The 144,179-nt window shown below is 34.4% G+C and overlaps 6 protein-coding genes and 2 pseudogenes across 10 annotated transcripts in view; 5 read left to right on the forward strand and 3 right to left on the reverse strand.

Annotated features, from left to right (window-relative positions):
* The first annotated feature begins 37,532 nt into the window (after positions 1-37,532).
* Positions 37,533-39,266, forward strand: LOC120191715 (annotated as a pseudogene).
* Positions 39,267-44,777: 5,511 nt separating this feature from the next.
* LOC120192133 (probable xyloglucan galactosyltransferase GT14) lies at positions 44,778-46,359 on the reverse strand. Its single transcript, XM_039194967.1, has one exon. It carries the CDS (start codon positions 46,357-46,359, stop codon positions 44,800-44,802), a length of 1,560 nt encoding a protein of 519 aa, XP_039050898.1. The 3' UTR covers positions 44,778-44,799.
* Positions 46,360-48,654: 2,295 nt separating this feature from the next.
* LOC120191724 (protein TRIGALACTOSYLDIACYLGLYCEROL 1, chloroplastic-like) lies at positions 48,655-50,577 on the reverse strand. 3 transcript variants are annotated; one of them, XM_039194641.1, is made up of 3 exons: positions 50,540-50,577; positions 49,857-49,922; positions 48,655-49,754 (listed from the first exon to the last, which is right to left on the reverse strand). In XM_039194641.1, exons 2-3 carry the CDS (start codon positions 49,901-49,903, stop codon positions 48,749-48,751), a joined length of 1,053 nt encoding a protein of 350 aa, XP_039050572.1. In that variant the 5' UTR covers positions 49,904-49,922; positions 50,540-50,577; the 3' UTR covers positions 48,655-48,748. The 3 variants fall into 3 exon arrangements, with proteins under 3 accessions (XP_039050572.1, XP_039050574.1, XP_039050571.1); XM_039194643.1 differs by lacking the exon at positions 50,540-50,577 and adding an exon at positions 50,396-50,509 and having other exon boundaries at positions 49,857-49,919; XM_039194640.1 differs by lacking the exon at positions 50,540-50,577 and adding an exon at positions 50,396-50,509 and having other exon boundaries at positions 48,656-49,754; positions 49,857-49,953.
* An 852-nt stretch (positions 50,578-51,429) lies between these two features.
* On the forward strand, positions 51,430-75,089 carry LOC120192081 (annotated as a pseudogene).
* Positions 75,090-75,699: 610 nt separating this feature from the next.
* Positions 75,700-80,838, reverse strand: LOC120192082 (MACPF domain-containing protein At1g14780-like). The gene is made up of 8 exons (XM_039194936.1): positions 80,738-80,838; positions 80,305-80,641; positions 78,938-79,176; positions 78,432-78,633; positions 78,272-78,349; positions 77,993-78,176; positions 77,184-77,350; positions 75,700-76,448 (listed from the first exon to the last, which is right to left on the reverse strand). Exons 2-8 carry the CDS (start codon positions 80,551-80,553, stop codon positions 75,756-75,758), a joined length of 1,812 nt encoding a protein of 603 aa, XP_039050867.1. The 5' UTR covers positions 80,554-80,641; positions 80,738-80,838; the 3' UTR covers positions 75,700-75,755.
* A 41,505-nt stretch (positions 80,839-122,343) lies between these two features.
* The window catches only part of LOC120191750 (protein BCCIP homolog), a 23,805-nt gene continuing 1,969 nt past the window's right edge, over positions 122,344-144,179 (forward strand). Inside the window, exons 1-5 of one of the 3 annotated variants that reach the window (XM_039194674.1) lie at positions 122,344-122,347; positions 124,714-124,718; positions 143,654-143,806; positions 143,942-144,009; positions 144,097-144,179. The exon at positions 144,097-144,179 is cut by the window's right edge and continues 142 nt beyond it. In XM_039194674.1, coding sequence (XP_039050605.1) covers positions 143,665-143,806; positions 143,942-144,009; positions 144,097-144,179 — 293 coding nt within the window. In that variant the 5' untranslated portion in view covers positions 122,344-122,347; positions 124,714-124,718; positions 143,654-143,664. Of the gene's footprint in view, positions 122,348-124,713; positions 124,719-142,998; positions 143,162-143,651; positions 143,807-143,941; positions 144,010-144,096 lie in introns of those variants that run through there. The other 2 variants (XM_039194673.1, XM_039194672.1) reach the window with 2 other exon arrangements.
* Positions 140,092-140,724, forward strand: LOC120192134 (ribosome-inactivating protein SNAI'-like). Its single transcript, XM_039194968.1, has one exon. The coding sequence runs from the start codon at positions 140,092-140,094 to the stop codon at positions 140,722-140,724; it is 633 nt and encodes a 210-aa protein (XP_039050899.1).
* LOC120192135 (agglutinin-like) lies at positions 141,240-141,722 on the forward strand. Its single transcript, XM_039194969.1, has one exon. The coding sequence runs from the start codon at positions 141,240-141,242 to the stop codon at positions 141,720-141,722; it is 483 nt and encodes a 160-aa protein (XP_039050900.1).

Here is a 144,179-nt window from a genome sequence, read left to right on the forward strand (position 1 = left end):
TACATTTAATAAATTTGAAGTTTGATCTTATATTTATATATAAAGTCGCAAAATGATTTTATTAGTAAAAGAAAATATTCTTCTTCTTAGAGATCTCGGGAGTGAGCGCAGGTTATTAATGACTATGAAAGATTCTATACATATATTGTCTTCCGATCACTTTATACTAATAAAAATCTCAATCTTATATCAAGTTATCTTATACAACTTTAAAATTAATATTATTAAAAGAGATAATTATAAATTTTGAACATGAAAATATAAAAAATTGTTATATTTACATCGAGAAATATACTATTTTTTTTATAAATTTAAAATTTGAATGACAAATGTGTAAATAAAAAGAGAGAAAACTAATGGGACGAGACACTAAATCCTTTAAGAAAGGTCAGAAGTTCGAATATTAGCGTTTATGAATAGAATAAATTGGGTTAGAAGAATCGTCTTCACTTCTGCAATACCCGATTCAGATTAATTATCAATAGATCAGATACTACTTATTATAAGAGAGAGAGATAGAAGGTTAGGGGGAGTGCATGAACAGATGGGGCAATGAAAAAGCAAATAAATAGTCCAAAAATGGCATTATTATCATATTTCTCCAACGCATTGTGATTTGTCTCGAAGCTTAAAGTTAAAATTCTCATCTGTCTTTTATATGCCTATTTCATGCATTCTTCCCTTTCCCTTTTTGAATTCTCAATTATTTTTTTACTTATTATTTATACATTTTTTTATAATTATTAGACATTATTTTTGAATTATTAGCACAATTATTGAAGTCAGGGGTTTTTTAATATAATTTCACGTTCATCAATAATAAGATTGAGAGTGTGTGATGGTAGTCATATTTAAAAAAAATTATATTCTTATATAATTAAATATTTTTTTTATATTTTCTAATGATAATTTAATTTTACATCTCTAAATTTCTAATATATATTTTTTAAAAGTTTAACATACGTTCATCCTTAAAAAAAAGAATAAGATAATTACAATTATATGATAATTTCTTGTATACTCTCTTGATTTGGTTACTAACTCTAATATATATAGATTTGATCGGTACATGTTGATTTAAGTTTTAATAAGTAATTAAGTTAGATTGTATTATAATTCTAGCAGATAAAGATAATTTGACGATATACAGAGATTGGACTTAGCCTTTAACCATGGGAGAGATGTAATATCTTGTTGTGATCTATGTTTACATAGATGAATTTGTAAGCTAGAGTTTTGGTAAAACACCAGATCTTGTGAGATATATCGTATTATTAGATATACATGATATTATGGATTTAAACTCTTTATAGTCTCTATGTTTATAGTGATTTATTTTTTTATCGGTGAAAATAAATATAATTAAACAACATTAAATATTGTCTGGTATATGATGATTTTATACTGATTTCGTGTTGTTTTCTTTTCCATATACAAATTCTTTATATAGTCTCGTATATGCTAAGATATTATTTATATTCATTTTATGTCATATTTATTATAGGTTTATATTTAATGTATTAACAATATATAAAATTTTGACATTGTCATTATTTTCTAACCAAAATATATTTATCTAAAATAAATTTATATGCATAAAATTCAAATCTCATTGAAGTGAATTGACATTAGCCTTAAAACCTTATTCTCGCGGGTTGCCTTCTCTTTTTTCTTTGCTTGTCTGACAGAGATATTAATCTTAATATTAATAGTCGATCATTTGTATTTTTTAATTTTTTTTTATTTTTAACGTATTTTTATCTTCTTCTTTTTTAGTTTTTAGTTATCAATAACTTTGTCTTTATGACATGGTTTTTTAACTTTTATGACATATTTTTTTGTCTCTTAGAACATTTTTAGTTTTTTTATTGGTCGTTTGATCATTTTTTTCGTTTAATATTTTAAGGGTTGGATTTGACATTTTTACGACGGGTCAAAATGACGCTTTCTGTTGGTCTTCCCTGCTTTGGACCTTTAGATTGGACTTGGATACACGGTTTGCATTCGTAGATAATTTTCTCACAATGTTTGATTCTGATTTGCGTTTGTCAGTGGTCTTTCAATAATTTAATCCCCTATTGTGGTTCGTTTGCCGGTGCATTCAGATTTGTTTGTATTTCTCTTTTGTTCCATTTTTTTAGATGGATTTAACATTTTCATTGTACAATCTTTTTATGATATCGAGTGACTAATTTTATTGTATTATTGACTATAAGAAAATATTTTAATTATATATTTAGTTTACGAACTTTAATATAGTTTTAAATATTTTCTCTTTTAAATAAAACTAAATACTCTATTTGCATAAAACTATACATTTATTTATTATCGATGTATTAAATATAAACTCCGTTATTATTATTTTAAATTTTTAATATTTTTATCTTAAAATATAATTTATTTTAATAAATAAAATACATAAATTGATGGTCCCGCGGAACAAAGCAACATGGCCAGTATTCACGAGATCCAAGCCATTGTCACGGGTTGCAAGCATTAGGCTTAGCAATACTTGTCATTTTTTATTTTTGGCTACAATATGCGAGGCCAATTTTAGGGTTCTCAATCTTTAACGATTCCTATCCCTGTTTTGTATTTATTTAATTTTTTTCGTGTATATAATTCGACCGAGTCTTAATTTGATTAATATAATTTAAAATTTATAAGATAAATATGTTTAATTATATAATATCATGAGTGAACTCAGTGATAATAAAAGAGTGTTGTTATCCTTAGAGAACTCGAGTTCAAGCTTTGCGTCTGTAGAGTGTATGTACATTGTCAACGACTAAGAAAAATTATAAATAGATATTACCTTTTAATCATCGCAAACTATTTACAAAGAGAAACTCATATTTTTTAAAATATATTAATTGAATTAAACTTTAAACTCAAGTATTTATATATTTATATCATATTTATATCATATTTCAGTTAATCTTTTTATAACACATATATACACATACTTCAATGGAAGGTGTAATTCAGTACATATAAAAAAATTGACCGCTGTTCAATTGAGCATATAAATTATGATTTTGATTTATTTATGCACTTTTAGAGAAACATTTAACTTTTTTTTAATTTTTATATTAATAAATATAATTATTTATGTATATTATATGATATTACATCGATAATAATATTAATGTTTTTTTAAAATTAATAGAAACTGTATGTATAAAATTGCAAAAATAAAATAAAAATAATATATCATATTACATATTTTATTAAAATTCATATACAATTTTAAAATTTTACCCATGTATTCTTATTATATTATTTTTTTAATTCATCACTCCTAATTAGTGTATTTTTCAGTTTTGTCTTCTAATTATTAGTTTTTTTAAATGTTATTTGTTTAGTATTTGGATTCGATTCGGTCCTTTTAAAAATAAAATAAAAGAACAGATAAAATTGTCCTTTTTTTTAAAGATTCGGACATAAGCTTAAGAATTCGCATGTCTGTTCTGGCATTTATCAATATCGAATTAATAAATCCATATAATTTTGGAAAATGTGATGGAAAATTTAGTCAAATGTTTTAAATTAAATAAGAAGGGCCAATTTAAGGAAATATAGGAAAAAATTAAAAAAAATATGAATGGAAGTAAATTATTTAATAAAAAAGGGTAAAATTTTCATTTTTGAAAAAGTAAATTCATTTTTTATTCTTAATTTTTCATTCAATTTGATTCTTGTATGTTTATTGTTTGTTCAATTTAGTTCATTCTCGATTTTTTGTTAATTCAATTTAATATTTGCATGTTTTTCTTTTGTACAACTTCTAACTTTTTACATATATGAAAGGATGATTTTATCAAAATTGTTAATATCTAGAAATAACTTTTATAATTACAATAAAAATCACTACAAATCCCTAATTAATTTTTGGGTAAAATACATAAATGGTTGTCCGATTATATGGTTTTGCTTTGTTGAATCCATCAATTATTAAAAGTTACAAAATGGTCCCTCGACTTTAGGTCACTACGAGTCTTCAGACTATTAAAAGTTACAAAATGGCCACCTGACTATTCATATTCTCAAACTCATCGTTTTTTTGTTAAAAAGTTGACAATCCTCTGAGTTGAACGTTAACATATTGACTAGAATATGATAAAATCTGATCTCAGAATCTCAAACGACTATACAACTCAAACAGTTTTAGGATCATTTTTGTCATATCTCAGTCAATAAGTTAACGTCCAGTTCAGACGACCATTAGTTTTTTAACGACAAAGGACTAGTTTAGAACATATGAATAGTCAGATGACTATTTCGTAACTTTTAATAGTCGAGGGACTCAACAAAATAACACCTTATAATCACATGATGATTTTACAACTTTTAATAGTCAAGGAATTCAACAAATTTGTGACCTATAATATGGGGACCATTTGTATATTTTACACTAAACTTTACCAATCAACATATTCTTTTTTTTCATAATATTTTCCTTGAAAAAATCAAATCAAGTCACGGGCAAACAATCAAACGATGAACATAAGGTTTGAAGCAAAATCTAAATAGAAAAATATTAAATATAAAATAAATAAAAAGACAATTTTATCGGCAACTAAAATGATATTTTTGTTGCTATGCGATTGTCTTTCAATGTGCATTCACATGATAAACCATATCAAAATTGTTAGTATTTTAAATCTAAAATTTTAATTAATGAATAGTTTATTTATTTAACCATATATTTAACTTAACAAACTTGAAAAATAATATAATAAGATATTCAAATCTGTTTATTTTATTAAAACTATATTTTAATTTTTTTTTGTAAATTGAATTATATTTTTTAAAAAATAATCTAAGTGTTCATATTCCTATATATAGGAATGCTTTAAGTATTTGTATGATAAGTTCCTATGTGTCGTAGCCGTCATCGTTCGTCCGACTCAGTTCGCATTTATATTTGTGTCTTCAATACGAACCGCGCGCGTAATATATTTTCTTAAAAAATCTATAAAAATTGAACAGTTTTTAATTGAGGTAATAAGAACAACCTACAACACTTTTACCCGTTATATACTGAAGATCAGCCTATAAATACCGATACTTTTCCGCATTTCAAAGTATCCGAAAATCATTTTTTTCCCTAAAGTTTTCTCTCGTTTTCTAAACAACAAATTGTAACCACCCCAACCCGTACCCGACCCGGATACGAGTCTGAGGTGTCACATTGACTTATCAAAATATTTACTTTTACAAAATACCCAAGTTCAGTTTGATATTTCTAATAAAACCATTTACTTTCTATTCATTAGTTCTGATATGACCTTCAGTAAGGAGAAACTAATCTGTCTTGCTCCTCATAGCTTCTTTTCCTGCTTTCCTGAACCTACGTGTGAAATACTCACACACTAAGTCATAGACTTAATGAGACATATAAATCCATATGTAAATTATTAAATGCATGTACATATCATGTAATACAACGTCATACTTGTATACATACTTTTTCATGTAACAATTACATACACACATTCACATATATCCTCATATAAAACATGTAACACATTTCTCATTACAACTCAAATTTTCATGCACACTACTGAGAACTTAAGGTATGTGAGTACATATAGGTTGTGCACAATACTGTCACCACAGCTCGTATAAATCCCACTAGGGGCGCGAAATTTGTCCCGTAGGACCACTATGTCCCGAAGGACCACTGTGTCCCGAAGGACCATTATGTCCCGAAGGACCACTGTGTCCCGAAGGACCATTATGTCCCGGAGGACCACTGTGTCCCAAAGGACCACTCTGTCCAGAAGGACCACTATGTCCCGAAGGACCACATAGACCCTCGACTCTTGGCATGCCAACTATACCTATAGCTCTCTTATTATATAACATGGGCATTATTAATCTTTTTCCATATTCACGTAGGTACGTAGTTCACTTTCACATAACATATTTCCATGTAATTCACATTCACTTATCCCATAACTTTTCACTTTTACTTGTATTCTTTTTCACATAGCTCATAATTATGATTCTTATCTCATAAAACACGTTCACATATACATATTCTTGTTTTCACATGGTCATGTATCTCATGTTAATTAATCATTTATATTCATATCTATTATCATCACAGAATCCTACATCTTATTATCACATAAATCATGGCTATCAAATGTATCACACAATATACATTCATATAAATCATATATACAGATGCAATTAACTTCTAAATGTATATATGTATTTCCATCTACTCATAAACATCATATGCAACATGCTTGTATCTTTGCACTCATGTAATCTAATATCAGAATTAGACTCATCGCAAGTCTAAATTCCATAACATAACATATACCTACTATCATGTACTCACATGATCACCAATAACACTACCAAGCTCTTTCTCTTTCTTGTGCATCTTACTCTGACGATCTATCCGAACTTTGCTTTCGATCGAATCTTAACTTGTTAATCGTTTCGAAACTTGTTCGTGCTCGATATCTATATAATCGTACATTGATACATATCAGTATCCAATTGATATATTCTAATCTATCATTTCTTAGACCAAAAGAAATGTCTATTTCAATTTCCCCTTGAAGTGCATCGATGCATTCTACAGTGCATCGATGCATTCTTTAACATGTGCATCGATGCACTACCCATGCATCGATACACAAATTACCTTCGATGTTTTCATTTTAAGGGGATGCATTGATGCACCAATTGCATTCGATGTTTCTTCTTTAAAGAGTGCATCGATGCACATTGAATGTGCGTCGATACACCTTGCCCGGAATTTGCATTTTAAGCCCAAAAAGCATCAATTTTTCATTCAATTCTTCTATTTTAAGCCCCTATTATGTCATTAAATTCAACTACCATTACTTAAACCAACTTATATCCATATAAACCATCTTTATCTTCCATATCTCATCATGATTCTTAAGATTTAAGAATCTTACTAAACTTTCAACTTTGTTATTAATCCTTTCTAACTTCATATATCTCTTATTCTTAGTGATGACAAGTCAAATTCCTTCTCAAATTTCACTTATTAACTCTTTTTCAGAAATTCATCTAAAAACTCATTTTCTTTAATCTCTTCTATATCTTTCATCTTGTTGTTTTAGAACAAATTAAGCTTTCCTTAAGCCTAATTATCATCTAATGATCATAACCCAACCTTAAAATCAATAATTAATCAACAAACAAAGAAACTCACCTTTGAGTCAAGCCTTCATGTATGAAGAAGGAAGATGAGAAGAGAAGCGAACTCTGGAACATTTTCTCTCTTCCTACGTGATTTCCTTATCTTATAAGGAAAATAAAAATCTTCCTTGTCAAATGACCCTTTTTCCCTTCAATTCATCTTATAATTACTAACAACTTTTATGATTTATTTCCAAATAAATCATTGAACTAATCCATGGTTCTACTCTAGTCACCAAATTCTGAAACTTTACAATTTGATCACTAACTCGGTATTGAGGATGTTACAAATCTCCCCTCCTTTAAAGAAAATTCGTCCTCAAATTTTCACTGAACATATCAATAAGAACATATCTTCTAATGTTCTCATGCTACTTCCTTTACTTAATCTTTCATTCCTTTATTTATTCAATTGTCTATTTCCTTTATACATTTATCTACTGTCACTTATCATATACACAGTAACCCATAACCTCAATCCATTTATGTCTTTTTATCTCATTCGATTCTGCATTTTCCTTTGACATTTCTAAAATCCATATAATGTCACTCATTATATAGACAGTAACATTCATTTTCATCACTCAACATCATAAATCCATCTCTAACTACCTTATAATAACCAAATTCATTTTCCATCATTATTTAACTAAGAACACGACCTTAAATCTTCTTTAAATACGATTCAACATACACTTTAAAGAATCTTTTCACATCACCTTGCACATTTTTCTTACTTATATATCAAAATTATCATATACACTTCCATATAACCTTTATCGTATATGATCCTTTAATTCAATCCCTTTCATTTCTTTATTCCATTATTCATTTATTTATTCCTTATACACAAATCATATCTTTCCTTTCATGTTCACATACTCTTGTCTTATCATTTATACTCATCTCTATGTACCAATCTTCATTACATTCTCATAACTTTGATAACTCATTTCTTATACAGAACTTCATTCTTTATCATTTATTATACCTGTATTTTCCTTCGTTAAGGTTCCATGCAAATACTTATCTCCGTTTCTACATCATAACTATCCAATCATAATACACAACTATATTCAGATTCACATCATAATTGATTGACTCAACTTTATCTTTTCCTCCAATCTTATAACTCTATCACTTTTACTCTGATATCTAGTCAATAACATATGTTCAATCTAGAGCACAAGCCCTAGTCAACCAACCATATACATCTTTTTCAATCGAAATTATCTCAAAATTCGTTTACTTAACTTGTCAATTTCTCCCCTATTCTCATACATCCTGAAATTTCCGTTGTTCAACTCAACATTAATGATTTCCTTTATCTTATAAACTAATTATCAATATACACATTCTCAAACTCTTCTTATCAATCCTCAGCTTTACTCAAATAAACAACTGTATCCAGATCCATTTCATATTTGGTTATCATATCCTGATAATATCTTACAATCTTATACTTCCAGTACATTCCCATCACATATTCTTGTTAGTCAACGCTAACTTTTTCCTTCTAAAATGCAATCTCTTATCATATCCACACTTTTTCTTATGTACAACACTATTTTTTGTTTTAACTCATAAACTTTGGCTTTCTATATCTTATACTCTTGTCACTGATGCACTTATTCTTGAGCTATTCTACCAATTCTCACTACATCATTTGATCTTTTAACGCTCTTATGGTGACACTTGTTCACCATATTCTATCTTATCCACATACTAACAAAACTAATCCATATAGATTTTCCGATTCAAAACAATAAAGATCTTCTATCACTATTCTAATATGATTTCAACTTTCTGAAATCAACCTTTAATCTTATAAGACACCTTATGAGGTTTATGCTCTTCATCCTGCCTGGCTAGGGCAGGTGAATTGCTATCACCATCAGATTTTTCAGCTATCGATTTACTTTACTTTGACAATTTCTATAATCAATTCCTATATCATACAAATCTTATTCTATTAGCAAGAAAACATACTCCTTACACTATCAGATCAAAATTTTTCATCTATTAGCAAGAAAACATACTCCTTACACTATCAGATCAAAATTTTTCACTTTTAGTTGGCATGTACACATTTTTAAACCTCATTTGACTTCAGTTTAAGCCTAGAATCGACTAAACCTTAGCTCTGATACCATTAAATGTAACACCCCCAACCCGTACCTGAATCGGATACGAGTCTGAGGTGTCACATTGACTTCTCAAAACATTTACTTTTACAAAATACACAAAATTCAGTTTGATATTTCTAATAAAACCATTTACTTTCTATGATATAAAACATATGGTTTTACAAAACTGATTAGAGCGTATCTAATACAAATCTTTTAACTACATGCCAACTAGATTTTATATAACAAAATACATGTTATTCATTTATGTTCTGATCTGACCTTCAGTAAGGAGAAACTAACATGTCTTGCTCTTCATAGCTTCTCTTACTGCTTTCCTGAACCTACGTGTGAAACACTCACACGCTAAGTCATAGACTTAGTGAGACATATAAATCCATATGTAAATTATTAAATGCATGTACATATCATGTAATACAATGTCATACTTGTATATATACTTTTTCATGTAACAATTACATACACACATTCACATATATCCTCATATAAAACATGTAACACATTTCTCATTACAACTCAAATTTTATTGTTATCCTTTTTGGTTAGTCCATGCACACTACTGAGAACTTAAGGTATGTGAGTACATATAGGTTGTGCACAATACTGTCACCACAGCTCGTATAAATCCCACTAGGGGCGCGAAATTTGTCCCGTAGGACCACTATGTCCCGAAGGACCACTGTGTCCCGAAGGACCATTATGTCCCGAAGGACCACTGTGTCCCGAAGGACCATTATGTCCCGAAGGACCACTGTGTCCCAAAGGACCTCTGTCCAGAAGGACCACTATGTCCCGAAGGACCACATAGACCCTCGACTCTTGGCATGCCAACTATACCTATAGCTCTCTTATTATATAACATGGGCATTATTAATCTTTTTCCATATTCACGTAGGTACGTAGTTCACTTTCACATAACATATTTCCATGTAATTCACATTCACTTATCCCATAACTTTTCACTTTTACTTGTATTCTTTTTCACATAGCTCATAATTATGATTCTTATCTCATAAAACACGTTCACATATATATTCTTGTTTCACATGGTCAGTATCTCATGTTAATTAATCATTATATTCATATCTATTATCATCACAGAATCCTACATCTTATTATCCAAAATCATGGCTATCAATTATCACACAATATACATTCATAAATCATATATACAGATGCATTAACTTCTAAATGTATATATGTATTTCCATTCATAAACACACAACATGCTTGCATCTTTGCACTCATGTAATCTAATCAGAATTAACTCATCGCAAGCCAATTCCAACATAACATATACTTACTATCATGTACTCACTGATCACCAATAACACTACCAAGCTCTTTCTCTTTCTTGCTCTTTACTCTGACGACCTATCCGAACTTTGCTTTCGATCGAATCTTAACTTGTAATCGTTCGAAACTTGTTCGTGCTCGATCTATATAATCGTACATTGATACATATCAGTATCCAATTGATATATTCTAATCTATATTTCTTAGACCAAAAGAAAGTCTATTTCAATTTCCCCTTGAAGTGCATCGATGCATTCTACAGTGCATCGATGCATTCTTTAACATGCATCGATGCACTACCCTGCATCGATACACAATTACCTTCGATGTTTTCATTTTAAGGGGATGCATCGATGCACCAATTGCATTCGATGTTTTTCTTTAAAGAGTGCATCGATGTACATTGAATGTGCGTCGATACACCTTGCCCAGAATTGCATTTTAAGCCCAAAAATCATCAATTTTCATTCAATTCTTCTATTTTAAGCCCCTATTATGTCATTAAATTCACTACATTACTTAAACCAACTTATATCCATATAAACCATCTTTATCTTCCATATCTCATCATGATTCTTAAGATTTAAGAATCTTACTAAACTTTCAACTTTGTTATTAATCCTTCTAACTTCATATATCTCTTATTCTTATGACAAGTCAAATTCCTTCTCAAATTTCCTTATTAACTCTTTTTCAGAAATTCATCTAAAAACTCATTTTCTTTATCCATATCTCATCATGATTCTTAAGATTTAAGAATCTTACTAAACTTTCAACTTTGTTATTAATCATTTCTAACTTCATATATCTCTTATTCTTAGTGATGACAAGTCAAGTTCCTTCTCAAATTTCACTTATTAACTCTTTTTCAGAAATTCATCTAAAAACTCATTTTCTTTAATCTTCTAATCTTTCATCCTTAGCTTAATTATCATCTAATGATCATAACCCAACCTTAAATCATAATTAATCAACAACAAGAAACTCACCTTTGAGTCAAGCCTTCATGTATGAAGAAGGAAGAAGAGAAGAGAAGCGAACTCTGGAACATTTTCTCTCTTCCTACGTGATTTCCTTATCTTATAAGGAAAATAAAAATCTTGCTTGCCAAATTCCCTTCAATTCATCTTATAATTACTAACAACTTTTATGATTTATTTCCAAATAAATCATTGAACTAATCCATGGTTCTACTCTAGTCACCAAATTATGAAACTTTACAATTTGATCACTAACCCGGTATTGAGGATGTTACACAAATATTTTTTCAAAGTTTTCTTTGGAGAATAGCAATAGCACATTGTCCATTTTCAAGCTTCGCGTGTACGAGCTTTGGAAACACTGTGTTAACCTCGGGATATTGTCCATTGTAGTGATTACACCAATCAAGATGAATTTACTTTTAAGACAGTGGTTCATTACAACACAATTTTTAAATTCTTCTTTCAGTTGTATTTTTTATTATTGTTACGTCAGTACTAACGCCTCGATTTTCATTATATTTTACCAATAATTTAGAAGTAAATTTATACGGCAAATAATGTAAAATGTTAGCAAACTTATTTTAGACCTCTCAAAGCTTGAAGCACTCGATTATGGGCACTTTGGGCAACTTGACCTCGACTACATCCTTTGCTCAAATCACAACCCACTTTAGAAACTTCAAATGTCGTTGAATCCATGCTTGTTGTCGCTGACTCTACCACTGTTGCGATTCCCTTAGAAAAGTTCGAGAAAGACACCAAGATAGTGAGAGGCCACCATTTGAGTCACATGTCTAATAAACTTTTTGACATGTTTCTCAAGGAAAAAACACGAAAATAATCTGAGACACATTAAAGAAGAAGTACGGGGTTGATGATGCGGCATAAAGAAATATGTCGTTAGAGACTGACTCAATTTTGAAATAACATATTGTTATTATAGAAATAATTTTATTTTGCAAGTCATGAATTTTTCACCTTAAACCTTCGATCTCACCCTTTATAACACCTAATTCTACTCAAATATAAATTTATTTTTAAAACCTAATCTATTAGATTAAATCGAATTTAAATCTATCAAATTTAAGTCAAATTACAAATCCTAATTGCAACACAAAACCAAAGAAAGCTGAAATTGGTTAAGAATTTAAGATTCCATACAACTAGAATTCTTTCGTATAGTTTCATCTATGTATCAAATTTTAGTTGTGGGAAAATTACACTACATGATCTGAACTATGTAATATTCATCCTTTTTACCAATGATCTTTTAAATGTTACAAAATAGTCATTAAATTTCTCAAAAATTATAAAATGGTTATTAAAAAATTATTGAACTGGTACAAAATAGTCTTTAAAATTATCAAATTATTATAAAATGATCCTTAAACTTAATATTTTTTTTATTTTAACGGCAGAGAGGATTGTTTTGTAACCGTTTCGGAAGTTTCATGATCATTTTATAACATTTAAAAGGTCAATGACAAAAAAAATCATTTTTATATAATTCAACGACCTTTAGTTTAAATATGTACTGAATACGAATGTAAACATATATTCAAAAATAAAAAGCTCGGATAACACAAGCAATAAGATAGTATACGAATATATGCACGCAAATATAACTCTTTAAAGGATACTTCAATTAAATGAAAATATTTTAAGAATATCGAACATGTTCGTGGCTTGAAACTGCATACTCGAATTCGAGTAACATAGATAATCACTTGATCAATTGATGTTACATGACTTGATATGCATCCACCAAACTTTATCTTTAGAACTCTTAACATTTTTGCTTGACAAATTGTCATCAATGGCTTCATCATCTTTGTCATTAGAGAGGTTTATGGTGTTGCTTCTATTTCTATAGCAATCGTCTAAAATACACGGCTTTGCTCTTACTAAAATATCCGGCATCGACAGTTTCTTTCGTCTCCCTTTCTACTTGCTTTGCTTACGTCTCGTCTTCACGGAGGATATCGTATTGATTTTCTGATGAACATCAAGGTGAAAACCTTGCAAGAAACTCGATTCTCGATTTGTCGGAACTGTAACATAGAAGAATCATAGATGACAGTGTACAAAGTTCTCCATTCATCATTCATGAACATCGACTATTGATAGTTCACTCTTTTTAATTTGGGAGGATAGTCATAGTTAGTGATCGTTCAACAATTAGATGGTCTTTGGATTTTTTGTCTCCATAAAGAGGTCGAGGAGGAATAAGTAAAGAAAGAATGATTTCAGTCTTGCTTTTAATCTTGGTATAGAGATTTTATAGTGACACTTAATATTGATGTCAGACATAAAATCATTCTTATTACCTGTAAACTAGTAATTCCGATAGATATGGTGGTAATTCCGATAGATATGGTCATGATAAGTCATGTGGACCTGTCAAAGGTCGCGAGATGCATAAGATACTCCTTGTTGAAAAGGACCACGAAAGAATTATATAAAAGAAGAGAAATAAAATGATATTAAGGCATTGGAAAATGGGGAAATCCACCTTATTGAAAGGAGCTTTGAATCTGCTTCAACTTTACCATTAATAATCATAATCCGTTTCTTGTTGTTGCAAACAAAATACTGAGAGACGATCAGTAAGTATCGACTGGGATATGATAACTCAATGAGAATCGAAACCGGAAGGACCCAATTTAAATTAGAGAAAATCGTCTCAGTGACCAAAAATGCCTTATAATATACGATTTTAACCAACTTTTTTTGGATTTGCCAAAATGACCAACAAAATCGCAACGCGAAATAAAAATCGCAACGCGATCCCCAGAATCGCAAATCAGTTTCCAAAATCGCAACGCGATTCTTGAAAATCGCAATGCGATAGTACAAATTCGCATTGCGATTTTCAAGAATCGCAACGCGAATATGAAAATCGCAACACGAACACATAAATCGCAACGCGTATCCGTAAATCGCAACGTGTATCCGTAAATCGCAACGTGTATCCGTAAATCGCAATGCGTATCCGTATATCGCAACGCGTATCCGTAAATCGCAACGACAATACGTAAAATCGCAACGCGTATCCGTAAATCGCAACGCGATTTTTAAAGCGCCATTATAATCGCTACGCGTATTTTATTTTCAAATTACAAAAACGAATATTAAGACAAAATCCCGTAATCGTAACTCATAACCTAAAACCTAAAATCACAACTCAGTCCCATCTCCATCTCTCACTCTCTACAGCGAAATCCGTCCCCATCTCTGAACATTTCCGTCCCCATCTCCGGCGAAATCCCTCACAACCATTCACGGTCAGAAATCCCTCACAATATTCAGAAATGGAAAATCAACCTCCGAGGGTTAGTTTTTTTAATTATTTTTATTTTGAAATTTTTGCATTATTGTAGGTTTTTCATATTGAAACTGATGATAAGTTTACTGATCATTTCAATAATAGATGAACCATTTCACTTAGATTTCATTTCGCGTTACGATTCTCTCGTTGCGATTTTCATTTCGCGTTGCTATTCTCTCGTTGCGATTTTTAAGTTAGTATTTGTCTTTGTCTTTGTTCTGTCTTTTGGTTGAAGTAATGCAATCCATTCAAGTTTCAATTTGCAGAAGAGTCGCAACGAGATAAATGAAAATCGCAACGTGAAAATGACTATCTGCAACGAGAAAATGAAAATCGCAACGAGAGAATCGCAACGCGAAATGAAAATCGCAACGAGAGAATCGCAACGCGAACCAAAATCGCATTGCGATTTTCATTTCGCGTTGCGATTCTCTCGTTGCGATTTTCATTTCGCGTTGCGATTCTCTCGTTGCGATTTTCATTTCTCTCGTTGCGACAGTCATTCTCTCGTTGCGATTTTCATTTCAACCAAAAGGCAAACAGTGTTGCAAATTTTAGTTTCAAGAATAAACTACTACTTTTTATGTTTATTGTTTTTGGTATATCTTCACAGTGTAGTTTTTGGTATATCTAACTTGGTATGTTTATTGTTTTTGTAGAAATTTTTTTCGGCTTCATTGACATTAAGGAATAAAGTTAGCCTAGCCACTACAATTGCTTCGAAGCTTTCACCTGCACAAAGACAATTGTTTGAGGAAACCTGCTTCGGGCCATGGCTGAGAGTACAGCATCCGGGTGGAGATGCTAATTTGACCCATTTGTGGCTTCAGACCATGACATCAAATCTACCCGACAGTATACAACGTGGTGAGGAAGAGATATGGTTTCATTTTCCACCAACGTATACTTGTTTGGGCGGAAGGAGTTCTGCTTAATCACTGGTCTACGATTCGGACACGATGATGTAGGCCGGTACACTCGTCATATCGCCCGCCCATCATGGTTATCCCGGGTTTTTCCGGATGAGTCAATGGAGAAGCCGAACCTACACGTCGACGACCTGAAGAATTGTTTAATAAGAAAGCTGGTTTCACTCGGATGGATGACATCGATGTTGTCCGAGTATGCCTTCTACTACTTGTGTATGCCGGCTTTTTAGGCAGAGAGGCCAGACAACCTATTCCTCAGGAGCTAATAATATTGGTAGAGGACCTGAATGCATGGAATCTGTTTCCGTGGGGTATGGAAAGCTACCTGGACTAAGTTGTCTACTGCCTTTGATGACCGCAAAAGTTTGCGTGGCGATGGGTCGAAATACACTTTGTCAGGCTTTGTTTGGGCCTTTAAGGTAAGAATTTCTATATAATGTTTCTAAAATTATAATTAATTATTTAACAATTACTAATTTTGTTATTATATTGTTTGTAGATTTGGATATTCGAGGCTTTCCCCAACATGCGTACATATGCAATAAAAACGTCAAATGATATTCCCAGGGCTATTTCCTGGAAGAGGAAAAATCTGTTGGATTGGGAAGACTTAATACCATATGCGACAATAAATAATGTAAGTTAACACAAATACTTTCATATAATATATAAACAAGTTATTAATAGTAGACGTTTAACTTTGTTTGAGTTTTTATATTGTTAGGAGGCCAACATTCCATTACAAAGACTGACACCCACGGAGGAAGAGCTTGCCACTGATTGGTGGCAAGCTAGTCAGAGTTTTTTTGATGGCACGGATGATGAGCAGCATCCACTTCCTCTAATTCGAGAGCCATCACCTCACCCAGAGCCATCACCCGATCGACCCGACTATACACCTCTAGAACGAGAGCCATCACCTATCCCGTCACATCATCGAGCCTCTTCTCCACCATCACCTCATGATAGGCGACCGGTAAAGAGGCCACGACATTTATCTCCTTGTTCTCCACCTCCACGGGATGAGTTACGTGATGAGGTCAATGCCTTGCGTGAGGAGATCGGTACTCTACACGATAACGATGGTGCATGGTGTGTGGAGGTGTCAACTTTACGTGGTGAGGTTGCCGCTCTACGTGAGATGATAGTATCGTTGCAGAATGAGGTTCATACTCTACGCAACGAGGTAAGTTTAAGATTTTCCATATTTAACTTAATGATAAATTTACTCGTAATTTCACTTAGATTAGCCATTTCACTTAGATTGCTTAGTAAATTTATTCGGTTGCTGCCAATTCTGCTAAACTGTGTATTCTTTAACACTGTGAAATAGTATTTGTCTTTGTTTTGTCTTTTGGTTGAAAGTAAATTTGTTCGGTTGCTGCCAATTCTGCTAAACTGTGTATTCTTTAACACTGTGAAATAGTATTTGTCTTTGTTTTGTCTTTTGGTTGAAAGTAAATTTGTTCGGTTGCTGCCAATTCTGCTAAACTGTGTATTCTTTAACACTGTGAAATAGTATTTGTCTTTTTTTTGCCTTTTGGTTGAAAGTAAATTTGTTCGGTTGCTGCCAATTCTACTAAACTAATACCCTGAAGTCAGTATTTGTCTTTGTTTTGTCTATTGGTTAAAGTAATGCAATCCATTCAAGTTTCAATTTGCAGAAGAAGAAATAGTTTACTTTCGCAACACGAAACTTAAAATCGCAACGAGAGAATCGCAACGCGAAATGAAAATCGCAACGACAGAATCGCAACGCGAAACCAAAATCGCAACGACAAAATCGCAACGCGAAACCAAAATCGCATTGCGATTTTCATTTCGCGTTGCGATTCTCTCGTTGCGATTTTCATTTCGCATTGTGATTCTGTCGTTGCGATTTTCATTTCGCGTTGCGATTTTGGTTTCGCGTTGCGATTTTGGTTTCTCGTTGCGATTCTCATTTCGCGTTGCGATTTTAAGTTTCGTGTTGCGAAAGTAAACTATTTCTTCTTCTGCAAATTGAAACTTGAATGGATTGCATTACTTCAACCAATAGACAAAACAAAGACAATACTAACTTCAGGTATTAGTTTGAAACATATTTTTCTTTGTTATCTGATGCATTTTGTGAACTATGATAGAATAATGACTTGGGTGAATACAATGCAAGTTTGAAATATATTTGTCTTTGTTTTCACTGTTTAAATATCATGTCTGTTTATTTACTGATTTTTGTATTTAATTATTTAGCGGCCCGATAGAGTGGATGCTTTACGTCGGGTTATGCTTGCACGACGGAGTTCACGCATCAGACAGCGTGCACGTGCTATTAAGTCTCCGTACACCCCAATAGTGCGAAGACACCGCAAGAAGAAGCCCGACTCGCATGTCATCCCTCAAGAGTCCACTCCTATCGTTGAAGAGGCCCCTCTATCATTCCTCGAGAGTCCCCTCCCACCGTTCAAGAGGCCACTGTCATCATTGAAGAGGTCCCTCCCACCATTCAAGAGCCCGATTCACATGGCGTCATATGTAGGCTTCTTGAGAAACCTCTGACGTGCCGGACATGATGGATTCAAGTTGGCTCTCGTATGAGTTACCGGCCAGTACCATACCGGTATCTGAAGAGGAGAGGAAACAACTACCGGACACAATTCTGGATAACACCCTTTGGGCTAAGACCGCAGTTGATTTTTATCTACATGAGCGGAGCCAGGGGTGTTTCACTGACATATGCAAGCTCACCGATGATATCTATTTGTTGCTTGATCGGTCTTGGTGGGGCGTATTATTAGGGGTCGAAGACAATGGCTATTTCGATGGGGGGGGTAAGTCTTATATTTTTCTTATATTTCAATTTGATTAATTTTTTTTTAAATTTATGTAAGTCACTAATATATGTCTTTTTTTGTAAAACAGCATATCGATGCGTGGGTGACACGTCTTCTAATAATAAGAAAACTTAAGAAAAATAAAAATATACGATATACAATTATGCCGACGTCTTTTAACGCCGTTCACTTGAAGAATGCACGAGATGAATCATTTGATTTGGGCAATGGACAAGCTAAACTTTATCCTGCATGGTGGGAGGTCGATAAGGTTAGTATTTATTTTAGATTGAGTTTAAAGGTTTTATGAAATAAGTGCGCAAATGAATGAATTATTACTTATGATTGCAGGTGTTTATCCCTGTTTTGGAACGTAAACATTGGATTCTCGTCGAGCTTCAGCTCCCATCCCTTAAGACAATAGTGTATGACAGCATGATAAATTACATATCATTGGCTGATTTAAGAGATATTATTAAGGGATGGAGCTCTCATTTGGCTAAATTCTTGGATGCGATCAATTATTGGACTCGTTCTGGAAACAAGAAGCCAAAGAAGCTCAATATTACAGTTATTAGAGACGAGACCGCGCCACAACAAACGGGAGGAGCCAGAGGAGATTGTGGTCCTCTCGTATGCTTGGCGTTAGAGCGTTTGACGACGGGAAGCACCAAGTATCTACCTCCCACCGATAGAGATAGAGCTGCAGTAGGCTTGTGGTTTCGGCATTATATGGCTAAATCGATATATACGAGACGCTGCCTACCTGCATCCGCGTTATAAAAATGTCCATAAACAATTGGTAAGTTTATAGACTTTTGGTTTGAAAATGTTTGGTTAAGTACCTAGAATTCAATAATTTGCTGTTTGTAGGTTTTAGATGTGTAGAAAGTGTTGTTTGAGCAAATGTTTGGTTTCTGCAGGTTAATCTCAGAAGTGAACTGCGTGAAAATGATGTATGGCTGCAAAAGTTGATTCAATAGTTTAATTGATTGTTTTTTGATTGTTTAATTGATTTGTAAAAGTTGATTCAATAGTAGATGATTGGAAATAAGAATTATTGCTTATTTTTTGATTGTTTAATTGATTTGTAAAGATGATTTGTAAAAGTTGATTTGTGTAATTGATGCGAACATAATTCTTATTTGTGCTTGTTTAATTGATTGAAATGTAATGGTTGATTTTGTTGATTTCAATCTGCATTATGTTGAAGGCAAAAATGACTATCGCAATGCGAAATGAAAATCGCAACGAGAGAATCGCAATGCGGAAATGAAAATCGCAATGCGGAAATGAAAATCGCAACGAGAGAATCGCAATGCGATTTTCATTTCGCATTGCGATTTTCATTTCCGCATTGCGATTCTCTCGTTGCGATTTTCATTTCGCATTGCGATTCTCTCGTTACGATTTTCATTTCGCATTGCGATTTTCATTTCCGCATTGCGATTCTCTCGTTGCGATTTTCATTTCGCATTGCGATTTCATTTCGCATTGCGATTTTCATGTTGGAATTTTCATTTCGCATTGCGATTCTCTCGTTGCGATTGTAATTTCCGTGTTGCGATAGTCAAATGCATGCCTAATAAGTGATAACAACTGAATAACAAGAGTTAGTTAAGTCAAAATGGTTGGCCTGAGTCATTAATTCAACTGAAAATGTTAAAAGTTCACACATAAAATCCACATAATACAACGTTTGCATTTAAAAATCACCTAAGTTAACAGTCCCAAAAGGTGAAGCCAATTGTGATTGGGATTTTAAAGATGATTGCCTTTTGCTTGACACCATATGAGCTTTGGATTTTGATGAGGATCCATATTTTGGTAGAGGAAAAGATGATTTTGATGGCACTGGTGATCCACATGTCAACCTTGTATGACCACTTTCCTTGCACCGACTACATGTCGATCTCTTCTTCTCTTCACCCTTAGACGGTATACGATCGTGACTTTTTGGTCGGCCAGGTAGCCTTCTGTCCATGGCTGGTGGCAAAACTGTTTGTAAGTCATCTGGTATGTCCCACTCAGAAGGATGTGGAATAGGGTAGACAATCTCGGCATAAGTCTGTCGATAAACTTCTGTAGTGTAGCAATCCATAGCGTATGCGCTTGAATCATCTTGGTTTAAATGAAGAGCAACTTTTATAACATGGCCACACGGATAACCAAATGTTTGCCATTTCATACAACTACACGTCTTTGCATTTAGATCGACTAGCCCATTTAAGTTATTATCCAGTACTTGAAACAAAGTGTTTGAACATGGTTCAACTCTCCATGACGTTGACTTCATAACACGTTTCGTTATCTTTTTTTCAGTCCATGGTGTAACACGATGTTCCAATGTTCCTGTAAATTTAAATAAACAATACTTAGTAAAATATATAAATATGATAAGTTACGAATTCAAAGAAATAATACCTGCATGGTTTCTTTTCTTGTAGTACCACTGTTGAATAGAGGCTCAAAAAAACTCCATTAACATAGTAATGGGTAATTTCTGGGAATGACGACTTAGAGCGTTGATTGATTCTGCACTATTAGACGTCATGAAACCATATCTTGCTCCAAGTTGATGTACTCTTGACCATCTTTCAAACCCGACATCTTCTAGTGTTTGAGCACACTGAGGCAAAACACGTCTTAAACAATTTATATGCTTATTGAAATCCACTTCCCGATAAGCTTTTACAGCCTTCCAGTATGTCCATTTGTGCTTTTTTATACCAGCAGACCTTGATTTTAGATTTCTATACAAATGAACACCAAAAAGTCCATGAAAAGCATCTGGGAAACACCTTCTAACAGCGTTGTCAATTGATTTTGCCCTATCGGATATGATTGTCAGATTGCTAATAGGACCTATGCAATCCCTAAGATGCCCCATAAACCATGTCCATGAATCAGAGGTTTCAGATTTGCCAACCCCGTAAGCTATTGGCAATATCCCATTGTTAGCATCCATGGCTACTGCTAATAAGTTTACTCCAAGGTATCGACCTTTCAAATGTGCTCCGTCAACTATAATAACTGGGCGCATGCAAGTAATAAACGAACGAATCTACAAATAATATACACAAGAAATATAATCATTTAAATGTGAAATGCATGTAACTAACAAAAATGAGTCAACAAAATTATATTGATTTACTAACCGTAGCACCAATGGCGATAAACAGCAACTCAAAGTGTCTATCTCTATCTGTTTTGATATGACTTACCGACCCAGATTTTTCAGCTTTAAATTGTGACAATAAGCCGGTAGTTGGGCAAACGATGCTTCTGGCGACCCCCTCAACAATTCTAAGGCATAACATTTGGCTCTCCAAGCTTGAGAATATGATATACTAATCTTGAACCGAGCATTCATGTCAGTCATAATTTCATGTCCCCGATATACCCTGCCATTCAAAAACATTAACTCAGCCAGAAAACCACCCAACACCTTTTTGTTTGCCTGTCTATGGTGAGGAAAAACTTGGGTTCTTGAACATGTATGTTTATTAATAAAAGTCCTAACTTGAAACATTTCGCAATCTTTTATTCTCTTTGCAATCATACGCCACGTACAGTTTTTGTCAATCATACACCTTGTTTCGAAACGATCTTTGCTTGATTTGTTAACTTTTAGTTGATAGCCATCTTCCACACATTTCGTATACAAAGCTATCTTCAAGTCTTCCTTTGTATCAAAACAATCATCTTTCTTGATACGAATAACTTTTGTGTAACAATCAACTGCTTTCTTTACCAACTCTTCTTCCGGTATCTGAAGTAATTCTGGCATATTCCAGTTATACGCCCGTGGCATTTTCTTTTCTTCGGGGACTTTTTCTTCTTCTTTTTCTTCTTCAGGATTATATGAATTACAGAATGGATGTTCAACATGTTCATTCACAGTCGTAACTTCCTCCTCATTATCATCAACAATACATTCTTCGGCAACGGCTGTTTCATCATCAAAATTCGGGTATTGACCAATATCAAAATCATTACACGCAGGGTCTGTTTCTTCTTCTGAAACATCATCAAAATCCGTGTATTGACCAATATCAAAGTCCGGATATTGACCAAGACCAAATTTCGAATACTGACTAGTACTCACAATTTTTTCTGTTGGCTCATCATCGTCTAACTGGTCAATACGAAAACTGGAATTTGGTGCTGAAAGTTGATTGGGATTTGGATTAAAGAAAGATTGTGGGTTTTGAGAAAAACTTAGTTGATTACTACCCGCTACTGACCCAACAATACTACTTCTAGGTTCAACAACATACAATGTAACATCATCTTGTGAAACACTAATGTAAGCAATGAATCGTTCAACATCTTCATTGTCGGTTAACAAATAAACTTTACCATTTCTCTGATAAGATAGCCTAAATCCACTTAGGGGCTCTAAATTCAATTTATTTGAAACACGTAGCATTAGAGTTTCATAAGTTAACTTTTGTAAAGACAATTTTAGTTGAAGATTCATGGGTAAAGACATATATTGTAAAACACCATGAACATTATCCCATGACCCTCCAAAACACAAATCTATCCAAACATGATCAACATTAGATGATTTCATGGTTGTAAATTAATTTACTAAACAGACGAGCTGCGAAACTAAAACCTGTTGCCGGATTGGGAAGGATGTCGTTGGATATAGGAACGGATGTCGCCGGAGAGAGTGATAGATGGAGATGGAATGAGTTGCGATTTAGGGATTTAGTTTATGATTTGCTGTTGTTGCGTAGTTATATACCCAAAATTTCAGTGTTGTGATTTACAGATTCTCGTTGCGATTTACGGATTATCGTTGCGATTTACGGATACGCGTTGCGATATACGGATACGCATTGCGATTTACGGATACACGTTGCGGTTTACGGATACGCGTTGCGATTTATGTGTTCGCGTTGCGATTTTCATATTCGCGTTGCGATTCTTGAAAATCGCAATGCGAATTTGTACTATCGCATTGCGATTTTCAAGAATCGCGTTGCGATTTTGGAAACTGATTTGCGATTCTGGGGATCGCGTTGTGATTTTTATTTCGCGTTGCGATTTTGTTGGTCATTTTGGCAAATCCAAAAAAAGTTGGTTAAAATCGTATATTATAAGGCATTTTTGGTCACTGAGGCGATTTTCTCTTTAAATTATAGTCCTAAAGATTAGGGGTTTGAAAGTAGTAGGGCAAACGAAATCGTCGACTGCTGAAATTGTTTCTAGAAAAATTGTCAGTAATTATCGTTGACTTTATTTTAATTTTTTTTATTTTAGGAACAGAAATTAAAAATATACAGACTAAAATGAAATTTTACAAAAATTGACTATATAATAAAATGAAAAGATGAGTTTAAGTAAGGCGTCCAAAAAGATTTCTAAATTATAAAAAAAAAAGATTTCTAAGGTTTTGAAAAAAAAAGAAAATTATTTTAGTTTCTCTATTTTCATTTTTACGATTTAATTTAAGATTAAAAAAAAGAACAAGGTTGTCGGCGGCTATCGGCGATTATGCCAAAGTTGTTTATCTGTAAGTGATTTTTGATTCATTAGTTTTACATTTTTAGGACTAAATAGTGAGGAAATTAAAAGTATATTAACTAAAATGAAATTGATTATATAATAAAATGAAACGGTGAGCTTAAAGATGGAGCAAAAAGTTTAATTCACTTAAAAGTTAATTTAAAAAATATTATTTTAGTCTCTTCACTTTCATCTTTTACAATTTGATTCCAGAATGCACAAAATAAATATAGAAGGAAGTCAATTGCCTTCTAAAATCGTTCTCCTGTCAACGACTTTATCAAATTATTTTAAAATTCATCTTATTTTTCAAAATAATTTCTCATGACCCTCATTTTTTAATTTTATTTTTCAATATATGTATGTATAAGGTATGATCTAACTTTACTGTGTAGAATCAAAAAGTTTTACATTAGCATAGAACTATTAAATAATGGCTGTCCCTTTTTTTCATATATATGGGGTAAGGGGGAGGTAAGATAGTAGGCTACCCCCAACACCAGGTTGAGAGCAGCTTCCGTAAGAGACCTCCGAATTATGAAATGCCCTCCGTGGGACTCGATCCCACGACCTCAAGTTAAGAACCTTGTGCTCTACCAACTGAGCTGGATGGTCATTTCATAAACTATTAAATAAGTATATATTAATTATTAGGATTGTTGGTTTTAATTTATATTAATTCAAAACAGTGTTATTACTCAAATCCAAATTGATTGTGGTTTATAATTGGTTTTGGAATAATTGATGATTGTGATTGACATTTGTTTGGTTGTAATTGTTTACTTTTTGGTGACATAATATGGCAATTACTGTTAGATACCATAGGTTATAAATTAATCACATAATATATAGTGACGAAATTAGCAAAGAAAAATTGATATAAAGAAAAACTATCGTGACAATAATAGCGGCTAGTATTTATTGAATGATTATTAGTTTTGTTTTTTATATTATGTACTTTGTTTCCTATTTTAAGTTTTTGTCTTCAATTTTAAATAAGGATTTTTATTTTTATGACACGTTTTTCTTTGTTCTTTTGACACGTATTTTCTCTGCTTTTGTAGCATGATTCTTATGATTTTTGGTACTTTTATTCGTATACTTTTATCGTCTCTTTAGAGCTCGCACAAAAAATCATCACTATTTATTTTATGATTGATTTGTCGTTTATCAAGTATAGTTAGATTCACTTTTTGATAAAAAAATATTTATTGCTATAATCAGAATTATTTAGCGAAACAGCCTGCCAGATAGTTTAGCTCGCTCACCACTTCTTTATCACTTTGTAAAGCGTATAGTTGACAGTGAAAATTTTTTATGAAAAATTTACTAGGTTCTTTTATGCTAGTTCTTATTCTTAAGAGAAAATTTTATTTTTATTTGTATCTTTCTATTTAATATTTTTACTTTTATATGTATTTTTTTAACTACTATCCCTATTTTTTTCTGGTGCATTATAATTCTTATATCTTTTATTGCTTTTATTAATGAAATTCAGGTGTCATTGTTAAAAGAATATTTGCAATCAAACTAATATTTGATTAATTTATGATATAAATAATAAATATAATACTACAATTTATGTGACGATATTAGAATATCCGTCGGCGATGTTCCAACAAATATAATGAGGGCGGCTTTCAATATTCATTTTCTTTTCCCAGGTTTCCATTTTATAATCCGGCGGCTAATAAAAGTATCAAATTAAAATACAAATTTATGTAATGATCTAAGATTCCGTAAACATACATGTTATTTTCTTGTGTCTTGCTATGTTTTCGTTTAAGTTTTTTTTTTCTAGAGTTAATTGCGCATAAGGTCTCTAAATTATGATCTCTATTTTAAATTAATCTTTCAATTTTAAAATATCTTTTATCAGTCTTTAAATTATGAATCTTATTCTAAATTGATCATTGAACTTTAGATATTCTATATCAATTTCCAAACTATGAATGTCATTTTATTTTGATCAACTCACTAACGAGCCATTAACTCTACAGATAAAGGTCCTGAAAATTGAACCTTTGATCTTTTAAAAAAATTAATCTAAATTTCAAGATTTTGTAAATTTTTTAGGTCACAAGTTCAATACTCAGGACCTTAAAAAAAATTTATTTTTTTAACAAATCGAATTAACGATATGTTAATGAAAGGATCAAAATGAAAAAATACTAATGGTTTGAAAATTGGTAAGAATATTTTAATATTAGGGTTTAGGGTTATTATAATACCCACGGACCGATGCGGGAGACCCGATCTGATCCGACGTGTCACATTAGGGCTACCAGAGCGACCCACAATAAAAAATACCGAAAAATTTAAGATTTCTGTTAAAACTTGTAAAATCATAAAACAAATTATGATTAAAATACAAGTTCAGAAAATCATTCATATACTACAAAACATAATTAAAATCATACATGTTTCAGACTCATATATAAAAATAAAATACAACCTACATGCCCCCACATCACATGCAACGTACTCCGCAAATAACGTCGGTGGAACTCCAATACTGATGTTGATAGCTGCATTGGATCAATTATTTTAACCTAAAATAGTGAGTAACAGAGTGAGCTTTGGGAAGTTCAGTAATACAGACTACCAAGCGATACTAAAGGACATGCAAATAATAGACAAGCAAAATTTTCCTTATCGATTTAGACATCTATATATATTTGTGTTAAGCTGAAGTCTCAATGGTATTTCATGTAGTAAGAGACATGAAACTTATAGTTCAAAGGGAATGTTAAGAGAACCAGGTTCAGAAGATCAAAATAGGGTGTCTAGTGTGTTCCCAAAAAATCAGTGAAAAGGTACATATCTTTTTAAAATAGTAACAATTTAAAATGTAATTTTAAAACCATGGCAAAACCCTCCAACCGTGCACCAATATGCAGTTCCCCAGAACTGTATCCATAAGGACTTACCCTAGGCCTTTTTGGGCTTAGGTGCCAATATAAGGGAACGCCTTGGGTGCATAAGGTCTTACCCTAGCCTTAGCGTAGTTGCTCACTTGAGGGGAGTGACCTCAGGTCTATAAGGACTTACCCAAAGCACATAGTAGAGGTGCTACCCTAAGGGAGTACCCTAGGGTCCATAAGGTCTTACTACTAGGCCTATTAGGCTCAATAGCCCACCCAAGAGTCACCTTAGATCCGTAAGGAATTACCAGCTCGATCGGTCTGAACCTATATAAGGAATTACTAGTTTGAATGAGCTGAACCTGCAGAAACTTCATACCAAATCCTAGAGTGCCCCGAAGAAATCAGTTTTCAAACAGTATATTACAGTAGCAAAGAAATCAGAGTTCAGACATATCAATTCAGTAGTAACAGTATCCAGAGATCATGAATCAGATAGACAAACTTAAAACTTCAGTAACTCAAAAATTTCGGTAAAACACATTTCAGAACATATAAAACAATCATATAACACATAGGAACACACTAGAGGATCTAATTATTTTTCGAAGATATTGGTATTTATCAGGTAGAGAGCCATGAAACTTCTGTAAGCTGATTAAATTCAGAAATGAGATCCCTATAAAAGGGTTTGATAGCTGACAGATTCATCAGTTATCTTGGACATGATTTATCAAGATAATAAAGCATTCAGATATTTTTCAGAGGCACTATGTAATCATAAAGGTATTTGAAATCTCTTGCATCATAGTTACTTGTGATTTCATATATAACAATAGTGATTCCATTATTCAGGAAATCAGGGGCATTTTGGACATTAAGTTGTTAGAGAATTCTTAGTAATTTAATCTAATAATGGAGAAACGACAATTCATGGTATTTAAGATTCGTGCCAATTTATTAGGATATTGAGTTAACTCGAACTGAACAAATCTCAGCACTGTGATACTTGTCAACCGATCAAATCGATGCACTTTAAAGGTATTCACACTTTAATACTGACAACTCTTGTCGAACTGATCATCTTCAGAATCATCGATGAATAGATCTTAGGGAGACGAACAAATATTCTAATGGTATTTATTTCATTTTTATATTGCAACGATATCAAGAAATGTCAATGTACTTGATTCGTGTTTCATAACCCTTATAGACGATATACATATAAGATCAACATCGTTTCCAGACTTATCCAACTTATTCGTTTAATTCTAGGTATTTGAGGGTACTTAGGTCATTTAGTAGTTAAGTTATCATGGTCACTTCGGAGTTTCCAGAGTAATACAGTCATTTCCACAATTCAGTAACCAACAATACTTCCATTTAGTTCAGTTTGGTCATATAATATAGTCATTTTACACTTCAAGGGTATTTTGGTCATTTTACACTTCAGGGGAAATTTTGTAATTTCATAATCAAGTAATTTCGGTATTAAAGTTTTTAACGAGGATAAATAAAATTTAGATATTATGAGGTTATTTGTTTTTCTGGATAATCACTGAACTTGAAATCATTCTTACTAATCTTCTTGTGTCTATACAGGTAATCTGAGCTTTATTTAGTTTAATTTATTTTATTACGCAATCGGATCAAATTTAAAAATTTATTAGTCACACACATGTAACCAACTTATTTATATGTGCATCAACCAATGTCAGCATATTCCATAAAGCATACATAAGGTAATAATGTATTACCTTGATTTTCGTGCTCCACCGATCGAATATTTAAACTTCATTCTATCACTTTCAAACTTGAATTCAACGTCCAATAATTTATCGGATATATAGCAAACAAATTTAAGTCAGAATATGAACATAATCGAAAAATCAAATTTGATTCCAAAGATAAATAATTGAAAAACGGCTTACCAAGTGCGAATTTAGCAAAACAGACTTCGGATTCGGACTCAGGACGTTGAAAAACATAAAATATGACTTTTCAAATAATTTAACTTTTTGGTCAAAGTTAACGGTCAGACCGGTCAACGGGTCTAGTTGACTCGATTCAGGTTGGTTTGACTCAGTTCAGACTAGGTTGGGCTGGTTCAGACTGGTCCAGATAGATTGTACTGGTTCTAGAAGAAACCAGAGCTGGGGGCTGAGCCCCACGTACACTGTCGGCGCGTGGTGCCTTGTGCGACGGCGATGAGGGCAGTTCCGGTGACCGATTACTCCAAACGAAAACCAAACACAATAATCAGTCCAGATCAATATGAAATACGAGTCAAAATAGCAAAAATTAAACGATAAAGGAAATCAGCGTGTTTACCACGATGAATGGCGAATGGGTGATGGTGGAGCGACGTTTCTACTTGGGTTTTGATCGAAAGGACGCGAGGATCTCAACCTTGGTGGCAGTGAGGTGAACGATTGGGCTAATCGATCGAAATCGATGGGAAGTCGAATGGCGGGGAAGGGTTTTTGACGAACTTTTTCAGTTTAAATCCTGACGATCGACGGTATATCTCGATGAGGAATAAGAGGGGTTTTGATCTCCTGGCAACGACGAACACAACGATGGTGGTGAAGGGTTAAATGATGTCCAGACGGTGGAGAATTGGGGTGATAAGAGGGTCGATGGGTATAGAGTTTAGGGTTTAGAAAAATTAAGAATTAAGGATTTTTTGGGGAAAATTTGGGGAGTTAACCGGGTTTTAAATTACCATTATAAAATGGGAAAATTCAGGGCTAAGTCCCATAAATTCCCATAGGTTCCGAAACTGAGCTGTAACTTTTAAAAATTTTACAATTTGGTTCTCAACTTTTCCCTTGTTACGATTTTAATTTAATACTTTAAATTAATAAAAAAAATTAGCCCCTAAATTAGGGTGTGACAATTCTCTCCTCTTTAAAAGAAATTTCTTCCTCGAAATTTACTCAAGTCATGGAAATGTAGGAACTGAGCTTCCAACAATTCTTCAATATCTTCATGTAGCTTTTACAGAAGTACTGGTCCTATACTAATCCTTAACCAGCTGAGTATACATTCTCGTCAGAACTCTCCCTCATCCTAATAAAAGAATCTGAACATAGTTATCCTTGTGGAAATAATTTGACCTTTGCTACGAAGTTCGGTTCATAGAGCGGTAATATATCCCAATTTCATTTATAGGGGCGGGTCAGAATTTATCAGATAAGTAACTTTCACATTACTCGTGAGGGACTTTACAGAATTTGAACAAACGTTATTGGTATTCCTTTATGCATAGGTCGAGCTTTAACAGATAGAAAACTTAGGTTAGCTCATTACAGAGAAGAGCTCGACTTTAGAGTTTCAGGTTATAGAAATACGGTTATAGTTTAAAGGCATATACTGACCAGACATCTTATGACAGTCGACAAGTCGGTCTACTCAGAAAAACTTGACTCAACCTAAGCTCTGATACCACTAAATATAACATCCAAAGACCGATGCGGGTGACCCGATCCGAGGTGTCACATTAGGGCCACTAGAGCGACCCATAATAAAAATCCCGGAAAAAATTTAAGATTTATGTTAAAACTTGTAAAATCATAAAACAAATTATGATTAAAATACAAGTTCAGAAAACCATTCATATACTACAAACAAAATTAAAATCATACATGCTTCAGACTATGACATAAAAACAAAATACAACCTACATACCCCCTAATCACATGCATCGTACGCTACAAGTAACGCTGATGAAACTCCAATACTGATGTCGATAGCTACATTGGATCAATTTTTTTAACCTGAAATAGTGAGTAACAAAGTGACCTTTGGGAAGCTCAGTAATACAGAACCACCAAACGATACTAAAGGACATGCAAATAATAGGCAAGCAAAATTTTCCTTATCGATTCAAACATATACATATTTTTGTGTTGAGCTAAAGTCCCAATGGTATTTTGGGTAGTAAAAGACATGATGATTACAATTTAGAGGAAACGTTCAGAGAACCAGGTTCAAGAGATCAGAATAGGATGTCTAGTGTGTTCCCACAAATCTAGCGAAAAGGTATATATTTGTTTAAAATAGTAACAATTTAAAATGTATTTTTAAAACCATGACAAAACCCTCTAACCATGTACCAATATGCAGTTCTCCAGAACTGCATCCATAAGGACTTACTCTAGGCCCCTTTGGGCTTAGGTGCCAATATAAGGGAACGCCTTGGGTGCATAAGGTCTTACCCTAGCCTTAGCGTAGGTACTCACTTGAGGGGAGTGACCTCAGGTCTATAAGGACTTACCCAAAGCACATAGCAGAGGTGCTACCCTAAGGGAGTACCCTAGGGTCCACAAGGTCTTACCACTAGGCCTATTAGGCCCAAAAGCCCACCCAAGAGTCACCTTAGATCTGTAAGGAATTACCAGCTCGATCGGTCTGAACCTATATAAGGAATTGCTAGTTTGACCGAGCTGAACCTGCAGAAACTTCATACCAAATCCCAGAGTGCCCCGAATAAATCAGTTTTCAGACAATATATTGCGGTAGCAGAGAAATCAGAGTTCAGACATATCAATTCAGTAGTAACAGTATCCAGAGATCATGAATCAGATAGACAAACTTAAAACTTCATTAACTCAAAAAATCTCGGTAAAACACATTTTAGAACAGATAAAACAATCATATAACACATAAGTAACACACTAGAGGATCCAATTATTTTCCGAAGGTACTGGTATTTATCTGGTTGAGAGCCATGAAACTTCTGTAAGCTGGTTAAATTAAAAAATTAGATCTCTATAAAAGGGTTTGATAGCTGACGGATTCATCAGTTATCCCGGACATGAATTATCAAGATTATAAAGTATTCAGATATTTTTCGGAGGCATTATGTAATCAGAAATGTATTTGGAATCTCTTGCATCAGAGTTACTTGTGATTTCATATATAATAGGAGAGATTCCATTATTCAGGAAATCAGAGGCATTTTGGACATTAAGTTCTTAGAGAATTCTTAGTAATTTGATCTAATAAGGGAGAAACGATGATTCATGGTATTTAAGATTCGTACCAATTTATCAGGATATTGAGTTAACTCGAAATGAACAAATCCTAGCACTGTGATACCTGTCAACTGGTCTAATCGATGCACTTCAAAGGTAGTCACACTTTAATACTGATAACTTTTGTCAAACTGATCATCTTCAGAATCATCGCTAAATGGATCTTAGGGAGACGAACAGGTATTCCAATGGTATTTATTTCATTTTTGTATTGCATTAATATCAGGAAATGTTGACGTGCTTGATTCGTGGTTCATAACCCTTGTGGACGGTACACATATAAGATCATCGGTATTTCCAGACTTATCCAAGTTATTCGTTTAATTCTAGGTCTTTGAGGGTACTTATTGTAACACTCATAACCCGTATAATTATACATATACAGATTATAGATGTCACCCAAATTTTGAAAACCATTTCCAATTCAAACCGTGATTTAAAATTTATTCTCTTTAAAATAATAATTGATATTATAGAAATATCATTCCATATAATTTATATTTTATTATAACAAATTTAATTCAAAAGTTTTTTTATGAATAGTGAACAGTACCCGTGAATAGTGAATAATGTACAATGGCGATGAACAGTGGGGGAATCAGTTCCTTGTAGGGGGAATCGGTTCCCTAAATACGTTCTGAAAATTTTACTTAAAACGTGGTTACTGTTCATGCTACATTATTGCTACAGTAACTTTCAAAAATTGCATATAAATCTCATAAAAATTAACCTCTCATCACTATAAGAATTTCCAAAATTTATTCAACAAAATAAATTGAACATTTTTAATTACATGCCACTATCTAAATCAAATTCCATCATAGGATGTCTTACTGATGTTAAAATATACCTCTCCATGTTTGATGTCGTTTTGAACTCTTTATTCATATTCTTTGCTTTTTACCTATGCGTGAAAATCATCATACGCTAAGTATATACTTAGTGAGGTAATTAAAACAATAAACAATGCAATACCATTCATGCATGAATTTAGATTTCAAATCCAATGTCATAAAACCATGCTAATAGCATATTCAATATTTTACCATGATCAAAATAATATAAAATTTCTTACCATTTATCCCATAAGCTCATAAGCTTATTTTACCAATACACTTGCCATTATTCCATAACCATATACCATAGATAATAGCCATAAACAATAGACAATAGCCCAATATACAACCCTGAGGACCCTGGGTACACGAGTCAAATATAAGCACCGTAGTGTTAATCCGTATGACACATAAGGTCATGTCCACCATCTGTACTAGGTATCCTTAAGTACAATCTCGTATGTCACATAAGGTCGTACCCACCATATACACTAGGTATCCTTTAATGTATCTCGTATGTAGCCTGCTGCTGGACTCTATGGCATGCCAACTATACCCTGTCCCTCAATGACTTACTTGGGCGTACAGTCTATTTTATTTGATTCATCCATGACAAAGTATATTATCAATATTTAACATTGGGCAGTTCATACCCGAAATAACATTCATGATAAAAATCATATATGTTCATGATAACATCATATGCAAAAATCAGTGATCAATGCATTTTATTTTCAACCTTTGACATTTTCAAAATATGTCAAATATATGATAAATGACATAAATATCATGTTAATATAAACAAGGTCGACTTATCGCAAGTCTTCCTGATGATGTATAAAACATCCATGTATAATTTCATGCATGTATTGAACTCACCTTGACACTTTATAATTTTCCAAATTTGTGCCTCACTATTGTCCACAATAAACCCACTTGACTTGCTTCAATCGCAAATCAATCATAATCTGTATAATCCACAATTTCATAACGATATATATGTTAGTATTTTACTAACATAAACATATCCCAAAACTCCATAATATTTTTTATACTCATTATCTATCAAAATACTTAACTCTTAATAATTCCTTTTAACCTTGTAAACAACTTTTTCAATTTACACAAAACGGTCATTCACCATTTTATCACTTATAATTTCAATACAAAAAATTCCAGTATTGAAATTATTAACAATCAAGTACACAAAGGCATAATTACAATAACACTCCCAACAATTCAAAAATTTGTATTACAATCACCAAACTTTCTAAAATTTCCATATTCTGACAACTTGTACTACCTTTAAAGAATCAGTATTCTGTACTGATATACACACTGTAATTTAATTACGTTTCTTCTATTGAAAACTAGACTCGAATACGAATCTATTCATATAAATAAATCCTTCTAATTCATTATGTACAATTTATGGTGAATTTTCAAAGTTGATCAACAGAATCTGTTTTGCAGAATCTGCTGTCCGATTTTTCTGACCTTTCTTTGGTTAAAAACTCATATCTTTTTGTAAACACCTTGAAATTGATCTCCATTTATTTTAAACAAAACTAGATCGATATATGAACACAATATATAAAAATAACCTCCAAATTATTTTTATATAATTTCTGGTGAATTTTCGAACCTACTGCCAGATTCAAAATCCAAACTGTTTTCTTTAACTTCATTCTTAGGTTCTTCATCAATTCTTACAATCAATTATTTAAAATCACTTAACTCTTCAAAACCCATAAAACACAAGAATCAAAATCCACTTCATCAACTCAAGATGAACTTGAATATGAAACCCTAGTAATATTCATGTCAAAATGTAGAGAATTGAACGTATAACATTATTCCTAATCACACCCAAGTCTAATTCTCAACAAGATTGCTTCAAAATTCAAAACAAGAATACTTACATTGCAAGCTTGGGGGTGTCGGTCTTGGATGAAGAAGAAGCTGAAATGTTCCCCCAATATTGTTATTCTAATATTAATTATATATATATCACATGATTAATATAATATCATAATGGAATTTTTTATTCCATTCCATAAGAATTTCCATTTTTGCCCTTAATGAATCTTCCTATTCACCATAAAACCAAGCCACCTGATACATATCATATTACAAAGTCAAACATGAATTATTTTGACTTTTATTTTCGAAATTCACCTTGAATTTTCAAATCTTACGTTTTAGTCACTAAATTCCACTGTTTCAGTTAAATCTGAAAAAATGCACATTTCCAAACAAAATTTATCTGATCCAAAATATTAAAATAATATTTCCAACTATTTTATAACATCCTTCAAATTTTTGTAAAATTCCAATTCGATCTGAAATACCATCCTTACCGGCTTTAACTCTTTCTAGTTTTTCTTTACTAAAATTTCAAATCCAAAAATATGATTTCTATAAAACTCCACTCTCAAGAGTAAACCATCTATTTATGGAATAAAAATTCTTTTTAGGAAATTATCACTTAATTCCCTAAACTTTTTTCCCAATTTTCTACTTTGACCATCAAACTTTCAAAATTTTCATTTTGGTCATTGTCTAAATTTTTGGGGTATTACACTTATGTTATTTATTAGTCAAGTTATCATGGTCACTCCGGAGTTTCCAGAGCAATTTAATCGTTTCCATAATCCAGAAACCTACAATACTTCCATTTAGTTCAACTTGGTCATATAATATAATCATTTTACACTTCAAGGGTATTTTGGTTATTTTACACTTCAGGGGGAATTTTGTAATTTCATAATTAGGTACTTTCGGTATTAAAGTTTTTAACGAGGATAAATAAAATTTAGAGATTTTGAGGTTATTTACTTTTCCGGATAATCGCTGAACTTGAAATCATTCTTATCAGTCTTCTTGTGTCTATACAAGTAATCTGAGGCTTATTCAATTTAATTTATTTTATTATGCAGTCGGATTGAATTTAGAAATTTATTAATCACACACATGTAACCAACTTATTTATCTGTGCATCAACCAATGCTCACCCGCATGTTCCATAAAACATTCATAAGGTAATAATGTATTACCTCGATTTTCGTGCTCCAGTGATCGAATATTTAAACTCCATTTGATCACTCTCGAACTTGAATTCAACGTCCAATAATTTCTCGGATACATAGCAAACGAATTTACGTCAGAAACTAAATCGGAAAACCAAATTTGATTCCAAAGATAAATCCCTGAAAAACGGCTTGCTGAGTGCAAATTTGGAAAAACACACTTAGGATTCGAACTCAGGACGTCGACTTTTCAAAAAATTTGTCTTTTTGGTCAAAGTCAGCAGGTCAGGTCGGGTTGACTCGGTTCGGGTCAGTTTGACTCGGTTCAGACCGGGTTTTGACCGGGTTAGGTTGGTTCAGACCGGTCCAGACCGACTAGACTGATTCTAGAAAAAACCAAAGCTAGAGGATGAGCCCCACGTGCACTGCTGGCCCGTGCTACGGCAACAAGGGCAGTTCCAGCGATTGATTACTCCAAAAACCAAACACAATAATCAGTCCAGATCAGTATGAAATACGAGTCAAAACAGCAAAAATTAAACGTGAAAGAAAATCGGTGCTTTTACCACGACGGAAGGCGAATGGGCAATGATGGAGTGATAATTCCACTTGGGTTGTGATCGGAATGACACGGGGATCTCAACCGTGTTGGCGGTGAGGTGAACGGTCGGGCTAATCGACGGAAAGTCGAAAAACGGGAAAAACTTTTCGACGAACTTCTTCGGCTTAAATCCCGACGATCGACAGTTGATCTTAATGAGGAATAAGAGGAGTTTTGATATCCTATCGACGACGAACACAACGATGGTGGTGGCGAGTTAAATGATGACCGGAAGGTGGAGAATCGGGGCGATAAAGGGGGTCGATAGGGCTAGGGTTCGGGGTTTGGGGAAATTGAGAATTGAGGATTTTTTTCGAAAAATTGAGGGAGTTATTCGGGTTTTAACTTACCATGATAAATTGGAAAAATTTAGGGCTAAGTCCCTAAACTTCCTACAGGTTCCGAAATTGAGCTGTAACTTTTAAAAATTTTACAATTTGGTCTTAAACTTTTCTCTTGTTACGACTTTAATTTAATACTTTAAATTAATAAAATTTAACCCATAAATTGAGGTGTGACAATTATAACAGGTCATATTTTAAAGATTGGTACAAATGTTTTAAAATTTAAACACTTATTTAAAACGTGGTTGTAATTTGAGGATCTCATGTATAATTATATTTTTTATTTTTTTAATAATTTAAAGTAATTATAAATAATATATGTTCAGAATCTTTCTTAATAATACATTCACTTTACGGACAAAATTATTCCAATCTAAATCTTTTTAAAAAAATAACATTTCTTTAAATCATATAGGTAACTGATAAATTTTTTTACTTACTTTTTTTAAATTTAATTACTAATATATAATATTTTGACTGATTAATAAAGAATATGACACTACATAGAATGATTATTGAATTGACGCTCCAAACCTACTTTTGTTTCATTTATCATAAAATTGTTTGGTAATGCTTTACAGCATAGGCTCCTACGTATGGCTTTCCTAATGCCATCTTCCCTTCCCGCTCACTATATAACACTATTCGAATCTCCGTTCCTCATCACCAGTACCAATTCCTTGAAATTTGCAGCAGATTCAGTGAAACATCAAACATGGCGACCGCAAAAGTTGGGAGGATCAACTTGGGTTCTCAGGGCCTCGAAGTATCAGCTCAAGGCCTGGGTGGGGATGTCAGCTTTTTACGGCCCCCCAAAACCTGAATCCGACATGATTGCGCTCATCCATCACGCTATCGATTCTGGGATTACCCTTCTCGATACTTCCGATGTTTACGGCCCTCACACCAATGAAATCCTCCTCGGGAAGGCGTTGAAAGACGGTGTTCGAGAAATGGTTGAATTGGCTACCAAGTTTGGTATTGATTATACCGATGGCAAAAGGGATATCCGTGGTGATCCTGCTTAGGTTAGAGCTGCTTGTGAAGGTAGCTTGAAACGCCTGGGTGTTGATTGTATTGATCTTTATTATCAGCATCGGATTGATACCAAGGTTCCCAATTAAATCACGGTTTGTTTTTCTCATCCTTTTTCTTGATGCTCTCGTAGTTGATGAAGTGTTTGTATTAATGTCACACTGAAATGAATGGATTTTGATCCAGATTGGATAACTTAAGAAACTAGTTGAAGAAGGTAAAATTAAGTACATAGGTTTATCTGAGGCGTCGGCTTCGACGATTAGGAGAGCGCATGCGGTGCATCCTATAAGTGCTGTGCAGTTAGAGTGGTCTTTGTGGTCCAGAGACGTCGAGGCTGACATTATTCCAACTTGCAGGTTTTTTTTATTCAAGACTAGAACACATTTCAGGTAAAAGAGTGTGTGAATTCTTTGTTCTAAAGTGATTATCTTTTATGATTTTCTAGAGAACTTGGCATTGGGATTGTTGCTTACAGTCCCCTTGGGAGAGGGTTCTTTTCATCAGGGCCTAAAATTGTTGAAAATTTGTCCGATGATGACTTCAGGAAGTTTGTAGCATATTTTTTTATTATTTTGCATCCGTAGAGATAAAGGAGGTTGAGTCACGTTAGATCTCGTCCCTTATGCATGTTTTATTTTATGTTAGTTCCGATTTGATTATTTTTTGGATTACAAATTACTAACCCAATAATTTGAATGAAAATCTGCAATTTTTTTTTTCATAGACACTGCCAAGGTTCCAGCCTGAAATTATGGAGCATAACCAACTCCTTTATGATCGAGTTAATGAGATAGCAGCAAAGAAAGGGTGCACCCAATCACAGCTTGCATTGGCTTGGGTTCATCACCAAGGGAATGATGTCTGCCCAATTCCTGGAACCACCAAAATCGAAAACTTCAACCAGAATGTTGGAGCTTTATCTGTAAAACTAACACCCGAAGAGATGTCTGAGCTCGAATCCATCGCTTCGGCAGGTTCCGTGAAAGGAGATAGATATGGTGGATTCCTTGTTACTCACGATGAATCCGAGACTCCTCCATTGTCTTCATGGAGACCCTGAATACCATATTTGATGAAATCTTCATGATGAGGTATGATCTTGAAGTTAATGTAATGCCCTGGATATATATCTGTGTCGAAACCACCATGATTGAGTCTGTATGTTGTTTCCAGAGAATAAGTGTATGCCAAAAGTATCAATAGGTCTGCTTGTGTGATGGTAAATTGCTAAGTTTGTAGCTGTTTATCTATGTTTGCCATGTTGCGATTGTGTATTCCAAGGATAATGAAACAATAGTATCTGAATCAAGCAATTTGAGTATATATTTTTGAATGGTAACGTCGATGTAAACACTTTTTTTTAAAAGCAAAGTTAGATATATTTAAATGCTAATGACATCCAAAATTACATCGTTTTCAATACATTCTGATTGATCAAGAAAAAACAAAAAAAGGATTAATCATCGACAAAATCCAATGTGCGAGTGAATGAGTAATCCGGTTTGCCTCCCTATTTACATAACGAACTTTGGAGGCTGGGGATCTAGCGAGAATCGTGTGTTTCTCGTTGAGCATCAATCTACTCATCGAAATGTCCCTTTATGGGTTTGTCAAACGGTTAACAACGGAAAAACTTTCCCCTTCAATGATCACATTTTTCCATCCGTTCTCGGTTGCCAAGCGAAGTCCCTCCGTGAAACCGCTAGCTTCAATTGACTTTGTCGGTTCTGATCCTTTAAGTCGCTGTGCAAGTCCACTGATAACCATCCCGTTGTGATCTCGGGCAACCACACCTATTGTAGCAGCTCCGGTGTTGGGGATGAACCCATCAACATTGATTTTCGGCATGTCCTCCTTCGGTTTGCTCCAAAGCTTGTTACGCCTTTGTAGAACTCTCGTGGTTGCATGAAGGTGCCCCAAGAGCCTTCGTAAAGTCGTTGCAAGAAGCCATGTTGCGTTAATAACGTCCCTCGCTCTTTGAAGTTCTCTTTTGCGCACCCATTTATTTCTTCGATTCCATACGTTTCATAGGAGTATAATCAGCATTGTGATACCTTCTTTGTCGAGCAAACCTGCAACACCTTCTTCAAGCCAATATTTAGAATTAGCTGATTGCATATCAATAGGTATTCGATCCAGACCTGAGATCCCAAGGATTTCTTTGGCCAAAGGGCAGTCTTTAAGCGCATGGAGAGCCGTCTCACGCTCCTGATTACACATAGGGTAGATTCCTGAACCCTGACCTATCGCCTCCAACTTAAAACCAGCGGGTAGCGCCTCGTGGCAGACCCGCAATCCGAAAAGTTTGATTTTTGGCAACGTGTGAAGTTTCATCAAGGTCTTCCAGATGAGCGAACGGGCTCTTTCAGTTCCAGCCTCCATCAACAGCCAGTTGTAACCTGTGAGAAAGCAGCCATGGAACCAACAAACGTGGAAGGAAGAAATGTAAAGAGAGAGACAGACAAAAATTTTCTATTGAATATTGAATAAACTCTGCATCAACCTCATACAAAGGTATGACTTATATAGCTCAAGTAACCAACAAATCATAACAAACTAATAACAAAGTCCTAACTAATAACAAATACTAACTAATCTTTATTAACATTATAATATTCTCCCGACTTCTTCACCCTTCTTGATGAAAAGACGAACACTTGAAACGAAAGTGCGATACATCTTTCCGTTCGACTTGAATCGGAAGTGCCGATGCTTCCTTCCGTTCGACTTGAATAGGAAGTATAGATGCTTCCTTCCGTTCGACTTGAATTGGAAGTACAGATGCTTCCTTCCGTTCGACTTGAATCGGAAGTGTTGATGCTTCCTTTCGTTCGACTTGAATCAGAAGTGTCAATTCTTCCTTCCGTTCGACTTGAATCGGAAGTGCCGATGCTTTCTTCCGTTCGACTTGAATCGGAAGTGCCGATGGTTCCTTCCGTTCAACTTGAATCGGAAGTACCGATGCCTTCTTCCGTTCGACTTGAATCGGAAGTGCCGATGCTTCCTTCTGTTGGACTTGAATCGGAAGTACCGATGCTTCCTTCCGTTCGACTTGAATCGGAAGTGCCGATGCTTCCTTCCATTCGACTTGAATCGAAAGTGCCGATGCTTCCTTCCTTTCGACTTGAATCGGAAGTACCGATGGTTCCTTCCGTTCGACTTGAATCAGAAGTACCGATGTCTTCTTCCGTTCGACTTGAATCGGAAGTGCCGATGCTTCCTTCCGTTCGACTTGAATCGAAAGTGCCGATGCTTCCTTCCGTTCGACATAAATCGAAAGTATCGATACTTCCTTCCGTTCGACTTAAATCGAAAGTGCCGATGTTTTATTTCGTTCTTCTTATTCACCTTCATTTCTTTCTTCTTCATCCTCTTATACAAAATTCTTGATATTTTTTTTTGACACTTTGAGATAGAAGCAACCAATCATGATGATGCACAACCAAAATAATCAGCAATGCAACACCATGCAGCACACCATATTACAAGTAGTAGATGAAACAAAGTCAATCCTAGTAACGATCCATTTGTTTCCAACCAGCAGTGTATAACAGAATAATAATATCATTGAAGCATTTAGCCAAACACATTGGAGGCGCATTTGTTTGTAATGGCATTTTGCGAACTGCTGAAGACCATATGAAGTGCTTTGCTTTCTGATGGTACCTCTCAAACACTGGAGCATGGAGACCAGCTTTGCCTTGCATCAAGAACTTGGTGACGAGGGTCTGAACCCTAGCGTACTCGACGTCCCATCCGAACTCGATCATGGCCCAGCCGGTTCCACCCATAGAGTCACCATTCTTTCCAAGATAGTTCAAGTAGTAGTCATTGTTACTAGCTTGGTACAACCATGCAGCAGCCCACAACAACTCATCATTGTAGCCACTGACGGATCGGTAGTACTTTTGAGCAACTGTGATGCTTCTGTCGTATTTGCCTCTGTATTTATCAGCAAATTCAAATAGCTGATAAGCGTGTCGAAGAAGCTCGGTGAAATACGTTGGGTTGGAGCAGCGGAAGACGATTGAGGCGGCAGCCATGGCTGCGGCGGTCTCACCGGCTAGATCCGACCCTGGGTTGCTTGGGTCAATCTTGTAAGCATGACGATCGGAGGTCATGTCCTCTGGTCTTTGACAACAATAGTGGTCACTGTTTCCATCTCCACCTCTCCATAAAGAACGTAAGGTTCAGGGTGAGCTTTACCGTCATTCAAGCCGGAATTAGCTCTCCATGAGACTCTCTGGTCACGAGGAAAATACCCAGATCTTTAACCTTCAAAGAAGAGAAAGCTCTTACTTATAGCTTGGTTATAGTCATACCCACCAAATGCGAAAGGAAGACACAGTATTAAAAGCAGAGGAGCCATTGAAATGAGCTCTTCTCCATGTATTTACAGTAAGACACTAAAACAAGTTTCAATCTCAACGAAAATAGGGGGAAAACAAATCTGTTTTCTACATCATCTGTACACAATAAGAGAAGGAAGAAAGTGAGAGTAAAGTAACTCAATCGTTGGCGCAACAGTGGAAGTGAAAAACGGCACCAGAATCTTTTAGCGAATAATACTATGTGAGAAAGTAACCATGGAATCAACAAACGTGGAAGGAAGAAATGTAAAGAGAGATGACAGAAATTTTCTATTAAATATTGAATACTGTCTCAACCTCATACAAAGATATGATTTATATAACTCAAGTAACCAATAAATCATAACAAATTAATAACAAAGTCCTAACTAAAAATAAATACTAACTAATCTTTATTAACATTCTAATATTCTAATATAACCTGACTTGGACTTGTAACATTCGATGTTATGCGGTTGTCATAAAAGCTGGTCACCATGTTGTGGTGAGATGAGGCTGCCTAAAATTTGCCCTGATGCATTGGTTTCTATGGTTCCTCTTGTGTGTTAAGAACAATAACCGCATGATCAGAATTGATAGAGGATTAAGAGATCATTGATGCATTTGGAAACATGGCCCGCCATCTTTAGGAGGCCACAAACCTATCAAGTCGCTCACAATGCCAACTGCCATGTGAACAACCATCCTCTTGGAGGTTTTAAATCCCAAAGGTCATTCCTTCTTAGTGCTTCTCCAACATTATTCATTTCCACCCATGGTCTTCTCCGGCCACCAGCTTTCTCATTGGGCAAAAGGATCTCGGTGAAATCTCCACCCATCAGCCACGAAAGTTCAGAGTAGTCCGTGTTCAGTCCAAACGTTCCCAGCTCTCCCATTTCTTATTTCGAGCACACATGCTATAGAAACCGATAAATCGGAAGTGTTCATTTGTCCCTTGAACATTGTGCATCTTGGAAGAGCCTAAAAGTTCCACCTTAATATCATCCTTCCACATAAAAATCAGTTCAGTACTAGCATGGTTCCATTCCACAACAATGCTTCCACTCATTCCCATGTTCACTCTTAATTTCTCTGCTTTGGTCTTCATAAGACGAAATTCACACCCGAACACCAACCGAGGATCTTTAGAGGATATCAACCTCTTTAGTTCACGAACTGTTGACAGGTTTCTAAGCCGGCGACAGTTTCATCCGAGTCTGCGGCTCCTACTTGTTTGTTCTAGACATTTTCCGTGCGTGACTTTTTGGGAGTCAAATTATGAGCCATTTCATTTTTCTCCAGTGAAGCCCTCTTGATACTTCTTTTGTTTCCCCCCAGTTTTGTCTCTCGGTTCACCATAAGAGATAGGAACAATCGTGTTGTCCCCTGCTGACTCTTCCCTAATGCTTAGCTCTTGCTCGCCAACTTCTTGTATAAGATCTTTATGTTTCTTCTCCGGTTCATTTTCCACGATCAAAATTCCTTTTCTTCGTGCATCCCTTTTTTCCACGATCACAATCGAGAACCTGTAGTTAATTTGTTCATTCTGATTACCAATCATTAATCAAGTTAGTTACTTCAATACCATGGCTGCATTCTTCTGCTAGATAAGCTAAAAAAAGGGATATGCAAAAGGCTATTGCTGAACCTGTTGAAGCTATTGTTAGAAGAAAGAAGAAATGGAAACAAAGATGGGGAGAATTAAGCTAGGAACCTAAGGCCTAGAAGTGTCGGCTCGAGGTCTAGGTTGCATGACCATGTCAGCCTTCTATGGTCCAACCAAGCCCGAACCAGATATGATCAACCTTATCTACCATACCATCAACAGTGGAGTCACTTTCCTTGACATTTCTGATGCTTATGGTCCACACACTAATGAAATCCTTCTGGGAAAGGCCTTGAGATTGGATATAAGGGAACCAGTAGAATTGGCTACTAAATTCAGTGCTTGTTTTGTTGATCGTAAAAGGGTAATCAGTGGTGACCCTGCTTATGCAAGGGGTTGCTTTCCTCGTGGCCTAAACTGGTGGAAACTTTTTCAGATGGTGACTTCAGGAAGGTTCGTTCAATCCAGTAACATTTCCGATGAATTTCCAGAAATAAATTGTTTATGTTAAATGCTTAGGCATATCAAATTGAACATATTTGTGTTGGACTCTTACTCATGTCGAACACTTGCACCTGAGTCTGATCCAAAGTTCTAAGTAGGGATATCTTGATTTTCTGCTACATGTTTCTAAATTGCTTTCTTTCAGTGATAACTCACATATATCTATCCATTTCTGCAGATACTTCCGAGGTTCCAACCCGAAAACCTCGACCACAACAAACACATTGATATTAAGTACGGATGATTCAAGAAAAATGAAGAGTCGAAGCAATATAATATATCATATATTGACTTAACCAAATCTATTTTATACAAACAGAAATTTCAATCAAAGAAAAGAAAAATAAACAATTGGTTTTTGCACATTCTTCTTTGTTCTTTAGAAGAGTGGCTCCAGTGGTTGATCTCCCACAATTCCAGATAATTTCGATTTCCATTGATTCCCAGCAGCAAACTCAACACTTGGATCCTTTCCTTCTCTGGTAATTTCCCCAACTTTGTTCACTCTTTCAAGAACTCTTTTCACTGCAATGTCAATGGCATCCTCGTATCTCTCGAATCTTGATTTCGGATTTGCATATATCACCTTGGGGATCAATTTCACAACTTCTTTTCTCATTGCTTTTATTCGATGTTCCGAATACCTCGAAAGTGCTCTATCGATGCTCACATTGCCGGTTTTGATGTCGATTTCGGGGATGTAGACAGAGTATTTAGTATAATTCTTAGGGAAGTACCATATGTATTGTGCATAGGCCGAATACGGATGGAAGAAAACTGGTATACACCCGGAGATAATCGAATCGAAAGTCGAGCGCCGAGTGTACGAATCCCCCGGGGGCTGTAAGCAAAATTTGCAGTCCCTAAACACTTTGATCACTTCAACTGGTGTGTTACATTTGTTTCCCTCAGCCTTACAATCAAGAAACCTGCATGTTTGGTTTGCCGATAAACATTGATTGATGATCTCACCCCGGATCGAGTCCTTCATGGTCGGGCGCGGTGCACCGGCAAAACAGAACAGGTGCCGTCTTTTTCGAGCTCGGACTCGTTTTTGCCAACGAATCACATCAATGTCGCTCGACGGATGGAAGTAAGTCGGATAGGGTACGGCGAATTCATTGCTCCATGAACTTGATTCTATAGACAACACTGTAATGTTCATAAATTCAGGCAAGTTCATAAGCCTACTACCCCAGTCGGATTCGTTATCGATTCGTCGCCGGAAATCCCAAGCAATCCTCCCGGCAACAAAGAAATGATCTCGACCGAACATCCGATTCCATTCGCGTTGTTTACGAAGCCAATGGACAATACCGAATGCCGAAGAGTCTCGGACCGACACATTATAGCCCCATAGGTAACGTCCCACGTCGAGGCCGGCGTAAAAGGGTATGTAAACAGCGGAAGCCATTGATGAATCATTGGTCAAGCATTCATATTGCTTAATCCTTTGATGGAAGATGAGTTCCAACATGAACTGGTTCGTTTCGAACCAGTTTTTTTCCGACAAGACACCTTGGGGTGTCTCAACTTTTGGACCAAACCCAGAATTCATCAACGACGGACACATATTAAACCACTTCACAAGGTTCCGACAATCCTCCAGCACATCAACGTTGAATCTCCGAGGAAGACGATGAACATATATGTATTTTCCTGAACATGGATCAGTTACATTATTAACTATAGTTAATGAAACATTATTTTCCGGGAAAGGAAAATTCTGGGAATCTGGGATTTCAGAAGGTTCATCAATGGCGGCAAGCTGGTTAGCTTTCTGGGTTTTCTCGGAATAAAAGGAGACTCCACTGTTGGAGCTATAAAGAACTGAATAATCAAAGCAAAACAACAAGAAGCAAAAAACAAAGGAAAGAAGAACAGTAAACCAGAACTGGTTATGGCAGTGGCCTCCATTAATGATAAGTTTCTTCTCCATGCTTTTGAGAAAATTCTGAAACGAAAGAAATCAATGGAGACTGAGGAAGAGAATGAGGAATCATATGGGGATTTGGGTTGAAAAACAAGGAAAGAAGAAACTGACAAAGCTATTTAATAAGTACAGGGAAGCCATTAAAATGCAGAGGAATATTAATGGAAAGACTGCTTCTGTTTATGGAAAGTTCTAATTCCAAACATGCAAATCCCACGTTTCCTTTTATTACACATTACAAAGTTATTAAGGTTTATTATGTTTCCATTTTTGTCTTTACGAAGGATACGTAGTAGGATCGGTTTAACTAAAAATTAACTATATAAATAAATTCAATATATTTAATTAAAATATTTTTTTATCAAATGATTAATTTAATAGATTTTATGAATTTATATTAGATATGATTACTGATTAGATCCAATCGAGTTTTCAGTATTCATTTAAAAGACTTTCAACTATTCAACAATAAATATTTAAATATTCTTACGACGTCATACTCGAACACATGATTTCTAGAGATAACAAATATATTTTTAATCACTGGAGTCATTTGTTCATGCAATTTTCAGTTAAAGTTATTTTGACTCGAATAATATATTTTATTATCCGTCTCAAAATTTTGATTTGACTTATAGAGATAAAAACTCATCTTTGACCCAACTCAATAAGAATATTTTTATTATAGTAATTATCCTTAAATATATAAAAAATTATAAAATAGTATCTTAAATAAAAAATTTCATTCTAAATTATAATTTAACCTCACACAACTCTATTCAAATTTAAATTTCAAAATAAAATCTTAATTCTATAAAGTCGGATTTAACATTTGACGATCCCTAACCTATATAATTTAGAAACTATAGTATTAAATTAAAATGATTTTTCATAAAAAAAATTATAAAATATTTAAATTGTATTAAAATTGTACTCGTCGTTAAAGATAAGTTACATGGCTGACCACCATATTTTATGGATCTAAATCACTTGGGATCTATGCCTTTTTTAATTTATAAATAAATAAATAAATAAATTGTTCTTTTAACAATTTTCTTAAATCTGTTGCTTTATATTAACTCCTGTAATGCCATAAAGTTGATTTTTTTAGTTAAATAATATTATTTAATTGATATATAAAGTCAACTAAATATCGAAATAATATTTATTATTATTTTTTTAATAAATTCTATAGTTAATTATAATTTTATTTAGAAGAGAGGGGAACGAGGATTCTAAAGGAAAGAAGGAGAGTGCTCCAAATGAGTACCAAATGTGATTGCTCAAATAATATTTATTATTTTTTTTTTTTATAAATTCTACAGTTAATTCTAATTCTATTTAGAAGAGAGGGGAATGAGGATTCTAAAGGAAAGAAAGAGAGTGCTCCAAATGAGTACCAAATGTGCTTGCTCAAATAATATTTATTATTGATTAGATGTGTCACGTAAAACAAAGATATACCATATTAATTGTATCTTTATCATGTGTGATACGCTCGATTGGCCACAACAAAATTTTTTATTTGATTTAATAAAAATGTATTCACTAAGCATATTTCTTTTTAAAAAATTAAATAAAATTGTGTTCTTTTACCAATTTTATAAGTTTTTTCATTATTTTTTTTTTCATTTTCCGAATTTATATGATTTTTTAGTTTGTGTTTTGATTTCGACTAATAAAATAATAAATAATTAAAATAATAACAAAATTTAAATCAAATAAAAAAAATGAATCAACTATGACATCTACATGAATCAGTTCTCCAACATTATCTACAAGTACGATTGTATTCATCATTTGACTAACACAATCATCAATATTTTTGTATACTGATAGAGTAAATTCATTCATTGATGCGTTTTAATTGTACAACGATACATGATATGTAGAAAATAATGATTTCATAGGTATTTGGTCAACAATTCCGTCGTGGAATGGGACATGTAAAAATCTAAAAGATGGTATCAATATATATGACATAATTGAGTGTACTTGTGGAGTGGTAAGAAATGACATCCATATGCATTATATATTTGTACTGTTGATCCCACAACACTAACATTTCCGTGTGTTTGTTCCCTCCGTCATAGTTGGCCTAGGAATAGACTGTACAAACCTAAATTGTCGAAACTTGAATATCATTCAACAATTGTACAAGAGACAACATATGTTTAATATTACACTCATAACAATCATCACTTATTCATTAAGATCGTTTAACTCAAACACGTTAAACTAATTTCTAATCCATCATTTGTGATTACTTTTTATGACAATAATTTGATTGGTCCACAAAAACTTATGACCACAAGTGCCTTTTTATATTCCAAAAACAAATTAGCCACAAAAAGCTACCGTTCACATGTAGATCGCAACAAAATGACCAGCATCATTATACACAATTCTTCAAAGAATCTCCAGCCCATTGGAAGAAGCAATACGAGAGTGCAAAATCCGCCATGAAAATACCGACTAGAGAGATAACCACGGCAGAAGTCGTTGACTCACCAACACCTTTGGCTCCTCCCATGGTGGTGACTCCCCAAGCACAGCTCACTATCGATATAACCATACCGAAAACCTGAGACTTGATCATTGCACTAATTATATCCCACGAACGTAAAGCCCTTTGCGCTGAATCTAAGATGATATTAATGCTGATCCCGTAAACACTATCGGCCAGAAGGGCACTTGATGCCATCCCGATTGTGAAACACATCAGAGTCAAAAATGGTAAAGCTAGAGAGGTAGCGATAACACGGGGTGTGACCAAGTAATCAACGGGGTTTGATCCAAGAACTCTCAGAGTGTCGGTTTGCTCTGAAACCTGCATTGTTCCTAATTCCGCAGCAAATGCACTCCCGATTCGTCCAGCAACCACAATCGATGTAACCACAGGACCTAACTCCCTTGAGAATGCTAAGGCCAATACCCCACCAATTGATCGGTTCAAACCCAATCGGGTAAATTCTCTAACGAACTGAATGGTGAAGGCCATCCCGACAAATGCGGAGGTTAGAAGACAAACCCCGACTGATTTTGGTCCAACTCTCTCCAGTTGTTGGAGAGTATTCCTCCAGTGGACCTTACCTTTTAAAGTCCGAATAATAACCTGCCCTGCGAGGACAATAACAGATAATCCTCTCCATAAAAACATCGGAGGAGACCATCCACTGAAGAATGTCTCTGGTTCAGAAGGGGGTGCATTGTTCATATTGTGCTCTTCTTCTAGCAAAGGGGCATATGCATAGCCGTCATTGGTGCTGGAAATCACAAACAACCTAGTTTTACGGATTGGTGTAAGATATCGTATACTCTGATCTCTTCGGGTGAAGCCAATTTGCCTTGAACACCAACCTCCTAGTTTAACCGATCCATGATATTTAGTAGAGCTCCTTCTACAATAGGTTTAAAGATATCAAATCTCACAGATAAAGCATCAGCCATAATTCCATTATGAATCGATCGTCGGTGAAATTAGAAGACAGAAAGAGAAAGACCTGCTCTGAAAGTAATATATCGGATGAAGTTGATAAGCTGTTCGCATATTTGCCTCGTCGTCCCTGAACTTCGACCATAAGATTGTTCGAGTAAGACCTTAAAGTTAGAAGTTAGATCATCGCATGAATCGAATTCCAATCAGAAAAAAGAATACACAAAAATATATTTTTTTTCTCGTTTTTTCCTTTACTGAAAATGAAATTTCACCCAAAATCATCAATAATAGATTTGCTTTTCGACTTTACACCAATGAAAACATGAACATTGTAAACTGGTGTTGAATTCAATAACTAAATAAGCTAAATCTGTAAGGTTTTTCATTTTTCCAAAAATCTGAATTTAAGTGCGTCTAGTTTGAGATTAAATCGGAAAGAAACCCTAAAAAGTTCATCTTAACAGCTCCAAGAAAACACTCAAATTTAGTACAACTGCAAAGAAAAACGCAAGTTAGCGGAATACCCAAAAGCATCAAATAAAGGATTATCTCAAGAACAGTTCAAAATTCCACTACCCAATTACTCCAAACAGGTAAATTTACCTCAAGAACAAAATCCCAAGCTCATTTTTGCTAAATAAAACAATCTTCAAGTGGCAGAGTCCCAAAAGAGGGAAGCAGATTGATCCCTAAAAATCAAGAAAACAAAATGAAAATTCGCAGGAAAGAACAGATGCAAAATACATCTGATTGAAGAGAGAGTAAACAATCGCGATGGAGTTTGGCGGCTTTTGCAATGAGCACGCTCTTCAATGCACGGAAATAATAAGAAAGGAAAAATTACAAACATGGTGAATAATGTTTGAGTAAAAATTTTTTAATATTAAAATTTCAAAATTAACGAACTAATCAATAACATTATCAATTTATATATCTAAAACGTACCTAAGGCTAATCACTTTATTAATTTTAAAACATAAAATTGAAACATATGTTTAGTATAATACTTTATTTTATTTATAGTAAAGAGTTTAAATATATAATCAAAAAATCAATTGGTTTAGTAAGATAAGACACTAAATTCCTTAAACAAGTTAGAGATTTGAACATTGGCGTTTGTGAATAGATCAACATGAATTGGAGGGTCGTCATTGCTTCTGCAAAACTCGATCTAGATTAGTCGATCAATAAATCAGATACCAATGATTAATTTAAAAAAATTAAATATATTATAATATATATTTTAAGTATATTACTTCTTAAAAAATATTTTTGAGTAAAGATTAATTATCGAACTATTTTTCGAAAATAACGGATACACAAATTACCGAACACATTCTATATTTAGTTTTATAATAATTTATTTAATGTTGTATTCGTGTTCGTATTTATTTTCAAGTTAAAATATTTAAATAATAAAAATTATAAATGTAAGAGAAGAAAACGATATACATGGGTCATTGGAATGCGTAGAGCAGTCTACGTGGCGCGAACCCGTCAGTTTCAAAGCTTAAACACTCCCACAAAAATGGCGCAAACCCGCTCATGATTCACTCAAATCCTCAGAAAAAAAACAAAGGAAAAATCCCAAACAAAGAAAGCTCAATTCAAAGAGGATCAAAGAAAAACAAAGAACAATGGATTCGATTTCTCTACGCTCGTTCCATTCTCAGTTTTCAGTTCGTAAGCAACTCAGATTCCTCCCAAACACCGCTATTTTCCATTCCAGGATTCATTTTCCTTTTCGTTTCCCTCCGAGAAGAAGCCGCCGCCGTTATAATTATAAACCTCTCGTTTCTGCCGTCTCCACCACTTCCACTAGGTACTCTTTTACACGCTTTCATTCGTATGGCTTCTTATTGTTGTTATGATCATTTTTTGCTGCTCTGAAAATGGGAATTTGAAGCACTCTATTTGTAAAAAGTTCATCCTTTTGAAAAATGTATGAACTGAATACGTTGAATCTTTTGCCAGTGGGAAATATCTGGAAATGGAATGTGTTAGATCTAAAAGAAAATCCCATTTCTTTTTCTTGATTGTTTTGATGAAATTCTATACAATGTTGTTAAGATTATAGATTGCTAAAGTGGGTTTTGTGGTTTTGGGAGCAGAGAAGCAGAGAAGAGCAAGGTGAAATCGGCTGCTCCCGGAAAAGTACTTATCAATATTTGTTTAGATCATCAAGTTCAATTCGGTGAGCATGTTGTGGTTTCCGGCTCGGCGAAAGAATTGGGATCCTGGAAGATCCAGGTGCCTATGAGCTGGTCCGAGATCGGATGGGCATGTGACTTTGAGTTCGATGCCGGTCAGTGTGCTGAGTTCAAATTTGTGATTGTTGGGAAGGATAAGAATGTAGTATGGGAAACTGGGGATAACAGTGCTTTCAAAGTGCCTGAAGGAGGGAGTTTCGGGAATTTGTCACTGGAACTCAACAAAGGAACCAATGAAACTATTGCCTTTAGATTTGGAAAAATATCGAGACAGAGAAGTTGTTGGCCGTAACACTGCTGCATAGGTCGAAATGAGTCCTTTTGTTGGACAATGGCAGGGGAGGGAGCATCACCATAAAAAAGTTGAGAGGAAATGGGATACAACCGGTCTTAAAGGGTTGCCTCTAAAACTAGTTGAAGGAGATAAAAATGCAAGGGATTGGTGGAGAAAGGTACATATAGATGTCGTAACCGATATATTTTCCGTTCCTCCCTTGATGCCAACAATTGAATTGCAGTTTACTTATGTAATTTTATGAGTTTTAGCATTATCCAGCTCAGTTGGTAGAGCACAAGGTTCTTAACCTTGAGGTCGTGGATCGAATCCCACGGAGGGCATTTCCATAATTCGGAGGTCTTCTACGGAAGCTACTCTCAACCTGGTGTGTTGGGGGCAGCCTACTATCTTACCTCCCCTTACCCCATTACATATGAGAACAAGGGACAGCCATTTATATGTGTGTAGCCTTAATGCATTCAATCAATTACCTATGTTCACATTCCTATTTATAAATGGTTGTCCATTAGTTATTTTAGATCATGGATTAGCTTGTAAATATCTATCATCATGGGTAATGCTCATGATTTGGTATATATTTCTTCTACCATTTGCCATTTACATTTCTCCATCTGTATTTTCCTATTGCTAATGAAAGCTCGAAGTGGTTCGTGGGCTATTACTTGAAAGTTTGGAAATTGGGGAACTCTTGGAGGCTCTAATATGCTCTGCTGTCTATCTGAAGGTATTATTGTATAGCTTTTTCTACACGTTTGTTTTGGTTCTTTATCTTCCATGTGCTGCTCTTAAATACTTGTCGTATGCAGTGGATAAACACTGGCCAAATTCCTTGTTTCGAAGATGGGGGTCATCACAGGCCGAACAGACATGCCGAGATTTCCAGGGATATATTTCGCGAATTAGAACAAATCTCTTGTTGGAAAGGCACTTCACCTCAGGTGCTCCATTTCTGCAATTTTTGTATTGATAGTTTTTATAGTTATCAGAACTTGGTGTTTTGTAGTCAATAGCTTACATCTTCTATTTCACAGTTATGATTCTATAATTTTCATACTTTCCTTTTTCTTCCTTGTTTCTAGGAAGTGCTTGTTATTCGCAAAATCCATCCTTGTTTGCCGTCTTTTAAAGCAGAATTTACAGCAGCTGTCCCCCTGACTCGGATTAGAGACATTGCTCATCGGGGTGATATTCCTCAAGAGCTCAAGGTCAATTTCTCAAATACATGGCCAGTTATTGTTATTATTATTTAAAAAAATTACTAATTTATTTTCTATTGACTAATTCCAGCAAGAAATTAAGCATTCAATACAGAACAAGCTTCATCGAAATGCTGGCCCCGAAGATTTAGTTTCGACAGAAGCAATGCTTGCAAGAATCCTGGAGAATACAGTGAAGGATTTGTGGAGCAATTCAAGATATTCCATCAGGAACTCAAAGATTTTTTCAATGCAGGAAGGTTCGATTCGGAAATTTTGAATTTCTACCTATGGTCATGTAATTGTGAGGCAGCAATGTCCCAGCTTTCCACTTCGTGGGGTGATCCAGTTCTTTATTTATTGCTATGTCTTGCTTCTCAAGACTCATCATAAATTTATGCATCTATATAAGATTTTATGTTATTGCAGCCTCACTGAACAACTTGAGTCACTTAGAGAATCACTGGATGAGCGAGGCATATCAGCTCTTGACATGTTTCTAGTATGCAAAAAGGTATGTTGTTATTTTTCTGCTTGTAGTTATTGCAAGTGATTAGTTTTTGTCGCATTCGCCTGATTTCTCAATTGCATATTTATATTTCCAGATTACGGATGCTGCAAAAGAGTCAAGTAGTGAACTGGATTTAATCAAGGCAACGCTTTCGTTGAATGCTTTGAGACAAGTGATTGTAAAGGGTCTCGAAAGTGGTCTTAAAAACAATGCTCCCGAAGCAGCCATAGCAATGCGTCAAAAGGTAAGTCCAATGCTTACAGTGTTTAAGCACAAGCTTCAAATAAACAGAAACTCAGGCTTGAAAATTTCTCCTTTTGCTCCCATGTCTTATTTTTCCTGTCACTGTTGTTTGCAATTGTTAGTGGCGGTTTTGTGAGATTGGCCTCGAGGACTATTCCTTTTTACTATTAAGCAGGTATATATCTAATTCTTTTCCAGTTGCTTTTGATAATTGTGCCAGAACTTGAAACTTTTTCCAGGTATATATTATACCTCTGCCAATTATGAAGTCTAATTTATTAGTAGTTTATTTCTAATTTATTAGTAGTTTACTAATCAGCTTAAGGTTCACTTTAGTTACCAAGTTCTTGTTATTTCAAGTCAATGCCCCTTGTGTCCTGTGTTACTTATCCAGATTCTTTTGGCTGTAGAATTTGTTGTAGCCGTCAGCATGGTGCTTAGAATTGGGAAGATTAATAGAATATAATATTTACGATTTCACAGACTGATGTTAATAGGATGGAATGGTGTAATACTTTCGGTTTATCTTAAAGGGAAACAAACTGAGCTAGAAGAAAGAAGCTATATCATGTTTTTCTAGGGCTGCCTGAACCAGTTAAATTGGGCTTCTAATCTTAGAACTGAAAGTCATTTATGTTGCTGATTTGTTTAACGTTGTTGCATGGTATTCATACAATACAATCTGCAATATCATGCATGCAAATATATGCTCGACCGTGCCAACAGGTGCTTTACAAAGGTGTTTATGAATTATGGTCATCCATATCATACCTATTCAGAACAGAATGCCTTTATTGCATTTGTAATGAATGACTTTTTCTACAAATACCAAATCATTGTACTTTCTGGTTCTTTTCTTGTTTCCAAATAATATAGTTTCCTACGAACACCAAATCATTGTACTTTCTGGTTTCTCCTCTTTCCGTTTACATATGTTTCAGTAAATGGTCCTTTTCTCTCCATTTCTCTTATTCATGCAGTACTGACTTGCATTGACTTAAGCTACACACTACACATGAAACTATGGGAGGAGCCAATAGGCTTGCAGATAATATGGGTACAAAGAGAATAGGCTCCTGGAATAATCCGCTTATGTCCCTAATTCTCGGTGTTCATCAACTTGGTTTATCTGGTTGGAAACCCGAAGAATGTGCTGCTATTGGAAGTGAGCTCACTGCATGGCAAGAGAAAGGTCTCCTTGAGAAAGAAGGTACATTTTTCCTTTGTTACTCTGACTTTTTATTTTGGTTGAAGTACCCATGTTTGATATCTATTCCCAGCACTGTTCTACATTTCGATATGGGGACATGGCCTTTGAACGACCCTCCAAATACATTGAGAAACTTGTGGGTTGGGGGGGGGGGGGGGGAACACACCCATTTTGGATATATACTAATATCTGACATTTACAGCTGGATTCGACTAACATAGCCCTTCTCATCGTTTAATCTCTTAGCTATGGAAATTTTTTGCATGGCTACTCGATTAGCCCTAGGTACATGTGTTATTTTCCTGCCCCTTTGTTTTTTTTTCTTTTTTTTTTGAAGGAAGCGAAGATGGCAAAAGAATATGGGCATTAAGACTCAAAGCTACACTCGACAGAACAAGGAGGTTAACCGAGGAATATTCCGAAGCACTTCTTCAAATATTCCCTCAAAAGGTTCAGGTAAAGAATTCGATCTTCTTGTGAGAAAGAAAAGCTTCACTTTGCAGGATGAATCTTTTTTTTTCAATGATAAATGTCGTAATCGGTTTTCGTCTGGGCACGAAATTTTTATACTTGGCAGGAAAAATAATGTGAATAAATGGTTTTTAAAATAATTTGGGAGTCGCCATCGACCTTTTGGGTTAGGTAGGTCGAATACCTAAAAATCATTTTTTAAAAGAGTTCTTAAGAAAACATCGATTAAAAGATAAGTTGATCTGCGTTTTAACCAAAAATTCATTCTTTTTAATAATAAAAAGGGATTCGTGGTCGGTTACGTTTAGGGAAGGATTAGCACCCTTACAACGCCCAAAATTGGTACTTTTTAATTATAAATTGTCTCTTATTATTAGAAATTAAAATTCAAAATATTTAATTTAAATTTATTACTATAATTTTAAGTAAATTTATTAATTTATATAAATAAGATATTTATTTATTTAGAAATATCAGAAAAGAACTTCTAGGTGTTTTAAGACAGCTCATTCCTTTGATATTAAAAAATAAATAAATATTAAAACATTTATCTAAAAAAAATAGATTAATATATACAATTTATAAAAGTAAAATATTTATTTATTTAAAATTATCAGAAAACAGACATCTAGTTGCTTTAAGACTATCCTTTTCTTTGATATTAAAAAATAAATAAACATTATTATAAAATTTTTATAAAATTAATCAAATAATATATTAATATGATTAAATAATAATTATTATTAATTTAAATATATAACAATAGAATAAAATTGCAATGTAATAAATAAAATTAAAATTATATGATCAAAATATAAAGTATTGAAAATGAAAGATCAAATTCGAAATATTAAGAAATCTATATCCTAATATTTTAATTTAACCTTAATTATTTATTCAGGGCTAAAATAAAATTTATAAAACTATGAGGGACTAAATGTGATATTTATCCTAAATATATTATTTAATATAAAGGACTAAAATAAATAAAATTAAAATTAAAGAACCGAATTATAAAGATCTAAAATTGGGTTCAGTGACTAAAATATAAGGTTATAAAATTATAATGGCTGCGGGAAGGGTTTTACCCTTACCAAATTACACACAGGTCCTCCCTTAAACGACGTCGTTTAAGAGAGGATAAAAATACCCTATGCTGGCTGGCCCTTCGGGCCAGCATCTCATTTCTCATTTCTCTCTCTTAAACTGAGAGAGAGATTTCTCTCTCGCCTCTCTCTAGGTTTTCCTCATCGGAGGAAAACCAGACATCGGCCGGCAGACACACGCCGCCGCCAACCCCACCGCCGGCCACCGTCGTCGGTGGTTGGAAATTATGAAATTTTCCCAAACGATAGATCGGGACGATCCAAACTCAAACCTAACCTTTGTTTAGCCTAAAAATCCATGGATTTTCGCAGATCTTAAAGAAATACCTTCGGTATTTCTGTTTTTATGGTGGCTCGTGAAGGTGTGAGGAGTCTCCGGTGGTTCTGCTTCCTCGGTAAGGGTTTCTACTCTCTTTTCTCTCGATTTGTTTCCTGGTTACTGTGTTGTTGTTGACTGGGATCTTTGGTATTTTTTTGTATCTTGTTTCTGTTTGTCTTCTCCCTCCTTTTTTTTTGTTTGCAGGGGAAACGAGGTTTTATAGCCTCGGTGAGGCTCTCGTCGGACCAGTCCAGAGGATGAAAGCCTTGGTGAGTCACCAAAGCTATGCTGGTGACTCACCGTAGAGGCGACGTGTGTGGCTGTCATCGTGGCAGCAGAGCTTCTGGAGGCTTCAACGGCGAGGTGACGTGGCACTGGAGTGTCGGCAGCTGGACGTTTGACCATCTGGCAGAGGCGATGGCTGGCCTTCTGGAATCTTGGAGGCGACGGCAGCAGTGCTGGGGTTTAGAAACCCTAGTTGAAACCTTAAATTGATTTAGGGTTTTAGTTGGGCTATCTGGTTGGGCCAGAATTGGGCTCCGGGTATTGGGTATTGTTGTAATTGGGCCTATAATAATAATAAATTATTTATTTAATAATAGTAATATAATATAATAATAATATTAAAATAATAATAATAAATAAAACAAATGAAATAAAAAAAACTAGTGTCTTCAGCTGCCCCTCTTTGTTCATTCTTGTGTTAACGAGAATAGGGCAAAGACGAAAAGACAATAAGTTTTTTTCTTTTTTCATTTGTCTTCACTTGATTATGATGGAAATGTTGAACAAGTTCTTATTCTTTGGGATTAGTTCTTCTCATTATGAACTTTTCCACTGGGGATGACAATTCATCTCCTTCTGTGAAGTAATCTAGCAAAAAAGTTGAACAGATTCTTCTCATTATGAACTTATTCTTTTTCAGATGAGTTCTTCTCATTATGAACTCCTTTTGGAAATGTTGCTGATGATATGTCTCCTTCTGTGATAGAGTCATGCAAAAGGTTGAACAAATTCTTCTTATTATGAATTTCTTCTTCCTCTTTAGATAAGTTCTTCTCATTATGAACTTTTTCTGGAAATGTTGATCCATCAAGTGATGAATTTGAACAAAAGGTTAAACAAGTTCTTCTCATTATGAACTTCCTCTTCCTTCTTCAGATGAGTTCTTCTCATTATGAACTCTTCTGGAAATGCTGATCCATCGAATGATGAATTCAAGCAAAAAGTTGAACAAGTTCTTCTCATTATGAACTTCTTCTTCCTTCTTCAGATGAGTTCTTCTCATTATGAACTTCTTCTTCTTCAGATGAGTTCTTCTCATTATGAACTTTACCTGGAAATGTTGATCCATCAAGTGATGGATTTGAACAAAAGGTTAAACAAGTTCTTCTCATTATGAACTTCCTCTTCCTTCTTCAGATGAGTTCTTCTCATTATGAACTCTACCTGAAAATGCTGATCCATCGAATGATGAATTCAAGCAAAAAGTTGAACAAGTTCTTCTCATTATGAACTTCTTCTTCCTTCTTCAGATGAGTTCTTCTCATTATGAACTCTACCTGGAAAAGCTTATCCATCAAGTGATGGATTTGAGCAAAAAGTTGAACAAGCTCTTCTCATTATGAACTTCTTCTGGAAATGCTGATACTGATCTATTTCCTTCTGTGATAGCATCAAACAAAGGTTGAACAAGCTCTTCTCATTATGAACTTCTTCTTCCTTCTTCAGATGAGTTCTTCTCATTATGAACTTTCTTTGGAAAAGTTAATCCATCAAGTGATGAATTCAGGCAAAAGGTTGAACAAATTCTTCTCATTATGAATTTCTTCTTCCTCTTCAGATAAGTTCTTCTCATTATGAACTTTCTCTGGAAATGTTTGATTCATCAAGTGATGAATTCGAGCAAAAGGTTAAACAAGCTCTTCTCATTATGAACTTTTTCTTCCTTCTTCAGATGAGTTCTTCTCATTATGAACTCTTCTGGAAATGTTGATCCATTGAATGATGAATTCAAGCAAAAAGTTGAACAAGTTCTTCTCATTATGAACTTCTTCTTCCTTCTTCAGATGAGTTCTTCTCATTATGAACTCTACCTGGAAATGTTTTAAGAAAAAAAAAACATTCTGCACTGTAAGGCTTACAGCTGACTCAAAGGTTTTGAAAACATAAAAAAGCTCCCGAAGGCTTTTTGGACACATCATGCACTATAGGACTTATAGATGACCCTAAGGTTTTAAAAACATCAAAAAGCTCCTGAAGGCTTTTTGGAAACATCATGCACTGTAGGACTTACAGATGTGGGAAATAGTTTACTAAGTAAAAAAACTAAGGAAATCGTTTTCTTACTTTTCAACAATTTCATTTTAAAAAAGATTGAATGAGAAACTATGGAAATCGTTTTCTCATTATTTTTCAAAATAACATGTTGATTGGGTAACATGACCTAACCTCAAAATAATGTTCATTCTTATGGATTGCGTCCATCTATTCTTCAGATGTTGGCGTGATTCCTGCATTCGAGGTTTTGAATTCTACATTCTTCTTGTAAGGTATTGTTCATCATGAATCTTCTTTTTCATATGAAGATCTGCAAAACCTTATGTTTGAATGCAATCATATGTATTAATGTAATGCATTATCTATTGTGTAAATGATATTCTTATGAATGCATGAATGTTGATGCAATCTTCATTTGACTTTAAAGTGGTGAACTTGGTCTTCCTTCACTTCATCATTTATTGCCAGGGTTACCTCTGAATATCAGTGTAGAAACTTATGCTATCAAGCTTGCATTTCTGCAGAATCATCTGATCAACTTGTATCTTTGTGTCTTCTTTGCTTCATTTAAGTCTCATAAGAATTGTTTCATTTGTGGAACTCTTGCCGTAGTCAGAACTATGACTTTGATGCCCCATTTTGTCCTTGGTAACACTGACTTTCTTTGTCTGGACTTGTGTAGAAATCCAATAAAGCTTTCATCTTTGAAAAGAGAATCTATCATCTTTAAAAAGAGAATCTATCATCTTTGAAAAGAGAATCTATCATCTTTGAAGAGTGCAGATGTAGATATGCCTGACTCAGCATGGATTAATTAGGAGAGTAGAGTCTGTTCTAATTTAACTCTTGAAACACATCACAAGGAAGATTTATTCCAATTCCTTTCATGTCTCCACATATAATCAGATCTCGAATAAGGCAACTTGGACCATATCATGTCGAGATGCTTAACAACAACCTGTCGTTCAACCTTAGTTGGCGCCACTAGTTTCTTGTTTAAAATTTCAGTTCTCCTTCTGTGGAAAGAAATCTTCATCATAACTCATTTCTAATCTTGGGGTTGAAGAAGACAAAATTTATCTTGGATCAATAAAGGAAAACCATATGATAACAACATTGGTTTAGCATCGGAATAACTGGTTCGTAAAACATTTGACAACACATTCATCATTTCCTGTGGTTTCTACTCAGATGTAAAACATTTGACAACACATTCATCATTTCCTGTGGTTTCTGCTCGAATTACTGGTCAATGAAGCTCTTTGCATGGTGTTAAAAGTTTTTGTATGATGTCACAAAACCACTTGAGAACAAAACTCAATGGGAATACAAGTGAAATACTGGTATGACAAAAAAGTTGGTCAAATTCACAAAATGTGCTGGTGTCGAATTGAATAGGAGACACTAATTGATCTTGATATTATCTCGGGCAAGGGCAAATGTAATACTGATCATGTTTTCTTCTGTAATGAGAATTGTAGAAAGTAGAAACACTTCAGTTATAGGATCCATGTACAGAAAGATATCTGTAGAATTCTTGCTGCTGGGGATGAAACGTACATGATAAAACCAAAATAGATAAAAACTCAGTTCAGTCTAGCTGGCAATGATAACCCCAGTAACATCGGGAAAGAGCAATATACATGAGCTTCTCTCTTCAATGTCATCAAGTTAAACAAAACTGATGTGAAAAACAGCTTTGTAACCTCAACAGTATGGTTGAAACTAACTGACAGGAATCTCAAAGAAATATTTTTAATTATCACCGACACACAAAAGGCCAAATTCAGAGTTCGAGATCTCGAGGAACTGATCCTTGGATCGAATGGTCTACAAGGGGACCATCTTTATTCATGCAACCGTGATGTAGCTTAACAAAGAACACACTGTCATGTGGCACATGGTTTAAGAAGATTGGGTATTTGAAACCATACTTGCTGAATAAATATTTGTTCAACAACAGGACCCTAATGCAACTGCCTGATGAACGAAGCAATTATGTGTAGTCAACTTCACTGTCATTGTTTCACCATTTTCATTCTTCATATCTTTATCTCTCATTGGAAATATTTGTTCGAGTCAATGATCTTGACATAGGATAATATGGGCTTTCAACATGCCCCAATATTGGTTAATACAAAAAATACCTCAACATTCTTCATTCTGATTGAAAGGGTTTTCAGCATGCCCCAACATTTTGCTGATATAAATGTTCAGAATACATCAATATTTCTGATTCTAATTGAAATGGGCTTTTAGTCTGCCCCAATATATGCTTCTGATTCAGCTCTCAATGTATGTTTAACTGAAATGTCATGATCCCCACGAGGTCCAATTTTGACAATGAACTATTGTAGGTACTTGTGGCTTTATTCGTGCCCCAAATCTATTTATCTTTAATACTCTCATTCTGGTGTCACTAAACAGTAGTATTGTCAAGTAACTGGAGAAATTCTCTTCATATTGTTACAAACTTAAGAAGTACTCAATCATTCTGACAAAAACGTCTGAGATATGTGTCTTCTGAATGAGGTGACCATTTTCTGTATCTGGAGGGATTTAGTCAGATAGAGCAATATAAATAGCTTGGTAATCTGTTCCAGGCTGACACAGTGGCTTATCATCTTTCAGTGAAGGTCATCTCTGAAATATACTTTTCTGTGGGAGAGAAACCAATTTATGTGAACAGTAATCTGATACAATAACAAGACTACATATACAATGATACAGGCTCATCAAAAATCCACACCCATGCAACATGTTGATTCTGATAACAACTCATCTGATTATGAAGCGATCTTTCAGGATGATTTCACAGATATTGATAGTTCTTCTGATATCGAGGAAATCCTGAATTCTGATTCTGATGAGGAGAGTAAACTGTTATACTTGACAAAAATGGGATTCTCAGAGGCTGAGGCTTCAATAGCCATGAAGAGATGTGGTTCAGATTCATCAATTGCAGAATTGACAGATTTTATATGTGTTGACCAACTGGTTAAGGCTACTGACACACTTCTTCCGGTAGAAGATAGGAAGTCATTATACAATGATCCCAATTACAAGAAAAGGCAAAACTCGAGCTATGATTTTTGGGAAAGGAATAAGCAGAAGAAGTTTGAAAAGAAGCTTCTTAATGAACACGATCATGTAGTTCATCTTTTAATTCCAATGATTGGTTCTGTGGTTCATAATGAACCAGATCAGATAACTCAAAGAACACTTCCAGAAGATGCTATTGGGTCTTCTTATTTCTACTATGAGCAAATTCATCTTTCAAATCTAATGATGGGTTTTTGGGGTTCATACCAAACCAGATCAGATAACTCAAAGAACACTTCTAGAAGATGCTATTGGGTCTTCTTATTTCTACTATGAGCAAATTCATCTTTCAAATCTAATGATTGGTTTTTAGGGTTCATACAAAACCAGATCAGATAACTCAAAGAACAACTCTAGAAGATGCTATTGGGTCTTCTTATTTCTACTATGAGCACATGGCACTTGCTCCAATTAATGTTTGGACTGGAATATCATAATATTTATTCGATGTAGAGCTAGAATTTGTAGATTCGAAGCATTTTCATGCTACTACACTGAAAAGGGCTATATTCATAATTCTACCAGATTTTCTCTTATTCTGTTTCCTCCATGTGCTGATGTTTTTCCATTGACAAAGAAATGATGGCCTTCATGGGATCCAAGAACAAAGTTGAACTGTTTATAAACATGTACAAGAAGTGCCAAATTGACAGAAAGGATCTGTAAGGCTCTTGAAGCTTATGACAATGAGCCACCTTCGAGTGTCCAGAAGTATGTTCTTGATGAGTGCTGAAAATGGAATCTGGTATGGGTGAGAAGGAATAAAGTTACTCCACTTGAACCTGATGAGGTAGAAATGCTTCTAGGTTTCCCTAAAAACTATACATGAGGAGCTGCTAGAGACAAGTTTCCCAGTGATATCAATGTCCTGTCTCTTTTCTCTGGAATCAGTGATGCAGAGATTGCCTTCTATTGTCTTGGCATATCTTTGAAAACAGATGTGTACGAACTGAATGATAATCAGTTGGAGCAATTGATGAGTAGATTTGTCGAATTCGACCTTGTTGTCGGTGGCATCCAGCGTAACAACCTTACTGGAAGAAATAAACATCATCAGGATGAACTAGAAGATTTTTGTTGGTGCATTTTCTTGCAATGATTGCTATGACAACTGTATCTTCTGCTGCTCCAATATATCCCACTTTTTTCGAATTATGGAACGGTTTAATTGACGGTAAAACTGGTCATCTTCAACTTTTGGAATCTTGTAACCAATGTTACCCTATATAAAAGGCCTATAAGGGTAGATTCTGTTCCAATGTCTTATTCTGTGACATAAATCCTCAAATTCAAATTCAGCAATCTTCTGAAGGACATAATGAATATCATCTTGACAAAGAAAGTGATCGGCATAGAAGAAGCAATAATGATGTATCAAGACTTGAGCCAGCATCACGGTATAACCAGAGTGCAGGTAGTGACTTGTTCATGGCTCTATGATGTAATCTTCTAGAGAACATGAATTGATGGTTGGGAAAAATAATTTGTCTGGTGATACTTATCGACCTCAACATGAGATAAACGATAATCTTTCTTGATGAGCTGCTAATAATGTCATAGGAGAGTGTCACAAGTTCAATTCTCCAGACTTTCTGGCTTCTTGGACCACTGGCTTTCAAAAATGTGAAGTGCTTCATTATTCTGGCCTCGTTCATTCTTTTGTTTCTACAATAGAGGTAGAATAAACAACAATTGCTTCAAGGACCTTCCTCATTTGAGACTGTCCTGTTTGAAAAAAAAAATTCTTCTCCTTTCTTTATCGAATAATGAAAGAATTTTGCAAAGTAATGCACTTCTCAAGTTCACAATAGAATCAAATCATAAATAATGAGTTTAATGAATATCAAATAAATCAACTACACTTTTAAATCATTCAAAAATCATAGTCCTATAGCAAGTGTCAAAAATATTGACTGATTTAAGGTATAGGTTGGTTCTGGTAAAGTAGGTTCTTTCAAGTTGGTTCAGTATGTCGCTTCGGGCTTCCACTAACTTGAAGAAATGGTTGTTATGCTCATCTTGTAGAGATACTTCTTGATTCCAGAATCTCAGGAACTTCTTTGGGATGTGCGGTGCTTCATTTAAGAGCTTAAGACCATCTCTTATGTCGTTTGTTGCACCATTCAATATTCGAGCCGCATTTTCAGGTTTTTAACTCGAATCCTCCTTTGGTTCTAAGATGTTATTTAAAAATTTATATCTTGAACCCTCCTTTTATCATTTTTCATATCATGCATTAAAGATTTTAAAAACCAATTTTTGCAAATAAAAATCAATCTTGAGAGGCGGAATGAAATCTGAAGATATTCTCTTTCACTTAGAAATCCATGTATGATTAAAATGGACTTTTCAGGTACGTAACATAGGCCATGGCTTATGGTTACGAAAGAAAGGGATAAAAAGGCCCAAATAAGTGTTTAAGGGTAATCAAACCAAAGATCAATTTATTCTGATGCCATCAATCTTGTTTTGTTTGACTTGGATCTACCTTGCTGGGGATTTTTCCATCATCTGGATCCCTCTAGACTACCAAATTTTGGATTCATTTCCATTTTCTCATATCTCCAGTATTTCTTGCTCTTCTTGTTTGTACTTGATCAACCTTGTAACTTGAGGCTCAATAAGTCACCCATCTTGATTCAATTTTCCTTCTTTTTTTTCCTTTTTGTTTTTTTTTCTTCTTATTTTTTTTCCTTCTTCTTTCTTTGCTGGATGAGTATAATACTTTAATTGCTTTGAGCACCTCCTTTTCCTTTTGCATTTTGGAGATTTTTCATTGTTCTTGATTGGATTGATCTTCAAGCACTCTGTATTTGACATACCTTGTAGTTCAAAACTTTCTTGACTTCATGGAAACTTGTCTTCGTAATAAAACTATATTGACAATCTTTATTCTTGTGAGCAAATATCCTTCATTTTACCCCCCAATGTAGAGGGTGATCATTGGTTAGGGTTGAATCAGAAGAAAAATCATTCAGGCTCAAGTGGGGACAACAAATGATATATATATATATATATATATATATATATATATATATATATTAAAAGGATAAATGAAACAATGCCGTTCATCATCTCATACACAGAAACCTTTGTAAAAAGAGGTATCTCCAGGGGGATGAATATTCAAGATTAACTTTATTTACATGGAAAATGTAATTAATGCATGATATATTTATTTCAATCAATCATTTTCCCCTTCTTCTTTGAGTATGCCCTAATCATTATCATCAATGAGTTGGTCCATGATGCCTCATCTCGTCTCTTCTTGCAGTAAAATTCACGGATAATTGAAAGTTTGGTTCTTTTGAGGTCTTTTGGTTTATGATGGTTTTGTGTTTTGAAGGATAAATGTATGACTCTTAAAGTCATGTATATGGTGGAAGGTAATATCATCAATCAACTCTATCCGATAAGGTAAACATCTAGAGTTGGTGTCTCAAAAACAGGTAGAGACATTTCTTCAGAGTCTCAGATAAATGTAGTGTCAAGATTTGGTTTTGGTAAGGGTCAAGTAATTGGCATTGGATGGGATATTGAAGATATAATTTTACCACTTGCCAATAGATCTATAACTCTTGAAAAATTAAAAGAATATTTAATCTACTTGATACTCAATAATCTCAAGATTAAAATTTGACTCCTTGCTCATAACCATAAAAGAAGCACATATTTATTTATTGCACAAAAGGCGGAGAAAGGAACAAAAAACATATTCAAACAAGATGCTGAAAATAGAAAGTACTACAGTGGTAGATAACACTTCCACTTATTTATTTTATCATGCCTCATTACTCCGATAATGTTAAGTGTGCTATTGGTCCAGAGTTCTTGTCCTCATTTGCCCCTCATTTCTTGATCATTTTTTGTGTCAAATTCTTGGATAAACCCTCAAATGCACAAATCTTTGCTTCTTTCTGATCATTCTCTATCATCATCTTCTTCTTCCCCGAGTGGAAATTAGGCTCAATTTTGTATTCAGAATAGCTTCATTCGGTGATGAAAGTTTTGTTCTGATTCTGAATGCATCTTGCAGCTGTGATTGGAGTAGTATTCACTAGACTCTTTATATTGCCCATTGCTTCACTTGTCCTCGGTATATCTAATACAAATGTTTGAGGTTTCTTCATAATTACATTTTTCCCATTCATTCTTAAACTGGTGGGCCAATCTCGAATTACCTCTCTTTTCCTTTTTCCTTTTTCATTCTTTAGTATCAGAGAAGTATCAGGAGTTGAATCTGTCATACATACCTCATATTCCTTAATTTTGCCTTTTTTCTTTTCAATATCTTCTGCTGTATGATTTTCATTTGCCTTGACCGTGTTAATTTCATTTGGGGTTTGAATCCCGGTTGTTTGATCAAAATGGATTAACTGTTAACATCCACTCTTATGATTTTATGAACCAAAAGGTCTTGAACTTGTCTTTTGAAGTTACCGTAATTCTCGATGGAGTGTCCTCGGATTCCAGCATGATATTCACAAAAGACTTTCTCATTATACCATCTCGGGTAAGGAGGCAACAAAGGCTTAGCCTGACATGGGCCAATAAGATGGGCTTTGAGTAACTCAGGATATAACTTGCTGCATAAAACTGAAGGAAACTTGGGTAGAATTTCCCCTGACATCACTGTCACATTACACTTATTTTATTTGCTTTCTTGAAGATCTTGTGACTTACGATTTAGATGTTTGCTTTGTTTAGCTTTCTTCAATGGTACTGAAATTTCTTCTATGTTTCTCTTCAACCTGATCTTTGTCTCATCTTCTGGGGTCATACCCAATTTTTGGAGATTTATCGAATTTCCACATTCCTTGGCCAAGTTCTGGTCATTTGTTTCCATTGTATCATCTACATTATTCATAATCCTATTCAAATCTTTCACAACAAGATCCTCTAAAGGTTTCTCTCCATGTATCACAACATTCATCAGGTTCATCAGTTTGATCATTTGCTCTTTTGAATCATCCTGAAACTTTTTTGCATGATCAGTCATTCCTTGTTGAGTCTTGATAAGTTGCTCTTGCAGTTTCTCAATTCTACCAACTCTTGCTAAAATCTCATTCATGGCTATTATCCTTCTTTAGGAAGACCAAGTTAACTCCACTTTGATTCTGTCATGGAATTCTCCACGAATTATTCCACGTTTATCAAGATTAAATGCATGTAAAATAGTTTGAAATAAAATATAATTATGGAAATATGCAAATGTAAATACAAACGTAAAAATGCAAATGCAAATGCAAATGTAAATATATGAAGGTAACAATAAAAATGCAAATTGTATAGTACAGAAGCAAATATAAGAGTATAAATGCACAATGAAAAATGCAAAGATGCAAAATACAAATGCATGTATGAAAAGGTGTTTACTCAAGAGTGATCATCTTAGAATGGATTTCATTGAACACAAAAGTTTCAGTACATCAAACAAAACTTTACATATAAGGATATCTTTTACTCCTAACTTTTCCAAAGCCCAATTAGTTTCCATTCATGCTCAAAAAGTTGAGTCTTCAGTCTGCTTCATCTCCTTGTAAAATCAGCTAAATCTATCATTTAAGAACCATATTGCTTGTCTGGACTGCAACTTCTTCCATGACATTCTCTTTCATCTTCTGTGTCATTTCTCGGAGTTGCTCATTTTCCCTTGTAAGAGAACCTTTCTGTCCAATTGAGCTTCATAAAAACCTCCACTACTCTGAATGCCCTGACTGTTGCTCTTACCATAGACTGGTTTTGGTATCAATCTGGCAGAATCTTTGTGGAGTACTTTTGGTATTAATATAACAGGATCTCTGTGTGCATTGCTCGCCTCCATCCTCGTAGTTTCTTCAGGATGTCTTTCTTTGGCCGCATCATATTTTGTTTGATCATAAAACTTTTTGTCCATTTACGATTTCTTTCCAATTTGATGAACAGTCTTTCAAGTCAACACCTTTTGGTTATGTCATGATCATGTAATGCAGGCACAAAACAAAAGAAATCAATATAAACAAGTTAAAACAAAACAAAATGTATGAAAAATAAAAATGAGAAAGGAAATAAAAAAATTGGTAAGTACCAATTAATGAAAAGAAAATATTCTACCTATCATGGTATATAATATATCCTAACCTCATGCTTTCTAGTTCCATGCTTTGTTTGGAAAAATTAACCTAATAACATGATTACTAATTCGCAGGCATTTATTCAGAGAGAAAGATAATAAATTAAAAGCTAGAGTTTATTTCTCCTTTGTGTATACCTACTGACAAAATGGTTTCAGATCGGGAGAGTTTCTAGGGTTTATTATATGCAGGGTTTTTAGTTCTAGAAGTAAAGGTACTCGAACTGTCCTTGTTGATGCCCCTTTGGGCTGTCAAACCCTCAATCCTAGTCCATTACAGACTTTAGTGGATCGAGTTCAATTCGAAGGGACACATTTCTCTATGACTGACACGGAGAATAAATTCTCACGAAGACATAGAGCATATGAACCCCGAAAGTTACTTGCTAGGTCTGACACGGAGAATATATTCTTACGAAGACGTCGCTTTCACTCCCACTTAAAAGGGACAAACTCAATTATAGAGCTTTATGTAATGCAAGTGTTGTGTGTGAGGAGAAATGTTCAAACCTCTAACAAATAAAATAATGAAATAAAATGCTTGCAAATAAAATGAAATAATATATATAAATACTATGAAAATAATAAGCATATAAAAAAATTTGAAAAGAAAGAATTATAAATTAAATATATGAATTTTTAATTTATAATTAATAGAGACAATTTATAATTGATTTTAAAAGTTTGACCGGTCCCCAGCGGAGTCGCCAAGCTGTCGTAATCGGTTTTCGTCCGGGCACAAAATTTTTATACTTGGCGGGAAAAATAATGTGAATAAATGGTTTTTAAAATAATTTGGGGGTCGCCATCGGCCTTTTGGGTTAGGTAGGTCGAATACCTAAAAATCATCTTTTAAAAGAGTTTTTAAGAAAACATCGATTAAAAGATAAGCTGATCTGCGTTTTAACCAAAAATTCATTCTTTTTAATAATAAAAAGAGATTCGTGGTCGGTTACGTTTAGGGAAGGATTAGCACCCCTACAATGCCCAAAATTGGTACTTTTTAATTATAAATTGTCTCTTATTATTAGAAATTAAAATTCAAAATATTTAATTTAAATTTATTACTATAATTTTAAGTAAATTTATTAATTTATATAAATAAGATATTTATTTATTTAGAAATATCAGAAAAGAGCTTCTAGGTGTTTTAAGACAGCTCATTCCTTTGATATTAAAAAATAAATAAATATTAAAACATTTATCTAAAAAAAATAGATTAATATATACAATTTATAAAAGTAAAATATTTATTTATTTAAAATTATCAGAAAACAGACATCTAGTTGCTTTAAGACTATCCTTTTCTTTGATATTAAAAAATAAATAAACATTATTATAAAATTTTTATAAAATTAATCAAATAATATATTAATATGATTAAAATAATAATTATTATTAATTTAAATATATAACAATAGAATAAAATTGCAATGTAATAAATAAAATTAAAATTATATGATCAAAATATAAAGTATTGAAAATGAAAGATCAAATTCGAAATATTAAGAAATCTATATCCTAATATTTTAATTTAACCTTAATTATTTATTCAGGGCTAAAATAAAATTTAAAAAACTATGAGGGACTAAATGCGATATTTATCCTAAATATATTATTTAATATAAAGGACTAAAATAAATAAAATTAAAATTAAAGAACCGAATTATAAAGATCTAAAATTGGGTTCAGTGACTAAAATATAAGGTTATAAAATTATAATGGCTGCGGGAAGGGTTTTACCCTTACCAAATTACACACAGGTCCTCCCTTAAACGATGCCGTTTAAGAGAGGGTATAAATACCCTATGCTGGCTGGCCCTTCGGGCCCGCATCTCATTTCTCTCTTCTCTCTCTTAAACTGAGAGAGAGATTTCTCTCTCGCCTCTCTCTAGGTTTCCCTCACCGGAGGTAAACCAGACATCGGCCGGCAGGCACACGCCGCCGCCAACCCCACCGCCGGCCACCGTCGCCGGTGGTCGGAAATTATGAAATTTTCCCAAACGATAGATCGGGACGATCCAAACCCAAACCTAACCTTTGTTTAGCCTAAAAATCCATGGATTTTCGCAGATCTTAAAGAAATACCTTCGGTATTTCTGTTTTTATGGTGGCTCGTGAAGGTGTGAGGAGTCTCCGGTGGTTCTGCTTCCTCGGTAAGGATTTCTCCTCTCTTTTCTCTCGATTTTTTTTTCTGGTTACTGTGTTGTTATTGATTGGGATCTTTGGTATTTTTTTTTGTATCTTGTTTCTGTTTTTCTCCTCCCTCCTCCTTTTTTTTTGTTTGCAGGGGAAACGAGGTTTTATAGCCTCGGTGAGGCTCTCGTCGGACCAGTCCAGAGGATGAAAGCCTTGGTGAGTCACCAAAGCTATGCTGGTGACTCACCGTAAAGGCGACGTGTGTGGCTGTCATCGTGGCAGCAGAGCTTCTGGAGGCTTCAACGGCGAGGTGGCGTGGCACTAGAGTGTCGGCAGCTGGACGTTTGACCACCTGGCAGAGGCGACGGCTGGCCTTCTGGAATCTTGGAGGCGGCGGCAGCAATGCTAGGGTTTAGAAACCCTAGCTGAAACCCTAAATTGATTTAGGGTTTTAGTTGGGCTATCTGATTGGGCTAGAATTGGGCTCCGGGTATTGGATATTGTTGTAATTGGGCCTGTAATAATAATAAATTATTTATTTAATAATAGTAATATAATATAATAATAATATTAAAATAATAATAATAAATAAAACAAATGAAATAAAAAACTAGTGTCTTCAATAAACTCCTGACATTAATGTAAGCTTAAGAACATGCTTCCTATGGAACGAACTCTTTAAATTTTTTTAATGTTAAAGTTAACGAACTGTTTAGATGATAACCTTTAAAGGTAATGCCCGATGAACTCCAGAATGATAATGCGATATAATCTATTTATAGATCGATTCATCATTGATATTTCAACCTCCAACTCATGCAGCTTTATATTGCAAGTAATTTAATACAAAATGGAGTAACTGGAACCCCAAATTAAAATTATTTTTAACTCTTGAAGATGCTTGGTAAAGCTCTTGGAATTCCGGAGAACAGTGTTAGGACATATACTGAAGCTGAGATTCGAGCTGGGTATGGTGACATTTACCTTTCTAATGAATCCACAAATATTCATGACTATTTACCTTCTTTATTTTTCTATGATTCTAACCGGAAATATTCATTTGCAGGGTAATTTTTCAGGTTTCAAAACTTTGTACTCTTCTTCTAAAAGCTGTGAGAATAGGATTGGGTTCTCAAGGTTGGGATGTACTTGTTCCAGGATCCGTATCTGGAACATTGGTTCAGGTATGTTAATCACGAGTGAATGCATATAATTACAAGGATAACGATGTTTACACTTTGTTTCTATCATCCTATTCCTTTGTTAGGAATCCATTAATACACCTATCAATGAAACTATAGATCAGAAAATAGCATAATCCGGGAGTTCGATAAGAAGAATAACATAGTGTAATCTGGTCTCTGATACCGTATTGGTACTTTTTTGAGCTATAATATATAACCTCATCTTACAAATGCCAACTTTCACCTTTCATTCTTTTTCAGTATGTTATTTTACTGGTTCCGGTGAATTCATGTTAAACGTAGTTCCTATATTTATATGGCATGCCGTATTAATTTTGCTTCAGGTTGAGTCCATTGTCCCCGGATCACTGCCATCAACTTTGGCAGGACCTGTTATTCTGGTGGTCAATAGAGCCGATGGAGATGAGGAGGTTCATATAGTTCTTAATAAATTATTTGTTCTCATCCTTGTATATTGGTTGTCATTTTCTTTTATAAGAGGAAAGTTGTCATGTAATCTAATTTGATACGTTTCGCAGGTGTCAACGGCTGGACTCAGTATTACCGGAGTTGTACTTCTTCAGGAATTGCCTCACTTGTCTCATCTTGGTGTTTGGGCCAGACAAGCAAGTTCTTTCTCTTATGATATCAAATTTTCCTATATACTTGTAATAGAAACTATGTTGCTTTGCCTCTTCATTTTTTTTCCTGAAGTGCTTGTATCTGGTGATTGCTTTGGCTTATACTCATATCAGACACTCATAACCAAGTTCAAGTATTGTGGGATAGAAAATATTGATAAATTACCTGATATAGACTAATGACGGGCATACTTTTAGCAGGAAAAGATTGTCTTTGTTACATGTGAAGATGAAGAAAAAGTTTCTGATATACAAAAGCATGCAGGAAAATACATGAGGTTATTTCTGAACTACTGCACAGACTGTAATCAACTTTTTTCGAGACTGGGACTTGAACGCTTTGTTTTTTTTTTCTTTCTTGATTATTGTAAAAATTTAAAGCCTTGAAGCATCATCAAGCGGCGTGAACCTATGTCTATCTTCAAACGATCGTGATGCTGTTTCTGTTAACAAGAATCTATCAAGTAATGCTTCATCTGCTGCTAAGGTGGTGGCTGTTAATGCCCCAGCCTATAATAAGGCATGGTTTTGTCTCCGCCGTTCTAAATTGCAACAAACTAGCAATCTCACAGTTTTTTTTTTTTAATGTTTTTAATCTAACTGATAATGGCTTTTTCTTTTTCATACAGGATTGTGCTTCCTTAGGAGTTATACCACTTGCCAAAGCAGACGAACTAACTTCAGGAGCAAAGGCAGCTGCTTGCGGCCGTTTAGCTTCCTTGGCAGCAGAGTCCAATAAGGGTAACATTTTTGTTCATTTTCCTTTAAGAACCTACGGTCTGACAATCATTTCCGATATATACTCGGACATAGGATGGGGATATAACCCTCCAACGATCCTCCAAGGACTGAACATACCTATATTGGATGTATATCCGCATTGGACACTCATCCTCAAGTTCGAGTATCATAGCAATGAAGTATTATACGAAGTATTTTATACCCCATTCTATTACAAATTCATTTCATATTTGTTGTATTTGACTTCGATTAATCTTCAGTGTTATAAATTGTACATTCATATGTTGTCATTTTGTTCTGTTTTAATCAGTTTTGTTTTTGGCCTTTTATTTCTTTATGTCAGTCCACATTGATAATGGTGTGCCGGCTTCATTCCGTGTTCCTGCCGGAGTAGTTATACCTTTTGGTTCGATGGACTTGGCTTTAGAGGAAAACAGATCGATGAAAAAATTCAAGTCTCTTCTGGGAAAGATAGAAACAGAAGGAGTCGAGAACAATGCGCTTGACAAACTATGCAAACAACTTCAGCTGCTGGTCTCTTCCCTAGAGCTCTCTGATGACATAATTGAAAGCATCAGGAGCATGTTTCCCGATGATGAACGCTTAATTGTTCGTTCAAGTGCAAATGTTGAGGATTTGGAAGGCATGTCAGCTGCTGGACTTTACGAATCAATCCCGAATGTCAGTCCATCGAATCCAACAATATTTTCCAATGCTGTTAGTCGGGTATGGGCCTCACTCTATACTCGAAGAGCAGTACTAAGCCGCCGAGCTTTTGGTATATCGCAGAAAGATGCTACAATGGCAATACTGGTCCAAGAAATGCTTTTACCGGATCTTTCATTCGTACTTCACACACTCAGCCCAGCTGACCATGACCATAGCTATGTTGCTGCTGAGATTGCACCGGGCTTTGGTGAAACCCTTGTTTCGGGAACTCGCGGCACACCCTGGCGTGTATCATCAGGGAAGTTTGATGGGACTGTCCGGACACTAGCATTTGCAAATTTCAGTAAGGAGATTGAGATATCCAGTACATACCCTGCTGATGGGGAAGTTCTCCATTTGCCAGTAGACTACAGTAAAAAGCCATTAACAGTTGATCCGAAATACCGACAGCAGCTTGCTCAGCGTCTCGGTGCCCTTGGGCATTTCCTGGAGCAGAAGTTTGGCTGCCCCCAGGACGTCGAAGGATGTGTTCTTGGTGAAGATATTTACGTGGTTCAGGCACGCCCTCAACCCCTGTAATGGCTTCTAGCATATCAGGTATCCAATAAGATTGCCATCCACATCGAAAATAAGCATTCCCATTCCTTGGCAATGCAATGATTATCTTCATATTCAAGCATACGAAGCTCTACGGACCCAGTATGTGCAGTTTTCAGCTACCGATATTTGCATATTCGGTATAGATTGCCGTAATCACAAGTTATGGATTACAAGACTTATACATGGATGCCGAAAGACGAGTTATTGATCTTGTGGTACTGCAAATATGGGTTGACGTCGTAATCTCGATGTTGTGGATGTCTTCAGCTTTGAGAATAAAAGGTAATACCATAGTTTTTGCTATTGCAGTTTGCTGATAAGTATCAATGTCCCTACTTTTGGTTATTGTTTGAGTTGAATAACAGTTTTGAATTTGAATCATGAATAGAAGAATTATGATGTTCCTAATTGATTTGAAGCACTACTTTGGATTCGGATAAGAGTTCGACTTAATCGAATCAATTTAAGTAAAAAAGAAAATGAGTTAATTGAGTTTGCAAGATCTATTTTATAATTTAAATTTCATTTAAAAAAATTCGAGTCAAATTAAGCTGTTTAAATTTTATTTAGGGATGTACGTCTAATTTTGACTCAACAACAAAAACCAAAATTTAAAAATAAATTCACTTGAATAATTCAAAATAAAATAAAACGACTTTTTCGAATCAAATTAAAATTTACTCACCCGGTTGATCACTTCTTCAATTCATGATTTCAAGTTCATAATTATTAATCTAAAAGATAAATTCACATCTAGTCCCGAAATTTGATATATTTTTTTCAACTTAATCCCAGAACTTTTTTGGTCCATAATTAGTTCCTGAACTTGGTAATTTAGGGTTGCAGGAATAACACTTATGGCACCTATGGTAAAGTTGTATATAAATCTCACCTTATATGCACAAAAGGGACTGAAACTAAATACAGAAAGTCATGGATAATCCAACAATGCAAACTTCACTTGCAAACCAATCTTACCACCTTCACTCACTAGCTTGGCTGCTGTTACCAGCCAATGTCCCAGAGCATTGTGCGGACCACGGACTACCTCCGATACATCTACATATTTTAGCAATTTTTTGGCACGAATTGGTGCCGGAGGACCATCAGGAAACACACCCGAATTAAGTGTGGTTGGAGCTGGTTTTTGTTGTCCTGTTACCGACCGTTGAGTGAACGTAAAAGTTGTGCTAAGATTTGCGAGGAAACCGGCCTTTCGAGAAGTTTCCGGTGCAGCACCCCACTCGGTCTTTCGGATCGTGCAGTTTGGTATATGAGTGAAAAGCAGGCGAAGATGCAAAACTGTCTTTGGCCATTTCCCTTTGCTAAGGAGCTGTGCACCGGTTACAATAAAAACACCATTTGAAACGTCTTGAAACCAGTTAGGATCATGTTTAACAACAGATGTGCATACATTTGAGAATCTCTTCCACTGGACCGCCTCTAAAAATTGATCGCTCGATTTATAGTCATCTGAACCTCGCCATTGGCACGGTAGGCCTGATGGGACCATCATTATATTCGGAAGACTAGAGAGATGCTGCACGTGTAATGCCAAACGGTTGCATTTCTTTCCTTCTAAGTATAGCCGGAGGCCAACCACGGGTTTTAGATCACTTGAAACCTGAAATTTCACTGAATATGTAACAACAGAATATGACAGAAATATGGCTGCATATGTAATCTTATATTTACACATTTAGTAGATCTTCATATCTATACACACGTCTATGTATACATACATACGCAGACTATAAAGGTAAAACTATAGACAAATATAGTAACCAGCTCTTACAAACTTCATCAGAAGTTCATATTTAAAAGATTCTCCCTTCATATTCTGCCATCGAGTATGGTAAAGTGTGTTTGTTGTTAGTTGTTACGTATGTCACTCGGATTAGACATTTGTCTAACATGGAAATGTTAAATTTTTCTAATTTTTTTTATATATTTGGACGGACATTGAAGGTCATATCCCCATACTCGTATCCAAATGTGTGTTGAAGAGTGTCAAACATGGATACTTATAACAAGGTAACAACATCAAACCTTCTACAACCCCACCAACTTTGTTAGGACCATGCTACTCTGGCTTTTCATATATTTTAAAATACCCATGTTTGTCACCTTTATCCGACTCATTTCTAGAAATGGTATAGGGATATGACTCTACAAGGATCCTCCAAATTTATGAGAACACTTGGAAAAAGATTAGAATATCCGTTTTGGGCACATATTTGCATCCAACATTTACACTTGTGTCAGAGAAACATAAGTTAGTACTATACATGTACAAGTATACTTGCCATCCTAATAAGCCGACTGCCGTAAAATAAAGCTTTGCATGCTGTTTGAGTACCTGAGTAGAGCTAACTTGTATCTTGGGACCCATGAAAGCGAATTGCAGGGAAGGGCAAGAAGCTTTTTTCCTGTGATGCCTCAGAGGCAGCTCACAGAACATAGGGGCCCACTGTCGCGGAACTTGAAACTCCAAGAAATATCGTAAATCCTCCGGAGCAGGCTTGTCTACACAGATTCAGCAAGTTAAAGTACTTTGCTATAACAAAAAAGAAAACCCTATAAAAGTAAACAAGATTTAGATGATTTGTAAGGCTAAAGTCCTCTAACAGCCAGTACAAATGTTCTTGAGTTCTCTCAACTAGGATTTTTTTAAAGGAAAAAATCCCCTATATTTTTAAATTTTTGCAATCAAGTAAAATGTAGGAAAAAAGAAGAGAATAAATCCATCCCTCTAGTTTTCATGTGGTTTTGATAGACAATGACTTGATAAAAGGAAGCAGATTAAAATCGAGTTGGAAAGAGTTTGCCTTGGCAATCAAATAGAATCTCGGATCTTGAAGCACTTTCTCACAAGACCAAACATACCCCAAACCTCAAAATCAGAAAATATACACCAGAGCAAGAGAAAGAAGTCAAACAAGTTCTTCATATTTGAACACATAATTATAAACCCGTTCTTTTTTTTCTTGTTCTTTATTCTTTCTGACCAAAAAGCCTATAAACATCTCCTAGTCTCACCAGTCACCACCAAACTGTTACACTAGTCAAGATATTTAGCTATACCTTTTAACGGAGAAGGATTCCAATCATATTTGAAGCAATCAAATAACTGAAGTTATTTCGTTAGTTTGATAGTATAATACTTACAACGAAGATACAAGTTGATTGCATGACTGAGATACCCACTTCCTGGAATCCCAGTCAGAAGAGAAGTAATTGGTACAAACTTGAACGAAATTCCCTCCGGTTTAGCAGGTACTGTCTGGAGCCAGTTGGAATGACCCTGCAAGAATACATTTCCTCCTCTTTTCGAACAAATGATAGTGAGTCCCTATTCAAGTTGGAAACAGAGGGAAAAAGTTAATTCATAGATTCAAATAATTATTAAAAAAGGAGGATCACATAACACTTGAGTTCTAGACTTACATCTTTGCTCGATGTTTCTGCAATGCTGGCCAACTGCAAGGTGTTTGACTGTAAGATGCGGTTAAAGACCTCAGGCACCTACATAAACAAATGGAATTTAGAAACAATATTGTTGATTACCAAACTCAAGAGCCTTTAAATCATGATGAATTGCTAGTACTTTTTGTTTGTCGTCCCCTGTTTTTCTCTGTAATAATGAAGGGCTATTCCCATCTGAAAACATAACATCTCCGAGATCCTCCAAATACCCTCTGAGCACAGAAGGAGGAATTGTAGAGGAATAGTTCTGTCGGACACATATTAAATCTTGACCCCCGATAGCCATGCCAACTATTATGTGTGTCCCATATGTCTGTATGAATCTGCCCAATACAATATATCAGATATGGACTGCATGAAACCAATAATAATGATATTAAAAGATGCCAATTAACCAAAATGATTCTTGTTTTCCCCAGCATCCGAATTTCCAAGTTTAGTTACACCACCGATACAAGTTAGTAGGCAATTCTGCATGTATGTATATAAATTAGGATCCCCCACCCAGCCAACCCCTTTTTATTCAAAAGAAAGCGATATTCTAACCAAATTAATCCATATGACCTTTCATTGATATAATGATCTTATTGCCAAAAAATTGCAGAAAACAATATATCAAAAACCTACCTAGCCAATGCTGCTGGATCCCAGTGAGGTGGAACAGACTTCTTAACTCTGTCATGTAGTACAAGTGGTGATGCCGTAAGGTGTAAATGATATAACGAAATGAAGTAACCATCAAAAGCAAGATTTTTGGTATCTTCAGCATCATGAAGCCAATCTCCTCTCAAACCAAAAATAGAGTTAAGGTAGCCAGAAGGAACTTTTCCTTGTATCGAAGACTTCTGATTAAGTAATTCCGACATCTGCATGAGAAGTAAGATTTGGAAGCAGATATAAGGCACACCATTGATACAGCATCAAATGAATTTATTCAAACCAATATATGTATCTTAATCAGTACAGCATTTAACAGAGTGCATAATCCTAGATAATTTTCACATTAAACCTTGCCCATTTGTTCTATTTGCTTCCTTCATCATAAGGGTCATGTAGAATAAGAGTCCTGTAGAAACCCTTCAACAAGTTTAAAGACACATCCAATCCATGCAAATACAAACCAAGTTCCCCTTCCAACTTAAAACAAATACTGTTAAATAGAAATCTGATTATGCAAGTAATATATCTTTACTTGTTTTCCAACTCTAAGCAATGAAGTTGCAGAAGTAGAGATGCCCTTAGTTAAAAGAGTTGAAAAATCAAGTTTATCCAGATGTGACATAAGGCTAACCTTTCATCCCACAATTTTCAAGGTTCATCCACCACAACGTAATGCCTATGAAATGAAACAGAAAGCATGACGCTATTTTAATAATATATACTTCCTTTTCATATTCAACTTCCAAGATTCAACCCCCTATTTACATAGAAAAAGACATTGTATTCATTAATTGCAGTCAAACTTCATGCTGAGCTCAAATGGCTAAAAATAAATATATTTTAAATGCAATGGAAAAAGATTTCCATGGATAGCTCCTCTGCTAACTAGCATTAATTATTAGCATCCTTGGTCAAATTTTCTTTTTTAACTTTCTTCAGTCCCACAAGTTTCAGCAACCTTAAATTAGTTTGTAGTACAAGTTGAATTATAAAATTTAATGGGAGTCAAAATACAATTTTACCACTGAGTTAACATACAATTTTTAGGACTAAATCATGATTTTTATCATTTAGGGTGCAGAATACAATTTACCATATATTAACTTACAATTTTATGCTTTTCATAGGGGCTTATGTACAATTTAACCATTTTACAACCCAGCATCGCCCCTAACACAACGAACCATATGAAAGAACAGAACAAAAACTAATCCATGGATCAATCAGGGAAGTGATACAAATCAAAGTTTCATAATTTTTTTTTAATTATACTTTATAAACTCAAGAAACCCCAATAGAGTTTATCAATTAAACAAAGAAGAAGAAAACCAGACCTGATTGAATTCAAGAACATCGGATTTGAAACGAATACGATCGCCTTTATCGAGACGAATACCTTGAGGAACATCTCTAACAGTAAAAGCACCTGGAAACACAATGTCTCTTTTATTGGTTTCATCGAGCTCAACCAACCTCGGTCCTTTAGCATATTTCAGCCTGAAATCTCCGCTTATATCAAGCCCTTTCCCCAGAGCTTGAATAGCTCGTACTTCTATTGGTTTCTCAGTTTCCTCCGTACCCATATTTTTTTTCTCCCCTAAATCTATAGCTCAGAGCCTCAAATCCGCACCAAAAACAGTAACGGTTACAGAAATGGAACTTTGGGTTGATCTATTAAATTTTTTTTAGAAAGAAATAGTATTACAAGATTAGACGTCAGCTTTTAGAACTGTAGTATATATGTAAAGAGAAGACAAAATATATTACCTGGGCAGATTGGGTTGAAGAAAAATGAAGAAGACACGTTTTGGGAGAGTTGAAAAGCAGGTTCTCTTTTTACCCTTTTTCATGGGGTATTGAATTTGAATGGAATTGGACACGTAATTTGAAAATTAATACGTGAAAACAGTGGCCATTTACAGGGAGGAAGAAAGGAAAGATAGATTTTTGGGGTACATTTATTAAATTTTTTAGGTTAAAATACTCAAACAGTCCGCCAGATTATGGAGTGTTTTTTCAGTTCTTGACTATTAGGGATGGCAACGGGCCGGGTTCGGGCCGGGTATTGGTCCCCCGTCCTCGTCCCCGTTTAAAAAACCGGTACCCGTCTCTGTTTAAAAAACTGCAGGAATTTAAACGGGGATCCCCGTCGGGTAATCGGGGAAAACCGCGGGGAAACGGGTATCCCGTTTAGCATAAACAGTTATTTAAACGGGTATTGAGCAGGGTATTGGGTCAGGTATTGGGCCAGGAATCGGGCCGGGTATATATATATATTTAAATTAAATATATAAATATATATTTTTTATTTAAATTAAATTTATTAATATTTTATATATATAATTATTTTTAATATTTATCGGGTCGGGTATCGGGACGGATAATCGGGGCGGGTAATCGGGGCGGGGATTACCAAACCCGTCCCCGTCCCCGTCCCCGTTTAAAATAAATGGGTTTTCCCCGTCCCCGTCCCCATCCCCGTTTATCATCCCCGAACCCGACCCGTTTAATTCGGTTTTCGGTTTTCCCCGTCGGGTTCGGATTTTTTTGTCATCCCTACGGACTATAAAAAGTTTTAGCCTAAATTACGTAAATTACCACTAAACTTTCTACCCTGTCCTATTTTAATCACTGAAGTTTAAAAAATCAATTTACTCATTAAACTTTCAAGGTGCTCCTATTTTGGTTCTTTTATTGTTAACTATTTAACGGTGTTATGACATGACACAGGCATAAAAACGATGTCGTTTTGGAAAATTTCAAATATACATCAAGACTATATCATTTTGAATCTTTATAAAATCATTTTTCCCTTCATTTTTTCATGTTTCTTTTATTTTTTATCTCGTTTTCTCTCTACTTTATCCATAATCTGACTGGTTGCTACCATCGGCCACTACATCATTTTCTATATTGGACATTGTCTACCATCGTTGATGGTGACCATTAAATCTCAAAATTTTCTTACAAACTCTTTTTCGTATCTTGAACACAAATCTTACATCATTTTCATTAAAAAAAACCCAAATTTTACGTATCTAGGTAGAAACTCTTTGGCTTTCTTTTTTATTCTCTTCCCCCATCGTTGGATCAATGTAAAATCAGGATATGGTGGTCTTTACACTGTAGTTCATCTTTTCATCACATGAAGTGTCAAACAACTTGTTAGAGCTTTGGAAGCTTGAAACTTGACAAATGATACTCTTTTTTCGATTTTTTCTTTTTCCTTTCTTTGATTATGAGTTTTTTTTATCACAAGTTATTCCTTGGTTAGTCGATGAATCAAAAAGAGTATCCCTCTCTCTCTTCTTTCTTTTTTCCTTTCATTTTTACTCTTTTTTATTATTGTTGATGATTATGATATCGTGCTTGGTTCAAGATTTGGACAGGATCTTAATTTAGGGGGTGTTGAGTTTTATTTACAGAAGAAAGTTGGGAGTTATGTTTGGTTTTGACAGTAAGAGATTGTTGAGGGATTAAAACGGCTTATGGGTGCATGAGAGGTTAGATGGTGGTGAATTGGAGGTGACCGAGAGGGTGAGAAGAGTGAAATGGTGGGTGATGATGGTGAAGTCCAGTTTAGTTGTTTTTGATTTAGGGATATTGGATGTGGGTTAAGAGATATACTTTGACGCTGTTTTGGATTTAAACGAAAATGATTGATTTGGACCGACAGGTGGCGAGATAGATGAAAACAACGGGTATTAGAGGATGGACAATGGAATGTCCAATTCAATAAGAAACCATAAAAAAATTATATTAATAAAACGTTAGGAAGAATCCACGTGATAATTCAAAAATTAATAAAACAATGACATGTCACCACAATGTTAAAGAGGTAATATGGAAGTGAAAATTTCAATCTTCTAAGTTCAGTGAAAATTTAGTGATGATTTATATAATTTATCCAAAGTTTTAACTACAATAAATTAATTTGTTAATTTTTTAAGTCGAATGTTTATTTTATAACCTTTTATAGTTAGAAGATTTAGAAAAACATTCTATAATTAAGAAATTATTTACATATTTTACTCAATTTTTATCCGGATAAACTATCCTAGTTATCAAACTATTATTGTTTCTCTACTATAATTAAAGAACCTAAATTTAAAAATTCTATCAACCTAATCTTTATTTTAATTTAAAATAATTTAATAAATTTAAATCTTCAATAAGCGTACTATCGATTGAAAATTAAGCAAAATATGATATATACTTAAAGGGGTTTGAACTTATAATATACAAATAAGTAAAAACTTAGACATTAGATTAAGTTAAATAATTATTATATAATTGACAAAAATATTTGAAGAAATATAGATTGATTTTGGAGGGAAATGAACATGAAATCTAAAGCATAAAACATCATTTAATCACTAGCCAAATTAAATAATTAATATATGATTGATACAAATAATAGCTGGTTTGAACTTTAATTGGTACAAGTCTTTAAATATCTTTAAATTATTTACTTATTTTTGCTTTTTTGTTCTTTTAATTATATATATATATATATATCAATAATGATTGAATTAATTTTTTAATTTAATTAAAAAGTTAAAAATCAAATTATATATAAAATAAATTTAAAAATATTAATAAAATATGAATCAATATACTCATCATTATTATTATGAATGAGTACCATTTGATCATGAATATTCATACTCTTAAATGTGTTCGAATTCAAGACTTCAATAGATGACAATAACTCTATTAACAACTGAAACTATTTAGTTCATGTCGAGATATTACCTTTAAGTTCATTGTAATAATGATTTAATTATTGAATAAAAATATATCATCTAAATATTTTTTTTTTCAATTATGTAATAAATATTTAACTTGGTAGTGGTTACATGTTAATTTATATTCCAAACTCTTAAGTTTTATCCCCTCCAAACTCAATCCATGGTTTTATTAAAAAAATCTTATATTAACCATAATTTAAATCAAAATAATTCTTTTGTTAATCATATAACAATTACTTAACTTAGTGTAATTCTTAAGTGTTGGCATATTTTTAGGTTTCAAGTTTGAACCCCTTCAATACCATTTCATATTTTCCTTCGTTCTATCAATAAGAGATGACACATGTTGTAACTTATTGAAGGATGAAATTTATTAAATTATATCAAACTGATAGAATTTTTAAATATTAATAATATATTTCAAATTAAGACTATATTGATTAATATATATATATATATATTACGGATTAAAGTTATTATTGTATCATGTCACACCACTATATTTATTATATTTTAATGATTATTGACAAAAATAGAATAAATGTAATAATAATGACAATTTTGTCAAAAATAATTTAATGACAAAAAGTAGAAAAGAAATAATAATTTGATGACCCTCAACGTAATTTACCCAATTATATATATTTATAATTTTAAATAGTTTATTATTATTTTTAGTTAATTGTACCATACACTACTAAACTATGATCGTCGTTCTAAATTGATCCTAAATTTTTTGAACATTATAGTTTCATCACCAACCTATGACTTATTCTAAATTGGTCCCAGACTTTTGAACATTTTAATTTCATCTCGAACTATCAATATATGTCAACCATGCACATTGTTAATAAAAATTGTTAAATGTCATGTAAACGTTGATGTGTATTATGTAATAATATGATGTGACATTTACGATAAATAATAATCATATAATTACATAATATACACCGGTATTTACACGATAGTTAATATTTTTAAGGATTTTACTAACACATGATGTGATTAACATATACTAATAGATAGGGGATGAAATTAAAATGCTCAAAAGTTTAAGGATTAATTTAAAATGAGGTTCATAGTTTGTGGATAAAATTGAAATATTTAATATTTAAATGTTTGAAGATTAATTTAAAATAAAACTCATAATTTGGGATAAAATTAAAATGTTTAAAATTTTGAAAATTAATTTAAAATGAGTCATACTTTTGGGATGTGTAGTGTAATTAGCCCTGAGTTTTTCTTTTATATTTGGATAAGTGTTTATATTTGACTTAAACCAGCTTTGAGCCCGCGCACGTGATATTCGTTTCGGTGAATAAATTATTTATCATATCATAAATTAGAGTAAAGTATACACATAGTCTCTCGATTATATAATATTATTTTGTAGAGTTTATTGACTATTTAAGTTGTAAAATAGTCTCTCGACTATAAGACATTGTTTTGTTGAGTCCATCGACTATTAAAAGTAATAAAATTGTCATTCGACTATTCATATATTTCAAATTTCTCATTTACCATTAAAAAGTTTGATAACCGTCTAAGCTGGACATTAACATGTTGACTAGAATATGATAAAATATGATCTCAGAATTGTTTGAGCTGTATTTTGTGAATTGACTCTTCGTTTACATTATGTCATTGAGTCAATGCTTGAAGCATTATATCGTCGAGCCAATGCTTGAAAGTAACGACAGTGCCAGTAAATATAATTAAAATATGATTTTATCATATCACAATCAGTAGGTTAACATCTAACTCAGATGACCGTCAAAATTTCAACGGAAAATGACGTGTTTGGATCGTATAAATAGTTAGGCAACCAGTTTGTAACTTTTAATAGTCGAGAGACTTAACAAAACAACATCTATAATCATGGGATCATTTTGTAACTTTTAATAGTCGAGACTCAACAAAGCAACAACTAGTCGGGAACCATTTGCATACTTTACCATATAAATTAAATATATTTAACTTTTATAAAATTATTCTCAACTTTTATAAAGCGAAGGATCAGATCATAGGTAATAAGATGGAACTTATGGGAAATTAATTTGGTAATCTGAAGAAACAAAACAACAAGGTTAACACATGTCTTTCTTATATACCTACACTACAATAGCTAGCTTCAGATTAATATGATCCTCTTCATTAAAGTTATGTTTGGTAGATAAAATATTAAGATTGTACGTACAAGAATTTTAATTCACTACAACAGAATTGGTCTATAGCGGCTTTTAAAAACGCCGCTAAAAATGCTACCGACGCAAAAAAAATCATAAAAAGCGTCGCTAATACAAATGTCGCAAATATTAGTGACGTTTTCTAGTAATAAACTCCGCTAAAAGTTAGGTTATGTAGAGGCGTTTGTATACTAGAACGTCGCTAAAGGTCAGGTTATATAGCGGCGTTTTAGTATACAAACGTCGCAACAGGTTCGCCATATAATGGCGTTTTTTTGACACAAACGCCGCAATAGGTTTGATATTTATAGGCGCTTTCCTGTAACATGTTCGCTATTTAGCGGCATTTTTAGTCACAAACGTCGCAATAGGTTGGTAATTTAGCGGCGTGTTTTCCTAAAAACACCGTCAAATTGCACTCTATTAGTGGCGTTTTGCCCCTATAACGCCGCTAATCGAAACCGTTTTTCCAAATATCTTCTTCCTATTTTGTATTACCCAAATTTAACATGTAACAATATCCAGTAAATATCTTAAATTTAATTAAGATTCGAATTAAGTAATAATACATAAAAACATAAATAAATCAAAGTTTACAAACATCCAAGTTAAATATAATGTAGTTCAACATTTTTTAATAACATAAACAAAACATTAACCTAAGAAAACACCTACTATGATGAATTCTTTTGATTCTGTTACATCATATGCTTCATAGTTTCAATTTGATTTTGAAGTTCTTCATATTTTTTCTGTAATGTTGCTTCTCTCGCTGCTCTCGTTGTTTCTCTCTTCTTCTCTCACTTCAGCTTCAACTTTCATTTGATCAATATTTTCATCAACCTGGCATTTATGGGATGTTACTTCTCATGTACCACGATTGGGAGCTGGAGTCGATATAGGAGGGCCATGTGAATATCTCCATTGATCACATGTCGAGCATTTATCCAGTTTCACAGGGTTTTCCAAGGTGCAAAACTTGCAGGACCAAAATTTATACTTGTGTCGATGTCTCTGGGCCTTTTAGTAAATCAAAGCTCGCATATTAGGGCTAATGGCTGCAACGTTTTAACATCAAGGATGTGAAAAGCAAGTTTCTATGAAGGAAAATAAAACAAAAAAAGGAAGAAAAAATCATATATTTCTCCAGTTCAAGATGCAAAGAAGTAAAACAATGAATCTCACTAAAAAACATGGTCCATGCTAACATTAAATATATCATGGCCTGTGGGTATTAAGATTGCTCAACAAGCTTCAATTCATGATTATTAAGAACAATCAAAGAGAAAAGTATAATATAAATGGGTCGAATGCCACACAGAATAAAGATCATACAACTTGGCAAGCGAGACTAAGCATGCGAGCATGGACATTATAAATAAACATGCCCAAAATGTTTCAGCACATAAAATTCAATAGAAAACATGCTGAGCATATATGTTAAACAATATGATATCCCTTTATAAGCAACATACATGAACAAAGTGATATTGATGCATGAAACACTTACAGGATTTGCACTCCCACATAGCAGTTACTCATCGATTATCTGGAGAATCATCATTCACCACGGTGACTGAAGATGATGCACTTGAAGGTATAAGTTTATTGTTTAGGAGATTTAGCACCTTGGTTAAAAGCATATCCATATACCGGTGTAGTTAAATCCACAAAGTTGGATTCTGCAACAATATAACAAGGAAAAATATACAAAGACAAAAATAACTAGCATGCTGCCCTTGTTAAATATATATTCTCCAAATTATTTCCCAGAATCGATCTGAGCAGAAATCATGTCACCAATCAACATGGAAAATAAGCGTCGAAACCTAAACTGGTATTTAGAACATTTATATTAGGAGTCACCATAATGCATACGACGCCTTAGTTCATAATACATTGCTGGTAGAGATCCACAACAATGTGGTGGAAAACAAGAGAAATTATAAAAAGAAGATGATGTGGACATGTTCTCATTCGTCAATCATTTTTTTTATTTTCACAACATAATCAACTTACTTTGATTCTAAGGACTGACCACACTAATAGCCAATTATTCATCCATATTGCAAAACAGTGACAGCAAGGCTATAGGATTTGCAAGCAACTAAACTAGCATGTTACCTGTTAGCAAAAGAAGCCAATATGATCCGTGATCATCAATATTGCAACTAAACTAGCAGTTCATATTGTAATTCCTGCAATATAACATTCCTAAATAAGTACTTCCATAGGAACACGAAGGAGGGAGATAGATGCGCTGGAGAGAGCAACAACAATGATATATGAGGCTAAAAACTTGAGGATCTGTTGATCGCAGTACAGGAAACTTTCTAAAAGAAAAAGATAAGAATCTTACGCAATTTCAATTAGTTTTATGAGGCTAAAAACACGAGGGTCTTTTGGAGACTGCAACTCTGACATTGAAACTTTGCAAAGGGCTTTCACAAATGCCACTATTGCTTCACTGTTTAACCTTTGGTTGTGTGCAAAAACATGGTTCAACTCGAAATTTCCTATCTGGTCCAATAAATTCAAGTTTACAATGAAGTGGTTAATCTGTTATGAAGTTACCAATCCTGAACTATTGACTCCGATAGTGCTGCTATCATATGAACCCCTTGGATGACTGCCATTACAGCTGGATTCTGGAGAGTTCCTTTCTTCATCAGATATTAAAGAGCGACAAATTTTTCCATCTTTTCATCTGTTTCAGTGTTGGACACAGATAAAAAGGATGCATCAGTCGCTACACCTTCTCCCAACAGTTGCAAATGCTCAATTCTGGACAGGCATATCAATATATGTTCCCTGGCTTCCTGAAGATGGTTACCATCTTCAATGGCTATAGATATTATTTCTTGTATAAAAGTAAATATTTGAAAAAAAATATATAAAGAACACATCACAACAAGAAACCTTTACTATATATAACAAAGCAAATTACAATAAAACGGAATCAAAAGGCATAAAAAATTAAGTGCAAGAATTTAGATGAAACAATTCTAATTTTTCCTGTGACATAACATATGAGAAAGCCAAGGGGACAGTCCCATTCTTTGTTATTATGTGCAAAAAATATTATTTACCTTTACAACATCAACGTTCTTTTGTTTCATATATGCAGCACAATGGAGAAAAGTAAACTTCGCCACGTATGTGACAAAATCATTTCTTTGTATCTGCATGCCTATTACTGCAGTTACATGCACAACATATCGAAAGCCCAGTATACACTGAGAGGTGGTAAGTCTATCATCACTCTGGTCAATTGTGGCATTAAATGCAGCCAACATGAGTCCCCAACAGACCTCCACCATAAACCTCAAGATTGCAACATCTGAAACATCATGATAAACATACATGCTACAACGAAGGGCAAAAAAGAAAACTATTAACGAACATTATGTAGTTGGTCTTCTTGGAAATTTTGAGATGAGACAAGTAAGGATCAATTTAACACAAATCATTTGTATATACAAACCATTTGAAATATATTTAACAAGCAAAATCGATCTGAGTAGAAATATATATTTAACAAAAATAGAAACAAGCAAAATCAATCTGAGCAAAAATATACAAACCATTTGAAAGATTTTATTCTAATTATAATGCAAAAAAATGAAGAAACAGGAAATACAGGACAAATCTGTGTCACGTTTCTCGTCATCGTCGTCCCAAATCACGACATCCTTCCCACCAATCATCGGCACCTGAAAACCGAAGCCTCCGACATCCATTAATCTCGAGGATGTTGTCATCGAACTTGAACAACCATCTCCATCGAAACGCCGACATGAGAAGGTGCTGCAACTCTCGGACATACGTAAATAGGTTTGGATAAACGGCGGATTGAAAAAATGGGTGAAGGGGAAAAATAAAAAAGGGTTAAAGGACGCAAGACTTAAAAACTGTAAACTTGCGGCATTTGTAAACATGAACGCTTCTAAAGTACGAGTCTATAGCGGCGTTTGTATATAAATGCCACTAAAGTACGAGTCTTTAGCGGCGTTTGTAAATACAAATACCACAAAAGTACAAGTGTATATCGGCGTTTGTATAAAAAGCCACTAAAGTACAAGTCTATAGCGGCGTTTGTAAACATAAGCGCAACTAAAGTACGAGTGTATAGCGGCGTTTGTATGAAAACGCCACTAAAGTACGAGTTTATAGTGGCGTTTGTATAAAATGCCACTAAAGTACGATTCTTTAGTGCGTTTTTATACAAACGCCGCTAAAGTACAACTTTGTTGCAGCGTTTGTTGAAAAAACACCACTATGAATGAACCTATTGCGGTGTTTGTATAAAAACGACGCTAAAATACTAGTCTATCGCGACGTTTTTATAAAAAAAAAAGCCTCTGAAGTTATCATTTTATGGAGTTTGGAATGTAAACGCCGCTAAAAACGCCATTGTAGAACAGTTTTGCTGTAGTGATTAAAAAATTATGAACAAAAAAATCACTAATATAAAAAATAACAAGAATATAAAAGTTTGTATGGCGAAATATGACTGTCTCATATATGACACTCCCGAAGTCGATGCAAAGCTCATCGGATAAGAGTACTTCATATCGGAGAATCTGTTCATGATGTTGCCGGACAAGAGAAACCGCTTTGGCATTCACATTTGTACGAAAAGAAGAGCAATGTGTTGTTCATACCACAAGTTCTAGGGCCAATTGAGAGGAAATATCTCGACAAAATTTGTAAGACATATGGGAAGACCACCCATTTCTGGCAAAGTTAATAAGGGTGACATTCTCTCTATTAATCTAAGTTAAAAGATAACGAAGTACCTAATGATAATATAAATATTTAAATTTTATATAAATTTTGTTTTGAGAAAAATTATAGACGAAAAATATATTTTCATTAATATCCAAAATAAAAAATATAAGATAAATCTTCATGAACAATTTAACATCTAAGTTTAAACCTTAATATCTATTTATAAATAAAATTATTATAAATAAAATTTATATAATAAGAAAATTACTTGAGTTGTATTTCTTACTTTTAATCAACATAAAATAATTAATATAAAATAAATTAGACTCCATACTTTTTTATTTTCTCTAATTAATTTGACAGGTTACTACTAAAGGTAAGATGAAATTAGACCCGGAGTAAAATAAATTCAGTCGGACTTTTGATTTTCAATGAAATCAGTCAAATGCATTGATAGAAACTCATAATTATGCATTTACTAAGGGACTATCATCATAGGTCTTTCATGAGTACACTAAGTGTAATATCATTTAAGATTGATTAGTTAGAGTTAGAGTTTATAATTTTAAAATGCTCGTTGTTATAAGTACAATTTCAGTTACTTTAATTTCAAGATATTTACTTTAATGTTGTTTTCTGTAGAAATAAATTTTGTTTTTGGTTCATTCACACTATGACTTTGGTAAATTCTGATCTCAATAATGTTAAAAGAAGGTTAGTTGAAAATATACATGTTTGGTTCACATTGCATATGCAGTTTGCATGCTACAACCTACACTATGTAATTGATAGATGCCATTTGATTATGTTTGTCAAAACGATTTTTAAAATGTCTCGTTTCTAATAATTAGATGACGGATTAATAATAAAACGTGATTCGAGGAGTTGCCACCAACCTTTGATTAGGGTGTGATTGGGCATCCAAAAAGTATGTCATTTAAAAAAAACCATTTTAATTAAAACAACAAATTTGCGGTATGCGTTACCAAAAAGTTGAGTTCGGGAGTCGGTTACGCGTGGGGAAGGATTAGCACCCCACAGTGCCCTAAATCGGTACCTAATCGATTATTTAGTTGTCTTTACAATGACATTTAAGAATCCGAGTCTAATTTAATTTAAGATCCCATACAAGTAATAATCTTTGAATTTTAGGACGAAACACAATAATATTTAATTATTTCCTATCGAGAAGAATCAACCTCTCATGCCATAAAGCAGTCGATTCTTACTCCAATCGAAAAAAGAAAATATTATAATTACATCCTAAAGTTCAATATTAATTCAAAATAACAACACAAAATAATTCTAAGAAAGAAAACGATAATATATAATTATTTCCAATCAATAATAAGTGACCTCTCATGCCTTAAAGCAATCATTTATTACTCCGGTCGAAATGAAGAGATATCACTATTTCATCTTAAAATTCAATATTGATTCGATAGAAAACGATAATATCTAATTATTTCCAACCGAAAATAAATGATCTCTCATGCCTTAAAGCACTCATTATTACTCCAATCGAAATGAACAGATATAATCATTTCATCTTAAAAATCAATATTGATTCGAGAGAAAATGATAATATCTAATTATTTCCAATCGAGAATAAATGACCTCTCATGCCTTAAAGCAATCATTTATTACCCCAACCGAAATGAAAAGATATTACTATTTTCAATATTAATTCGACTGTTACTTATTTTGAAATCCCATTGAAAAATACACGCAAGAATACAACAAATTAAAAGCATACACCAAGCAAGTACAATTAATTATTTATTTTACCAATATTTAATGAGAAGAATGATGTTCAATTATTTAAATACATTGAGCCGAGACCTTAGATTCGATCTAACAGTCTTTTCTCGGTGAACTTAATTAAAAGAAGATGATATTTTTCTCAATCCCCAAATTTTAAAATGGATTCAATTTAATTTGTGCCACTTAATGGGATAGACTTTCATTTAAAATTATCAAAAGTAACTTTCTTATACGTTAAGTGAGTCACTTTAAGACAATATTAAAATGAACAAATATTACCCTTAGTCAAATTATTTTGATTCGAGTCAAGAAATGCTTATGAGGGTATCATGCAAATTAATATAGAACAAAACTAATTAGTGACTATAATAAAATAACATAAAAGCAACATGCAAAAATTAAAATAAAACAACATGAAAATATGACTAAAATATAAACCAACAAATCATCATGTCAAAAATTAAAACAAAATAAAGTGCAAAAGTGACTAAAATGAACAATTTTAATATTGAGTGTTAAAATTACAAAGGATAAAAATAAATAAAACATGAGGACCAAATTAAAATAAAATAAAATTGCATGGCTAAATTAATAAAATAAAAAAATAAATCAGAGATCGAAATATAAAACACGTTGAAACTACAGAGATTAATTCATAATTACTCCTTTTTTACTAGCGAAAATATGTTTTTTAAAAGAAAAATGGGTAAATTACTAAATCAGTTAATAAATATTAAAATTAAATTAAATCATCACTACACATGACCAAAATATAAAACACGCCTAAATAAGGGGGACTAAATAACAAATATCCCAAAAATACATAGCATGCATAATAAATCAGTACATAACAATTTCGGTCATTACAAGTGACCAACATGTAAAAACATGCTAAACTATGAGAGACTAAACAATAAATATCCCAAAAAATATAAAACATGCATAAAAATGGAAAAATAACAAGTTTAGTCCCTATAGATGACTAACATGCAAAAACACACTTAAGTTAAGGGGAGCTTAGCGTGATTTCCCCCTAAAGTCTTCCTATATAACTCATTTTTTCATTTCAAACCAAAATCTAAAAAAATCCAAAAAATCTCTCACTTTTTTCTTCTTCCCTCAGTCGGTCCCTCTCCGACTGCCTTACCACGACTCTGACCACCGTCCGGTCGCTGTTCCAGCCACCACGCACGGTGGTTGAAACCCCTAAACCAAACATAAATGCCCATAAACACTCATATATATACCCTAGACACAAACCTAAGGCCTAAACCACCTAAAAAGCTCCCTAAAGACCCTAAAAGCACCCCAACCTTTCGGTTTTCGCACACTCTAGCCGTCGCGAAGATGAATTGGCCATCCAGTTTGACTCTCCACTCTAAGGTATATAAATCTACTCTTCTCTTTTGGTTTTTGTTTCATATAAGTAGTGTTTTTTATACTTTATTACTTTATGTTTCGAAATCGAAAAATACAAGAAAAAATACCTTGAAGTTTCTGATTTTTTATTACTTCTCAAAACAAAAAGGGAACCCTTTTGTTTTACACTGTGTTCGAGTTTTATAACCCCTAATGCTTACATATTTTTTATTTTTTCAAAACAAATGAAATCATTACAACTTTGGTATTTATGGTTGCTTGTTATAGAGGTTAGAGTGGCGCGTTGGAGCGGCAAGGCTAGTCGCACGTGGTTGGTGGAAACGAAGGTGGCAGGGCTAGGGTGCGCACCTAATCTGGGGTGATCAGAGCCTTTGGATATCTCTCAAAATCAACGACTATGATTGTGCGACGGTAGCTGACTGGGAATCTTAGGGTTTGAACCCTAGTTTTCAGTTAGGCCTGGGCTTACTGTTGGGCCTTAGTTTGGGTCTGGTTGAAATATTTTAATTTGGGGTATGGGCATGCTGGGCCAGTTGGGTCTGTTGTAAAGGCATATAATAAATAATAATAATAAATATAATAATAATAATAATAATAATAATAATAATAGTGTTGGGATAAAAATGGGTGTCGACAGCTGCCCCTCTTTGCCTATTCTTGTGTTAACAAGCATAGGGCAACGACGAAGAGACAATGAGTTTTCGCCCGGTCAAATGAGATTGGAAATGAACATCTCAAGAGAGATTTTTGAAGATGGAGTCTAAAAAGAGATCTGCTCCACTACTTCTTCAAGGTAGATTAGATTTGGAAACGTTAATTCATTCCATTGTTCTTTAGGGAAGATTGAATCGAGGAAGACTTGTTCCACTACTACTTAGGGAAGATCAAATCTAGAAAGAGAGGATCTGTTCCACTACTTTAGGGAAAATCAAATTTGGAGATGTTGATTCATTCCACTGTTCTTCAGGGAAGATTGAATCGAGTTTTCTTTTGCTTCTATTGTCTTCAAGAATGTCAAATCTGAAAAGTAAACATTAACCCTTATTATTATATGTTTGAGGATTTGAAAACATCATACCTGAAAGTTTTGGGAGGATAACCTTTGGAAATTGATTTTTCTAGTGGGAGTTTGTCTCGCAGCCACCAAATATGTGAATTTAAATTGGTTAGGGTTTTGACGTCTCCAACCTTTCCTTTTGGAAAACTTGTAAGTACTCAATTGAATTTATCATCTTCATGCATTTTATTAATGTCGAGATCCTATTTATACCTAAAACGTGTGCAATAATTCATTTTAAGGTATTTTCTTTTTCAAATGAGAACTATCTTTTATCGATCGCCTTGTAATTCAGTCAAATCTTGGGCACAAAAATCACCAGCAATTCGTCCCATCTGACTATTCTTATTAGGCACTCTTTGATTGATCATGACTTTGATTCTCTTCTCTTGAACCCACACAGTATTCATGACCATCTATTTGGTCAGCGTCATACATCTTGTGTTATCCCAACTTATTGAACTTTTATGTGTAGCCCAATCTTTTAATTTTTGTAGCCCACCATCTTGTAAACCTCATGCTAAAGTCATTTCTAGCTTTGAAATAGTTACACTTTTCCAAAACTTTTTGTACAATAATACACAATGTTCTCATGTTTTCCAAGTTAATCTACATGTTTCTATTTTCAAATTATGATGCTTGCAACATGGTTTTAACAAGAAAATACTTTTTTATATATATAAATGTAAAGAGTTTTTGGGTAAATACATGGCAAACTTTTGACTAGAAAAATTAAAAGAAAATAAAATAGGTGTCCCTAGATATCAATAGTACGAATGTTTTTTGATCTGGCACGCTGCAGAATAACTCGAGTGTAGTTTATGTTAAAGGGATCTTGAGAATTGTGACAATGTGCAAGGGTGTGAAGTGCCCCATGTACTACCAAATTCCCCGAATGTTGGATGCCATAAACCAATATTTGAATCTCATGTGCTCTCCATTTCTTTTCTGGTTATTCAAGCCTTTTTTAACCTCTAATCCTAACCTTGACCACCTATTGATGTCACTGTTCAAGTCTTCAAAACTAATTCAGAACCTCCACCATGCACGAATTCTGATTTTGAATAATTTTCAAGCCTCCCTTTGCGGGTTTTCAACTTGAGACCTCATTTAGTACGGGTTTTCATCTTGAACCACCTTTTATTTATTCTTTTTTTCTTTTTTCTTTTTTCTTTTTTCTTTTTTCTTTTTTCTTTTTTCTTTTTTCTTTTTTCTTTATTTTTCATCATTTTTTCTTTTCTTTATTTTCTTTATTTTCATTTTCCTTTTTCACCATTTCCCTTTTTTTCTCTTTTCTTTTTTAGGCGAAGTTTTTCTTGACAGCGTCAAAATTCACAAGGTTAGGTAACTCTGGTTTATCCATCTTGGTGAGGATCAAAGCTCCTCTAGAAAAAGATTTTTTCACAACATAGGGTCTCTCTCAATTTGGCATCTATTTACCTTTAAAGTTTTTCTGAATTGGCAAAATCTTTTTAAGTACCAAATCTCCTTTCTAAAATTATCGTAGGCGAACCTTCTTATTATGTGCCCTTATCATACGTTTTTGGTACATTTGTCCATAACATATAGCTTTGAATATTTTCTCCTCAATCAGATTCAGTTGGTCACACCTAGCTTGTACCCATTCTGATTCATCTAATTTAACCTCTGATAACACTCATAGTGACAAAAATTCTACCTCGATGGGTAACACAACTTCCATCCCATAGCCTAAAGAAAATGATGTTTCCCCAGTTGATGTCCTTACGGAAGTTTTATAGGCAAATAAAGCAAATGGTAACTTCTCATGCCAGTCTTTATAAGTCTTAGTCATTTTCTCTATGAGCCTCTTGATGTTCTTATTGGCTGCCTCTACGGTCCCATTCATCTTCAGGCGATAAGTGGTGGAATTATGATGTTTTATATTGAACTGCTTACATACTGATTCCATCATCTTATTATTTGAATTTAAGGCATTGTCAATGGCGATTCTTTTTGGTAACCCATATCGACAAATAATCTATTTCTTTAAGAACTTGAAAACTGTTGACTGAGTGACATTTGCATAGGAAGCCGCTTCTACCCACTTGGTGAAGTAGTTTATTGCCACTAAAATGAAATGATGACCATTTGAATATTTGAGCGAAATTTGTCCAAAGACATCCATGCCCCACATAGAGAATAGCCACGGAGCAGTCATAACATGCAATAGATGAGGAGGGGTATGGAGCTAGTCTCCGTAAATCTGACACTTGTGACATTTTCTGGCATAATTAATACAATTGGTTTCTATGGTTGACCAATAAAACACAATCTCATATTTGTCTAGTCATTGCGTGTCCATTAGCATGGGTACCACATACTCCCTCATGCAATTCTTCATTGATTATTTTGGCTTCTTTGGCATCCACACACCTCAACAAAACCTGATCATGACTTTTCTTTTACAAGATCTCGCCATCAAGCGCATACCCTACAACCATTCTTCAAATAGTTCTTTTGTCATTCTCAGTTGACTGCTCAGGATAACTTTGATATATGATGTTTGCAGGATATCGTAATACCAAGGATTTCCATCCTCTTCCTCTTCTATGCTATAGTAGTGGGCTGGAAACTCATAAGCTTTCATCTCAATGGGCATCATATTTGAATGTTCATTTACTTTAAAGACTACAGCCAAAGTGGCTAGAGTATCCGCCATTTGATTCTCTTTTGTGTTGAGGTAATAGAATGTCATTTCTTCAAACTCTTTGATAATCTCTATGACCAACTTACGATATTCCACCAATATGGAATCCTTTATTTCCCATTTACCTCTAATTTGAAAAATTACCAGAGCCGAATTGTAACATCCCAATCATCAGGTCAGTGACCAAAATATAAGAATTTAAAATTTAATGGTTTAAATAGAATAATTAAAAAATTCAAAGACTAATTTTGTAAATTTTAATTAGGATTTTTTTTATCAAAGATGAGATATTGGAGGGGAATTAAGATCTTTTTGAAGAAAGGACTTTTATCTTCCCTTTTAAAGGATATAAACACGTGTGGGAAAAGAAGAAAGAAAATTTTGGAAACCCCTTTTGTTATCTTCTTTTTGCCGCGAACTTCTATCTATCTAAGGTAAGTGATTTCAATTTGTTTGTTTGTTCAAATTGCGGTTTGGTGTTGAAGGCTTGGGTGTTATATAAGCTTAAGGAAAGCTTGTAGGGGATTAAAACAAAAAGAGGAGTAAAATAGTGATGAATTTGTAAAGTGGGTTTTTAAATGAATTGTTGATATGGTGTAGTTTTTATATTTCTATTGATAAATTTGACTTGTCAAGGATCTAACTAAGGAGTTAGAAGGATTAGAAATTATTAAGAACATGTTTGAAATTATAGTATGATTTTGAGATTCAAGTTTTCTAGTGAAATTTTGGATATTTATGAGTATTAAATTGAGATAAGTTGGTTTTGATGAATGAAGTTAAGTTTAAAGGCATAAAAGGAGATAAAATTATGAGATTTTGGTAAGTTTTGGTTAATTTTTGAAATAAAAGGGTAATTTATAGGCAAGTGTATCTGTACTGAAGGAACAATACCGATACTTCAAGGCAAAACCAATTTGAATTCGAGGATCAATATCGATACTGATTGAAGGAGGTATCGATACTAATATTGGAGTATCCATACCAAGGGTAAGGTATCGATACCATTATCAACTTTGAAATTCTAGTATGCCAAAATGGTATCGGTACTGAAGTGGGTATCGATACCATAGAAGGGAAGTATCAGTATTGTAGGAGGAGTACCGATACTAGTACGCCAAAAATGGTGAATTAGATGTTTCTTTCAGCTTAAGTTATTATGATTAGTTATTAAGCAATATGAAATTTGATATTCATTTTGATTGTATTATTGCGTAGACATTAAACAAAAACAAATTCTGGACGAATCGACGTGATAAATTATCGATCAAGAGTGATAAAGATTTTGGCTAGAACTTACGTGAGGTAAAGGTGAGTGCAACTCATTTGTTTATATTCTATTCGAGGACGGCTTGCGATCAGCCAAACTCAGAGTTTTCGATTGAAAACCTTTCAATTTCTTTTATGTTACATTTTTACAATATTTTATTCATGTTATATTTCTTAAGCTATGTTTTGATGTTATGTGTACATGACCATAAAAATATGACATGTGAAAAATGTGTATACGAAAATACTCGATGTTAAAGTGCCTATGTGAACAAGATATACTTCGAATAACGAAATGATGAATAATTATGTGGTTAAAATCCCAAGGAATATGTATGAGGATTAGAGGTATAGTTTGCATGCCAAGAGTCGAGGGTTCTATATGGTCATTCGGGACAAATACGTGGCACTTCGGTGCAAATTATGTGAGCTGTGGTGACATCATTAGTGCACAACCTCAATGTTCTCAAATACTTAGAGTTCTCAGTAACATACATTGGGCCATTAAAAACAAAGTTACATGAACCGAACAATGAATAAAAGAATATGTTCATGTTATGACAAGCAATTTGAATCCCTTATGAAATGTTTTATGACATGAATAAGAAATTTTGTTTATAAAGTTTTATTTGACTCGTACTTGCCTCACTAAGTCAATGCCTTAGCATGTGATTGTTTTACACGTTGGTTTGAAGAAAGTAGAAGGTTAGAGATAGCGAGGACGGCATACTTCCGCAAAGATCATATCAGAACAATTTAAATGTAGGTTTCTTGTAAATTTATAAACTGTTGGCATGTACTACAAGTTTAAATTCAAATGCTCTGATCTATTTTGTAAACTTATACTTTTTGTATTGATGTGAATTATTAAGTGTTTATTTAAATATGAATGCGAGTTTTTATTAATTATTCTAATTCAAGGGTACCATCATTTTAAGACAAAGAAAAGTTTAAATTGTTCCCTACTTTTTAAGAGTCAATGTTTTGCAAAGTCAATGTGACACCTCAGATTCGTATCCGGGTCGGGTACGGGTTAGGGGTGTTACATTGAATGGTATCAGAACTATGGTTTAATTGATTTTTAAGTTCAAAATGAAGTCATTTTTGTTTTAAAAAGCGTACATGCCAACTAAAAGTTAAGTTTTTCTGATATGTTAAGGTAATTAGTATGCTATCCTTTCTAATAGAATAATGATTTGATTTTAATAGATGTTGAACTTTGAGGGCTCTCGAAGTGAAACGAGAGATAAGAATGTAGGCAGTAGTAACTCAACTACCCCGAGTAGGCAAGGTGATTGACGGGCACCTCAGGGAGTGTCTGTACAAGATTAAGAGACCTTTTTCCAGATATTGGATGTGATTCTGACGTGTTTCCAACCGTCGGCTCCCTCAACTCCTAAGATGAATGTTGCTAAGGAGCTTAGAAGTTTGGGAGCACCTGAATTTAAAGGATAAACAGAGGAAGGTCCCGTTGCAGCTGATATGTGGTTAAATGATATTAAAATCATGCTAGAGAGTCTCCATTGTTATGAAATGGAGAAGCTGGATGGGGTAGTTTCATTACTATGTAGGCAAGTGAGAATATGGTGGTCGAATGTGATGATATGAGCTATAAGGGACCAGGTGTCATGGTCGTTCTTTCTGGAAGAGTTCAAGAACAAGTATATCGGGGATCAGTTCATTCGTCAGGTAAAGCAAGAATTTATGAGTTTAAAACAAGGGAATCACACTATGTATGAGTTCGAATGTGAATTCAACAAGCTAAGTAGATTTTTAAAGGAGTTGGTCCCTACATAAAAAGACTCATGTGATTGGTTTGTAGAGGGTTTATGCCCCCGATTAAAAGAGATGTATTTAGCCCTGAATCTCTCTTCATTCTAAGAGGTAGTGAATCGAACAAAAGCCCTGGAGCGAGCTCAAAATGAGAGATTTGTGGAGCAAAAGATGCAATAGAATAAGAGAGCTAGCGCTTCTTCAAGTGTATCACAAGCAAAGAAAAGTCAAGGTTTGAGTTTTCTACCCCAGACTAGATCAAAGTCAGCGGTATCCTCAAGTAGAGGATCAAATCTTGAAAGAGCCAGATAGATTCACTCAGTGGAGTCATGAGTGGAAAAGCCAAATCAATGTCAGCACTGTGGAAAACATCATAGTGGCGTATGCCAAAGAGTCTATGGAGCTTGTTTTAAGTGTGGGGAAGCAGGACATTTTATTCGAGATTGCCTAATGATGATCGGAGAGCCTGCCTAAATAGAAAGATCAATTATTTCACCTTTTAGTGGTAGAGGATGAGGTTAAGGAAGAAATCAGTTCGAGTCGATCGCTCAACCTGAAGTGCGCTCCACTGCTCGAGTGTATAACCTTAAGACTAATAAAGATTGTGATAATCCTGAAATCATTGCAGGTACTTTTAATATAGCTGGTAAACCTGTTTTAGTTCTGATTGATTCAAGATCAAATTATTCTTATGTTAGTAGTAAACTGGTGAAAGACTTGAGAATTCAGTTGAACCTATTCGTAGTGAGGTGATTATGACTAATCCCTTAGGATATACTGCTCGAGTGATACAAATTTGTTAAGGGTGTCCTATAAGGAATCAGGGAATTAAATTCCCTACTAATCTAATAGAATTACCCTTTGACAAGTTCGAGGTTATCCTAGGAATGGATTGGATATATCATTACCACACCAATGTGGATTGTCGACTTAATCAAGTTGTGTTGAGAAGCCTCGATGGATCAGAAATTAGTATGGTCAGTGAGAGAATCAATCCCTTAGTTAATGTGATATCGATGATGTCGGCTCAGAAGTTAATGCTATAAGGATGTCAAGCTTATATCACCAATGTGATTGATACTCGAGCCAAAGAAAGAAAATTTGAAGATATTCTGACTATCCGAGAGTTCCCAGAAGTATTTCCTGAAGAATTACCTGGATTATCTCCAGAAAGGGAGGTTGAGTTTCAAATTAAAGTTATGGCGGGAACAACACTGATTTTAATGGATCCTTATAGGATGGCCCCAAAGAAACTGAAATAGTTAAAGATTCAGATACAAGAGCTTTTGGATAAAGAATTTATTAGACCCAGTGTGCCACCATTGGGTGCTCTAGTATTATTAGTAAAGAAGAAAGATGGTTCAATGCGCCTTTGTATTGATTATCAACATCTCAACACGGTGACCATAAAGAAAAAGTATCATCTCCCAAGAATTGATGATTTATTTGATCAACTCAAGGGAGATGCAGTGTTTTATAAAATTGATTTACGCTCTGGTTATCATCAGGTGAAGATACAAAAAAAAAATGTTCCAAAAATGGCGTTTAGGACTCGGTATGACCATTATGAATTTGTAGTAATGCCATTTGGGTTAACTAACACACCTGCAACGTTTATGGACCTTATGAATAGAGTTTTCCAACCATACCTTGATCAGTTCGTGGTCGTTTTCATTGATGACATCTTAATGTATTTGAAGATAATGGAGGAGCATGATTCCCATCTTCGTGTGATTTTTCAAATATTACGAGATAAGAAGCTTTATGATAAGTTTTCTAAGTGCGAGTTTTGGCTAAATGAAGTGGCATTCTTTGTACATGTGGTTTCTATAGAATGAATACGGCTAGATCCTCAGAAAATAAAAGCTATATTGGATTGGGAAGTTCCAAGAAATATTTCTGAAATGCGGAGTTTCTTAGGTTTGGCAGGATATTATTGAAGGTTCGTAAAGGACTTTTCGATGATTTTCTCTCCTTTGACCAATCTGTTAAAGAAAGATGTGCCTTCCGCATGGACGTATAAATGTTAAAAGAGTTTTAAAACTCTAAAGAAAGTTCTTACAGAGGCTCTAGTGCTAGTGCAACTAGAATCAGGCTAGGATTATACAATTTACAGTGGCGCTTCCCTTAATAGTTTGGGATATGTATTAATGCAAGATGGAAAAGTAGTCGCCTATGCTTCAAGACAACTTAAGCCCCATGTGAAGAACTATCCGACGCAAGATCTTGAATTAGCAGCGGTGGTCTTTGCATTGAAAATTTGGTGCCACTATTTATATGGTGAGCGTTGCTATATTTTCACAGATCACAAAAGTTTGAAGTATTTGTTGATGCAAAAGGAGCTTAATTTGAGACAAGGAGATGTATTGTGTTACTCAAAGACTATGATGAGATAATAAATTTTTATCCCATGAAAGCCAATATAGTAGCTGATGCTTTTAGTCTAAATACTTTTGCCACTTTGCATATGTTAAATGCATGAATCGTGTTAAAGGACAATGGTGCACTGATGGCCGAATAAAAGTTAAAATCGTTATTGTTAGAATGGATTCAGGAGGTTCAAAAGAGGGATGATAAGTGTTTAGCCTGGTTGAAGAAAATAGAAAAAGGTGAAATCAATGACTTTGAAATAAAGTCTAATGGGTGTTTATACTTCAAAAAACGAGTTCGTGTTCCCAATGATGACGAGTTGAAAAGAGATATACTTTATGAAGAACATTGTAGTTCATTAACTATGCACCCAGGAGGGAACAAGATGTATCAAGATTTGAAAGGGTGTTTATGGTGGCCAGGCATGAAAAGAGACATTACATAGTTTCTCTCAAAGTGTCTTAATTGTCAACAAGTGAAAACTGAACATCAAGTGCCTTCAAGACTATTGCAACCAATCTCGATTCCTCAATGGAAATGACAAAAAGTTACGATGGATTTCGTAACTAGGTTACCTTTGTTATACAACAAAAAGGATTCAATTTGGGTTATTGGGGATAGATTGAATACAATAGCTCACTTTATTCCTGTTCGAATGGATTATTCGATAGACAAGTATGAAAAATTATACCTCAAGGAGATAGTTTGACTGCATAGAGTACCAGTTTTAATAGTATCTGATAGAGATCCAAGATTTACTTCAAGATTTTGAAAATCTATACAAGGAGCTTTGGGTACTCAATTAAACTTTAGTACTGTTTCTCATCCTCAAACCGATGGCCAATCAGAGTAGATGATTCAGGTGCTAGAAGATATGTTATGTGATACTAAATTTCATGGATCGTGGGAAACGTATTTGTCACTTGTGGAATTTGCATATAATAATAGCTATCAATCAAGCATTAAATTGGCACAGTTTGAAGCCTTGTATGGAAGGAAGTGTAGAACGCCACTTAATTGGTATGATTTAAAAGATCGGGAAGTTCATGGCCTAGACTTGATTAAAGAAGTTGAAGAAAAGGTTCAGGTAATCCAGCTCAATCTTAAAGTGGCATCAGACCGACAAAAGTCATACGCGAATTTGAAGATGAAAGAAATTGAATTTCAAGTAGGCGACAAGGTTTTCCTCAAAGTATCACATTGGAAGAAAGTACTTCGTTTTGGGCATACAGGAAAGCTCAGTCTTAGATTCATTGGACCTTATGAAGTTTTGAAGCTAGTTGGACCAGTAGCATATCAGTTAAGCTTGCCACCAGAGTTAGAAAAGATCCATAATGTCTTTCACGTGTCTATGCTCAGGAGATATCGATCAAATCCTTCTCACATCTTAGTACCCGAAGAGATATAAGTCTAATCTGACCTAACTTATGAGGAAGAACCAGTACATATTTTGGCACATGAAGTTAAACAATTAAGGAATAAGACGATTCCATTGGTTAAAGTTCTTTGGATGAATCATAAGGTAGAGGAAGCAACATGGGAGCATAAAGAAGATATGAGAGAACATTATCCCCACCTCTTTGTGCAATGAAAATTCGAGGATGAATTTTCTTAAGGGGGAGATTTGTAACATCCTAATCATCGGGTCAGTGACCAAAATGTAAGAAATTTAAAATTAATGGTTTAAGTAGAATAATTAAAAAGTTAAATGACTAATTTGGAAATTTTGATTAGGATTTGTTATCAAAGATGAGTTATTGGAGGGGAATTAAGGTCTTTTTGAAGAAAGGATTTTATCTTCCCTTTTTAAGGGATATAAACACGTGTGGGAAAGGAAGAAAGAAAATTCTGGAAACCCCTTTTGTTATCTTCTTCTTGCCATGAGCTTCTAGTTATCTAAGGTAAGTGATTTCAAGTTGTTTGTTTGTTCAAATTTTAGTTTGGTGTTGAAGGCTTGGGTGTTATATAAGCTTAAGGAAAGCTTATAGGAGATTAAAACAAAAAACAAGAGTGAATTAGTGATGAATTTGTAAAGTGGGTTTTTAAATGAATTGTTGATATAGTGTAGTTTTTGGATTTCTATTGATAAATTTGACTTGTCACAGATCTAACTAAGGACTTAGAAGGATTATAAATGATTAAGAACATGTTTGAAATTATAATATGATTTTGAGATTCAAGTGTTCTAGTGAGATTTTGGATATTAATGAGTATTAAATTGAGATAAGTTGGTTTTGATGAATGAAGTTGAGTTTAAAGGTATAAAAGGAGATAAAATTAGAAGATTTAGGTAAGTTTTGGTTAATTTTTGAAATAAAAATGGTAATTTATGGGCAAAGGTATCGATACTGGAAGAACGGTACCGATACTTCAAGGCAAAACCAATTTAAATTCGAGGATCAGTATCGGTACTGATTGAAGGAGGTATCGATACTGATATGGGGGTATCCATACCAAGAATAAGCTATCGATACCATTATCAAGTTTGAAATTCTAGTATTCCAGAATGGTATCGGTACTGAAGTGGGTATCGATACCATAGAAGGGAAGTATCGATACTATAGGAGGAGTACCGATGCTAGTGCGCCTGAAATGGTGAATTAGGTATTTTTTCAGCTTAAGTTATTATGATTAGTTATTAAGCAATATGAAATTTGATATTCATTTTGATTGTATTATTGTGTAGACATTGAACGAAAACAAATTTTGGACGATTTGACGTGATAAGTTATCGATAAAGAGTGATAAAGATTTTGGCTAGAACTTACGTGAGGTAATGGTGAGTGTAACTCATTTGTTTATATTTGATTCGAGGGAGGCTTGCAATAAGCCAACCTCAGAGTTTTCAATAAAAAATCTTTCAATTTCTTTTATGTTATATTTTTACAATGTTTTATTCACATTATATTTCTTAAGCTATGTTTTTATGTTGTGTGTACATGACCATGAAAATGTGACATGTGAGAATGTATATACAAAAATACTCGATGTAAAAGTGCCTATATGAACAAGATATACTTTGAATAACGAAATAATGAATAATTATGTGTTTAAAATCCCAAGGAATATGTATGAGAATTAGAGGTATAGTTGGCATGCCAAGAGTCGAGGGTTCTATGTGGTCTATCAGGACAAAACTATATGGTCTTTTGGGATAAATATGTGGCACTTCAGTGCAAATTATGTAAGCTGTGGTGACAACATTAGTTCTCAACCTCAATTTACTCAAATACCTAGAGTTCTCAATAATATACATTGGGCCATTAAAAACAAAGTTATATGAACCGAACTATGAATAAAAGAATATGTTCATGTTATGACAAGCAATTTGAATCCCTTATGAAATGCTTATGACATGAATACGAATTTTTGTTTATAAATTTTTATTTGACTCGTACTTGCCTCACTAAGTCAACGACTTAACGTGTGTTTGTTTCACAAGTAGGTTTGAAGAAAGTAGAAGGTTAGAGCTAGCGAGGACGGTATACTTCCGCAAAGATCAGATAAGAACAATTTAAATGTAGGTTTCTTGTAAATTTGTAAATTGTTGGCATGTGCTACAAGTTTAAATTGAAATGCTCTGATCTATTTTGTAAACATATATTTTTATATTGATGTGGATTATTAAGTGTTTATTTAAATATGAATGTGAGTTTTTATTAATTATTCTAATTCAAGGGTACCATTATTTTAAGACAAAGAAAAGTTTAAAATCTTCCATACTTTTTAAGAGTCAATGTTTTGCAAAGTCAATGTGACACCTCAGATTCGTATCTGGGTCGGGTACGGGTTAAGGGTGTTACATGAATCCCCATACACTTTAAGTGTTTTTACTTTACGCTCAATGGTAGCTGTCGTAACCGGTTTTCGTCCGGGCACGAATTTTTTTACTTGGCGGGAAAAGTGATGTTTAATAAATGTTTTTTTAAAAATATAATTTGGGAGTCGCCATCGGCCTTTTGGGTTAGGTATGTCGAATACCTAAAATTATCTTTTAAAAGAGTTTTAAGAAAACATCAGTTAAAAGATGAACTGATCTGCGTTTATAACCAAAAAATTTGATCTTTTTAATAATAAAAAGGGATTCATGGTCGGTTACGTTTAGGGAAGGATTAACACCCCTACAACGCCCAAAATTGGTACTTTGTTAATTATAAATTGTCTCTATTAAAAATTCAAAATATATTTAATTTATAATTCTATTTAATTCAAATATTTTTAAGAAAATATATTAAACATAAATAAGATATTTACGTATTTAGAAATATCAGAAAAGGACTTCTAGGTGCCTTAAGACAGCTCTTTTCTTTGATATTAATAAATATTATAATAATTTAAATAAAATTTAAATTATAATTTTTTTATAATATTTAATTTTAAAATACCAGAATAGGACATCCAGTTGTATTAAGACTGCCTTTTTCTTTGATATTGAAAAATAAATAAATATTAAAATATGATAAAAAATAATTTATGTAAAATCAAATTAAGATTTAATATAAATTATTATTGATTATATATATTTATATGACTATATAATAATAATAAATATAATATTTAAATATAAACAAGTGAAATTAAAACATGACTAAAATATTGAAAATTAGTGACTAAATTATAATAAATGAAAATATTGAAAATTAGTGACTAAATTATAATCTAATAAAATTAAATACCTAATTCTTAATTAATTATTTAAAATTACAGGGATTAAACATGCTATTCTCCTTATTTATTAATTTGGTGACTAAAATAAAATTATATAAAATTCATATATCAAATTAAAATAAATTGAAATATACTGTTCTGGGTTTAAAATATCAATTATTAAAATTAAAGGACTAAATATGATATTTATCCTAAATATATTATTTTAATATAAATGACTAAAATAAATAAAATTAAAATTAAAGAACCGAATTAAAATGATTATAAATTAATTTATTGACTAAAATGTAAGGATTACAAATTAGGAGGGCTGCGGAAAGGGTTTAACTTTTAGTTAATTACAGACAGACCCCTCCCCAAAACGACATCGTTTGGGGAGGGCTATTTAAGTCCCAAATCGGCTGGCCCGAAGGGCCAGCTCTCATTTCACTCTCTCTCTCTTCTTTGAGAGAGTTTAAAACTCTCTCGCTTCTCTCTAAAACAAAGAGAAGCACCGGCCGGCAGCCGTTCGCCGGCGTTAACCCCACCGCCGGCCACCGCATCCGGTGGCCGAAAAATTTTTTTTTTACACCTAAATGTAGACCGGACCATCCTATTGATGGTTCCGATGACCGTTTCCCTTAAAACATTCCTGATCGGAGCAAATCTACGAAAATACCTTCGATTTTTGAAGGTTTCCGATGACGTGTAAAGGCATCGGTGATGTTGCAGCTTCCTCAGTAAGTATCTCTCCGTCTTCTCCTTGCTTATTTTGATGTTTGTGGTTGCTGGTTTGCTCGCTTTTTTCCCTTGTTTGTTTTTTTTTTCTTTTTCTCTCTCTGTTGGTTGACGTGGTTCCTTCTCTCTTTGCAGGTTGTCAATGGCTTTATAGCCATCACCGGTGTGGCTATCGGACCGGGTAAAAGAGTAGAGTCTGGTGAGTCACCGGACTTCCAGTGGTGACTCACCGTTGGGGCGACATGTGTGCGGCTGGAGTGGCTCTTCTGGAAGCTTTCGACGAGACGTGGCAGCGGTGGAGATGGAGGGAGTAGCTGCGGCGGCCGCGTGGCCCTAGGGTATCATCACCCTAGGGTTTGTGCTGGATGAGTGTGGGCCGTTGGATCTCTCAGATCCAACGGCTGTGATGCTGAGGCGGCGGTGCACGGGGCTAGGTTAGAAAACCCTAGCTGAAACCCTAAATGTTTTAGGGTTTCCATATAGTTTGGGCCAACTAGTTGTTTGTAACTGGGCCGGTCCAGTTTTCATTGGGCCTGTAATTATTTTTTTTAATAATAATAATAATATATATAATAATAATTATAATAATAAAAAAAAATGGGTAAAAAAATTAGTATCTTCAGCTGCCCCTCTTTGCTCATTCTTGTGTTAACAAGAATAGGGCAAAGACGAAAAGATAATAAATTTTTTTTATCCATTTGACTTCACTTGATTATAATGGTAATGTTGAATAATTTCTTCTTTGGGATTAGTTCTTCTAATTATGAACTTTTCCACTGGGGATGACAATTTATCTCCTTTTGTGATGTAATCTAGCAAAGGTTGAACAAGCTCTTCTCATTGTGAACTTCTTCTTCTTCAGATGAGTTCTTCTCATTGCGAACTTCTTCTGGAAATGCTGATGATGATATATCTCCTTCTGTGATAGAGTCATGCAAAAGGTCGAACAAGCTCTTCTCATTATGAACTTCTTCTTCTTTCTTCAGATGAGTTCTTCTCATTATGAACTCTCTCTGGAAAAGTTGATCCATCGAGTGATGAATTCGAGCGAAAAGTTGAACAAGTTCTTCTCATTATGAACTTCTTCTTCCTTCTTCAGATAAGTTCTTCTCATTATGAACTCTTTCTGGAAAAGTTGATCCATCAAATGATGGATTTGAGCAAAAGGTTGAACAAATTCTTCTTATTATGAATTTCTTCTTCTTTCTTCAGATGAGTTCTTCTCATTATGAACTCTCTCTGGAAAAGTTGATCCATCGAGTGATGAATTCGAGCGAAAAGTTGAACAAGTTCTTCTCATTATGAACTTCTTCTTCCTTCTTCAGATGAGTTATTCTCATTATGAACTCTTTCTGGAAAAGTTAATCCATCAAATGATGGATTTGAGCAAAAGGTTGAACAAATTCTTCTCATTATGAATTTCTTCTTCTTCAGATGACGAGTTCTTCTCATTAGGAACTTTACCTGGCAATGTTGATCCATCAAATGATGAATTCAAACAAAAGGTTGAACAAATTCTTCTCATTATGAACTTCTTCTTCCTTCTTCAGATGAGTTCTTCTCATTAAGAACTTCTACTGGTACTGTTGATCCATTGAATGATGGATTTAAATCTTTGCTAAAATCTTTAAAATTCCTGTCAAAATTCAACATGGATAAAATGAATGAAAATGCACCTATTTTTGCAAATGCCTAAATATGATGCATGAATGTTAAGTTTATTTGATTTCAAATTGGTGAACTGAGTATTTCTTCATTTGTGTAGAATTCCAATAAATCTTTCTTTTTCAAATCGGAGAATCTATCATCTTTTACAAATGTAGATGTAGATATAATGTCACAAAATCCCTTGAGAACAAAACTCAATGGCACAGGCTCTTGAAAAGTTTGCACTCATGTAACATGTTGATTCTGATAACTACTCATCTAATTATGAAGTGATCTCTCAAGATGATTTCACAGATATCGATAGTTCTTTTGATACCGAGAAAATCCTGAATTCTGATTCTGATGAGGAGAGTAAACTGTTATACTTGACGAAAATGGGATACTCAAATGCTATGTCTTCAATAGTCATAGATATATAATCCTGATTCATCAATTGCAGAGTTGACAGATTTTATATGTGCTGCTCAAATGGCTAAGGCTACTGAAACACTTCTTCCGGTAAAAGATAGGAAGCCATTATGCAATGATCCCAATTACAATTAAAGGCGAAACTTGGGCTATGATTTTTGGGAAAGGAATAAGCAGAAGAAGCTTGAAAAGATGCTTCTTAATGAAGACGATCATGCAGTTCATCTTTTAATTCCAATGATTGGTTCTGTGGTTCCTACCGAACCAGATCAGATGACTCAAAGAAAACTTCCAGAAGATGCTATTGGGTCTTCTTATTTCTACTATGAGCAAATTCATCTTTCAAATCCAATGATTGATTTTGGGGTTCATACCAAATCAGATCAGATAACTCAAAGAACACTTCCAGAAGATGCTATTGGGTCTTCGTATTCCTACTATGAGCAAATTCATCTTTCAAATCCAATGATTGATTTTGGGGTTCATACCAAATCAGATCAGATAACTCAAAGAACAATTCCAGAAGATGCTATTGGGTCTTCGTATTCCTACTATGAGCAAATTCATCTTTCAAATCCAATGATTGATTTTGGGGTTCATACCAAATCAGATCAGATAACTCAAAGAACACTTCCAGAAGATGCTATTGGGTCTTCGTATTCCTACTATGAGAACGTAGCACTTGATCCAGTTAATGTTTGGACTGGAATATCATAGTATTTATTCGATGTAGAGCTAGAATTTATAGATTCGAAGTATTTTCATGCTGCTACACTGAAAAGGGGCTATATTCATAATCTGCCAATTTGAGAACAAATTTCTTCTTGTTCTGCTTCCAAATAACTCTATGATGCTGATAATTTTCTTACTTTGTATTCCATGCCTTTAAAAGTATTAACATAAAGTGATATTCAGAAATCTTTAACTTATTTCAGAATTATGTTAATCCATTTACAAAATAAAAGAATAAGTTGAATTTTCGAAAATAAATTGAATCTCAAATAAATTGAATTTAGAGAAAATAAACTTAGAATTTATTAATAAATAGATATAATTGTATTCAAAGTTATGGTAAGCATAGTAATGATAAAAATTCAAATGACTTAACAAATTATTAGCATAAGTATTTCTAAATTAATCAAATTGATATAATTTAGAGTACTGATGTAAGCTTTTGTCTGAAAGATCTCAAACGTTGTCAGAATGCTTGTAGATGTGAAGTTCCTCCCAAACTATCAAAATCTTAAGAGGGTTCAATTGCCAGATGCCTAATATCAACATGCATTTGAGCCGCCCTTTCAGGTTTTCAACTCAAATCCTTCCTTTGGTTATAAGATGCCCTTTGCGGGTTTTCATCTTGACCCCCCTTTTTTTCTTTTTTCTTTTTTTTTTCTTTTTTTTTATATTTTATATTTTTTCTTTTTTTTCATTTTTTTCTTCAAACATAATATTTCTTGACAGAATCCGAGTTTATTGGATTTCTCAGATTTTTTCCATCCATTTCTGCCAAGATCAGCGCTCCTCCAGAAGAGGCCTTTTTTACAACGTATGACCCTTCCCAATTAGGCATCCATTTCCCACGGAAATCTTTATGTATAGGCAAGATCTTTTTTAGTACCAGATCACCCTCTTGGAATTCTCTTGGATGTACTTTCTTGTCATGAGACTTCATCATCCGTTTCTGATACATCTGTCCATGGCAAATAGCTTTCAATCTTTTTTCCTCAATAAGGTTCAATTGATCAAATCTTGCTTGGATCCATTCAGATTCATCCAATTTTGTTTCTCTCAAAATTCGAAGCGATGGAATCTCAACTTCAATTGGTAAGACTGCTTCCATCCCGTAGACTAAAGAAAAAAGCGTTGCCCCAGTAGATGTTCGAACAGTAGTTCGGTATGCATATAAAGCAAAAAGGTAACTTCTCGTGCCAATCTTTGTAAGTTTCAGTGGTCTTTGTAATGATTCTCTTGATGTTCTTATTTGCTGCTTCAACTGCCCCATTCATCTTTGGACGATATGCCACTGAGTTTGCATGTTTGATTTTAAACTGTGCACAAAGTTCGGTCATCATTTTGTTGTTCAGGTTCAGAGCATTATCTGTAATGATCCTTTCTGGTAGGCCATACCGGCAAATTATCTCTTTCTTTATGAATTTGCAGACTGTGGACCTCTTAATATTGGCATATGAAGCAGCTTCAACCCATTTGGTAAAATAATCAATTGCCACAAGGATGAAGCAATATCCATTCGATGCTTTTGGTGTGATTGCCCCAATGACATCTATTCCCCACATAGAAAATGGCCAGGGTGCTGTCATTACATGTAAAGAAGATGGGGGTACATGAATCTTGTCTGCATATATCTGGCATTTATGACATTTCCTTGCATAATCAATGCAATCTGTGTGCATGGTAGCCCAATAGTATCCATATCTCATTATTTTTCTAGCCATGGAAAGACCATTTGCATGTGCTCCACATATTCCACTGTGTACTTCTTCAATGATGCTTCTGGCTTCGCTGGTATTTAAACATCTCAATAGCATTTGATCATTGCTTCTTCTATACATAATCTCACCATCAAGAAAATATCCAGCAGCCATTCTTCTCAAGGTTCTTTTATCAATTTCAGATGCATTTTGTGGATAACTTTGATTTTTGATATATTGCAGGATATCATAATACCATGGTTTACCATTTACCTCTTCTTCCACACTATAACAATGTGCAGGAATTTCATATACTTGTATTTTGATTGGCATCATATCAACTTTCTTAGTTGCCTGAAACATAGCAGCTAATGTAGCCAAAGCATCTGCCATTTGATTTTCTTCTCGAGGGAGATAATTGAAGGTGACTCTCTCAAATTCTTTCACTAATTCGAGTGTAAAATTTCGATATTCCAACAATTTGGGATCTTTTGTTTCCCATTCACCTCGTAATTGATACACCACTAATGATGAATCTCCATATATCTTGAGACATTTGATTTTTCTTTCTATAGCTGCTTTCAATCCCATGACACAAGCTTCATATTCTGCCATGTTATTGGTGCAAAAGAACTCCAGTCTACTTGTAAAGGGATAATAAATATTTTCTGGAGAAATTAACACTGCCCCGATTCCTCGTCCCAAGGCGTTGGATGCTCCGTCAAAGTAAAGCTTCCAAGATGCAGATGCATCATTTGTTTCGACTTCTTCATTCATGGATATGCACAACAAATCTTCATCTGGAAAATTGAAACTCAAAGGCTGATAATCATTCGATACACGACTGGCCAGAAAATCAGCTATGACACTTCCTTTTATCGCTTTTTGGTTGACATATACAATATCAAACTCGGATAATAACATCTTCCATCTAGCCATTATGCCTGTCAAAGCTGGTGATTCCATTAAGAATTTCAAAGGATCAAGTTTGGATATCAACCAAGTAGTATGATATAACATGTATTATCTGAGTCTTCGAGTAGCCCACACCAGGGCACAACATAATTTTTGTATTAGTGGATATCGAATTTCACAATCAGTAAATTTTTTGCTCAGATAATAAATAGCTTTTTCTTTTTTTCCAGATTCATCATGCTGTCCCAGTACACATCCCATCGAATTTTCAAAGACTGTCAAGTAGAGAATTAACGGTCTATCAGGCATTGGTGATACTAAAATGGGCGCATTGGATAAATATTTCTTAATAATATCCAAAGTTTCTTGACATTCATCATTCTAGACTTCAGGATAATTTGAAGTATCACATTGAACACTGAGAAATGAACACATTTGTCAGTTCCCAGAAAGCCTCGAACTTCTGAGAGAAGATCTTGAATTGCTTCCCAGATCGAACTTCTTTTTTTGCTGACTTTTACTTTACAAATCCCAAAGTTTCCCGGAAGTTACCCCAAAAGTGCATTTAGCGGGGTTGAGCTTTAATTGATACTTCCTCAATCTCTGGAAAAGCTTTCTCAAATTTTGAATATGTTCTTCTTCGGTTCGGGATTTGGCAATAATGTCATCTACATATACTTCAATCTCTTTGTGCATCATGTCATGAAACAAAGTTACCATGGCTCTTTGATACGTTGCCCCTGCATTTTTCAATCCAAATGGCATTACTTTATAGCAGAATGTGCCCCACATGGTTACAAATGTTGTTTTTTCCATGTCTTCAGGATTCATTTTTATCTGATTATATCCTGAAAAGCCATCCATGAATGAAAACCATGTGTGTCCTGCAGTATTGTCCACCAAGGTGTCTATGTGGGGTAATGGAAAGCTATCTTTCGGACTAACTTTGTTAAGATCTCTGTAATCCACACACATTCGAACTTTTCCATTTTTCTTTGGTACTGGAACAATGTTGGCTACCCATTCTGGGTATTTGGCTGCCTGTAGGAAACCTGCATTAATCTGTTTCATTACTTCCTCTTTGATCTGTAACAACATTTCTGGCCTCATTCGCCTGAGCTTTTGTTGGACCGGTTTATATTCTGGATTGATTGGAAGCTTGTGCATCACTATATCTGTACTCAAACCAGGCATATCTTGATAAGACCAGGCGAAGATATCTTTGAACTCTTGAAGGAGATTTATCAATTCTTGTTTTATCTGGATTGTCAGAGTAGTACCAATTTTCACCTCTTTCATTTCTTCATCTGTTCCCAGATTCACAGTCTCAATCTCTTCTTTGTGAGGTAAAATTTGTTTATCTTCTTTTTCTACCAGTCTTAATAATTAAGTAGGAACATCACATTCCAGTTCATCCTCACATTCATTGATTTCCTCAAGACATATGGGTTGCTCTAAATTTATCTCTCGATTAAATTTAGGAATAAACATGCTATTAACATTGTGACACCTGCAAATTTAAGTCGGACATATTTCCGAAAGAATATAGTAAATTTATGAAATAAATAAATGTAAAAAAAATGTAAAAAATGTAAAAATGATTACCATCTGAAAATTTTAAAGAAAATTTCTTATATATTTAATATTAGGTGAACTTAACATAATTTCCTTTACAAGATAACAAAAAGTTTTCATACTTTTGGGCTAAACATAAAGATTAGTTCTGAATATTACTCTGTGTTAATATTAAAAACTACAGGAAGGTCTTCAGTGGTCCAATTGTTGAGTGTTTCTCTAGGAAAACATGGGCGAATCCTATCCAAGTATTTGACAGTCTTTTTGTCATTCATGATCATGTTGATAAATAATTCATTCATAGCTTCTTCAACTATGCTTTGATCTTTCGTCAACTTTTCTTCTTTAAAGGCCTCAATAAGCTATTGTTCTACATTAATTGTTCCCCCTTATCTGAATGTGGTCTTCAACTGTGGGAAAAACATGTGTTCCCAAAGGATTTCTTCTCTTTTCAAACTTGCCTTTCTATCTTCACACCTTCTTTTCATCTCTTTGTTCTTTTACTGAAAATTGGGCTTAAATCCAAGCCCAAAACGATCTTTCTTCATCTTTATACTTACAGGAACTGAACTCCCTTGAAGATTCTTTCCTAAACCTTTCCCAGTTTTAGCTCTGATACCTAAAGTCTGTCGTACCGTCATCTTGGTGCAATCAGATAATCTGGGATATGGAATTTTGCTTCCTTCTGCAATAAAGGTTGCATTGACAAATTCAAGAGCTCGGAAAGAGCATTCAAGAGCATCATCATTGGTTTCAATATATGGACATCACTTGTTATAGACGCAATGATTTCTTCTTCAGCTCCTACGCATATTAGTTGTCCATCAACAACGAATTTCAATTTCTGATGTAATGAAGAAGGAACAGCTCCTGCAGAATGAATCCATGGCCTCCCTAATAAATAATTATATGTAGGGTGGATGTCCATCACCACAAAGTCAATATTGTACACAACTGGTCCGATTAACAATGGTATTTCCATTTTCCCAAGTACCTCTTTTTGAGTGCCATCAAAAGCTCGCACTACATTCTGATAACTTTTCATGTGTGATTTATCCACATGCATTCTTTGAAGTGTGACTAGAGGCATCAAGTTAAGAGCGGATCCATTGTCAATCAATACTCATGGAAAAACATGACCATGACAATGTGTGGTAATATTCAAAGCTTTTACTAACCCCATTCCGCCTTCAGGTATTTCATCATCCGTGAACGTTATGTAATTGTCAGCGGCTATATGTCCCACAATTCTGTCAAGTTTATTGAGGGATATATCTTCAGGGATAAAGGTTTGATTAAGCATTCTCATCAAAGCATTTCTGTGTGCTTCTGAATTCATCAATAGATCAAGAATAGAAATTCTCGCTAGTTGTTTATGTAGTTGTTCAACCACACACTATACTTACTATGTTTCAGGAATTTCAAAAATTCTTGCGCTTGTTTTTCTGTTACAGGATCATTGAATGCTGGAGGGGATTCATCATCAAATACCTTTTGGGGTATTACCATGGATTTTCCTTTTGCTTTCACTTGTTCTGAGGCATTGGATGTTTCGGGAGAGTAATATCTCCCACTTCTTGTAAAGAATCCGACTTCACTCACTGCTTCAGACGTCGAATCCAGACTCTGTGTTTTCTCTTCTGTTTTTCTAGAGAAACAGATCCTCCTACCAATGAAACATTGGTAGTATAATTCCAAGGTACCCTGAGGGTATCCTTGTATGGAAATGGTAAAGGAGTTGTGATAACTACTTTCGGCTTTGTTGGTGCAGGAATCACTGTAGATGATTTCACATTAATAATCACAGGATCAATTGTTCTTTGATTAGGTTTAAAATCATCTGATGAGCAAACATCATCTTCTTTTTTCCCTGGTTCTTCTTCAAAGAATTATATCTATCTGTTATTCATCAATTTTTGCACCAAATCCCTAAACTCATGACATAGTTGAATTTCATGCCCCTTCTCTTGATGATATTCACAATAATTCTTGCCTTCATTATGCTTTGGCCTAAATTGTTGTGGAATTATACCGGCTAAAGAGAGTTGTTGAAATATCCAAACAAAAGGAGATTTAATTTCAGAAATATCGGTTTTTGCTTTCTTTCTGTTCTCTTCCTGAATTGCATTCACGTTTTTATCTCCATGATTTGGCAATGGATGATTTGATGTAGATGGTGAATTGAATTCCAACTTTCCAGTGTTGATCAAATTTTGAACCACCTTTTTGAATTCCAAACAGTTTTCAATAGAATGACCCGTAATTCCTTCATGGTAAACACAGTGTGCCTTTACATCAATACCATGGATGGAATGGTGGTTGCATGGGAACCAAAGGATAGGCCCGTATGACATCTGCTTTTAACAGCGAATCATAGATCTCAGCATAGGGTACTGGTAAAGGTGTAAAAGACAACCTTTCATTTTCCTTTCGAGATCCTCTAGACTCTGCTCGATTAATGTTTGTTTCTTCTTTCTTAACCCTTGGCTGGGTTATTGTAACACTTTTCGATGAATCTTTGTTGTAAGAGTTTGCATTGTTGATTTCATTCTCTTTTTTCCGGTACATAGGTCTTTTGGAACTAGACCCCTCATTTGGTTCAATTTTGCCACTTTTCAAGACATTTTCAATGAGTTCTCCAGAAATGACCAAATCTACAAAATTTCTGGTTGCATTCCCCATTAGATGATTTAAATATGGAGCTTTTAACGTATGGACAAATATTACTGTGGCCTCTTTTTCTGACAAAGGTGGTTAAACCTGGGCTGTCGTGTCACGCCATCTCTGAGCATACTGTCTGAACGTTTCGTTATTCTTTTTCTCCAAATTTTGGAGAGTCCATCTATCAGGGACCATGTCTGTTACGTGGCGGTACTGCTCTAGGAATGCTTTAGCCAGATCTTTCCAGGATCTAATGTTGGCTTTGGTCAATTGAGTATACCATTTAAGGCTGGTCCTGTCAAACTATCTTGAAAGCAGTGAATTAACAATTTCTGTCTTTCACATATCCTGCCATTCTGCGACAAAACATATAATGTGGGATGAAGGGCATGTGGTACCGTCATATCTATCAAATTCGGGAACTTTGAACTTGATGGGGATGATTAAGTCTGGAACTGCTTGAAGATGCAGGATCCACTTCGATTTTCATGTGGTTTGGCTTCTTGAAATGCTGATGTGCGGGCATGATTTGTATAGGTGTAGTACCAGAGTGATAAATTGGTTCCGGTGGGAAAACCTAAGGATACATAGGTCTTGGTCGAAAGATACAGGATTTTCATGCATTTTTCCAATGATAGCCTGTCTTTTAAACATGTCTTCTATTTTCTTCGTCATGTTGTCTTGTGAGTTTGCCAATACGGGCTTCAATTTCTCTAGCTTCATTCTCATTTCTGCTTGTTCTTTATTATGATGTTCCTCAATACGTTGTATTTTATCCTCCATAATTCTCTTAGTAGCTTGTCTAGTACCGTAGTGATGTTGTATTTCTCTTTTGGCCATAATAACTGCGATTGAAAAATCTTTGATATTATTTTTCAAATTTTAATTAATGAATATTTTAATAATAAAAATTATACATAAAAAAATAATGCAATGAATAATGAATGTATGCAGAATGTATGTATGCAAAAAGGTATGATCCCAAAAAGTTAACTGTCATAGAACAACTTTCATCGGCATACAAAAGTTTCTTTATAATAGTTCATAACTACATATAAGGTGTAGCTTTCCTATTAAGCTCTATAATTTCTTTCATTAGCCATGGCACCTTCTTTCCGAACTTAGAAACTGGATCAACGTTATGCTCAATTATTTTTGCTTCAACAGCTAGTTCCCCAACATATCTAGCAACTTCGTTCATTTGTACCATGGCCTCGAATACCATATTACTTCTTTCTACATAGAAATCAGTTGACTTTTTCCATTGTTTATTAGATCCTTCGAGAGTTTGCTCTAACTCAGTGATTCTGACTTGACAATTGTGCAGAGTTTTTTCAAGATCTCTAATGCGTCTTCACAGTGAAGCACTTTCCTCATTACTTTCTTGAGATCATAGGTCCTAGACGAACCTTTTCTTGAAATAATGACTCTTCAAGTACTCTTCAAGTTGCAAGATGTAAGCATTAAACTCTGAGTTTTTGTTTCTAGACTGATCCAGATCTTCTTCAAGTTTTGTTCGTGCTTCTTGCGTCCTTTGATTAAGCTTCTGGATTTGAACATTCTTGTTTCTGCATCTTTGCATCCAATTGCTAGCCACTTCTTGCTCTACCTCAAGTTTGGTGTTGAAATTCTTTCTTTCCAGCTCCCATTTTCCTTTTTCAACATTGAACTCTTCAATCCTTTGGCCCCTGACTTCAAGTTTGGCAATCAGATGGTTCATTTCAGATTCAAATCCCTTGAACATGATATTTTTCTCACCTTCAAATTTATCAAAGATGTCATTCTTCATTTCTTCTAAATCTTTGGCTCGATCCCTTTCTCTTTGCATTTCATTCATGATCTCGCGGTGTTCAGCTTTGTGTTTTATAATTCGCTCTCTTCTATCAACCTCAAAATCTTCCATTTTCTGCTTTCCTTTCTCAAGGCTTTTGAGTAGACGGCTATTCTTTCCTTTCAGATTTTCAACTCGACTTTTCTCGATGTTCAATTCTCTGGTCATCTGTACTGTTGATCGGCTCAGCCCTGATGCTTTCTGGGATTTATATAACTCCTGGTAATTTTTTTTAATGCTATGAATTCACCATCAACTTTTTCTTTGTTTTCTCTCAACATTGCACATTGTGATGAATGAAAGTCAATGTCAAACCCAACATAGCTTTATCTCGTCTCATTTGCTCTAATTTTCTTGACTAATCTTCTCTTTCTGCTTCAAACTCAGCTATCAGGATTTCAATCTCTGATGGAACCACCTTAATGCGATCTTCCATAGAGATATCCTCAGTTTGGTCTGGTAGAGGAATATTTTCATTTTTCCTGACAGATCTTCATTCCTCATAATCAGGAGTTAGCATTTCTTTTGCTACTTTAGCTCGGATACAAAAAGTTGTTTTCCAAGCTGTAAAGGCTTCCATGATATTTCTTTTATAATTTTTGCTGTGGAATGCGAACTCAGATGAATGTAATCCAGCAGTGACAGGTACAAATTGATGACCTTCATACTGTCTTATGACCAGAAGTGGTGCATATCCAATTCCTCCCCACAATCCGAGCAGCATTATCTAGTTGTAATCACCACATTTGTAAAAGAATTCCCTTTGGATTTGCCACGGGGCTCGCCAAACAATGTCATTGCTTTGCAGATTTCGAAATGCATTAATCCACATATCTTTCTTAATTTCTTTCGGCCATTCTTGCTCCAGAAATTATTTTAATGGTGAGCAATCCGTATTAAAGCGCCGGTATGAAACCTTTTCTGTCCTCCAGAAATGGCTACGGATCCAAACATATAACAATTGGGTACACCCTGAGAATCGTCCACCTCCTAGCTTTCTACAAGCATTTAACGATCTGAAAGTCTCAGCTAGAATTGCAGAAGCATGATTAATCTTTTTTGGTAGCTGCTCAAACAAATCTACTACTGCAGCTTCAATATATCCCAATACTTTTGGGAAGATGACCATACCATACATACCCAGAGCAAAGAGATCGAATCGTACTTTAGTGTCTGGATGACTCTGAATAAGTTCTTTAATGTTGGTCCAAGAAATGCCTTCGCTTTCGCCCTTTTGTTTTGTACGGGATGCCACACATTCTTCTCGTACTCCAGCAATCTTTGCTAACTTAACTCGAAAAGGTTGAGTTTTAATTGACTTTGAATAAATTCGATTCTCCAAAGCCCCTTCTATATGTAGCAAAGTTGTGTACTCTTCAATAGTAGGGACCAAGTCCTCTTTATTGAGAGTGAAGCAATTGTACCCTGGATTCCATAATTGAATTAGGGCTGGAAGTAAGTCATCATCAACTTTAACATAGAGCAAATATGGGATGTCTCTGTAAGTCTGATAAAACTGCAACTTTTTGTTTGAGTCCCAACTTTCCCAAATGCTTCGCAAATCTTGCATATCATTTCTTTTTAGCGAAACTAGAGCATAACTGGCCAAGTCAGATACATAGTCATCTTGCATATTGTCTCCTCCTTGTCTTTGTAAGTCCTCAGCCCACTGTCTTACTTCAGAGTTTAGAACTATTTGATTCGAACACATTTTATCCATGGATGAAAGTTTTCCAATGAGACGATTAACACGAGGATCAATGCCTTTTATCCTGTATGATGCTATGCAAACAGAAAAAAATAAAGAACACACAAAAAGAAATGAATTAGTTTTCATAAATAAAAAAATTTAATAATAATGTCTACTTAAATATCCTTATTTAAACATGCTTTCTTCATATTTTAAATAATTTAAATTCACATGAAATTTAATCAGTAAGAAAATAAATAAGTTAGAATTCATTTCTCCTGTATGTACACCTATTTTGGACAAAATTTCGGCATGGCTTCAAATCGAAAGAGTTTCTAGGGTTTATTATATGCAGGGTTTCAGATCTAAGAATAAAGGTACCCGAATTGTCCTTGTTAGTGCCCCCTTGGGCTGTTAACCCTCAATCCTAGTCCATCACAGACTAAAGTGGATCGAGTTCAATTCGAGGGGATACACTTCTCTATGTCTGACACGGAGAATAAATTCTCACGAAGACATAGAGCATATGAAACCTGAAAGTTACTTGCTAGGTCTGACACAAAGAATAAATTCTCACGAAGACGTCGCTTTCACTCCCACTTAAAAGGGACAAACTCAATTATAGAGCTTTATGTTATGCAATGCAAGTGTTGTGTGTGAGGAGAAATGTTCAAACCTCTGACAGAAAAAATAAATAATGAAATAAAATACTTGTAAGTAAAATGAAATATAAATAAAAAATAATAAGTATATAAAAAATTTGAAAAGAAAGAATTATAAATTAAATATGTGAATTTTTAATTTATAATTAATAGAGACAATTGATTTTAAAAGTTTGACCAAATCCCCAGCGGAGTCGCCAAGCTGTCGTAACCGGTTTTCGTCCGGGCACGAATTTTTTTACTTGGCGGGAAAAGTGATTTTTAATAAATGTTTTTTTTAATATAATTTGGGAGTCGCCATCGGCCTTTTGGGTTAGGTAGGTCGAATACCTAAAATTATCTTTTAAAAGAGTTTTAAGAAAACATCAGTTAAAAGATGATCTGATCTGCGTTTATAACCAAAAAATTCGTTCTTTTTAATAATAAAAAGGGATTCATGGTCGGTTACGTTTAGGGAAGGATTAGCACCCCTACAACGCCCAAAATTCGTACTTTGTTAATTATAAATTGTCTCTATTAAAAATTCAAAATATATTTAATTTATAATTCTATTTAATTCAAATATTTTTAAGAAAATATATTAAACATAAATAAGATATTTACGTATTTAGAAATATCAGAAAAGAACTTCTAGGTGCCTTAAGACAGCTCTTTTCTTTGATATTAATAAATATTATAATAATTTAAATAAAATTTAAATTATAATTTTTTTCATAATATTTAATTTTAAAATACCAGAATAGGACATCCAGTTGTATTAAGACTGCCATTTTCTTTGATATTGAAAAATAAATAAATATTAAAATATGATAAAAAAATAATTTATGTAAAATCAAATTAAGATTTAATATAAATTATTATTGATTATATATATTTATATGACTATATAATAATAATAAATATAATATTTAAATATAAACAAGTGAAATTAAAACATAAATAAATAATAATAAAAATAAAATAAGAACTATATATTTAAAAAAGTAAAACTTTATAATAAATGAAAATATTGAAAATTAGTGACTAAATTATAATCTAATAAAATTAAATACCTAATTCGTAATTAATTATTTAAAATTACAGGGATTAAACATGTTATTCTCCTTATTTATTAATTTGATGACTAAAATAAAATTATATAAAATTCATATATCCAATTAAAATAAATTGAAATATGATGTTCGGGGTTTAAAATATCAATTATTAAAATTAAAGGACTAAATATGATATTTATCCTAAATATATTATTTTAATATAAAGGACTAAAATAAATAAAATTAAAATTAAAGAACTGAATTAAAAGGATTATAAATTAATTTAGTGACTAAAATGTAAGGATTACAAATTAGGAGGGATGCGGAAAGGGTTTAACTTTTAGTTAATTACAGACAGACCCCTCCCCAAAACGGCGTCGTTTGGGGAGGGCTATTTAAGTCCCAAATCGGCTGGCCAGAAGGGCCAGCTCTCATTTCACTCTCTCTCTCTTCTTTGAGAGAGTTTAAAACTCTCTCGCTTCTCTCTAAAACAGAGAGAAGCACCGGCCGACAGCCGTTTGCCGGCGTTAACCCCACCGCTGGCCACCGCATCCGGTGGTCGAAAAAAAAAATTTACACCTAAATGTAGATCGAATCATCCTATTGATGGTTCCGATGACCGTTTCCCTTAAAACATTCCTAATCGGAGCAAATCTACGAAAATACCTTCGATTTTCGAAGGTTTCCGATGACGTGTGAAGGCACCGGTGATGTTGCCGCTTCCTCAGTAAGTATCTCTCCGTCTTATCCTTGCTTATTTTGATGTTTGTGGTTGCTGGTTTGCTCGCTTTTTTCCCTTGATTGTTTTTTTTTCTTCTTTTTCTCTCTCTATTGGATGTCGTGGTTCCTTCTCTCTTTGCAGGTTGTCAATGGCTTTATAGCCATCACCGGTGTGGCTATCGGACCGGGTAAAAGAGTGGAGTCTGGTGAGTCACCGGACTTCCAGTGGTGACTCACCGTTGGGGCGACATGTGTGCGGCTGGAGTGGCTCTTCTGGAAGCTTTCGACGAGACGTGGCAGCGGTGGAGATGGTGGGAGTAGCTGCGGCCGCGTGGCCCTAGGATATCATCACCCTAGGTTTGTGCTGGATGAGTGTGGGTCGTTGGATCTCTCAGATCCAACAGCTGTGATGCTGAGGCGACGGCGTACGGGGCTAGGGTTAGAAAACCCTAGCTGAAACCCTAAATGTTTTAGGGTTTCCATCTAGTTTGGGCCAACTGGTTGTTTGTAACTGGGCCGGTCCAATTTTCATTGGGCCTGTAATTATTTTTTTTAATAATAATAATAAAATAATTATTATAATAATAATAATAATAATAATAATAATAAATAAATAAAATGGGTAAAAAAATTAGTATCTTCAGTAGCTCTGACCCAAAATACACGCTTCATACTAAAACATGTTGTTTGTGCAATCAAAATTCAACCGACTGGTAAAATGATAGTGTTATCGACTAGGTGAGACCAAAATTACCCCAATTCCATGCCCCAGGGCATTCGAAGTGCCATTAAAGTTCAAATTCCAATGTTTTATAGCATAAGTGACTGCTTCTTTAGTTTAAATAGCCATCAAATCTTCATCTGGGAAATCGAAGTTCAACGATTCATATTCTTTAGAAGCTCTGCTTGCAATGAAAGCTGTTATAGCACTCCCTTTAACTATTTTTTGGCTTACATATTGGATGTCAAACTTAGAAAAAAAAATCTTCCAACGAGCTAATCTTCCAGATAAAGTAGGTACACCATCAAACGTTTCAGAGGGTCAAGTCTAGAGATCAACCAAGTAGTGTGATACAACATATACTGCCTGATCCTTCGAGTAGTCCAAACTAAAGCACAACACAACTTCTCGATTGAGGAGTATCTTGCCTCGCAATCGGTGAACTTTTTGTTGAGGTAGTAAATCGCTCTCTCTTTTTTCTCGGTTTGGTCATGCTACCTTAATACACAACCCATTGAATTCTTGAAGATTGACAAGTAAATAATTGATGGTTTGCCTAAGATAGGTGGCATTAAGACTAAAGTATTTGACAAAAATCACTTTATTTCTTCAAAAGCTTCTTGAAAATCATCACTCCATACCCCTGGGTTATTTTTATGGATAAGGAAAAAAAATGGGATCACAGTTCTCGATTAATTGTGAAATAAATCTATTAATGTAGTTTAATCTCCCCAGGAATCCTCAAACTTCTTTTTGTGTTTGTTAGGGTGGTAAATCCTGAATAGCTTTTACTTTTTCCGAATCTACTTCAATCCCTTTTTTGCCTACTATAAACCCCAAAAGTTTCCATACATTAACCCAAAGGTACACTTGTTTGGATTGAGTTTTAGCTAGCATTTTCTCAATCTTTGGAAGAGTTTCCTCAAATTCTCTATGTGTCCTTCCTCTGTCTTAGCCTTAACAATCATATCGTTAATATAAACATCTATTTCTTTATGCATCATGTCATGAAACAGTGTTACCATGGCTCTCTGGTTTGTTGCCACTGCACTCTTTAGCCTAAACGACATCACCTTGTAGCAAAACGTGCCCTACATGGTGACAAACATAGTTTTTTCCATATCTTCTGGATGCATCTTTATTTGATTGTAACACGAAAACCCATCCATGAACGAGAATAGGGAATTTCCAGTAGTATTGTCTACTAGGGTGTCTATGTGTAGAAAAGGAAAATTATCTTTCGGGCTTGCCCTATTAGGATCTCTGTAGTCAACACACATGCAAACCTTCCCATCATTCTTTGGTATTGGGACGATATTTTCCACCTACTCCGGGTACTTGGCTACTTTAAGGAATCCAACATCAAATTGTTTCTTTACTTATTCTTTAATTTTCAGTAGCATCTTGGGTCTCATCATTCTAAGTTTTTGTTGTACATGTTTACATTCTGGATTTATCAACAATTTGTGCACCACTAACTCAGTATCTAAACTTTGTATGTCCTTATATGACTAAGCAAACACGTATTTATACTCTCGAAGCAGATCAATTAAATTCAGTTGTCTCTCAGTAGATAGGGTAGTGTCAATCTTTATTTTTTTTCTTATTTTCCTTTGATCCCAAATTCAAAATTTCAATTGGATCTTCATGAGGCAGAGCATATTTATCTTCCCTCTCCACCATTTTTAATAGTTCAGAAGATGAGTCATATTCCTCATCATTATCATAACCCTCGATCTCTCCTTGACATATGGGCAGCTAGAAATCAATCTCTTGGTCAGTGTCATCAGCATTCATACTATTGATACCAGCGGTCCTGAAAGAATAACGAACGAGAGGATATATACATATACACATACAGAAAAATATCCCATATCAAAATTGAATGAAATAATATATACATAATAATAAAGAATGAAAAAATATGCACGGAAGAATGTTTTTCACTTTGTGAATTAATATGAATACATCTTTCATTGAACATTTAAAAACAAGTTGATTAACCCTTTTACAAAAGATCACCTATTGCCTCGGGTTTTAGACAATAGGGAACTTTTTTGTGCATTACTCTAAAAAGGTTTTATAAACTACAGGTAATTCCTTCGTAGTCCAATTGTTTAGCCCGAAGCCTGGTGGTGCGAGATAGATGCCTACAACTCTTCCTTATTTAGCCTCATAATTCAATATCACATTAATGCTCAAATCCCTGAAGATATTCTCAAAAATTGGTTTCTTAACTGACTGGCCTCCCTAAAACATATGGACTCCGGACATAAAGGTATCACATAACGGTGGAAATGTCATTGGATCCCATTTAATATCCTACCCAGCCAACTTTGCTCTCATTCTTTCCTGGCTCTTCTGAATACCTTTCAATTTCTCCTTCAAGGTCGGCTGATATCCCATGCCAAAGCGGTCTCTCTTGATGGTAGGAAAAAAATGGATTAACAGATCCCTGTAGGTGGCTCCCTAGCCCTTTTTCCAACCTTGGCTCTGCTTCCCATAGTCATCTTCAATTCTATTCTGGTATAGTTAGACAGTATAGGCTTTGATATCTTTTTCCCCTCAGCTTAGAACATGGCATTAACAAACTCTAGGGATCTGAATGAACATTCAACAGCTTCTTCCTCCACTTTAACATAAGGGGCAGTAGTAGATACGGAAGCAATAATGTCTTCCTCAGGATTAATGCATACCAGTTTTCACTCAATTACAAATTTGAGTTTTTGATGCAGCATGGATTGCACAGCCCCTTCCTGGTGAATCAAAGGCCTTCCCAAAAGGCATTTATAGTTAGGCATGATGTTCATGACAAGGAACCCGATCTCGTAAGTAGATGGAATATGGTCAAAGGAATATCAATCTTCCCCAGTACCTCTCTTTTTGTTCTGTCAAATGCTCGAACAACACTCTTGTAATTCCTCATGTGTGTACTTTCGATCGACAACTTTCTTTAGGGTCACTAATGACATTACATTCAACGTAGAGCCATTTTTAACTAGTACTCGGGATAACACATGCCCCTTGCAGCTGATAGTAATACGCATAGCTTTGTGATTGCCAACCATCCCGGACATGATCTTATCATCGAAAAAAGAGATAAAATTATCAGCTTGGATATTCGTAACCAGTCGATCTATCTTTTCTACAAGTACATCATTCAGCATGAAAGTTTGATTCAAGACTTTCAACAAAGCATTCCGGTGTGACTCAGAGCTTAGTAAAAGAGCAAGGATCGATATGCGAGCAGGTACCTTGTGTAGTTGTTCAATGATGTTATACTCGCTATGCTTCAAAATTTTAAGGAACTCCACAGCCTCGTTTTCTATCACAGGATCGTTAATAACTAACTCATCCTCTTTTAGTAGTATTTTGACTTTCTTCCCTTTATTAGCGGCAGTTCTTTTCTCAGGTTCTTTGGTCTGATTGAGAGAATAACATCTCTCACTTCTGGTGAAATGGCCTACCTCATCCACTTCTACTTTGGTGATCTCTGAAGCACCCACGTTATCCATTTGGCACTCGTATATCCAAGGGACTTGTTTATTGTCCTTATAAGTGAATGAAGACGGGGGGTATAATTACTGATAACTCCGTAAAAAAGTCATATTTGGGACCTTTTCACTTAAGTTATTGACGGTCTAAGAGCTCATATAGGATCATATAGATGCATATAGTTGCATGTGGTGGAATTATGTTTGCCGAGGCATTTTATTTTGTAATCGTTGCTACTTTATGGGGAAGGTGTTTGTTTGATGATGTGCAGGATTTGGGAGCAAGGATAAGCAAAAGGGAATTACCATGCCATGATGAGACTACTATGCAAAATATGATTGCCACGACAACTCGGACGGCATTTCTGGGCAGAAAAAGATAAAAGAATTTATTTTTAGTAAGAGCCAGCTAACATTGTCTATGCGTGATTTTTGCAATCAACCATAAAGGAGGGGCCCATTACCACCTATGCACTGACTTTCACATAAAAGGAATGAACTTTAAGGTACTAGGGTAATTTTAACAAAAAAACCATAGGTTCATTCTCTCCCTATAAATAGAAGATGAAGCCACAACGAAAAAGGAGACTTTGAGACTTTTAGATAACCGCCAAGAGCCTAAAAATTCGGAGAAAAATATCTCTTTTTTTTCCGCCAATCATTTTTTCCATGGTATTCCTCCATTGACAAGCTAGAGTGAGTGCCGTTCTAGGCGTCCGAGAGGAGCTAGATCACTGGGATAGTTCGTGGTGGCCGAGAGAAGCTCCGGCAGTGCACGTCGAAGGCTTTTCCTCATTCCCTTTGCTCTTTGCTTTCATTATTTATTATTTGGGTTGTAAAGAACGAATTAACCTATTTTTTGCTTGCTTATTTTGAACCCCACCATGAAAATAATCTTATTTGGTGGGAGTTCCTTAACTAGAGATAGCATAGGGCACCCTAGTAGACTTTGTCGGGCAGATAAGGCATAGAAGTAAGATCATTCTGAGAAGTAGACTTAGATTTTGTAGTAGCTAACTCCAACCAATTTTGCCAAGGCATCTTTAATCTGTCGGGTCCCTTAACTAGAGTTAGCATAGGGTACCCTAATAGACTCTGTCGGGCAGATAAGGCATAAAAGTAAGATCATTCTGAGAAGTAGACTTTGATTTTCCTAAGTGACTCCTATCACTCATTCCCATAGTAGCTTGTCGTGTGAGGAAATCTAAAGTCCTGATAATCAAAACCAGTATTTACATTTTCTTTTAATAGCACTAAACATAATTTAATTTGTCACAACATCTCCATCCATTTTTCCACAACATCTTCATTTGCTGCCACATTACATTACACTATCATTCATTTCCCACCAACATCCATTTCATTTTGCAATAGCATTCTCATATGTAAATATCATTAACTATGCTTAGTTACTTTAGAATAGTGCATAAACTTTACTCAAGATCTCTTGAACCCTGTGGATACGATACTCACTCATCACTGTATTACTTGTTCGATTGTGTATACTTGCACATATTTCTGCATCCATATATAGTACTCACAAATAGTAGACAATTACTACCTTAGGAGTTATTCTCTCTGCCACACGAGTTATTAGTGTGATGACTAGAGGACAGTTGGCATTTTAAACTCCTTTGAAAGTACCCTCAGATGCATAAATCTCTGTTTCTTTTTCTTCAACAGTTTCTTGGTAAAATTCTATTTACTTGTCATCCATCATTCTTTACACCAAAGCACAAAACTCAGAACAATCTTGTATAGTATGACCCTCACAGTTGTGATATTGACATGCATGCTTACTCTTGTCAACCACGTTAGAGACCAACAAGCATGCCTTGATCATTTTACCCCATACCCAATGTATGGGTGACTTCACCTCACTCACCCAGGTTATAATCTTCTTTCCTCTTTCCTTAACAATTGCATTGACCCTTACCTGTATGGCTCGACAGTGGGTTCTGAGTCATATTTAGTTTCTTATTGTCACCAAAGTTGATACGTTCTTCTACCTTAATATTTGGACAATCTTCTTAAAGGTAATGCAATTTTCTATTGATTGCCTTGGAACCCCTGCGTGATACTCGTATTGAGTATTAACATCATACCATTTAGGGTAGGGAGGCTGCATCGATTATGTGTGGTAAGGTGACACCACATGCTTATCATATAAAATTTGAAATAATTTTTTATAGGATATGGGGATCGGGTCAAATTAAAGCATTTCCCTCTATTGTCTTGGTTCTTTGGTCCCTTGTCTGATAGAGTTCTGTATGGATGACATTGTGGCTTGAGGTCGAGACACAATAATGTTATTGGAGACATACTTTCTTACATTACTAACTTCATTATCCTTCATTTTCACTGGCGACTTCCTGCTAGATTTTCCTCCATCAAGCCTCCCACTCTTGATTACCATTTCAATCATCTCTCTTACTGTGACCAAGTCAGCAAAGCTCTTGGATGAGTTTCCTATGAGGTGGCTAATGAAAGGAGTTCTCAGAGTTTTTACAAAGAGCATATTGGTTTCCTCTTCTTCAAGTGGATGATGAACTTGTACAGTCACATCCCTCCACCTATGGGCATATTATCTGAAGCTTTCATTAGATTTCTTCTCCATGCTCTGCAACATGATTCAATTAGGCCTTATATCTTTCACGTGTTTATATTGCTCTAGAAAATCTTTAGCCAAATCCTTTCAGGATTTAATAATCTGAGCCCTGCTCAACTGATTGTACCAATGGATGGTTGAACTGTTAGAGTATGACCAAAGACCAATCATATGATGATTGTAATGATACATTTTATTTATTGATTTTATTGAATAAAGGCATTGCCGCTATTATTTTCAGTTATATATATGTGTTTAACATAAACTGAAAGATAATAAAGTCCATATAATAACATAATTGTTATTATTAAAAGATCCCAAGTCAAGTATTATTTTGGGCAAGGACAATAATAATACGCTTAAGACTAACATGTTATTGATTGATGACAACGAGTTATCATTGACATAGAGATGTCAGAATTGATACATGATTATATTGTTAGAGAACAATGTATTGGATTGACCCACCATGAGCATATGTCTTAGATTATTATGTGACAGTCATAACATTGCTCATGGTGATGACTATATGTATGATCCTCAGACTTGAGATCAATTATATCCCAACATATAGTGTTGTATTTTTTAATGTAGTTAAACATGCTCTGTAATTAGTTGCTCTATAAAGACTGTTATTGAATATATCTCGATATATGTAGTGGGTGTGTACGATTAAGATAGGATTTGTCCTTCCTACATAATAGGAAATATATCACAGGCCACTTGATTAAGTGAGACTAGAAATGCATGGCCATGCTCAAATAATTTGATATGAGATATTACAAATTATTCGTTAATTAAAGTCTACTCTAGATATCAAGAAACAATATATGGGCTATACAAGTGTGACTATTCCAAGACTTGTACCTATTCTAGATATAAAAGAACAAAATGATGCAATACATAAAAGAGTTAATCACGAAGATGATATGTCAAATCATATTTTCTTGTAACTTAGTTGACAATGATATATTGCTAGATGTCACTTATTGTATGTAATATTACAATTGTTCTAATAATTACTGCAAACGTTACAAGAACCTACAGGGTCACACCCTAGGATTGAAATGAGGAAAGATGTATAATTTGTTGTACGTTACTAAAATATATCTAGAGTTAATATATGTATATATTTGATATACATATGTTTTAATTATCTTGAATATTTAATTTAAATTAATTAAATAAAGATTTAATTAATTTGAAATAATAAAATCCCTAATATGTTAAGGTAACTTGGATATAAAAGGAGGTGTAAGGTCTAACAACCGTTTTTTAAACATTATCTTCAGCCGTTTTTCTCAAAACAGTTTTGGGAAAAGCAAATATTGCTCTCAATCTGGTGAACTGACTAGAGGTCGAGACATGGTTTCGTGGAGGCTTACGATTCGAGCTGATCGACACCATCATTAGCAGTTAATGTCCTTGCTATTTTCAAGGAACCCGCTATAAGTATTCACATACTTTCCTTTCGATTTTAGTTTATCGTACTTGGATCGCTGGTGAGACCATCAAATTTTTGTTTTCACTGCACCATGGGGTGAGTCGACGGTCACAACATGAACCTGCCAGGCTCTCTTAAAAGTAATGGATCAACAGTTGTTCATCCCCCACATAACCAGTCATTTTTCTGTAGAACATAGTGATGTATGCAAAGGGACATCTTAAACTTGGGAGACAACACTAAATCAAGAACCAAACTTAACTCTTTGGCATCAATCCCATACATGCTAGTGTCTTCTTTCATAATTCTGATTTCACTTTCCAATTATTTCCATTTCTCCTTGAATTGTTTACTCTACTATTTTTGCCCTTCTCATCAAAATATGGGACATCTTCAACAGGGTGCGGGTTTATAAAGGTGTCAAGTAAGTTTATGTTTATGTGTATTATTCCTGGTTGAGCAATCGTTGCCTGCTATGCTCTAACATGCAGTAGTGTAAAGCCAGGAGGATATAAGGGTTCTTTGAAGGATCCAACAATGGGATCCTTTTCACGATCAGCCCATGGTTTGAAGCCCGAATGATACACAGGTTCCTCGATAGTAACATCTACAATCGGAGTCTCTTCACGGCTTTTATTCTTCCTTTGTAACAAGCTTGCTAGGTTTTCCATCATATCATTATGAGCTTTTAACATTTGTTCTTGCATCTCCTCTTGAGCTTTCCTGAAAATCTCCTGTATTTCTAGCTGAGTCTTCTCGATTTGGGCAATTCTCTTGTCCATTGCCTTTTTTTGGGTATGGTATGGTTGCTTAGAAGTTTCCAATATTCTTCCATACAATCCTTCTATTAATATTGACATTTTATTAATGAATATGTAAAATATGACTATTAGTGCGAAAATTAAATGTAATGTGAAATGCAATGCAGAAAATGTAAATGTAATGCAAGATGTTGATTCTGGAACGATTCCTTAGAATAACTTTTTTATATTAGAAATGAAGTTTGGTTATAAGGCTTAAACATATCACAGATAAATCTGAGCTATCTCTCATAATTGTTGCATGAGCCCCAGTAAATCTAAAACACTCTGAGCTTTTTCAGTCTAGGGCTCTAATCCTTCGCTTACAGCATCAACTTCGTGTGATAAGTCAACCAAATACCGAGTCACTCCTTGAACATATTGCAGGTAGCTTGCGTTGAGGTCATACCTTTGCTTAACTCTCCACTGAGCTTGTTCCCAATGATGGTGCCACTATATAACTCCTTCATAGGGGACTATGGGCAGTTCACTTGCCTTTCTCTGAAAATCTTGAACCATAACCTCAAGTTCATTCAAACGCTTCTTCAAGTTTTCAACTTCCGCACGATTTGAAATGCTTTCTAGACTTCGATATTGTCGTAAAGTTGTCTCTAAACTCAAGTTCCTACCCTTAAATTTCTCATTTTAAGCCCGATCATCTTGCAGTTGTTGCCCTAATGCACTTTTTTCTCTTGAAAATAGCTTTGCATGATGTTTACGATGCTTAAGCTATTTACTACTTTCCCCAACTTCTCTCTTTAAACTTGCCACTTCCTGTCTCCATTCAGTAGGCTTACTTGAGCTAGTGGCCATCTGAGCTTTGAACATTCGTTGGTATGATAGCTGGAGATCATCGAAATCCAACCTGAGTTACTTTTCTACTTTTTCAATTTGGTCAGCTAGACCCTTTTGTATATCGATTTCTAAACTTTTTTGGTACACCTCATCCTTCATTCTCTTGTAATGTCTCCTTCCACTATTTTCTTTTGGCCTCAAAATCATGCCTGCTAATTCTAATGGAGATGGTATCACTCTGAGATGCTCTTCCATAGGCTGAGTATTTTTAGGATTGACCATCAGAATATTATCATTAACTCTGTTGCTTCTTCAATCCGTACTCTTGTGATAACTTTAAGTCAAAAGTGAAGAGATTTACTCTATGAGTATGTCTCTACATATCAACAACCCTTTTGACATTACTTTTGTACTGGTTTTCTTTGAACGTGAATTTTGACCTAGATAAATCCCAAGTTACCGGAATGAACTGTCTCGACCCATATTGCCTGTAAACCAGTAGAGGAGCATACCCTACAAAACCTCATATGCCTAGAAACGAAACCAATCTCGTTCTCTACACCTATAAAGTATATTCGAAGAAACGTTCCATGAAGCACACCATAAAATATCACTGTCTCTGATATCTTTGAAAATGACCATCCATTTCTCTTTAGTGAAACCCATAGGCCATTCTTGAGAAAGAAAATCCTTCAAGGGTGAAAACCATTCTAAGAGGACTCGATCGGGTGCCCTCTCGACGTGTTTAAAGTGATTAAGGATCTAGACTAGCAAAAGTAGTGTGCATCATATGAAGTGTCATTCTCCTTATCGTCTTCAAGAATTCAAGGAACGAAATGTTTCTGCCAAAATTGCTGGAATGGGATCCACATGTATGTCCAATCTCTCGAACAAATCAACCAATGATACATCAATGTGACCCAAAACCTTCGAGAATATAACTAGCCCATAAATAACTAGAGCAAACAGGTCAATCTTCTTTCTCATGTGGGGATGACGATCAATTACTTCTCTAAGAGCGATCCAGGTAATGTATTCACTATGTCATTTCTTCTTGATGCTTCATATGACCCATTCTTCACTCATTCCGGTCATCAAAAGTAGTTTCTTCTTGAAAGAATGAGTGTTTGGTGACTTAGTGTACACCTTGTCGATTAATTAGTTGTCTTTGTAATTAAATTTAAGAAAACAAGTATAATTTAATTTAAGATCCCATACAAGTAATATTCTTTGAATTTTAGGACGAAACACAATAATATTTAATTATTTCATCTCGAGATTAATCGATCTCTCATGCCTTAAAGCAGTCGATTCTTACTCCAATCGAAAAAAAAGAAAATATTATAATTACATCCTAAAGTTTAATATTAATTCAAAATAACAACACAAAATAATTCTAAGAGAGAAAACGATAATATCTAATTATTTTAAATCGAGAATAAATGACCTCTAATGCCTTAAAGCAGTCATTTATTACTCCGATCGAAATAACGAGATATCACTATTTCGTTTTAAAATTCAATATTGATTCGATAGAAAATGATAATATCTAATTATTTCCAATCAATAATAAATGACCTCTCATGCCTTAAAGCATACATTTATTACTCAAATCGAAATAAAGAGATATCACCATTTCGTCTTAAAAATCAACAATGATTCGAGAGAAAACGATAATATCTAATTATTTGTAATCGAGAATAAATGACCTCTCATGCCTTAAAGCAATCATTTATTACCCCAACCGAAATGAAAAGATATTACTATTTTCAATATTAATTCGAGTGTTACTTATTTTGAAATCCCATTGAAAAATACAAGCAAGAATAAAATAAATTAAAAGCATACACCAAGCAAGTACAATTAATTATTTATTTTACCAACATTTAATTATAATAAGGATGTTTAATTATTTAAATACATTGAGACGAGACCTTAGATTCGATCTAATAGTATTTTCTCGGTGAACTTAATTAAAAGAACGTGATCTTTTTCTCAATCCCCAAATTTTAAAATGGATTCAATTTAATTTGTGTCACTTAATGGGGTAGACTTTCATTTAAAATTATCGAAAGTAACTTTCTTATACGTTAAGATAGTCACTTTATTAAAATGAGCAAATATTACCTTTAGTCAAATTATTTTGATTCAAATCCAGAAATGCGTATGAGGGTATCATGCAAATTAATATAGAACAAAACTAATTAGTGACTAAAATAAAATAACATAAAAGCAATATGCAAAAATTAAAATAAAACAACATGCAAATAGGACTAAAATATAAACCAACAAATCATCATGTCAAAAATTAAAACAAAATAAAGTGCAGAAAGTGACTAAAATGAACATTTTTAATATTAAGTGCTAAAATTACAAAGAATAAAAATAAATAAAACATGGGGACCAAATTAAATTAAAATAAAATTGCATGGCTAAATTAAATAAAATAAAAAATAGATAAGAGATGGAAATATAAAATATGTTGAAACTACATGGACCATTTCGTAATTACTCCTTTTTTACTAGCCTAAAACATGCTCTTAAAGAAAAAATTGGTAAATTACTAAATCAGTCCATAAATATCAAAATAAAATTAAATAATCACTACACATGACCAAAATATAAAAAACACGCCTAAATAAGAGGGACTAAACAACAAATATCCCAAAAATACATAGCATGCATAAGAAACGGGTAAATAACAATTTCAGTCCTTATAGTTGACCAACATGCAAAAACACGCTAAACTATGGGGACTAAACAACAAATATCTCAAAAATTTAAAACATGCATAAAAAAGGACAAATAGTAAGTCCGGTCCCTACAAATGACTAACATGCAAAAACACGCTTAAGTTAGGGGACCTTAGTGTGATTTTCCCTACAGTCTTCCTATATAACTCATTTTTCTTTCTTTTTTTCATTTCAAATCGAATTCTAAAAATAATCCAAAAATATCTCTCCCTTCTCTCTTCTTCCCTCGGTCGATCCCTCTCCGACCGCCTTACCATGACTTTGGTTGTCGTTCCGACCACTACACACGGTGGTCAAAACCCCTAAACCGAACCTAAAAGCCCCTAAACGATCATATTCTATGCCCCTAGACACAAACCTAAAGCCAAAACCACCTAAAAATCTCCCTATAGACCCCAAAAGCTCCCCGACCTTTTGATTCTCGCACACTCCGACAGCCGCAAAGACGAACCGACCCTCCAATTCAACTCCCCACTCTAAGGTATATATATATACTCTCTTCTTTTGGTTTTTGTTTCATGCAATTAATGTTTTTTATACTTTATTACTTTGTGTTTCAAAATCGAGAAATACAAGAAAAAAATACCTTAAAGTTTCTAATTTTTATTGCTTCTCAAAATGAAAAGGAAACCCTTTTCTTTTGCAATATGTTTGGGTTTTATAACCCCTAATGCTTGCAGATTTTTTCTTTTTCCAAAACAAATGAAATCATTATAACTTCAGTATTTGTGGTTGCTTGTTGCAGAGATTAGAGTGGTGTGTTGGAGCAGCATGGCTATTGGTGCGTGGTTGGTGGAAGCGGCGGTGATAGGGGTAGGGTGCAGACCTAATATGGGGTGATTGGGGTCATTGGATCTCTTCCAGATCCAATGGCTGTGATTGTGCGACGACAATTGACTGGTAATCTTAGGCTTTCAACCTTAGTTTTCAGTTAGGCCTGGGCCTACTGTTGGGCCTTATTTTGGGCCGAGTTGAAATGTTGTAATTTGGGGTATGGGCATGCTGGCCCGGTTGGGTCTATTGTAAAGGCATTCAATAAATAATAATAATAATAATAATGTCAGGACGAAAACGGGTGTCGACAATATTTGTATAAGTGATCATTGATGAGTCTAGTCATGATTGATATGTTGACCAAGTGGGAGATTATTGGATTCAAATTCATCTTTGTGGGCACATATGTATAATATACAATATTATCATAAAGTATGATACAAAATTAGGAGACCAATTAAAGTTAAATACTATAAGTTGTATTTATAATTTGATGAGAGACAAAATTATAAAGAGAAAATAACCTCATTGACCAAAAATGCCTTATAATATACGATTTTAACCAACTTTTTTTGGATTTGCCAAAATGACCAACTAAATCACAATGCGATCGATAATTCGCAACGCGATCTCCGGTATCGCAAATCAGTTTCCAGATTCGCAACGCGAACTTGGACTATCGTAATGCGAACTTGGACTATCGCAATGCGAACTTGGACTATCGCAATGCGAATATGTAAATCGCATTGCGATAGTCGACTATCGCAATGCGAACTTGGACTATCGCAATGCGAATATGTAAATCGCAATGCGAACTTGGACTATCGCAATGCGAATATGTAAATCGCAATGCGATAGTCGAAGTTCGCATTGCGATTTACATATTCGCATTGCGATAGTCCAAGTTCGTATTGCGATAGATAGTCTAAGTTCGCATTACGATAGTCGACTATCGCATTGCGATTTATTCCAAATTCATTGCGATAGTCCAAAATCGCAACGACTGGTGGTATTGCATTTGTTTCTTAAGAATTTTCTCTAAAAAGATAGTATTCGCGCAGACGTGTCGAAGACACGTATTACCACGACCACGACCCGACCCGACCGACCCGAGACGAGACGAGACGAGACGAGACGAGACGGAAGACGACCGGGGCGGCACGCGAGAGTCCCCCTTGTTCTCTATCACTCAACAAGAATTTTCTCTAAAAAGATAGTATTCGCGCAGACGTGTCGAAGACACGTATTACCACGACCACGACCACGACCCGACCCGACCCGACCCGAGACGAGACGAGACGAGACGAGACGAGACGGAAGACGACGGCGGCGGCGGCACGCGAGAGTCCCCCTTGTTCTCTATCACTCAACAAGGAAGTGGGAAATCCAAGCCTTAAATACCATTCCCAATAGTGTTTCCAATACTATGTGGGATTGAGCATTACCAACACTTGTTTCCAATACAATGTGATTATTCAGGAAATAATTAACAATCATGCACCTTAAAACAACTGAATCAGCAACCAATTGCATTAGTATTATACGATTAAATATGTCATAATTAAAAGTCAATCTACAATCAATCGCGATTATTGCAATTTTAAGCAAAACATTCAAAAATAATATCACTATTTAAGGCTCAATCCCACATAGTATTGGGAACAAGTGTTGGTAATGCTCAATCCCACATAGTATTGGAAACACTATTGGGAATGGTATTTAAGGCTTGGCTTTCCCACTTCCTTGTTGAAATAATTTGACATGATTTATCTTCAGTTCTTAAATTTATATCAATTAGGTTTTAATTCTATCATCGTCCACTAGCAAATGTGGTGGGGAAGGGTTTATCCGCAAACTTCAAAAGTTGCAAGCCTATTTTATCTTCCTCTAAAACATCACATTTTTAATGTGTCGGTGAATACGACGATATCATATGATACCGTAACTGTAATTTAAAACTATACCATCTACCTTTCATACGGTCCGTAGCTAGCATCAACCATTACTTATCAGCATGTTGCATTTCAACAAGTGACCAATTTCGTGTTGCATTAACTTTACATAAAATAAATTAACTTCTCGAAGTACCTTTTAACCACAATGTAACAAACTATATTTTTTGCACAGCATTCTCTTCAGAAGCACTTCTCAATCACAAAAAACAAAGAACTATACCTAAACGGGAAATTGCAATGAGATGGAAGTATAAGAAAACAAAAACCAGATCCGGGTTGTTGTTGATAACAAGTATACGCACAGGCGGGAGTAATGTGGCTGTAGGTGGAAGTATTTATGCTTCTTTTATGTTGGCAACAAGATTAGGGGTATAGAAAGATGATTCGACCCGAAAATTTAATTAAAATTGATTTGAGTCTGAACTGCTTATGACTCGAGGTGGTGATGACCATAGCTAATCATCATCTTGAAGCATTTATGTTATGCGCCTAACATATTTCTATTTAAGGCTCCCTACTATGGTGCAACCAACTCATCATCTTGAAGCAATTAATGTATGCGCCTAACAAATTTGTATTTTTGCTAAGAAAAATGGTTATAAAAGGGCTCTCCTCATACCATTGTAAGCATGCAAGAAAGCCAAGCTGTGCAAAACTTTCACTACTAATGTTTCTAAAATGAGGGTGTGGGTTGTACTGTTGGTTGCATCATGGGCTTATTGGGTATCCAACTATCCCTGGTCGAACTACAGTGTTGCATGGCTGCAACGCAATATGAAGAACAGAAGCTCAGATTTTCACCGTGAGATTCACCACTGATGTGGCCACCGGGGACTCTTATCTCACTTTTATGAAAGATCTGTACAATGCACTGACAGAACGTGCAGATAAAAGCGGCGAGATACCGATACTGCCTCCCCAATCTGCACAACCTACTGATCCCCAACAATATGTCCTGGTGGAACTCTTAACTGGTCCTTTTCTTGCTGTCACACAAGCTTTGAATGCAAGTACCACGTATATCTCGGGTTATCGACCGGGTGTTGAAAGTCGATCCTATATCTTTAGCCATGTCACCGGCGATGTACGTGATGCTTTGTTCCTAAACACGAAAAGAGTGTCTCTTCCGTTCAGAGGAAGATATGAGGCACTTGAACGTGTTGCGGGAGTAGGGGATAGAAAAGAAATCCTTCTGGGAATTGGTCAACTAGGCCAATATAGTTCTGACTTGGGTTATATGAACCCTTTTACTAATAGTAACCTTGTTGCTAAAGCCCTTATCGGTTGCCTGCAGATGGTTACCGAAGCTGTACGATTGAGGAACATACAGCAACAAATCCTTGCACTTGCAGATCCTCGTGCAGATGGAAGTTATGGAGTGTTTCATCCAGATGATTTAATGGTGGAGTATGAAAATAAATGGGAGGAAATCTCCAAAGCCATTCAATCTGCAATACATGGAATATTACAGCAGTTCGCTTAGAATATGGTCGTCAAACATTGGTTTTAAGCACCGTGAGAGAAGCTCTTTCCACCATTGCATTGATGCCGGCAATATGCGGGAACTCAAGGCCAAGGGCTCATTTGCAGCAGCTTTTGCGCATGCCGACGAAAAGATCCACCGATCTAGAAGACAACAGCGGCAGTTGTGAAAGACTGTCGTCGCCGACATCGTATATTATCGGACAAGATGGTCTCTGTGTTGATGTATCCAACAGGAACTACAACAATGGAAACAAGATAATCTTGTGGCAACGTGGAAAGAATCAAGTGAACCAGTTATGGACATTGAGATCAGATGATAACACAATTCGATCCGGTGGAAAATGCTTAACACATCCATTTAAATTCGGAGAGAATGTGATGATCTATGATTGAGACACGGTTATTGCCGGTACCACCAAATGGGAAATCAGCAGCGATGGAACCATTTGAAATCCTCGATTCGGGCTGGTCTTGACGGCTAGTAAAGACCAGACATACAAGGCCACAGGCTTGATGAATCTAGCTGTAGATAACAATGCTTATGGTTCTAAACAAGCTTTCTATGTCACCAACAACATGAAGCCATCATTCACCACCATTGTCGGCTTCAAGGGGCTGTGCCTTGTAGCAAGTGATGGTTGGGTATGGTTGGATAAGTGTGTGAGCCACGATGCTGAACAGCATTGGATGATATATCAAGATTTGACCATCAGGCCTCGAACGAATAAAAAAGGATGTCTAACGTGTCGTGATGTGAACTTGCTCGCCGTCGTCGATGGCTGCGATGGATGGAAGGAAGAACGACGGAGATTTCAGAGTAATGGCACCATTTTACACGTGAAGACTGGAAGGTGTTGGAGGTCAAAGAAACTAATGTCAACCCGCTTGAGCTTACGGTCACTGATTACAACGATCAACGACCTAGTCAGATTTGGTTCCAGCGGCAGCCATGAAAATGGATTTGAGTATGCTAGCGTCTGTTTAAGTATTGAATAAATAGATGCTGGATCATGTATTCCGATTTCCAACAGCTTATTAAATAAATAAATTATCAGTTAATTTAATATGAAGTATTAATCCCTTAAGTAAGATATAATTAATATTTAAATATTATATGATTATTTGACTGGAATATTTCATTCAGTTAAAAATATTATATTTTAAAGAGTTATAATCAAGACACTCAATTAATTGATTGATACAATTAATTCAATTAATTAAATGATTGTAACAATTAAATTATGTGTCATCGTGTTGACTATCATCGATCACGATGGCTGACGAATCCCAAAATTTACTATAAGATTTATTTCAATCTCCTCCTTCAATTCATCGAATTAGATTCTTGAGAATCTTTCTAAAAGGTCATGAAGTCACCCAAAACTTTTAAACTTCTTTCTCTTAAATCCATGTTATCCATCGTCAAATGATCTCTGTCTCGTAAGATATTTTTCTTTTCCACCATTCAGATCATCGATGGAGCCTCCTATATTCGAGAAGCTCAAAACTAGAAATAAAATTTTCTTTTCCTACTTCTTTATTAATTAAGTGGCATATTTGTAACTTTTTAAAATTGAGTGACCTATTTGTACTAACTAATTTGGTGACCCATTTGTATTCTTAATAATAATTGGATGACATGTGATGAAATTTACGCTGTAAGAAAATCATTTAAAAAATATTTTTTAACATCTGTTTCATTTTTAACAATTCAATGATTTGCTTGTGATAAGTAGATCATCAAATTCCAAAAGGTTATAAACAAATCATTCATTTAATCAATTGTCAAAATAAGAAAATCCCATGTTCTAAAAAATTGTCAAAAAACACATCGATTTCGAGAATCGTTTACTCTCAGCGCATTGATTTCAATCTTTGCATCTTAACAAATTTAATACTTCACTATGATGAAGACACGTGTCACCATACATGATTAAAAATTTTAAATTAAATTAAATTTAGATCAACTTGATAGAATATATAAATAATGAGGATCAAATGTATAATTATATCATTTTTAACTGCCACATCACGTTCTCTATTAAATGTTAACGATTGATGACTTGATTGACACACTTAAATAGTTAAGTGATATAATTCACAAAATTTCAAAATAGATGATCAAATTAAAAAGAAACAATAATTAATCAGTCATACTAATAGTTTATCCAAATAATTAAAGCCTCTTTTGTTTGATAGTTCATTCTCTTTTCCCAATATCTCCACGGTTGAATTAGAATCCCTAATGACCCAAACATAAAAGGGCAAAATACCTTAAAATTTTCCCAAAATTCCAACTACAAATAAAACCCAAGCTTGCCGGCGGTGCCGCCTCCTCTCATCTGGACGGAAAAACAAACAAATAAGGCGAAAGGTACCGTCTTTTCTCCCTTTTAAAACTGCTCCGAAAACTCAAGCTTTGCTCACATTCGCCAAATAATGTATAAATTCTAACTCTTTTTTTTATCCATTTTATTTATCCCTTATTTGAATATAGTTTCGTTTAGCTGAGTATAAGCTGTATTTCAATGGTGAAAGTAAATTATTTAGCTTTTTATTGTTTGAAATTTGAATGTTTAATTAATTTTTGAATATTAGTATCTGATGTTTAAATTGTAGTTTTTTCCCTAAATGTTTTATGATAACTATAAATTAAGTAAAGAGATACCGTTAATGATCACTTGTTAATGCATTTGCGTACTCTAAAAAAAGCTGTACAGAAATATGTAATAATATAATATGCCATTTTATTAGGTAGGGATTTAGGGTCTTTCATCCTGCACCTTATTATCAAACCCTACTAACCTGAACCCAAGGCTTACGTCAGTTAGTTTATGCATTTAGTCTTAAGAGATATCATCCTGCATATTTGGTGTTTGAATCCCTGGAAAGAAATACTAACCCTTGATTTTCTGTCAATTTTTCAGCTGATTCGAAGATGCCACGAAAACCGTCCGGACATCGTAGGATGTTACCTGTTCGGCCTTTGACATTCTCACCATTTGCTCGTTCTGTTGCTCGAGTTGCCACTGCTTGCATGGTTAAACATCACATGCGTGATGCCATGGAGCATTCTGCAGGTCTTTTAGCTATTTTTTTCTTGTTCTGTTGTGTTTAAAGTGATTAACATTTGCTTTTGTATTGCTGTTATCTGCTTGACTCCTGTTAGAATTTTTGGAGTTCACATTCTTATTATTTTCTGGCCTAAACTGTAGGTGATGAATTTAAGAAGTTAAAAAAGGTAGACAGACAATCCGAGTCATCTGAGGATGGAGAATTTGACGTAAGTACTTAATTATGTGACCATTTTTTATATGTAAAGAAGGTTTGCGTTAATTTTCCCTTTTCTTTCTCCTTCTATCCTTGAAAGGGAGTCGTCCAAGCAGATTTTGCCTTCTTTGATCCTAAACCAGATGACTTCCATGGTGTGAAAACATTGCTGCAATCCTACCT

This window comes from Hibiscus syriacus, unplaced genomic scaffold, assembly GCF_006381635.1.
Source record: "Hibiscus syriacus cultivar Baekdansim isolate YM2019G1 unplaced genomic scaffold, ASM638163v2 tig00116971_pilon, whole genome shotgun sequence".
NCBI lineage: Eukaryota > Viridiplantae > Streptophyta > Magnoliopsida > Malvales > Malvaceae > Hibiscus > Hibiscus syriacus.

Bases quoted from the DNA above. Each gene is read 5' to 3' on its own strand.
- LOC120192082 (XM_039194936.1), bottom strand. From the start codon at position 80,553: ATGGGTACGGAGGAAACTGAGAAACCAATAGAAGTACGAGCTATTCAA. The intron at 78,350-78,431 runs GTACTAGCAATT...TTGTTTATGTAG, and splicing joins CAGGGGACGACAAACAAAAA to GTGCCTGAGGTCTTTAACCG. The intron at 77,351-77,992 runs GTAAGTATTATA...GAATCTGTGTAG, and splicing joins AATCAACTTGTATCTTCGTT to ACAAGCCTGCTCCGGAGGAT.
- LOC120191724 (XM_039194641.1), bottom strand. From the start codon at position 49,903: ATGCGAACAGCTTATCAACTTCATCCGATATATTACTTTCAGAGCAG. The intron at 49,755-49,856 runs GTCTTTCTCTTT...AACCTATTGTAG, and splicing joins ATATATTACTTTCAGAGCAG to AAGGAGCTCTACTAAATATC.
- LOC120192133 (XM_039194967.1), bottom strand. From the start codon at position 46,359: ATGGAGAAGAAACTTATCATTAATGGAGGCCACTGCCATAACCAGTTC.
- LOC120192134 (XM_039194968.1), top strand. From the start codon at position 140,092: ATGAAAGATCTGTACAATGCACTGACAGAACGTGCAGATAAAAGCGGC.
- LOC120192135 (XM_039194969.1), top strand. From the start codon at position 141,240: ATGAATCTAGCTGTAGATAACAATGCTTATGGTTCTAAACAAGCTTTC.